Here is a 121,896-nt window from a genome sequence, read left to right on the forward strand (position 1 = left end):
TGGTACTTGGTGAACAGGTGAAGTTAACGATGATGGCAAGCTAGAAAATAAACATAACATTTGATTTGAGTGCTTATTTTGTTAAACGAAGCAAGGTAATTGAATCTCGACCCAAATAAATAAGTCAAAGTGAAAAAAAATTTCAAAGGATCATTGACATTAGGCATGATCAGAATATATATATATATATATATTTTGGTAGAACATGGCCGGAAATTAATAATAAGATAAAGATAATGTGAGAATGAAAGGATGATGATTTCAGCCAAAAAAAAAAAAAAAAGGATGATGATGGCAACGATGTACAGAAAGATAGAACAAAGGACGAAGGAAACATTAATTAAATCGCGAGCCGACCCATGTGGCTAACTTGTTCAAATGTCCTTTGATGAATGGCAGAAGTACCCCCACCCATTCAGTACTCAAGGAGTACCAGAGTTTTTTCACCTGACCATAAAATAAATAAATAAAAATAAAATTGTGCAATTGGCTGGCTCATGACTGTCACTTCAAAATTGGGCTTAGCTTAGTGCCCTTGACTCTTTGTCTTGCAAGTGGGCTTTGTACTTGTAAACTAATTTGATAAAAATTATGTTAACAGCCCATCTATAGGAGTATCTATTGTTTGTTATCCAAATAATAGTAAAAGACTTGGTCAATAGGAGGTCTACTATTTTGTCCTATATTTTAGGAGTTTGTTGTGGCATGTTTTAGAAGTCTGTTATGGCTAGGAGTGGTCAGTCCATATTTAAAGTTAGTAGTGGTTTGTTGCTTTTTTTTTGTTTGTGTATTGCCTATTTAAAGGTTTTTAGTTTAATCAGTTTAAGTAAGAGGTTTTATCTTTCATGTATCTCTTATTTCTTTCTATTATTTTTATTTAAAAGCTTGTATCATTAGAATCAGAGCCAGCATGGTCAGTTGGAGAGTTTCAATAGTGAAAGCTTTACTTGTCCATATCACACTTATTTTTTTGTTTATCGTAGCAGTGATAAATGGCCTCTGAAAATTTTTTACAATCATCAATTTCTCGTTTTGATGGTCATTATGATCATTGGAGTATGTTGATGGAAAATTTCTTTAGATCCAAAGAATACTGGCAGGTGGTTGATTCTGGTGTACCAGAACCAGTAGTTGGTATTGTTCTAACTGAGGCACAAAAGACAGAGTTGGAAGGCCTGAAGCTAAAGTATTTGAAGGCCAAAGACTACTTATTCCAGGCAATTGATCATGCTATCTTGGAAACAATTCTTAGCAAAGATACTTCCAAGCAAATATGGGATTCAATGAAGAAAAAATATCAAGGTTCATCAAGAGTGAAACGTGCACAACTTCAATCTTTGAGATAGGACTTTGAAACTCTACAAATGAAGGATGGTGAATCCGTAACTAGTTACTGCTCAAAGACTATGGGAATAGCAAACAAGATGAGATTCCATGGTGAAAAAATGGAAGATGTGGCTATTGTTGAAAAGATCCTGCGTTCATTAGCCCCAAGGTATGATTATATTGTTTGCTCAATTGAAGAATCTAAGGATATTGATACACTTTCACTTGATAAACTGTAAAGTTCTTTATTAGTTCATGAACAGAAGATAAACCGTAGCACAACCATAGATGAGCAAGCTTTAAAGGCTTCTATTTATGCTCAATCCTCTAACTTAAGAGGAAGGGGTAGAGGTAGAGGTAGAGGTAGAGGAAGGGGAGGTCAAAGCAACAGAGATGGAAGCAGGCAATATTCAGAATCTACTGATGATCAATCAGTTGTTTATGGAAGAGGCAGAGGATGTGAATTTGACAAATCCAAGATAGAGTGTTACAGGTGCCATAAGTTTGGTCATTATCATTCTGAGTGTTATACAAGATTGCCAGCTGATACAGAAAAGAAGGCGAAGTCAAATTTTGCAGAAAATGAAGAAATAGAAGAAACATTATTGATGGCCAATCATGTGAAGGAGAAGTTTGAACCAGATGTTTGGTACATAGATACAGGCTGTAGTAACCACATATAGGGAAGTAAGTCTTCTGTTTCTTCATTAAATGAAAATTTCCATACTACTATAAGTTTTGGTGATTGTTCGACTGTGAATGTTATGGGAAAAGGAGATATTAAGATAAAGACGAAAAATGGTTTTGAAGAAATTATTTCTCAAGTATTTTATGTTCCTGATTTGAAAACTAATTTGTTAAGTGATGGCCAGTTACAAGAAAAGGGTTATGTAATAACTCTAAATAAAGGTACTTATGAAATATATGATCCTTCCAGAGGGACTATTACTATTGTTCAGATGAGTCAAAATAGGTTTTTCCACTGCGAATAAAAAATCTACAAACTTGCTTAATGGCTAAAGAGAAAGATTCATCTTGGCTTTGGCATTTTCGCTATGGTCATTTGAGCTTTGGTGGATTAAAAACTCTCTAACAAAAGCATATGGTTATAGGTCTTCCTCAAATCACAGATCCTAACCAAATTTGTCAGGATTGTGTTGTTAGCAAACAACATAGAAACTCATTCCCTCAAGGAAAATCATGGAGAGCAAAGAATATATTGGAGATAGTTCACTCTGATATTTGCGTGCCCATAAATCCATCTTCAAATGGAGGTAAAAAATATTTAATCACTTTTATTGATGATTATAGTCGAAAAACTTGGGTATATTTTTTGCAGCAAAAATCAGAAGCTTTTAGTGCATTTAAAAGCTTTAAGGCATATGTTGAAAAGGAAGCAGGAAAAGCCATTAAAACTTTTCGTACTGATCATGGTGGTGAATACTCGTCAACAGAATTTGAAACGTTTTATGTTGAGCAAGGTATTCGAAAACAACTCACAGCCGCATATACACCTCAACAGAATGGTGTATCAGAACGGAAAAACAGAACCATCCTCAACATGGTAAGAAGCTTGTTGATTAAAAGGAACATTTCGAAGAATTTTTGGCCTGAAGCAGTGAATTGGAGTGTTCATGTATTAAACAGAAGTCCTACTTTTTCTGTTAAAAACATGACACCGGAGGAAGCTTGGAGTGGGCGAAAACCAGATGTGGATCACTTTCGAATGTTTGGCTGCATTGCATTTGCACATGTTCCAGATGAGAAAAGGAAGAAGTTTGATGCATAAACGTGAAAAGTGTGTCTTTATCGGGGTAAGTGAAGCATCCAAAGCTTATAAATTGTTCAATCCACTCACAAGGAAGATAATTATCAGCAGAGATGTGATTTTTGATGGGGAAAATACATGGAATTGGAATGAAACTAATTCAAGGCAGTAGCAGATTCCAATTACCTTTGATGAAGCTGAAGATATGAATGGACAGCAAGTGCAATCTGTTGAAACAGAAAATGGATTTGATCAGCATCTACAATCTTCTAGTGAACATGAGACAACAAATGCTATGATCTGTGATCAGCCACGCCAAAGAAAGAAACCAGCCTGGATGATATATTATGTAAGTGGAGATGACCTATCTAATGATTATTTAATTGCTCATTTTGCTTTATTTGCAGATTGTGATCCTGTCACTTTCAAAGAAGCTGTCAAAGATACAAAATGGCAGAAAGCCATGGATTTGGAAATTAGATCAATTGAGAAAAACAAGACATAGGAGTTGTGTAACCTTCAAAAAGGTGAAAAATCCATTGGTGTCAAATGGGTTTACAAAACTAAGCTCAACAAAGATGGTGAAATTGACAGGTTCAAAGCCAGGCTTGTTGCAAAAGGCTATAAGCAAGAATATGGTGTTGACTACAAGGAGGTGTTTGCCCCAGTTGCAAGGCTTGATACTATTAGGATGGTGCTATCTATCGCTACCTAGAATTCTTGGCCTATCTACCAACTAGACGTAAAGTCAGCATTTTTGCATGGAGCATTGGAAGATGAAGTATATATTAATCAACCTCCTGGATTTGAGAAGCAAAGACATGAAAATCAGGTATACTGATTAAAGAAAGCATTATACGGACTGAAACAAGCTCCTAGAGCTTGGTACAGTTGTATAAATGCTTACTTTGATAAAGATGGTTTTCTTAGATGTCCTTATGAACACACACTTTATACAAAATTTTGAGATGATGAAAAGATGCTGATTATGTGTTTATATGTTGATGATCTTATTTATATGGGTAATGATAGAGATATGTTTGATGATTTTAAGAAATCTATGATGAATGAATTCGAAATCATAGATTTGGGATTGATGTGTTACTTTCTTGGCATCGAAGTGGTGTAATCATCTGTTGGTGTCTTTATTTCACAGAAAAAATATACTCTGGAAATTTTAGACAGATTCAATATGAAGGATTGCAATTCAGTCTCGACTCCCATTGAACTTGGTTTAAAGCTTTCAAGGAAGGGAACAGGTAGAATGATTGATGCTACTCTTTACAAGAAAATTGTTGGAAGTCTTATGTATTTGACATCAACAAGACTAGATATTAGGTATGCTGTGAGCTTAATTAGCAGATACATGGAGAATCCAACTCAAGCTCATCTTTTGGCAGCAAAGAGGATTTTTCGCTATTTAAAAGGTACAATAGATTTTGGAATTTTATATAAATATGTCGGAAAGTCAAGATTGATAGGTTTTTCAGATAGTGATTATGCTGGAGACTTAGATGATAGAAAAAGTACATCTGGTTTTGTTTTTATGCTGAATTCTAGAGCTATTACATGGTCATCCAAGAAGCAACCAATAGTGACTTTGTCAACTACTGAAGCAGAATTTGTTGTAGTAGTATCAAGTTCATGTCAAGCTATTTGGTTACGAAGAATACTAGAAGCTTTACACAACCAGCAGCAAGGTCCAACTTTAATTTATTGTGATAATGTTTCTGCAATCAAGCTTTCTAAAAATCTCGTATTACATGGAAGGAGTAAACGTATTGATGTGAGGTATCATTTCTTGCGTGATTAATGTAAGGATGATGTTATTAATTTGGTGTTCTGTAAAAGTGAAGATCAGGTTGCAGATATTTTGACCAAGCCTCTCAAGTTTGCTATTTTTGGGAAGTTTCGAAACATGCTTGGAGTTTGTTCTTTGAAGGATGCTATTTAAAGAATGGTGTATTGCAGAATATTAAAAGTTGTATTCCTAAACTGATTTCTGGAGATATCAGTTTATGGGAGGGTGCTAAAAATTATGTTAATAGATCGGTCTATAGGATTATCTATTGTTTGTTATCCAAATAATTGTAAAAGACTTGGTCAATAGGAGGTCTACTACTTTGTTCCATGTTTTAGGAGTCTGTTATGGCTAGGAGTGGTCAGTCCACGTTTAAGCTAGTAGTGGTTTGTTACTTTTTCTTTGTTTGTGTATTGCCTATTTAAAGGCCTTTAGTTTAATCAATTTAAGTAAGAGATTTTATCTTTCATGTGTCTCTTATTTCTTTCTATTATTTTTATTTAAAAGCTTGTATCATAGGAGGTTTACTACTTTGTCCTATGTTTTAGGAGTCTGTTATGGCTAGGAGTGGTCAGTCCACGTTTAAAGCTAATAGTGGTTTGTTACTTCTTCTTTGTTTGTGTATTGCCTATTTAAAGGCCTTTAGTTTAATCAATTTAAGTAAGAGGTTTTATCTTTCATGTGTCTCTTATTTCTTTCTGTTATTTTTATTTAAAAGCTTGTATCATAATTTACTAACTGGTAGGGATGTTAACGGGACGGGGCGGGATGAGATTGGTTTTTAAAATATCGTTTCCATTCCCATGGAAAATTTTCTATCCCTTCCCCGTGGTTTTTTTCCCTTTTCTTAGAAGTGGGGCGGGGAAAGAGATTTCCCAATAGAGGATGGGACGAGACGGTTTTCTTCTTTTTCTTATAATTGATATAATTTTTTTTGAAAAATTTATATAAAAAAATTTCTTTTATGAATAAAAAATAAATAAAGTGACTAAAATGAAATAAAAATATAATAAAATATATCAAGGTGATATCGACGGTCAAAGTTGAGGGCTTAGTGTTAGGGCTTCTAAGAAAATAAGAAAATGATGTTTTACATAAAATGAAATTATAAAAAATATATATATATATATATATACTGAACAAGGTTTTGGGCTTGGGTTTTTATTCCCCGTGTCAGGACCCATCCAAGATTTTCGGAACTTTTGATAAGCCCTGATCCTAGGGATATACTACCGAAGCTTCCAATGAAAAATTCGACAGTATCTCCCCTAAAGGGTTGGACTTACCATAAAATTCCCTGCACGGAAAATACACTTACAACAATATTCCCTTATTCCTTCCACCTTACTACAATTTATTCCATAAGTTTACAGCACTTCCAAAATAAACGGGGAACAGTGCAATACAAGATTTAATAATGTCCAATACAGTATACAGAGCATTTAGAGTTATAACACTAATATAAAAGTTGTTACAACAGGGAATGGAAAGAAATAGTACAAGATAGAAAATAAAGGAAAGAAAGAACTCCTCGAATTATCAGCAACTGAGAAAGACATCGAGTTCGCTCTCGAACGATCAACATCCACTAACCTGGGCCTAGGAGAACTAATTTAAAAACTATGAGATGTTAATCATCCCAGTGACTAACCCAATTTACCATACAATGATAATAATAAATAACAAATATCTGAAAATCACATTTGCTCTCAAAATTCTCACAGTTCACTTAGTTGGAATGGTTTTCCTTTTTAAACCCCTTTCACAAAACCCCATAATTTGTACCCCACGATCAAAGAGATTATAATTAAATAAAATGCAACAAAATGCAATAAATCATAATAAATAATTAAGAAAACTTAATGCGAAGTAAAGTTAATCTCATAAGTCACATCATAAAATCTAAATAAAACCATAAATAATGAAAAAATCTACTAATTAATTTAAACATTTATTTAAAAGGGTAATAAAATACCATAGAAATTTTTATATAAATTTCAAATTTAACTAAGCCTTAAAAACATAATAAAATACATTTTAAGATTATTTTATATTTGAAAATCAGGTCTAGAAAACAACTTGACGCACCACATTATATACTAGTAACATCCTACGGTACCCAGCATCTCAAGCACCATCTGACTAGAAGGTTAAAGAGAGAAACCTACATCCGGACCCTTTGGCGTCCCAGCAGCGCCAATACTTATATCTACCATACCAGCCATGGAGGGAGGTGGCTATGGCCAATAGATCAAACTTGCCTATCCTCAGGTCCATAGCATCTCACGGGAGAGCTTACAACTTGCACTCTCATCATATCTGCCCGTGCGCTAGTCACATCCATAATTACAGAATACTGGTACTGTATAGTGCGTTTTAAAAACATATATATATATATATATATATGTACATACCATTTCCAATTTCCATGAAACAAGGGCTAATACCCATCAATTCCAATCCACCATCATAATTCAATCATGTTAAATCCATTCTCATAAATCCAATAATGTAAACCCAAAAATCTCCAATACCATAAAATATTTTTCATTCAATGCATAATAAATTTATTTATTTATTTATTTTTCTTCAAATCCGTGAAATCAATCCACCCCAAAAATAAATTCTAAAAATCATGTAAACACATGCATCATAATTTCAATATTTACTCAACAATAATTTAATTAAAATTAAATTCATAATTTCTCAAAAAATCAAAATATAATTCTTATGCACATATATTTTATTTCACCCCAAATTTGGCATCAAAATTTTCAAATAAAAATTTATAATTTTTTTCAAAACATAAAATATCAAATCCAAGTATTTAATTATCACAAAATATATATAATTTAACATCCGAAAATAAATTTGAAGGTGGATCACTCACCTCAAGCATGTGTATCAATCTATATCCTCAACGGGATCGGTCCCACGACTCACACGTACTCCTAAAATATCAACAATATGCAGAATCGATTAAATTAATATTTTAATAGGATAAATTATACACGATTATATGGGGAAGCTAACACAAACAGTATCCAATATACAAATGATATATTGAAACAAAGCTTACAACGCAAGGATTAAGAATTGAGTCTCACCTTCCAGAGATCGGACTTGTGGTGGTCGGAATCTCGTCGGAAAGCTCTCGGAATTAATGTCCTCGAATATCACAAGTCGTTATGAATTGAAGGAAACTGACCTCGGATTTGCATTCAGGGAGATTAAATTAGTGGGAAAGGGTAGGTGGGGTCATCAGGACCTCGCCGAAGTGAGGTTTCACGGTGAACCGTCGTACCCACTGGAGAAACTCGCCATTGATGGCGTGTCCAGTGGCCAGTGGCCGTGAAATTTGGAGGGGAGGTAGATTAAGGGATGGGCGACTCAACGGGACTGGCAATGTCAAAAAAGGAGGTCTGGATTGGGAGAAATTGGCCGGAGAAGGAAACGGGCCACTCACCGAAAAAAGGCCGATCTGGGCGCATTGCCGGCGAGTTGGCCCAAATGGAAGGGCGATGGTGGTGGTTAGGTGCGCGTCAACGGGGAATGGTCAGAGGTGGGTGAATCTATGGTGGCTGGTTCTCACTCTCACACCTCTTTCTCTCTTTTTTTCTCTCACCTGTCACACTCCCCACATACCCTCTTTTGCCTAACTAAAAAGCCATTTATGGATGCCAATATGTACTCACAGGATTGGTTGAGGAGATGATATGTGGCACACACTGTGCATACATTTTACTCATGTACAAAAATAACATAAAATAATAAAGTATTAGAAAAATTTTGCAAGTCCATAACTTTTCAACCAAAAGTCCAAATTAGGCGTGTCGCTAGTTTATGGACTATATTGACGAGTACTTTACAATCATACAAGAGTCAAAAGCTAAAATTTACAAAAAGAAAAAGTCAACCCAGCACCTTCGGACAGTTCGGACCGCAACTTGTTTTGCTCATAACTCCCAAATGATAGCTCCATTTTTTACGTGCTACTAGTCTACAAACTCAAAATGACGTTTACTTGGCAACAATGCCTCAATCAACACAAAATTCTATCTGGATCAAAAAGTCAAAATTTACCTCTTCTTGGTCAAAGATGGTCAAACCCGATCAATTTCGGTCAACATGAAGAAAATTCCTGTGTACTTTAGGACGAGGTGTTATACCCTGACCTTGGCTCATCTCTGATTTGGGTTTTAAACCTTTGCCCCAAGCCCGCCCCGCAATCTCAATTTTTCGGGGAGAAACAGGGCAGTGCACCATGGGTATCAGGTCGTTTGGGGTAAATTGCCATTCCTACTAACTGGTAACCATGCTTTGAAAAATAAAATGAAAATAGAAATGCATGTTAAACCACAAAAACATGTGGCTATTAATGTGACAAAACACTTGTTTTCTATTGTTTTTTAAATTGTTTTGTTTATCCAAGCAGAACAATAAGGCTACAATGGGTATTTTGGTTCATCAAAATTTCAAATGATTTTGTAAGAGATTCCAAAGGAACTCTTTTGAAGGTCCAATACCATCTAGTTTTTCTCAATTGATCTCATTGAATTCTTTGTGAGTTATGTCAGATATGCTGTAAATTCTCTCTCTCTCTCTCTCTTTCTCATCCCTATATGTAAGCGAATCAGTGATATATACAATGTGAACTCTTCTCTTAATTTCATCAAAAATTTGAAAAACTTGACTGATTTGTAAGTTGACATACTCCTCCACTTAGTTAAATGAGGCACTACTTTGTTTTTGGTTTTTTCCTCTTTTTCATCCAACAGAGTTTTTAAGAAATGCTAGCATTTCTTAATTAAAACAATTTTAATATATATTTTCATGTCAAGAAAAGCATGTAAATTTTTTCTTCAAGTTAAAATACGTGTAAGGCCCCATTTGAATAATAATAAAATTTGTGAGAATTTAATTATTTTAGAAAGTGATGATTTTTCTGTGTTGAATATTTATTCTGAGATGTAAAAGTTTGAGTCTAAAAAATTAGATTCCCACCTATATCCCACATATGGAGGTATAACTTTAAAAATCCTAGCAAAACTAATTTTAAGATTTTTTTGTAAACTATAAATTTGTCTTTAATTTATTTTACAATATTAAATTTAATTATTTATAAGTCTTAACATTTTCACGCTTTCTGAACTGGATCCAAAAGTAAACTTTTTTTTCAAAATTTCTCTTAATAAATAAACTCACCTATGAAGAGAGAACAATTAGACCTAGAAAAGAAACACAAATACTTTCTTTTATTCTTTCAAATTAGACAAGAAAAAAATTCAAAGTAAAATTGCATAATAGTCAACAGAATAAATATGGTCCAATCTTGACTTTGTAAACTATTACTTTTTTTTTTCAAATTAAATAATAGAAACATAATATGGTGACAAAGTTAAAGCAAGTTGTTACGTATTCTATCATAATTTAGAAAATAGTTTCTAAAAGATGAATCCATTATATTTACACACACACATATATACAATCAATTTGAAATAAGATGCACTTTATTTTATTTAATTAAGGTTAACATTTAATGATCATTAGATTATATTAAAAGTTAAAATTTAAAATTCAAAAAGTAGTTAAATATGAGTTTAATGATATATTAAAACTCTATTTAGAGAAAGTGAATTATATCAGAATTCGATGATTAATAAATATAATTTTAAATCTCAGCCTTTAATAAGATCTACGGGCCGAAAAAAAAGATCTCATATTAGTTCTTATATTAATGACCTTATTTAAGCCTGTCTCTCATCAAAATGTCCTGATAAATTTTCCATGAGGATCTTACTTATTAGCTCTTGAATCTCTCCGGTAACCGAGATTTCAACATGTATTTGGGGTTTTATACAAGTTTATAAAATACTAGAACTCTAACATGACAAAATCAATCCTATAAATACTTATATCAACTCTAAATATATTTTTAAATTTCAACCCTTGCAAAGATCTAAAAATTGATAAGTATAATTTTGATGAAAAACTCATCAGTATGTCCTAATAAGAGACTGACAATATATATATATATATATATATGTATGTATACGGTTTTGTTATAGAGAAGATCATATCCACTTCATATAGTGTAAATTTAACGCTGATTATTTTTCCAAAAAAGGCAATTTTGTACCAAAGTATATAAATCTACTATGTAAGTATATTTCATGAAGAAGTGTCTGCTCTAGAGCAAGTGTTTTCTCGCAGTTGCTCATGCTTCACCAAATTACCAAGTGTTTTCTCCTAAAGCCCAGCCTATTAGGATTTCTTTTACTTGTTCCCTAAGTTTATTTAATGGCTAAGTTTAATTGGTAGGTAAATTGTTTCGTGAAAAAGCCAACCTTAGAATCTTATAAATGGATGCATAGTTTTCAGTCCTATAAAACATCACACAGATTAGAGACAACACAGTTTTTTTAAGACTCCAGAAAGAGTTCTTTTAGAGAATTTTTTTGTGTATTAATTTTAAAAAAAAATACATCTTTTTCTTCTCAATATTTTTTGTGTTTTGTCTTTTTTTATATTTTGTGTCAGTTTTATGAGTTTTTTATGATCAAAAGATCACAACAAGTAGTATTAGAGCCTAGTTATTGAAGATAGGGTTTGTCGTTAACAAGCTCGAACAAAAAATTTGAGCATATCAGGAGGTAGATCTCGTTGAGACAAAGAAAATGAGCCCAACCGACCTCCATCCACAATTGCATGTGTCCACATGTGTTGGTCAAATCTTTCTATAGGTTTTCACGTGCCGATCAATGCCCCACGTGCCTCCCACGGGCCACAGAATACCCGAACCAAGTCATCAAGCCGACCAAAGTCGCAAGCCACGCCGAGCCACATCATCAGCTAGCTCATCTACCATGTGGTGACATGTCATCATATCTGCCACATCATCTACCACATCAACGGCAATCCTATATTTTTTTTAAAAAATTTCAAAAATACCCATATAATTTTGGTATTAGCATTTTGACCCAGAACTTTTGAAAATTACGCTTTGACCTCAAATTTTTGGAGATTCAAATTTTGACTAGAGAACAGTCAAATCTAATGTTTTTGATTGTTTTGGATGCATTGGTGGACTCTATTTTGCTAAATTCAGCTCAAATTTTTTTTTTTTTTTATAAATCTATTGCAGAGCAAAATGTCAGTGGATAAATCTTATTCCGGAGCTATGATCAAGCATACTGCTACTAACTATTCACTTTGGAGACCTCATATGGAAGATCTCCTCAATTGCAAGAATTTGTTTGACCCCTTGGATACCAAAAGAAGGAATATCGATCCCATCAAAGAAGCATAATAGAAGAAGTTGAATAGAAAAACAATCGGTCAAATCTAACAATTGATCAATCATAGTGTCTTTCATCATGTTGTATAGAAAACAGATGCATATACCCTTTGAAAGAAGTTGGAGGACATGTACCAAACCAAGACTGCTTAAAATAAAGCCTTATTGATGAGACGTTTGATGAGTTTGAAGTTAAAGAATGGAATTTCTATAGCTGAGCACACCAGTATGTTTCAGAACTTGATAAATCAATTATCTACGGTGGAGTTAAAATTAGGGGATGAGTAATAGACACTTTTATTTTGTAGCTCGCTTCCAAACAGCTGAGAAACATTGGTAGTTTCTCTCAGTAATTTGGCTCATAATAGCAAACTTACCATAGCTATAGTAATGGATGTCCTATTTAATGAGCAGGCTAGAAGAAAGGATGCTGGTGATTATCAATCACATGCCTTGTCATAGAAAAGCAAGGGAGACAGCAAGAAAGTAGTCATGACAGGGGGAAAGACAGGAGCCAAAGTAGAGGCAAATCCACATATAGGATATAAAGAAAAAGAAGTTTATTAGAAGCAGGGATGTGATATTCAATGAAAACTAGACTATAGAAGACATTGAAAAGCCCATGAAGTCTTCTAGTGCTAGTGTCTATGATTTTTTCTTTTTTTTACCCAGTACCAGCACAAACTGCCTCAGATGACGACAAAGTGGATATAGAATTACCAGAAGCAAAGTAGAAAGAGAAAAGAATGTTGAGCAAGGAGAGACTCAAAGATCAGAAGCTATAGGACTATCATAACAGTCAAATGATGATACACCCCTCCTAAGATTTGAATGAGGCCATATTCCATCAAAGAAATATCCAAAATCTCAATTTATTTTTCTTATTGAAGAGGGGGAGCTAGAGAATTTTCAAAAGCTAATTCCCATCAAAACAGAGAAAAATGGCTGCATGCAATGTAAGATGAGATGAAATCTTTGCAAAAGAATCATACTTATGAGTTGGTTGAGTTTCCAAAAGTAAGAATGTATTGAAGAATAAATGGGCATTCAAGCTCAAGAAAGATTGTAGTGGATGGGTGGTAATATACAAAGTCCGATTGATCGTCAAAGGTTTCCTTCAAAAGAAAGGGATTGACTTTGATGAGATTTTTTTCACCAGTGGTAAAGATGACTTCAATACGAGTTATTCTCGATTGATTAGCTTGTATAGACTTAGAGCTTGAGCATATGAATGTGAAAACAATATTCCTTCATGATGATTTACATGAGGAGATTTACATAGAGCAGCAAAAAGGTTTTGAGGTTTAAAGGAAAGAAAACCTTATTTGTATGCTAAAGAAGAGCTTGTATGACTTCAAGCAAGCACCTAGGCAGTGTTACAAGAAGTTTGACTCTTTTATGGTTAATCAAGGATACGAGAAGTCTGATACAGACTAGCATGTTTATATTTAAAGAGTTCTAGATGAAAAATTCATTGCACTTTTACTATATGTCGATGATATGTTGATCGTTGGATAAGATGCAATGAAAATTAGTCAGCTAAAGAAAGAATATTCCAAGTCATTTGATGTGAAGGATTTGGGACCAGCTCAACAAATTTTAGAAATGCAAATAGCCCTAGATAATCACAAGTTATAGCTATCTCACGAAAAGTATGTTAAACGAGCCGATAAAGAGATTCGGCATGAATAAGGTTAAACCGGTCAGCATTCCACTAGCAAACCATTTTAAGTTAAGTAAAAGATTGTGCCCTTCATCTAAAGTAAATATAGAGGAGATGTCTTTAGAGCCTTATTCTTTAGCGGTGGTAAGTTTGATGTATGCAATGATGTGTATCAGACCAGACATTGCTCATGCAATTAGTATTGTGAGCAGATTTCTTTCAAATCTTAGAAAAAAACACTGGAAAGCAATCAAGTGAATTTTCAAATATCTTAAAGGTACATAAAAAATAGGTTAATATTTGCATTTTTGAAAAGGAAAATTCATTTTAACCATGGTTCATTGACTAGTCTATCTCTCCAAAAAATATTATCCAAGTTACTTTTGAAGTTCTAAGTTTATAATTATGTATTAGATTGAAACGTAATCTGTGATCAATATGGACTTTAATCTTGAATTGATCCCCAAATATGGGCCTTACAATTTGTAATGGCATAATGGCCTATTGTTCCTATGTGTACTAGCATTGTTAGTTTTTTTTTCTCTCTTTTCCTTAAGTTCTTGGTTTTGTATTGTATAGCTAAACAAATTTTTTTTTTTCAGTCCAAGTATAACTTAGCAATTTGGTTATGGTGTTATTGATGTGTTATGAAGATGCGAAAATGAGATAGTTTGTTGAAAAAGGAAGGGAAAAAAAAAAAGGTTTGTCCAAAAAGCTCAAGCAATTTTCTTTTATTTCTTTTCTAAACATCCAAGTTAGAGAAGTCACTTCCAAATAATTAAAACAATTCAAAGTCACTAAGCTCATTCACATGTATCACTTCTCAAACATCCAGTATCATCCAATTTCATATCTTCAATTAGGCTATGTTTAATAGTAATTGAATTAATAGTAAATAGAAAGTATAATCTAAAAGTGTAATGAGAAACAATATAAAATGATATAAACAGGTTAATATTAAAAAAAAAATAAAAATTCATTTTAACCACCACTCATTCATTATTGGATCTCTCCTAAAAATATTAGCCAAGTTATTTTTGAAATTTTAAGTTCATAATTATATATCATTTAAAGCGTACTCCATGATACCCCCAAATCTGGGCTCTACAATTTGTAATGGCCTGATGGCCTATTGTCCCTATGTGTACTAGCATTATTTGTTTTCTTTTCTCTCTTTTCCTTCCTTGGGTTCTTGGTTTTGTATTGTATAACTAAGCAACTTTTGTTTTTTGGTCGAAGTATAACTTAACAATTTGGATATGGTGTTATTGATGTGTCATGAAGATGTGAAAATGAGATAGTTTGTTGAAACAGAACAAAAAAAAAAAAAAAAACATAGTTTCTTGAAAATAAAGACAATATTAATTAACCGAAGCCAAATTATGAAATTAATTCTCAATTTGTGGTTTTTCAAATCCATCTTTTTCATCACCTATACTTTTATAAAAAGAGTGCTTGGCAAACTACCAAAGGATTGAATTAATATTAATTTTGAATTTGCAACAACAACGATAAAATCATTTACTTACCAACAAAACAAAAAAAAAAAAAAAAAAAAAGAAACCATTCAAACATGAGCTTATGATCTTTGCAAGAACTGACTGCATCCTATGTTCAAATCCTCTAGAAGTTGAAGCAATGGTTGACAGTGCAATGGAACACAATATTTGAAGATAGTTATTTCTGAAAATGATGCTTTAGAAATAGTTAAGCTGCTTCAAAATATGGGGATTGAATATTACTTATTCTTTTTTTTTTTTTTCTGACTGATTACATGCCCCCAGGCAATCTTGGCCTTCCGGTAGACTCGAATCCAACGTAAGAAATGTAGGTGGGATTGTTCTTACCAACTGAACTATCACATTCGTCTTAATATTACTTATTCTATATTGCTAATTTTGAAAAATATTTCATACTTAAGTCTAATCCAATAAATTGCATCTGTTTCAAAAATGATTGGATTAAACATAAAGTAATTTAATCTAGTCTTGTTGGTAATTTTTCTAGTAAGCATTGCTAAAGGAGCAGATTTTTAAAGTTCCTTTGTTGCAATTCTAGTTAGTAGTGCTGTGTTTCTTTTTTGATGTATTGCACAAAAGGTCAGAATATATTTACCTCAGCCTCCTCTTGTTCTTTGAAAGAGTAAGATTTCATGACGTTTAAAAAATAATAACAACAACAACAAACTAATTTTTGCAAAAGAAAGAAGAAGAAGAAGAAAAAAAAAAAAAAGTGATGTCATACGGTTACAATCAACAAAACAAAACCGGAAAAAAATAAAAAATAAAAAGGGGATGATTTTGGGACTTTGGTTGATAATTTGATATTACGAATACGCTATGGTTTGGGAAAAAGGACGATCCAGTAAAATTTCCTATTTTCCAGCGTTAGTTTGAATCACCCAACCTTCATTTGAAAAAAACATTCAAAAATAAAAAATAAAAAATGGAGCGAAGTGGCTTCTTCCTGTCCGTACAGAAGAAAAAATGTGACTTAGCGTACTGTTTTGACTTTTTCCTTACAAGTAGGCACGTGCCCGTCAACTTGAACGTTGCATGCTTTAATTACAATTGGTCCTACTAAAACGAAAATAAAGTTAGTGCGCACCAGAAAATTAATGTAGTCATTATTGTGAAATTTTTTGGTACATAAATATATATATATATATATGAAAAATTTTATTTAGATTTTTTTTATTTTTTAAATTACTTTTAAACGTTATTTTTTTTAAAAAAAAATCATCACTGATATATTTTTTAATTCTTTTATATTTATCAACAATATTTTAAATATAAAATTATAATCTTTAATAGGTAAAATTAATTAATAAAAATCAGTTTTTATTATTGTAAATGATAGAAAAATAAAAAATTAATCAGAATATTCCAAATCAACTATAAAAAATCTTAATGTAGTTCCATTCATATCCATTGATAGCTAAGATATATAATACGACATATTAATAAATAAAATAAAAGTTTTTTGAAAGAGAAAATGAGAATGAGTTGAATCCTAATTAGCCGATTAATACAGTGGAAAAATATATTTAAAATAGGGTAGAAAAGTTGTATAATGTTAAAAAGTATTTCAAAAGAAAAATCAAGAAAAAAGAGATATACAGCATTAGAAAAATAAATGATTCAATATATTTATGTCATATGGTTTATCGGACAAATTAGAAATTATTCGCCAATAGAGAATTGAACAATAGTCTTTGGAAATAATGTGTAAAGTGATGGTTGACCAAGACCTAAAGGTTATAAAAGCTAGCTTTCTCATTACTTTTATAATGAAATCATAACTAATTCGGGAACTATATATCTAATTTACTGCTCTCTCTTTTCCTCATGTAAAAGGCAGAGAAAGATTTTTAGCACAAAAAAAAAAAAAAAAATGCAGAGAAAGATAAGCAGAAGCTGCTGTTATTCTTGTTTTTAGTGTCTCTTTTTCTTCTTCTTCTTATCACCTCATAATTCTATTGTTCAAAACTTCACAACAGACCCTTCTGAAGGTACGTATCTCCGTGTTCCTTGCCTTGTTCATCTATGAAAAGTATCCATATATTCATTCAAAAAAATATATTATATATATCAATATATATATATATATATTGCTCAAAAAGCTTGTATAGCCTTAACAAATTAAAGTATAAAAGGCAAAATTTTGATACGTAATTATATATATTTCCATCTATGATAAATATCAAAATTATTTATAATATATTAAGTTTCTATTTTCAAAAATCTGTTTTCCATTATAAAACTGTTCTTTTCCTAAGTTTTTGAAAATATCATGGATCAAATATGTATTTATTATATATATCAGTCTTGATCATTATTATACCTCAAAGTTTAGAATTTAAAATTTAAAAAATAGTTAATTATGGTTTAGTAAAATACTAAAATTCTGTTTAGAAAAAATAAATCCTATTAGGCTTAATTTTAAATATTAGTTACAGATGTGATTTAAAAACTGAAAAGGAGAATCCTAATATAATTCTAACATTAAGATTCGGATTTGAGTCTGATTGTAAATATAGATTTTTGTGTGTATATATATGTATGAAATAATTGCACTTTATTACAATATATAGTTTAGAAGGGTTTTTAGTACTTTGAATCTTCATTTTTTAAAACCGTTATAATCGAGTCCCTCAATTTATACTTTTTTATTTATTTATTTTTTTTATATGGTTGATTCAATTCTCAAAATATTCTAACCTGTAGCTAAGGCTTTCATGCAATCCATGCAACACTATGGATCATAATCGCTAAGGTGATATTTGATAACGTGATTAATTTTTAGTTATTGGTTTTTGGTTTTTTCTATTTCAAATGTTCGTTATTATTACCTAATGGTAATTAAGGTTTGTTAGATATTTTAATTAACCACAAATTTATATATCGTAATTAAGATTTTTATTTTTTAAAAAAAATTTCCTTCAAATTTATATATTTATTTGATTTGTTAAATAAATTTTAATTATCACTAATTAACAGTAACAAATATTTGATACAAGTAAATTATGCAATTAGCTAGAAAAAAATCAAAAACTAAAAAAACCATTTTAGTGAAAGGCATCACCTAATAGTATATGTTTAAGTCTTTCGAGTTATTGCCAAAAAAAATAATAAAAAAGCGCATGATTTGACTGGAAAAAGTGATGGAAAACTAAAAATGGTCGTAGGAGAAGCTCTGACGTTATGAAATTTGGAAACTGAGTTAATATGTAAATTGTAAATGGAAGGTTATTGTAATATATGTTTTAGAAATATGAGCTTAAAGTTGCACTTCCGAAACCATGCTGTATAAAATTGCAATTTTCTTTATAAATATACAGTATACCAAAATTATTTATTGCAATATTCTCATATGCCTATCACTAAAGAAGGATTATGTATATAATCCTCACATAATCTCTATTAGAAACCTATTTTCCACCTTACATTAGATAAGGAATCTACTGACATGTATAATAAGTTGCGACTTATCCCCAGCTAGGTTTTTAAATTTAATTCAATACTTAAAGTACATTTTCTACTCACTATGTTTTAAAATTTTTATATTTGTTTTAATTCAATACTTAAGTAAACTTACATGCTGTTTTAATAATAGGTAACCATGCTTTGAAAAATAAAATGAAAATAAAATGAGTGTTAAACCACAAAAACATTTGCTTTCCTTCATAAAATATGCTTATATAGTAGACCTATATACTTCAGTACAAAATTAGCCACTTCAAGAAATAATATTTAACGTTAAATTCTCATTTTATGAAGTGGATCTGATCTTCTCTATAATAAAACCGTATATATATATATATATATATAGAGTCAGTCTCTCACTAGGATGTCCTGGTAAATTTGTTATTAAACTTCATTTATCAATTCTTAGATCTTTTCAAGGTTGAAATTTAAAAATGCATTTAGAGTTGATATGAATATTGATAGGATTCACTCAGTCATGTTAGAGCTTTAGTATTTCACAAAATTTATATAAAACCGCAAATATATCTTTAAATTTCAATCATTGGAGAAATTTAAGATGATAAGTAAGATTCTATAGAAAATTCATCAAGGTGTCTTGATAAGATACTGACTATATAAAGTCAGGGTTAAACAAGATCATTAATATGAAAACTAACATGATATCTTCATTTTTCTGCTCTCGGATCTAATTAAAAATTGTGATTTAAAATTATATTTATTATCTATTGGCTCTAAATAAAGTTTTAATATGTAATTAAACTCATATTTAAGTATTTTTTTATGTAATCCAATATTATTAAATGTCAACCTTAATTAAATAAAGTAAAGTGGATTTTATGTGAAATTGATTGTGTATATATACATATATATATATATATATATATAATGGATTCATCATTTAGAAACTATTTTCTAAATTATAATAGATCATATGTAACAACTTGCTTTAACTTTGTCACCATATTATGTTTCTATTATGTAATTTGAAAAAAAGAAATTAATAGTTTACAAAATCAAGATTCGAGACCATACTTTCTATTTGAAACGTCTTTCAAAAGAAAAATAAAGTAAAAAAGAGATAAACAAAATTAGAAAAGTGACAATATATATTTTCTATTTGTAATACAGTGGAAATATGTTCAAAATATGGAAGAGAAGTAGTATAAAGTTGAAAAGTCTTTCAAAAGAAAAATAAAGTAAAAAGAGATAAACAAAATAGAAAAGTGACAATATATATTTTCTATTTGTAGTTATAGTATATGGACAAATTAGAAATCATTTTCCTATAGCTTGGAATATTTGAATAATCCCTGGCAATAATGTCGAAAATGATGGTTAACAGGATCTAAAAATCTTATAAGCTAGCGTTCCTATTACTCTTATAATGACACTAATCTAACTAATTGGAATTCTATATTTAATTTCATTTTCTCTCTTATCTTCGTGTAAACGGCAGAGAATGATGAGCAGGAGCGGGTATTCTTGGTTTTGGTGGCTCTGTTTCTTCATCTTCTTCTTAGCACCTCATGTCTCTATTGCTCAAAACGCCACAACAGACCCTTATGAAGGTGTGTGTCTTTTTCATCGATTGTAAGTATCAATATATATATATATATATATGTATTGCTCAAAGAGCTGGTACGTCCTTCTATTTAAAAAAAAAAAAAAAAAGGGCGGAAATTTTGGATACGTAATTCTATTTCATCTATAATAAGTATCAGACTTATTATATTGTTAATTATATATTTTTTTTAATAACAAAACCGTTCTTTTCCTACTTTTTTAAAAATATATCTTGATGTATTTATTACATATCAAACTTGATGGTCATTACTATGTATCAATTTTTAAATTTTCTTCTGGAAGATATGTCTCCTTATGCATGAGACAAGGTAAGGTAATAATTTGAGTTTCTGCTTCATCAAATGAGATTTTAGTTTTCTAATAATTATTTATTGAAGTAACATTTATAACACTTTTTAGGCCACCATATGACTTCTATTATTAAGTTGAGACAGATTTCTCGAGAAAATTATTCTTATATATGTACATACATATATTTGTATGGAAATTCTATGGTGAGGACGGTCCATATGAGAACCGCAGTATTAGTGACGGTTTTTCATAGTATTAACGACGATTTTTTAAAAAATCATCACCAATACTATGAAAAACTGTCATCAATACTGTGGTCCGCATAAGGACCGTCCTCACCATAGACGGACTGTATATTTGTATATATGTATAGATATATATGGGACAACTGCATTTTAGTATCTTGTATATATTTATTTAAGTCTCAAAATATTTAATTTATGAGTGCTTTAATACTTTTAGTCTTCATTTTCAAAAACGTTGCAATTGCAATTGAGTCCTTCAATTTACAGTTTGATTTAAGTCTCAAAATATTCTAATGTAAAGTTAAGGGGATGACGTTTTTATTTCAAAGTAGAAAACTAATTGCTAAAAGTATATTTTCTTGGTGAGAAAAATGATGGAAAACTAAAATGCTCGTATGACAAGCTCAAATTTGAAAATTGGACTGTAACAAATTGTAAACGGAAGGTTATTGCACTATAACTTTTAAATATGAGAGCTTAAAATGCGACTTCCAAATTATGCTGTACTATACTATAATTATACCTGCTGATATAACGAGAGCTAAAATTGACACTTGTTCAACTAGGCTTTTAAATTTAATTTATTAATTAAGATATACTTTTCCTACTTACTGCGTCAATACATATACAAAAGTTTCCACCTTATATAGATTGCGTATATTGAGAACACCTTCCCATGATAGAATATAACTTTATATAAACAAATACTGTCACATAAAGTGTCACACAGTTTTATCTTTTCGGACAATATATATATATATATATAATGAATGAAATTAATACTCGCAAAGAAATTCTAGAAAGGATATACTTTCAGCGAGGGATGTATATATCCCTAATATAATTTATATAATATTAAGTATTCCAACGTTAGCCTAATAGATGATCAATTATTTTATTTTATTTTTAGCCTATTATAGATTGATCTATATGTACAGAATAAATAGATTATAAAACATCACAACATATAAATTGAAGTAGTACTTCATAACTTATAACATTTATCATATTATTCCACGTTATAGTACTAAAAAATTAATTCCAAATCTAGCCTATTAGAAGATCTATTGTAAAACACTGTTTCTTCAAACACGACTACATAAGTTTCTTTTTTGAAAAATCTTCAAACGCCAGTTGGAATCCCCACAATATTAAAAAAAAAAAAAAAGAAGAAGAAAGAAATAAAAAATTGATCTATATAATATGTATAAATGAGTTTATATAGGCTTGAATTAAAAATAATGGATTCCCACACATTGTACTAAAGAAAGCTTTTGGCAATTAACGAAACGTGACAGTGAAGGCGTTGAACTCAATATTCAAACAATGGGATACACAAGCTGTGGAAAATCTGTGGAATATAAGTGGAGAGCCATGCAGTGGATCTGCAATAAATGAGACACGGTGGGATGACCCTGCTAATAACCCTTCCATCAAATGTGACTGTTCTTTTCAAAATGCCACCATTTGTCACATCACTCAATTGTATGTAACACTCTTTCCCTTTTTAACTTCTATAACCATTACTATATGTAAATATATATTTGATGCATATTTAAATTTTTTCTGTGAGCTGAAATCCAGAATGTATAATTATGCACACGGAAGGTAAGGGTAAGAGGCAGAGCAAAATTAGTTCTGATGAATTTGCAGATACAATAAACAAAAATCTCTTTCGTGTATCTCTTGCTAAGTCACTTTGGTCATTCATGGATAAGTCGATGAAGGGACGAATTTGTTAAGAAAATTATTTCAGATATGGGCTTTTTTTTTAGGACAAACTTATTTGTTTAAATGAAACGTAGTGAGAAAAGGGATATGTTAATTTTTTGGGTTTAATTTCAAAGAAATGATTGGTTAAAGTAACGTTGAGCACTTTTTCCTCGAAAGATGATTTATAACAATAATTTGAGGCGTTATTTGATTGTCAATTCAAGAACGGTTTTCCATTTTCACTCTTTGACTAGATGGCAGAGGCCAGAGGAGGTAGTTTGCTGAGTGCATTCTATCCGTTTGTTTATTTTGGCAGGAGAGTCCATGCTTTGAACAAAACAGGAGTGATTCCAGAGGATATTACAGCTTTCAAATACCTGACATTTTTGTATGTTGATTCTTTTTCATTTTTTGGTTTTGAGCAAGTTATGATATTTATCATCACATTTTGATATAAATAAATAAATGATTAATTACAATTTGCCTCCCAAGTTATCACTTTTTTTTTCCCTACTCTTTCCCCTAAATTAACAAGAAACTCACATATTGCCTTCTTATCTATGTTTATTTATCAGGACTAGCTTTGAGCATCTTTGTTAGAATAATTTGATGAAATTAGTTATCCACATTGCGTAAAAGTGAAACAGAAAAAAAATTGCTTTTAAGAAGCTTAAAGATTTCTTCCGTTGCTGATTTCATAAAATTCATATATATATATATATAATAGTTTACATAGGTATTGTGTAAGTAATCAACCCTAAATAAAATTAATTAATACAAATTATAACGGATGTTTTTGTCACTTAATTTTCTCCAAACCTTTTGTAAAGAGGAGAGAATGATGATTTTCGAATAATCTTAAATGTTTGTAGGACACTTGACATAAATTACTTCACCGGTCCCTTGCCTGCATTTATTGGCGATTTGTCTGGACTACAGGAGCTGTAAGTAATATTGGAACCAAAATAGTTTGTTTGAGTTAAAATTTTCAAATGTTTTGACATGCTGCTGCTTAGGGATAAGTGAGCTTTGCATTGTGTCTACAAGTTATGCATATAATTAACCATTTCTCTCTCGTTTAACTTTAAGGAAATAATGTTTATTATTGTTGCATTGTGTAATAGAAATGTTTATTGTTATCTCACCCTGCTAGATTAGAACCATATTCATTTTAACCTTTTGAGTCCTATCATAAACTGTAATGGGAGAATGAGAAAACAAAACAAAGAAAGCGAAAACAGAGGAAACGATTTTTTCTTTTTTGGTGAAAAAACAGAGGAAACAAGGAAAGGAGCATAGAATATGATGTTGCATATACGACACAAAGGCCACATTCAAAATGGTTTGCAAACTACTGTTTCTTTTCATGTGAAGGGAGGCCCTTCTAATGTATGACATTCAGAAATTTGTCCACTATAGTTCAGTTCAGCAGCTTGTTTCTGCATAATATACATTGAGAGCTTCCATGCTCACCTTATGTTGGATGTCTCAAGCCTCTCCACATATGAAGAGGCGTATGTATATATACATATATATAGAATAAAGCAAAAATAATAATAATAATAATAATAATAATACATAAACATAAAATAAAGCCAAAAAAAAAAAAAAAATTCACACGTTGCTTTACAAGGTAAGCATGCAAACCACTAGAGCAAAACTGATACATGTATCTACACAGTCCACTTCTGATATGGACATCCAAACCTGATAATTATTCTACATATACCAAGATATATTACTTTTCTGCTTATTATGTAAGCAAATACTAGCTTATATATTTATACGTATATATACATATATATAAATATATATTAGGAGAACATTTTTTTTTTTTTTTTCCTTTTCAATGCAGTAATATGTGTTTTTCAGTAAGCCTTGAATATCAATAATGAAGTTTATTTGCTTGCTTTGTTCAGATCCATTTCCCATAATGCATTCTCAGGGACAATCCCCAAGGAGATTGGAAATCTTAAGGATCTCAAATTTCTGTAAGACATGGAAACATCCTGTACATTTCATCAATTCTCGGAATGCATAGGTTTCCTGTTGTGTAGACTAGAATTTAAAACTCCATGTCCAACATTATTTGCCAAAAGATACATGCCTAGCTAATTGCATGAAAACAAGATGTAAGAATTATGGATATTAAGGCCAATTTATTTGCCATACTTTCTTTTTGAACTTCATGTTACATTACTTTTCAACATTACTTGCAGTTCCTTTGGAACAAATAATTTTTCCGGAACATTCCCTCCAGAACTTGGCAACTTAATCAAGCTTGAGCAACTGTTAAGTTCTTTCATTTATTTTGTTTAAACATGTATGAAAAATCTATGTATGCTATAGAACTGATGGTCGATGTATATCCCTTTGTGTTCTCACAGTTACTTAGACAGTTCTGGGGTGGGTGGTGAGATTCCTTCCACATTCGCTAACCTTCGAAACATGCAAATTATGTAAGGAAGATCCAGAAAATCATACCACTTTTTACTTTTATTAATTGGGTTCTCTTGAGCTTATATAAATTACGTATCTTGGCCTTTAACTTGTTATAAGTCAACTTGTCGGATATCAGGTGGGTATCAGACAATCCATTCACAGGCAAGATCCCTGACTTCATTGGAAACTGGACAAACCTTACTAGTTTGTATGTAATGATTTCTTCATTTTTCTTGGTTTGTTTCAAGTTATGGTTTTCTTATTTATAAGCTGATCAGCATGGCTAGAATGGGTATTTAGGTTCTCAAGAATTACAAATGGTTTTGTAGGAAATTGCAGGGGAACTCTTTTGATGGCCCAATACCATCCAGTTTTTCTCAGTTGATCTCGCTGAATTCTTTGTGAGTATATATATGTCAAATATATTGTAAATTCTGTTTCTCTCTTCTCCCCCCTCCTCACATGGTTGGAACAAGAGCAGTTTCTGATATGTTTATGCTTAACGATGCAGGAGAATAAGTGACATAAACAATGTGAGCTCTTCTCTTAATTTCATCAAAGATATGAAGAAATTGACTGATTTGTAAGTTAACCTGCTCCTCCATTCGCTTAAATGGCAATTCAACATCATTCTTTTTTTTTTCTTTTTTTTTTTTTTTTTTGGCATTTACTTTCAACTCCATCTTCAGGAGCACTAATTCTTTTTATGTTTTCTACTTATCCTTGCACTAATTCCTTTTATGTTTTCTAATTATCCTTTTTCTTTTCTTTTCTTTTTTTTTTTTTTTTTTTTTCCAACAGAGTTTTAAGAAATGCGTTAATAAATGGTGGCATTCCTTCTGATATTGGAGAATACCTAAGTTTACAAACACTGTATGTTCCAACACCAGAAAAACTCAAATGATCAAGCTTTAATAACGTTTCTTTCCTATTTCCTTTTCTATTAACTTCTCTAAGTACTTCTTATTGATCTTTGTAGGGATCTAAGTTTCAATAACCTAACAGGTCAACTTCCAGATGCTTTGTTCAATATGGCGTCCCTTAAAAACTTGTAAAATAGCAGCCTTTCCAAATTTTTAATTTATATTCTAGCAGGATTATAACTTTCGAAACCTTTACATAAGACCTTCCGAAAATTGAACATGCCCCTTTACCACCTGAAACCAAGGTTTACTGGCATGGACCATGTCATATGTTTTTTGCTCATACATATTCATTCATCTAACATTTTGTTTGTTTTTTACTTTATTTTATTTTTATTTTGGGTGGTTTCTCCATGTGTCACCTTTAAAATGCTAGATATCACAGAAACAATAGTTTCTCTGGAGTTCTTCCCAGCAATAAGAGTGATATACTTCAAAACATGTAAGTCTTTGCTCTATGACATTATGCGCTGTTGAATTTGTAACATTATACCCAAGATGCCAAACGATTACCACATGCTAAGTAGGATTTGCCATATCCAACAGCTGTACAATTTCCTGCCATGGCATTCTAATCCATTGTAACAAATTCAGCATTTCATCATTGTTTACCAAGAAAAAGGAGTGAATTTCTTTCCCTCTTTTTTTTTTATATGTTTTTTTGTATTTTTAATTTTTTTACTACAGTGTAAACTCACATTTTGTTTCAATCTTTTATGGTGCGATGGCAATTTTTTAGCTACCTATAACAATACCCCAAGCAATTAAAACTTGTTTTTCTCTCATGCTTATGCTCTCCCTCAATTTCCCTTCCCCTGTATTCTTCTCTTTCTTTATACATGTATTACTGTGTTCCATTATGCGCCACAGTATGTATACATAACGACATTTTAACAAACTCCCAAAGAAGTTAAAGCAATGATCTTAATTTTCTTGATTCAACTTTTTTGGATTTTGTTTGCACTATTATATTTCTTCGCATTTTTCTTTTAGCTATGTACTTCTATGTACATGCAGAGATTTGTCCTACAACTACCTATCAGGAAGTTTTCCATGGTGGATAACGTCACGAATGGAACTGTACGTCTATCCTTGTTTTGCATCTTTAGTTTTGCAGTTTGAATAATCTGGTTTTAATCAGAGAGAGCATCCCATAGTTTATCATGTGTTTGCGCACTTTGTTTTAAAAATGTAAAAGCTCAAATTTCTGTCCCCTTAAATTTGTTTTTTCCTTCCATCTTTAGTAGGTAGCGATATAAATTATTGTATGTGATCTATATATACATAAATTTATGCAGGAGCTTAGTGGCCAACAATTTCATATTGGATAGCTCGAACATGTCGTACGTTGAAGTTTCCCTACCTTTTCAATTGCATTTCTGCAGTAATAAAGAATAAGATAGCGTAAAAATGAGCACTCCTCATTGCTGTTGATAAGTGTGTATGTATACGCACATTACATGGGATCTCAAAGATTTATATTAGCATATCAAGTAACTAAAATTCAGTAAATAGAAATATACTGACAGATATTACGAAATCATATAGTTGTGGAAATAATAAAGATTTATTTCCTTTCAATGAACTCCCTTTGTTTTAATGGATATTTCTATATATGTTTAAGCATTGACTTTACCTTTGTTTGCAGATATTTTCCTGGACTGAATTGCCTCCAAAGAAACTTTCGATGCAATAGAGAAATCCCACGCTGTAAACTAGCTTCATTTTCTACTTTATTGTTTGCTAATTTATTACTACATTCATCAAGTAAAAGAAACAGGCACTGCTCCAAATAGTTATTGTTCTCTGGAGGAACTTCATCACACTTTCCCTAAGCATATTAATGCCACAGTTTCCTTTTAGAAGCTGGGAAATTTCATGATGAGAAATCTAAACTCGAGATAGAAGCTGGGAAGGCTTTAGATATTACTACAGATGTAGGAATATAAGAAGATAATGAGATGATCTAACCATTTATCATTTTCATTTCTTTTAATATCAACCTTTTTCGACTTATAAGATCATTGGTAAGAGAAAGCAAATTATTATTTGACAAGAGAACCTTGCTTAAGACTTAAGAATAAGATGAAATTTATGTCCTTCTTGGCAATATATGTATGTATATATATATATATATATATGCGGATCAGTCTGTGAGAGATTCGCAGATAGGCTTATTCAGATGGAGAAAATTTCATTTACTTTGCAATCTCCATTCTAGTAGATATGAATCGTTTCTGGTGCATAAACCTGCATACAAGGGCTTTGAAAAATAAAATGTAGAATTCTGTCAAATTAAGGATAGTTAAAAAACTTGAGAATAAGTCTGTTAATTGAAGTAATTGTAACTAACCATGATAAATATACCATCTTGGATCTCACAGCTACAAACTTCTCAATCAATTGTGGGGGACCAGAGATGAAAGGAGGCAATGGAATCATTTACGAAGCCGACAACACAATTCTTGGTCCAGCAATGTTTTATTTATCCAGTACAGAGAAGTGGGCAATTAGCAATGTTGGATTCTTTGCTGATAGAGAAGATCCACGATATGTTGTGAACACCTCAGCACAAGTCACCGGAACTGATGCGAACCCAGAGCTTTTCCGGACTGCGAGGATGTCTCCAGGATCTCTCAGATATTATGGTCTTGGTCTTAAGAATGGATCTTACACCATAACTCTACAATTTGCAGAAATTAGTTTTGAAGATCAAAGCTCGCGAACTTGGAAAGGTCTAGGAAGGCGCGTGTTTGATATCTATATCCAGGTAACTTCTACAAAAATAAAAAACAAAAAAAAAAAAAAAAAAAAAAAATTTAACATTCTACCTGGTATCAACCTTTATTTACAGCATAAATGGAAGTTCTCATGCAATGATTAAAAAGCACTTTTAAGCGGCTAAAAATCCCCTTAACTTGCTAATTTCTATTTTTCTTTTCAGGGAATTCTCAGGGAGAAGGATTTTGACATATCAAAAGCAGCAGGTGGAGTCTATAGGGCAACTGAGATGAAATTCAATGTTACAGTGTCAGAGAACTATCTTGAGATTCATCTCTTCTGGGCTGGTAAGGGGACCTGTTGCATACCTCAAAGCGGTTTTTATGGTCCATTGATTTCGACCGTCCATGCTGCTACAGGTAATATATCATGGGGAGAATATTTATATTTTAAGTCAAACCAATAACTAAGGTGCTCAATGTGTCTTTACTTTTCTAACAATAAATTATTGTACTCTTTTTGCAGATTCTGTACCGACCGGAGGGAAGAACTTGACATGGTTGATTGTTGGTATCGCAGTCCCTGCTGGGATTTTGGGCCTTATGTTGGTGTTTGCAGTGTTCTACATAAGGAGAAAATCAGGCAATGATCTTGAGGAAGGTAATTAAGAGCATATCATTGAACCAATACCTTCAGTGCATACTTAAGTAATTGGCAAAAAAACATGTTACACTTTCATCAATTTTGGTGCTTGAAAGTGATGGAAAATGGAACTTATATATTGTCTAACATCTGAATGTCTGAATTCTTAAATTTCCACTTGTAATTTATATATATGCCATAAAAATGCATATACTATGAAAAAGTTATTTTTACATTTTGAAGACTGTAGAATAGTTTTATATTGCCCGCCACTGGAACTTATGTTTGACATTTCTGCTTGAATCAATAGTGCTTTTTGAATTAGGCTCCCGACATAAGACTTTTAGTTATGCTGAATTAAAAGCTGCCACAGAAGACTTTAGTTCCTCAAATAAGCTTGGAGAGGGTGGATATGGACCTGTTTACAAGGTAAATTTATCATCAAAATAATGACTTGCAGATGTATGGTAAGGAGAGGAACTACGTTATTCATACTTTTATACATTGTATTGCATTTTTTTGTGTAATTCAATCAAGTTAATTTATAGGGTACACTTTTTGATGGGCGGGAAGGAGCTATAAAGCAACTTTCAGTAGCATCACATCAAGGAACGAGTCAATTTATAACTGAAATTGACACCATATCTGCACTACAACATCGCAATCTAGTGAGATTGTATGGATGCTGCATTGAAGGGAATAGACGCATCTTGGTTTATGAATATCTTGAAAACAAAAGCATTGATCAGGCACTTTTTGGTATGAAGCTATTAAATATAATTCATTTTAGTTACTCTTTGGAAAGAGAGAGAGAGAGAGAGAGAGAGAGAGAGAGAGAGAGGAAAAAAAACAAAACAAAACAAAAACAACAAAAACTATCAGCTGCACTTGGTAGAAATCTCAAGTTATGTCCAACTTCTTAGATTTGATTCTTTAATATGAATTTTCTAGCTGAAAGTATTTCTGAACGTTAATTCAAATTGCATTGATCTTGGATGATATGTGACAACTTAGTTATTTCAGTCAATAAATAAGTCATATATCACAAATTTGTATCCATAATAAGCATTCAATTTCTAACTTGACGCAAGCCTTGAAAATTGCAGAAAAAAATGAGTTGTTCCTTGACTGGCCTACTCGCTTCAATATATGTTTGGGAACAGCAAGAGGACTTGCTTATCTTCATGAGGAGTCAAGACCACGGATAGTACATAGAGATGTCAAAGCTAGCAATATATTGCTTGATGCAGAACTTTGTCCTAAAATATCTGATTTTGGACTAGCAAAGCTCTATGAAGACAAGAAAACCCACATCAGCACTCGAGTTGCAGGAACAATGTAAGTTTCCTTAGCCATTCACTAGAGACTTTTTTGGCTTATCTATTGTTATAATGAAAATTTTTAAAATAAATGTTGATTTCCAATTGTAATGTCAAATGGAAGACAATTGAACGAATGCTAAGAAATCTGTTGTGTACTTAAGTTTGTTTAGTTGGACTTGCTTTGAGAGGACACGTAACAATTAAACAAGTACAAATCTCTTCTAGAGAGAAGGCATTTAATGAGACATGAACTCTTGATCCACAAGTTATATATACTGCTGCAATTTTAATATATTAACATTTCCATGATTTTGAGAACTATGAAGTTCACACTTTATTTTCAGTACTATTATAGGGAAAAAAAAAAAAAAAACTGTACAAGGTCACGAGGCTGCTGAATTTTATGTTCTAACGTATAAGATTCAAAATGTTTCTCGTTAATTAGTACTTTATTCTCTTTATTGAATAAAATTTTTAAGAGAAAGAGGACTTGCCTTCGCATTCATATTCTTCATCATATATAATAGGCCAGTTCCAAGGCCGTGGTATAACTTTTGACATTATAGTTCTATTACGTAATAGCATCCAAATTTACTTCGTTTTTCTCTAAGCCATTATATATATGGTTTTTCTCTAAGCCATTATATATATGATCCTTGTAGAGGATATCTAGCACCAGAGTATGCTCTGCGAGGGCACCTGACAGAAAAGGCAGACATTTTCAGTTTTGGTGTTGTTGCTTTGGAGATTCTCAGCGGGAGACCAAACTTTGACAACAGCTTAGAGAGTGAAATGATCTTTCTCCTTGATTGGGTAGTACTTAATTATTTTTCACTCTATGGATTAGCACTAATACATTACCTAATTCGTATACAATCAAAGTGATTATTGCAATTATATGTTATGAGGCATGGACCTTATATGAAGAAAGACACAGTTTGGAGTTGGTGGATCCTAGATTAACAGAGTTTGATGAAAATGAAGCTACAAGAATGATCCATGTGGCTCTGCTGTGCACACAAGCATCACCAATAATGCGACCGGCAATGTCACGTGTGGTAGGAATGCTTACAGGAGATATTGAATTAGACACTCGTGATATATCAAAACCAAGTTATTTGACAGATTGGAATTTTAAAGATGTAACAAGGAGCTTGTCGGAGGAGGAGGATTCTAATCGCTTAGTTACACCCATGGAAAGTAAGAGCCATGACAACATTCAACATGGCAATACAACTAGTTCAAGCCCTGGTGTTGATATATCACCTTCTCCTATAAATGTTACCGAAACAATGTTCAGTGACATTATCAAAGATGGAAGGTAAGTAGTTCATTTTCTTGCTGTGGAACCATGTTTATACCCTTATACGTCTCTTTTGATCTTGGTGAGCTATTCTACTTTCCACTAAATAATGAGATATGCATGGTAGAGTTAGATTTTGTGAAACTAAGAATATCTATATATTAGAATATCTATATATTGTACACTCTATAAATGCTTACCATATTTATTGTGGATTTGATAATGTATTACGTTTTTTCTCGAGATGATGGTGTATACGTTTGCACTGTCATGATAGATTCTTGGGCTTAGTCATTTAGTCAACGTGGAAAATGTTAAGACCATGTCCAATAAAAATGTGGATTGTGAAAATAAATGTCATATAAGCAAGTATAAATAGTCTTTCAATAATGCTGCTTTCCAATGATAACGTATAAAAGGAATATCAAAGCATTGTTAAGATGAATATTTAGTTCTAAAAGCTTTTTCAGTTATTCTAAAGTTTTCTGCATAATATAAGTTTGATTAAAAATGTCATTTTTTTCAAAGCGAAAATAATAATAATAATACTATATTAATTAATAATCATAAATAGTTTTTATACATATTACCATTAGAATACAATTTTAGATTGGACTGTGTATTTATATCATCTATATTTAAATAATGTAAATTTATACTTTACATATATAAAGATAAATCCACATATATTATTATTATTAGAGATAATCTAAAAGCTGCAATTTGTTATCTATTATTAAATTATTAACTATGGTGTCAATTGTAATATCAACATATTCATACATTTTATTGAGAACATAAATCATATATATACATATATATATTCTCATCAAAATGTTTTAATGAATTTTGATACAAACTTAAACATATTCAATTAAAAATATAGATAAATTTTTATACGAACTTAAACTTATTCAATTAAAGATATATTTAAGTTCATACAAATATTTCATCAAAATATTTTAACAAGAGAAATATATATATATATATGTATGATTCATTCAGCAAACACAAAATAGGGCGTAAGTCTAGCGTTTTTTATGAAGCAAATAGCTCCAATTGTAGAACACTTCTATTTATATTTATAAAAATACAAATTCAAATTATAAAAAACAAAAAAATATTTTAAATAGTTTATAAATTAAATAAATTCTTAAAAAAAAAAAAAGAAAAAAAAAAAAAGAAGAAGAAGAAGCCTAGCGCTCATGACTTTTGACTTACGAGTGAGCTTGTGCTTGTCAACTTTAAACGTTGCTCTATAAAATGCAATTTTATTGCCGCGCTGGGAGAGTCATTTGCCACGCCGATAAAATACATATATATATATATATATATTTTTTTTTTTTTTCATTCCGTTGTTTTATCACATCGAGGGAAAAAAAACAACGGTACATGGGAGTACCTGCTCCCCCACTGAAAGCGGGCCCCAATAAAAAAACTATGTTACTTTTAGAGTTCTCGCCTCCAATGCATGATGCAAAAGAAGTGGTTTTACCCAAAAAAAAAAAAAAAACATATATATATATATATATAATAATAATAAATAAATAAATAAATAAGTGTATTAAAAAGGAGCAAGTACTTCAAAAAGTATTAGAAATATTCTCACATATTGAGATAACGTTTAAAACCCTCTGGACATATGTGCAAAAAAGTGAAAAGTAAATAAATAACAAAACACTTACATAAATAGTGGATAATCAAACTAAGGAGCTCGCTCATAGCTTTTTATTTTTCAAGAAATTATGTATTTTATATTACGGTTAAACAATGTCGTTCGTGTAAACTTAATTATTACATTCAAATTCAAGTAAACTGTGCAAGTTATAGTTTTGTGCAATCTTAAAGCAAAATATATAGGCTCTATTAATATATACAAAAGTGCTATGAAACGAACTTATCTGCACCACTGGAAAGGATATTGACGTCTGTTTCTTTTTTTCCATTTAATAAAACGATGTGTTGGCACCATTTAAAAAAAAAAAAAAAACCCATGTGCTTTTTTTTCTTTTAATGAAACAATGCTTTGACACCCCTTTAAAAAACTAAAAAAAAAAAAACAAAAAGGAATAACGCAGGTCTTCTTTCCTTCCTCTCTCTTCCTTAGATTTGTGAGAGAGAAAGAGAAGGAACGTGAAAGTACTAGAGTGCCTGCGGCGAGCTACTGGATGGTAGAGAAGGAACCTGAAAGTGGATGAGCTGCTGGAACTAGTTTAGGGATTTAGAAAAGATAGGAAAATAGAAACACTACTGGAGCTGTTGGGCAGCAGAAAAGGAAGAAAACATTGTGTTTTCTTTTTGTTGTTTTTTTGTTTTTTTGTTTTTGTTTTTTTTTTTTTTGAAAATGGGTGCCAATGCACCGTTTCATTAAAAAGGAAAAAGAAAGGAAGAAAGGAACACTCTCTCGCTCTGCTGTTTTTCTTCTTCTTTTTTCAAATGGGTGCCAACTGCATTAGAAAGGAAGAGAGATGAAGGAAGACCTGCATTTTTTTTTCTTTTTTTTTTTATTTCAAAGGGATGCCAATGCACCATTTCATTAAAAGAAAGAAATGCACATGTTATTATTATTATTTTTTTTCAAAAGTGGTGCCAATGCACCGTTTCATTAAATGGAGAAAAAGAAACGGACGTCAATGTCCTCTACATATGTTACGGATGGGTTCATTTCATACACTTCTGTTTTTATATATTTTATTTATATATATATATATATATCCAACATACAATGATAAATATTTACTCACACTTATATCATATCATTTATATAATTGTTTCATATAATATAAAATAAGATATATATATATATATATAACACTTATATCATATCATTTATATAATTGTTTCATATAATATAAAATAAGATATATATATATATAACTTGTTTCTCATCAGAATAACCTGATGAATTTTCTAACAAGATTTTATTTATTAATTTTTAAATTTTTTCAAAAATTAAAATTTAAAAGTATATCTTAAGTTTATATGAATTCTGATATGATTTACTTTGTCCTTTTAAAATTTTAATATTTCACTAAATCTATATAAAATTTTAAATACATATATAAATTTTAGTTTTTTAAAATATCTAAAGACTAATAAATAAGATTTTTGATGTATTTTTCAACAGAACATTCTGATAAAAAACTAACTAATAATATATACAATTAGATTTTAATAAAGATATCTTTAACTTTTTAGGTTAAGAATATTTAAATCCAATAATTTAAAACTCTTATATTTGATATGATATATTATCACTTCTCAAGTTCAAAAATTCTATCAAATTAAGGATGGAGCATTATTATGTATATATGTGTAGGGCTCTGATCAGGGAATCCTGGACCAAATTAAATCCGAAATTTTAATTTTACACCGTTGGATTTAAGGGACGGTTAATATTGGAAGTGTCCTAAAACCAATCTCACCCCTCCAGGCAAAAAATAAAAAAGGCATGCGTGCGATCATTTATCGAAGCTCTGAACTCATCTTTTTGTCCACTCCCTCCGCATCGTTGAAGACACCCCTAACCGTGACCTGAATCTTTCGCATCATTGTTGTTCTTCATCTTCCTCTTCTCATCTATCTTTTGTTTTCTTCCAGAACAAATCCATGCTATAATTGCAAACCCATCTTATTGTTGCTCCATCTAGTACGTATAATTTTTTTTGAAAATTTAATTTGGGATTTCTAGATCTCCCATCCAAAATTTATGGATTTTACGTTTTTCTTTTCATTTTTTTAAAAAGAAAATTGAATATAGTTTTTATTTTTTATTTTTTATTTTTTATTTTTGTTTTCTGTATATCCAGTATAAATTGAATTTTTGCCCTTTGTAATACATAGGATTGTTTAGATCGATTGAGGGTTTTTTTCTCCTTTTTTTGGCAGTATTTTTGCATTTATTCTTTAATAATGGTTTCTTTGTAATATTTTATTCCATAGTGGATTATTTAGAATTTCCTAGTTTTCCTTAATTTGTTCTAAATATCTATCATTGAATAAGTATGATACTACATTGAATTCACATTGCTTTATTTTCCAAGGGGAATTTGAGTTAGCGATGAACAGTTGAACACCAAATGGTGGTTGCCATGATACAAGCGAAGAATTAAATATGAAGAACCTGCCAACCTGGATGAGATAGTGTTGCAAACACCAAAATAAAATAGTGGTGTAATGGCAGAAGACGGGATTTTATATTTGCTTTAGCAAGCTGCTGTAAAAACACTCAATTTAAAAAAATAAAATCCATAAATTTTGAATGGAAGATCTAGAAATCCCAAATTAAATTTTCCAAAAAAATTTACTTACCAGATGGAGCAACAATAAGATGGGTCTCCTTCAGCTCCAGATAAGTCTGTAATTTTGGCATGAATTTGGTTAGAAAGAGAACAAAAGATAGATGAGAAGAGGAAGACGAAGAACAACAATGGTGTGAAAGATTCAGGTCACGCTTAGGGGTGTGTTCAACGATGGGGAGGGAGTGGATGAAAGGATGAGTTCAATGATTGCATGCGCCTTTTTTGATTTTTTGCGTAGAGGGGCGAGATTGGTTTTAGGGCACTTCCATCGTTCCTTAAATTCAATTCAACGGTGTAAAATTAAAATTCCAAATTCTAAATGTCCAGGATTCCCTGACCAGAGTCTTATTCTATATGTGTGTGTATATATATATATATATATATATATATGTATTTTTTTGGCTGTCCCCTATGCACCCAAACCCGTGATTCGAACCCGCTTAACTGTGGCGCAGTTAGTGACGCTTGATTACGCGAGTTAGGCCGCTTCGTATATAGGGATGTTACAGCACTCTGTTGCCAAAAACTTTAAAATTTTATCGGGAACCTTCGAAGCACTGCGACCGAGGACTATCTCCAAGCCTTCCACAACTACAACCACAACCACAGTATTTCTTTCACCATGGCTTGGTTCTAGATATATGTTCCTTTTTTATCGTTTTTAATCTATCTTTATATCAAAGTAAAAGAGACGTCCCCCTCTCTCTTTGCCGACAGCCACAAACGCCAATATACCATAAACGTATTTCACCGTGAAATTAACTACATGTACTTTTTTATTTATTTTTTTGCTGAAAGTATTTTTTTTATTTTTATATTTTAGTATTGCTATATATATTAAATTGTTTACCAATTTATTTAATGTGACAATCTTATTAAAAAAACTAATAATATGAAACTATGATATTTTATTATTTTATTTGTTAAAAATTAAGATAAACTAAATATGAATAAATAAAATAAAAACAAATAAATCTCAATACAAATCAATAAAATATAACATATATTATTTTGCCACATTAATTTTTTTTTTTGATAAATCATTTTGTAGCATTAATTACTTGATTAAAAAATTGGTACTTATATGGGTATATTTTTACCACATGGAAATTCAATTAGAAATGTAGAAAATAATAGGAAAGTGAAAACGTCATGTCATCAATTTCAGTATTTGTTTGACAGAGTTTTTTTTAGATCAAAAGTTCTATTTAAAGATTAAAAAAAATTTTGTTAAAAAATAAATGTGTTTGACAAGAGTTACCAAATACTTGTTAACTAAAAAATTCAATTTTTTTTAAGTTGCTTTTGAGAAATCCAAATTTCATACTTTTCTACAAAGCTTTTTTTTTTTTTAAGCATTTAATGCAGTTTTTTTTTATTTACAATCAAATATTTATTAGTTTTTTTTTTAATAATTTTTTTTTTCAAAAAGATTTATTATACAATATAGATTAAAATTTTATTTTTATCAGCTATACCAAATGGACAAAAAAAAATAACATTTTGATCAAAGTCAAACCAAGGTCATGATGAAAAGGCTTAAGAACGTTGATCAGGAACTTTAAAAGCTGACTAGACAAACCACCCTTACCAAGCCGGTACAAAATATTTTGAAGGAAGATTTGAGTAATCCAAATAGAAGATTTAGGTTGCTCGAATGGAAAGATGAGGTCCCACACGAGATAACCAAAAGAAGAGGCATACAAGAATGATCAAGCCCAATTGAAGTGACATATTGCCAATCGGATTTGTTCATCAAAATAGTCCGATTAGACTTTCTAAATTTCGATCAAACATATCAATTGATTGAGTCTGGTTGGCTATTTCCTACTTAATTATATAGTGCACTTGGAAAAGAACCAAGTGAAGTAAATTCTACATGGACCTATACATTTAAATAGTTTGAATTGACACAATAGTTTCCATTCAGACATACACACCTTAATATCATATATGCCACTTGGAAAAGAGCAAATGAGGAGAAGCCCATGAACTAGTTTTCATAGAACCTGACACGTGGCATTACCTTGTTCCTAATGTGAAGTGCCTATAAATAGAAAGAGAAGCCTTCATTATAAGGCGTGCATCTACCCCTCAAACAACCCTTTTCTCCACTCATTTTCCACAAATCAATAAAGTCTTACGTCTAGATATCTTGTGGTTGCCTCCATGTATGACAACGCAGCCTAAAGGAAACTTGTAATTTCACAATTACATATCTTTCATTTCTTGTCTTCAGCCAGAATCTTTATATAAAATAATTATATATAAGTTGAATATGTATAATTTAAGATTTCTGTTTACGCGTAACTAACAGTATATTCTTATGGATCCAAGAGATAAAAACAATATTTAGTAGCCTTCATACCATAGAGTGCATGATCAACGCTTTTGTTTTCAAGATATTCATAAACCAAGATTTGTCTACTTCCTTTGATGCAGCATCCATACAATTTCTCTATATTACGATGTCGTACTGCAGATATGGTGTCGATTTCAGTTATAAATGGACTCTTTCCTTGATACGATGCTACTGAAAGTTGCTTTACAGCTACTACCCTCACATCAGAAAGTGTACCCTATGAAGTAACTCAATATAAATTGCATGAAAAGCAATGAAATGCATTTGAAAAACGCAAATGACGACTTGTTCTCTGCTTAAGATACCTGTACGTCATTATTTTAAAGAACATAGTAAGAGATGTAAGACCAAACTTACCTTGAAATATTGAAATCTTCAGCAACAGCTCTTAATTCAGCATAAGTGGAAGTGTTTGTTCAGGGCCTAATTCAAAAAGCTGAACAGATTCAATCGGAACTGTTAGACATAAGTTTCAGTAGAGAACAACAAAAAAAACTAGAAGAAAATGAAGAAAGCAGTGAGTCGAAAATTTTGCTGATCATGACCAATTTAAATTATATGGAATTTTTACTAGCACGTCAATCTTCATGTTGAATGGTTAATGTTTTTTTCTTTTCTTCTATTGTTGCAGCATTACCTGGATATACATATCAAACACTCACCTTCCTAGACTTATCCAAGTTTGTGAGCCTCGATCATCAAAAGCAATTTCAGCAAATTGCAGGTTTATAGTATAACGTCCATTCTCAAGAGCAAGACCTAGACCATAGTATCTAAGAGATCCTGGAGACATCCTTGCCATCTGGAAAAGCTCTGGAGTCACATCAGAGCCAGTGATTTGTGCTAGTGGTCGCAGAATATAATGGACCTTATCTATATAAAAACAATTCCACATTGCTAATTGCCCATTTCTGCACATCAGATAAATAAAACTTTGCTGGGCATAAACCACATAAATTGAAACAAATGCTATTGCACCTCCAACACTAACCTCACCAATCGTAAATATGAAGTTAAGTGACATAAGAGTAAAGAGAAAGAAACAAATGTGTCTGATGAAACATTTCCTATCAAGCTGAATTTCACTGCTACACAAAGAGATATTTAGTACACACAACATGTACAATACAAGTAACGAGGATGGCTCCTTCCAACACACTATTAAGACCTACTTCACCCTTATCCTTTCCCACAAAAGCAGTAGTGCTTGCAAACACATCAGGAGCTCCATTACCAAGAGGAAGCAGAGCCGCTGCAGTTGCTGGCAACTTCAAGAGGCTCAAAAGCTTCTCCAAAGAACCAAAAAAGTAGTCTTCTGTAGCATTACCTAGTAGATAGAACAATGAAGCTAACCAAATTGCCAACACTACATACCCCAAAATGCCGAATTTCTCACAATCACGGTACACGAATGAAATGTAATTGTAAAACCCTCCTGAGTTGCACTCCGGATGAGCAGTCAAATACTCGCAGTGGCTGTATTGAAACACTCGGGCATATGAGATTTTCTAGTCTTGGAAAATACAGTATTTGTAAACGTGGGTATTCTCCAATATCAGATGGAATGCTACCATTTCTTAGAACTCTGTTGGATCAAAAAGAGGAAAAAACCAAAAACAAAGTAAGTAGTGCGTCAGTAAATGGGATTGAACGTAAATAAGAATAAGACAAAAAAGAAAACATAAATTATATACGTTTGTTTTGGAGGTGCTGTATACATCACTAAAACTGCTCTTGCTCCAATAATTTTAAGGAGAATTCAGTGAGATCAATTGAGAAAAACTGGATGGTATTAGACCTTCAAAAGAGTTGCCTTGGAATCTCCTAGAAAATCATTTGAAAATTTTGATGAACCAATATACACATTGCAGCCTTATTGTTCTGCTTGGATTAAAAAAAAAAGAAAAATAATACTTACAAAGAAGTTAGGTTTGTCCAGTTCCCGATGAAGTCAGGGATCTTGCCTGAGAATAGACAGTCTGATGACCACCTGATATTACAACAAGCTGACTCAAATTAAGTTGAAGACAGGAGATAGAAACCAACAGAAATTTTTGTATTATTATTATTTTTATTTTTTAGCAGCATCTTTCTTACATAATTTGCATGTTTCGAAGGTCAGCAAATGTAGATGGAATTTCACCATTAACTCCAGCACTGTTTATGTAACTATAAACACACAAAAAAGTATTCTATCAGCTCTCTAAAAGACATATTCTTCATGTAATGGTTATCACATTCAATACATGTTAAACTAAACTAAACTTAAATAACTTACAGTTTCACAAGCAGAACAAATTATCAAGTGCGGGAGGAGCGTTCCAGAGAAATTATTTTCTCCAAAGGAACTACAAGATATGTTAAAGGTACTGTGAATTAGATATAGATCAGAAGGAAACTATTGTAAACGACTTGGACTTATTATCAATAAACATTCTTACAGCTTTCATTCATAAAATTGATTAAAATGCAATAACTAAGCATGTTTCGAGACATGCCATGACCATATGAATGCATATATTCCTCCAAAAAAACCAAAAAACTTCATGAAAATGTACAGAGGTTTCATGTCTTACAGCATAGTTAGTTGCTTAAGGTTTCCAAGCTCCATGGGAATTGGCCAAGAGAATGCATAGTGGGCAATGGATCTTAACATAGTAAACATATAATTTCATCACCGATCTTCAAGGTGTACTAACAAATATATATTACTATTGCATGGAAAAAGACAAACATTTTTTTTTTTCCAAAAGTGTATAGAATTATGAAAAATAAATAAATAAATTCAAATGGTAAATAAAACATTTCCTCACAGTTACGATTTGCAGGAGAGAAAAAAGTGAAATACAAATATGAATTACACAAAATCCAACAATCATTTGTGCCGAAGCAGAGCACCATCTCAAACATTTTGAAAATTTGACAAAAATAATTTTAAACTGAAACTAACTATTTTTGGTTTTTTAATTTCCATAACTTACAGTAGCGTCAGCCAAGACAAATTTCCAATAAATGCAGCCAAGGGACTAGTGAAGAAATTTTGATTGAACTTCCTGGAAAAAACATTTACACAGTATTTGAAATTCAATCATCATTTTATCTCTCACAAAATATTTAAACAAAAAAATTAATGGCAAAAGCATCTATGATTCAGAATTTGTCAAATAATTCTGAATAATAGATTAATTACCTAGGCTCTCCAACCACAAAATCTCGCACATTGTCACACCTTAATTTTTTTTCTTTCTATTTTTATTTTTATTTTTTCTTTTATGTTCATCTATAGATTAGTCTAATTAATTAAGTTCTACCTTCTAAAATAACAATTAAATAATAATAATAATAATAATAATAAACAAATTCTAATAACTTTTTTCAAAAGAAAAAAAAAACGCAAATAGAACCAAACCCATCAATCATCACCGCCATCAGGATCGTACCAATCCTTCTTGCGCATAGAAGATTTCTCGCAGAAGTCTTCAATCCCTATTGAAATCCGAAAAATTTTTAAAAATAAAATAAAAATTTACTCTTATTCTGCCACATGCCGTTCTGTCCATGTGACAAGGATAGTCTTCTATTTGTGGCGGTAAGTAAAGCCACATTTGCTTATCAATTAAGGAAATTGACCGGTAAGCCATTTTGTTTGATAAAAAAGAAACAATTAATGCAAGGAATATAGGTGGCACGGCAGCAAGCTCTCTACAGCTAGCAAAGAAATTCAATTTGAATTTTGCAAGCTCTACTGTCTTTTTCTACCGTCATATTCATCTATATATATATATATATATATATATGTATTTTCCTTCCTTTCAAAGTATGATTCCATTTTAGTATGAGAAATACACATAGAAACAAAAAGGAAGAACGAGAGTATTAGAGAGAAAACTAAAAAAGAATCGTTCTAAATATTCGTATCTTTCCTTTGTAAGAGAGTGTATAGGTTTTCTTCTATTATAAGAAAGAGGGTATCGTTATTTGTGCTCTCCTTATTTTAGTAAGAAATTATTTTATTCTTTTGCTTACTTTAATAAAATCTTTCTACAATTGGTAATTATTTATGTATATTTTATTTGAATATTTTACGCACAAACTTCTCATTTTTTCATTTCCACTTCAACTGTAATTGTGAGTTTTATACCTTAATTTCCTAACACTATCCTACCCCGTCGGCGGCCCCTTCAACGAGCTATGAAGCTTTGCATGGGCTTGGCAATCAGGGATTGCAGACGCCTTTGCACTTCTTGGAAAAGCACGATGACGACGACAAAAGACTCGTCCACCATTTTGCAAGGATTTGTTAGTTTTGTCGTCGTCGCCAAAATGGGCGATAAAGACATTTTCTTTTTTAAAAAATTTCGAATAAATTATAGATCAGACTTTTATTTTCAAATGGTTTCTAGTTGAAATCCTCCATTCCAAAGATCAAAAAGTTCAACAAAAATACAAGATATGTATATTGACTTTTTTTTTCTTTTTCTTTTTCTTTTTTTTTCTTTTTTTTTTTTTAAAAAATAAATTCGCACTTTGGCTCTAAACTAGGAAATAGTTACATTGACTCTGAACTTTTACTTCTCTACAAAAGTATTGCTGGAGTATAGTAGTGTCAATACAGTTCTCGTTACTAGAGGAGAGAGAGCAATTTCACATTGGTTAAAATTCAAATATATTTTTAATAGTTTTACCATATATATAATATTGGTTTAATATAAGCTAAATATTGATATGTAATTTTATTTTAAAGTGAGCTAAAAAAAAAATTATTAAGATAACGTGATGAGACGATGTGTTTTGACTTTATAGGTTTAAAATTAAATATATAATTTCAGCTAACTGAACCTTTTTAAAAATACATTAAATATAAATATAAATTTAATAGTATAATAATATTTACATTATAATAAACTAAATGATACTTTTAGCATTATTATCTTTTTCATCATTAGCATTATTCTTATTGATATAATTATTTATTTTTTTGTTATAAATATCATTAATTTGAAATTTAACAAAAGCTTATCAATAATTAATGATAATTTGGAAAAACAAATTACCCTCATTTGGACCCAAAAAAAAAAAAAAGGGATAATTTAACGCTTATGTCAAATAAAGTGTTTCATTAAATAAGGGGTCAAAAGTGTCAATTGCCAATTTGGAGAAAAAACAAATTATTATTCATACATATCAAAACGAAGAATACTATTTTGGATTGACAGTCATATAAGCTTAAATTGACAGACATTTTAAATATTAATTTTCAAAAACAAAGAAGTAGATATCCTAAAACTGTAAAAGAGGAAGACTATTTAAATTTTTTTTTTTTTTTTTTTTTGGGTATACTGGAGGCCAACTGCCCAAAAAAAAAACAAAAACATCTACATACAAATCATTATGGGTCTAGCAATCCCTGATACATCTTCAAATGAAAAGTTTTTAATTCTCTCATGAGGAGAAGCCAAAAAGTGGACTCCTCAAACTGAACAATGGGTGATTTTCCTTTATTTCTTGACTGACCAAAGAGACCAATAAAGCAAAATCCACCTCAACCATAAGAAATTTATAACTTTAAAAAAACCAATAAAATAATTCCATAATCTCCTCTGGAATCACTCCTCTTTTGCTCAAAGCATAGATTCCTTCAGTCAAGATAAACGAATAAAGCCATCCCTTATAGGCTACAGTCAGCAAACTACATTACATGGCATGCATGCTGTCTATTAGGCAAAATATTGGCAATCAAAAAGTATAACTTAAATTATTCATGTAACTTTCACAATTTTTAACCTCAAGCATGATTGATAATTGATGATTTTTAAATCCTCCAGCATCTCAATGAATTTTCATGAGGTATAGATGAATTTTTTTAAAAATAGAATAAAAAATATAAAAGTTCAATAACAGAGCTATTGTTATTTTCTTCAAACGAAACTCAGCAAACAAACAGAACTCTTCATATAATTTTTTTTTTTTTTGGTTAAATTTTTTTTCATATAAATGAATGCTAAAATTCAAAAAAATTATAGAAAATGGGAGTGGGGTACGAGGGGACCCTACACGCATTTGAGTAATGTGACAAGTGTTATTTTCATAACCACGTTCACATTTGATGGAAGGGTTATTGATAGGGTCCTCCAACTCTGTGTTATTTACTGCAGATCCACTGCATGGCTCTTTATGTTCCACAGATTTTTTACCGCTTTTGCATCCCATTTTTTGACAATGGATTCAATGCCCCCCACCGTCTCTTGTTGGTTTGCAAAAGAGAAAAATCTTGTGGTCCTGGGATGACTTAGCTCTACAAAGACCTCTGTTAAAATTTTGATAAATGACTGACAAGATTTTCAAATTTTTTCCAACAGAGTAATTATGGGTTTTTTTATTATTATTTATTTTTACATTTCTTTTTCTTTTTTCTTTTTCATTTCTTTTTCTTTTTCTTTCGGGCACGTGGGGAAAACAACTCCCCTTCTTCTTCTTCAACCTTCTTCTTCCTCTCTCTCTCTCTCTCTCTCTCTCTTTCTCTCTCTCCCCTTCCTCCTCTCCTCCTCTCTCTAGGCCCCACCTCAAATGCACCATTTCCGGCCGCCGGACACGCGCCGGACAGCGTAGTAGCCCACGGCTGGGCGACCCCGACCGTCGAATCTCCTGCCGGTTGGACTGCAGACGCGCCGGGATCGACGCCCAACGCCGACGGCCGGCATCCTCCTTGTCGGCCGGTTTTTCGACGGCCACCGGTTGTGTGACTAGTCCTTTCCTCCTATTTTGGATCTCCTGATCTCAAAAATGGCCTCCATCTATTGAAATTTCAAACGGATTGAGAGATATGTTGAAGGGAAGTTCGGCCGAGATTTCTTTGTTATTTTCCGGTCATCGCCGGTCGAATTGGAGTCCAACGGAAATCGGTAAGTATTTCTTATCTCTTTAGCTTACGATGGAATCTCATTTGTGAATTATGGTGTGTAATTTTGGAAAATATTATTTTTGAATAAAATATTATTATTTTAATATGATAATTTGAAAAATTATATTTATATTAAAAATGTCAAATCATGTTGAATTGAATAAATATAATCTTGAATTAATATTTTCAAAATGTAGAAAATTATAAATTTTAAATTGCTGTTAAATTATTATTAATTTTATTATGAAGTTATGTTATATAATAGAATATGTCTTTACATACTTAATTATATATGTGAAATTGTATGTGGTTTAATGATATTTTGTATGAATTGATTTAAAGGTATGGGAAATTAATTATATTAAATTACTGTAAAAAAATATGTTTATATATTTAATTATTTATGAAATTAAATTATTGTGGGAGAGATTGATTTTATGAAATTAGGGTTTAATTTTTATTAAATTTATTGTTGAATTAAATATTGAAATTTTGATGCATTAATAACGTATTTACGGGGTTTTAATTATGTATGAATTTTTATGTATTTTTGTTTTATATATTGTTTTGGTATAAATTGATTTCATAGATTTGAAGAAAAATACTTATTTAGAATTTAGTATTTCCAAAAATATATTTATGCATTAATTAATTAATCAATTTATTATTCATAAATTTGATTTTTATCTAATTTTATCAAAATTTATTATTTTAATAATATTATAAAAATTTAGAGTTTTTAGATGCACCATACACATACCGATGTTCTATAGCTGTGGATGTAATTAGCGCGCGAGCTGATATGATGAGAGGGCAGGTTGTATACTCTCCTGTGGTTACCATTGAATCGAGGGTAGGCAAGTTTGATATTGGCCGTAGCAGCCCCCTCCATGGCTGGGATTGAGGTTTACAACATCGGTGCTGCTGGGACACCAGGGGTGCCTGAATTCAGGTTTCTCTGTCTCTCTCTGTCTCTCTCTCTCTCTCTCTCTTTGTGTTTTGAATTTTAAAATATTATTTTATTTATATTATCTTAACTATTCATAATATAATTTTTTTAACATTATACTTAATTGCTTTTATTGTCATCACAATCGTTAATATAATTTTTGTTATTAATGTTGTTATTATTATTTATCATAATTTCGTTTACAATCATTTTTATTATTATTATTATCCTACGGAATTTTCAGACAAATATCAGAGTCTACTGGTAAGAAAGATAATCATTGGACAAGTTTTATAATCTTTGAACAAGTGATAGCCTTTGGACATGTGATTACCTTCGGATAAATATGATAGCCCTTGGGCATGTATGGTAATATGGTAGTCTTCATGCAAATTATATTAATACTATTATTATCATTAAAATGGTTGCTATTATTTTTATTGATAATGTGGTGTTTGTTTTATCTTTCTTTCTAAATTATGCATTGGTATTTTTGTAAAACGATATTTGAAATGTATTTGAAATGCACAGTATTAAGTGGGTGGTATGGGTGGTGTGGGCGGACGCGAACATTTAAAGGTATATTTTTGTTCTTTACTTATTAGTTTATTTTTATTGTATATATGTTTTCATATAGTTTGATATCGAAGTGCTGCAAATTGTGAAAATTATTGTAGTAAGGTGGGAGGAAGAAGGTGATGTTTATAGGAGTGTGTTTTCTACGCAGAAAATTTTAAGCTTAGTCCAATCATGAGGGAAGATTCTATCGGATTTTCCATTGGAGGATTCGGTAGGGTAGGGTTTCCTGGATCACGCTTGTTTAGGGTTTCGATAACAGATCTTGGACGAGTCTTGATACTTGTAAATTTTTCTAATGCTTTTGGACAAAATAGTTACAACGGTATTTAAATAAATGTTACAAAATCATTAAAAAAATGCAAACAAAATTTACAAACAAATAAAAGAATTAAAAATGCACTGCCGACGCTACAAACATGTAGCAGCGTCGGCTTTGGTCTTTTCTTTCGATTTTCATTTTTGTTTTCGTGTTTGCCCTCATAACATCATTGCTTTGATGCTTATAAAAATAATTACAAAAATAATGATTTTAGACAAAATAATTACAACGACATTGCAACAAATGTTACAAAATCATAAAAAAAAACAAAGCAAACAAAATTTACAAACAAATAAAATAATTAAAAAAAACCCTAAATCAACGCTACAGACCTGTAACATTGTCAGCTTTGGCCCTTCTTTTTTTTTTTTTTTGTTTGTTCTTGTTTTCCGTCACCATTGTAGAATCCTTTGTATTTCTCGTTGATTTTTGTACTGATTTTGGTCAAAATATTTAGGTTCTTCTGACAAAAATTTATTACTTAGTTTTTTGATGTTTTTCAAACTTGCCATGTTTATACGCTTGTTTGGGACACGATATCTTGATTCCGAGCAAATCAATTGGTGAAATACGTTTGAACAATTGATGGGAAAGCTTACTGTGTCAATACTCCGCTTTAATGGTAAAATTTATATTGGAAGCAATCTTATGACTACCAAAGGTTACAAAATCAATTTAAACATTTATCAAAATTTACAAAAAATCCATAAAATAAAAAATTATACAGGTCGACGCTATTGACATGTAATAGTGTCGGCGTTGGCCCGTAAAAAATTTCAATTAATGCTTTAAAAACCTAAATGCGGTGGCTAGGTTTCCTATATTTATTTATTTTTTAAAATGTTTTTTCTTTTACGTTTGTTTAAATGCTTAACACAAAATTTTTTATAAGCATTCTTAATATCATTGAAGCAGCCGCTTTATCTATTCAAAACCGTTCGATTTCATTAATATTTGTTTTTTAAACACTAGTTAGGTGCGTTTTTCAATCAACGTTGGCTTAGGCCTTTTTTTTTTTTTTGATTTTGTTTTTTCTTGTTTCTCCTTACTATTGTAATTTCTTTTGATACTTGTAAATTTTTTAATTTTTATTTTGGACAATATAATTACAAAGGAATATAAACAAATTTTGTAAAATTATTTAAAAAATTAAACAATATTTAAAAAAATTCAAAATTTAAAAAATGGGCCAAAGCCGATGCTATGGTGACGTATAACGTCTGCTTAGGTCCATTTTTTTTTTAATTTTTGTTTTTCTTGTTTCTCGACATTGTAATTTCCTTCGATGTTTATAAACCTTTTACTAATTTTGGACAAAATAATTATAAAAGAATTTAAACAAATTTTACAAAATCATTTCAAAAATGAAACAATATTTTAAAAATATTCAAAAATTTAAAAAATGGACCAAAACTTGTGCTACGATTATGTTATAGTGTCGGCATAAATCTTTTTTTTTTTAATTTTGTTTTTCTTGTTTCTTCTTACTATTGCAATTTCTTTCATACTTGTAAAATTTTCTACTGATTTTGGCTAAAATAATTACAAAGGAATTTAAATAAATTTTGCAAAATCATTTAAAAAATGAAAGAATATTTAAAAAAAAAATTCAAAATGCTAAGAAATAAGTCGAAATCGATGCTACATTGATGTTGCAGTATCGGGTTAAGCCCCTTTTTTTTTCTTTTGATTTTTTTTCTTATGTTCTCTCACCATTGTTATTTTCTTCGATACTTGTAAATTTTGTAATGATTTTAGACAAAATAATTACAAAACAATTTAACCAAATTTTGCATAATCATTTAAAAAATGAAATAAAATTACAAAAAATAATATTTACAATGGAATTCAAACAAAGTGCCAAAAATATTTACAAAATTTAACTTTATTACAATTTAGGCAAGTATTGTTCATGTATATCAAATGCAACGCGGTAACTATGCAAACATTCATATTGATGAAATAGTCGTGCGCATAGTTATTGCATGTTCAGTTCTTAATTGGTTGACAACATATGGTGACCAAGTCATACCCTCATACTGCACATGATGTTAATTTCATCAACAATTGAATACAAATATAAGAAATTAATACAAACGTTTATAAAGATCTTAAATACAAGCAATTAGGTACATTACATGCGCTTGTGTTCTATTCGTTACCTAATAATGTCCCATATTATCATCATGCTATAGTAACCACATTCAACACTCCCGGGATGCTTAGAAGTGTAAATTTGCAAACATAATAGCATACATAACATTAGATAAGCAATTTGCAAAATGTGTTTAATCGGTATGTAAAGTAAGAACAACAATCAATTCTCACTGTAACAATACTATTTACCTTTGTATCTCTTTGCCATCTAATTTTTTTTTTCCCATTGTCTTCTCTTTCCTCCATGCAACGAATGTCTTATATCATCAACACATACATTGTATCGTTATTATAATATTATAAAATATTATTTAAATGTCATTACAAATGAATGATTATAATTAATTATTTTTTAACTTATTTGTCGATCAATGATTTAAAGTCAGTATGGATTTGATCCTTATGATTCTTCAAAGAATCAAAGAATCAAACGTATGTTAAGTATAGATTAACAACCCCTAACATCCAATGATTGCTACAAACCAATAATAAATTATTAGTTAATATGTGTAGAACTATTAAATTGATTAAGTTATGAATTACTGGAACTTAACAACACATACCTTGTATAGTATCGAAAGAACCATAATTGGCCGCGTGTTGCATATTTCCATATACTTACAATATGTTTCATCCGTTCTTTTAAGTTTGAATTCCCAAATGGTGTAATCAGTATGGGATGAACAAAGTAGTATGTTCCTTCATCCGATGTGGTTCTGATTCCATTATATAAGCGTTTACTAATATCCATGCATCAACGTACAAGTAATTATAAAATTTTATATTAAATAACATAGAAACTATACACACATTTTATAGTTTTGTTACCTTATTTAAAACAATATACACTCTAACGATAGTGCTTGCATGTTGCAGAAATCACTTATGTCACCCTTTGATATACTCAATTCTTGTATATCCTCCATGGTTCCTCTTTCCATTGGGAGCATCCATAAATAATTGCTATCAAAGTCTTCTATCCGTCTTAGTAACTTCTGGATCGGTGGGGTATGAATTACTGGATCATAACTGTCGCCACCATGGTCATCCTTCACATTAGTCTCCTCCACATGTGATATATGTGTCTCCTCCACATGTAGTAGGTTATAACCACTTAAAACTTTATCCACATGTGGTGGGTTGTAACCATCTAGAACTTTATCCACGTGTATGTCCTCCACATGTGGTGGGTTATAACCACATGGTATCTCTGCCACGTGTCGCCTCCTCGTGTGGTGGAACCTGAAACTTTCTCTACATGTGGTATATATGGTGACCATAGGTTGGACATTCCCTATAAATATCAAAAAAAAAAAAAATTAAGTATAACGACACTACAATTGTTAAACTTAATAATGTAATTATCACAAACCAAACGGTTGAAATGGTACCTCCTATCTGAAAAAATGACAAGATTGAACGGCCATGCAATGACTGCACATTTGGCTTCTCCTACATTCCTAAAGTTAAACGTTGACATAGGCAAACGGGCAACTGGCCTTAACACCTCCTTGATACTGACTTACAAATGTTTCCAACCTAGCTTAATACCATGGCACATATCCACTGGGAGAGAAGGGACTACAGTGCCACTTGCTACATTATTATTGGTACTGCCTTGGGCAAGTTGGCATTTAACATTCTTCATAACAGACAATGTTAAAACTAATTAGTATATATCTATTTGTACACTTCACATGGCAATGATAATAACATGCACATAAAATAATGAATAAACAGTCAATCTATACATAGAGCTTAAATGTATATATTAATGATAAATTTGAAGTTGAATTATTTGTGATTTATCAAAATATCTTTGAATATGTTGATTGTGATGGATGGACAGGAGGAGCATTAGGCTGAGGAGGTGATGACATCGATCGATTAGCAACATCCTCATCATGTATGACATCCTCGTCATGTGTCATTTCCTCAATGGATGAAGACTGGTCCCCATGTATATTAATCTTCGATTCAAGGATAATACCACATGCAGATGCTAGTTGATTGAGCTTCTCAGCGTTGGGATCCTATCGGACAACCTCCCACATACCACAGACCATCTGCTCTAGATTGGCAATTCTGTCAAACTTTTTTTTTTTTTTTTTTTGAAGGTCGATTCTGTCAGACCTGTCCTTTTTTTTTAAGGTCTACTAGAGTAGATAATCCGTGGTATGTGGGAGGTTGTCCGACTGAATTCCAGCACTGAGAAGCTCAATTAACTAGCATCTGCATGTGGTATTATCATCGAATTGGAGACTAATATACATGGGGACCAATATTCGCCCATTGAGGAAATGACACATGACAAGGATGTCATACATGAGGATGTTGTCAATCGACCTTCACCATCACCTCTTCAGCCTGATGCTCCTCTTGTCCATCCATCACAATCGACATATTCAGAGGTATTTTAACAAATCACAAATAATTTAATTTCAAATTTATCATTAATATATATATTTTTGAGGTCTATGTATATATTGACTGTTTATTAATTATGTTATGTGTATATTATTATCACTGCCATGTGAAGTGTACAAATAGATATATATTAATTAATTTTAACATTATCTGTTAGGAAAGGTGTTAAATGTCAGCTTGTCCAAGGCAGTACTGATAATATTGTAGAATGTGGTACTGTGGTCCCTTCTCTCCCAGTGGATGTATGCCACGGTGTTAAGCTAGGTTGGCAATATTTGAAAGTCATTATTGAGGAGGTGTTAAGGTCAGTTGCCCCTTTACCAGTGCCGACGTTTAACTTTAGGTATGTAGGAGAAGTTGAATGTGCAGTCATTGCATGGCCGTTCAATCTTGTCATTTTTCCATATTTAGAGTTACCATTTCAATAGTTAGGTTTGTGATAATTGTATTATGAAGTTTAACCAGTGTAGTATTGTTGTACTTAAATAATTTTCTTTTGATATTTATAGGGAATGTCACCCCATAACCATCATATGTACCACATGTGGAGGAAGTTTCAGGTGGTTATAGCCCACCACATGACAAGGCGACACATGTGGAGGAGATACTAGATGGTCATAACCCAACACATGTGGAGGATACACATGTGGATAAAGTTCCAGGTGGTTATAACCAACCATATGTGGAGGAGACATATATACCACATGTTGAAGAGACTAATGCGAAGATACATATACCACATATGGAGGAGACTAATGTGAAGGATGAGCATGGTGGCAACAGTTATGGTCCATTAATTCATACCCTATCGATCTGGAAGTTACTTAGACGGATAAAAGACTTTGATAACAATCATTTATGGATACTCACAATCGAAAGAGAAACCATGAGGGATGTACAAGAATTGAGCATATCGAAAGCTGACATAACTGATTTCTGCAATATGCAAGAACTATCGTCAGAGTGCATATTATTTTACATAAGGTAACAAAACTACAAAATGTGTGTATAGTCTCTATGTTATCCAATATAAAATTTTATATTTACTTGTAGATTGATGCTTGGATATTGGCAGGCACTTATATAAGGGAATCATAAACACATCGGATGAAGGGACGTACTGTTTTGTTTATCCCGCACTGCTTGCACCATATAGGAATCCAAACTCAAAAGATCGGATGAAACATATTGTGAGTACATGGAAATATGCAACACGTGGCCAATTATGGTTTTTTCCATACTGTACAATGTATGTGTTGTTAAGTTTCAGTAATTTATAACTTAATTAATTTAATAGTTCTACACATATTAACTAATAATTTATTATTGGTTTGTAACAATCATTGGATATTAGGGTTGTTGACCCATATTTAGCATATGCTTGGTTCATTGATCTTTGGAGAGTCATAAAGATCAAATCCATACTAACTTTCAATCTTTGATCGACAAGTAAGTTCAAAAACAATTAATTATAATCATTCATTTGTAATGAAATTTAAATAATATTTTATAATATTATAATAACGATACAATGTATGTGTTGATGATATAGGGCATTCGTTGCATGGAGGAAAGGGAAGACAATGGAAAAAAAAATTAAATAGGAAAGAGATACAAAGGTAAATAGTACTATTATAGTGAGAATTGGTTGTTGTTCTTACTTTATATGCCAATCAAACACATTTTGCAAATTTCTTACCTAATATTACGTATGCTATTATGTTTGCAAATTTAGACTCCCAAGCAATCCGAAAGTGTCGAATGTGGTTACTACATCATGATAATAATGCGGGATATCATTAGGCAACGAATAGAACGCAAGGACATAAAATCACATATAATTTACCTAATTGCCTGTACTTAAGATCTTTATAAACGTTTGTATTTATTTCTTATATTTGTATGCAATTGTTAAGCAATTAACAGCATGTGCAGTATGAGGGTGTGATTTAGCCACTATATGTTGTCAACCAATTGAGAGCTGAATGGGCAACAACTATGGGCACGGCTATTTCATCAATATGAATGTTTGCATGGTGGCCGCATTGCATTTGATATACATGAATAATACTTTCCCAAATTGTAATAAAGTTAAATTTTATAAATATTTTTGACACTTTGTTTGAATTCCTTTGTAAATGTTATTTTTTGTAAATTTTGTTTCATTTTTTAAATGATTATGCAATATTTGTTTAATTTCCTTTATAATTATTTTGTCCAAAAGCAGTAGAATAATTTACAAACATCAAAAGAAATTACAATGGTAAAGGGAAACAAGAAAAAAAAAGTCAAAAGAAAAAAAGAGGCTTAAGTCGAGGCTGTAACATCACTGTACCGTCGGCTTTGACTTATTTCTTAACATTTTCAATTTTTTTTTAAATATTGTTTCATTTTTTAAATGATTTTGCAAAATTTGTTTAAATTCCTTTATAATTATTTTGTCCAAAATCAGTAAAAAAATTTACAAGTATTGAAGGAAACTACAATGGTAAGGGGAAACAAGAAAAACAAAATAAATAAAAAAAATTTAAGTCGACGCTATAAGATCACCGTAGCGTGGGCTTTGGCCCAATTTTTAAAGTTTTTTTAAAATATTGTTTCATTTTTTAAATGATTTTGTAAAATTTGTTTAATTTTTTTTTGTAATTATTTTATCCAAAATCAGTAGAAAAATTTACGAGCATCGAAGGAAATTACAATGATGAAAGGAAACAAGAAAAAAAAAATGGACCTAAGCCGACATTGTAACGTCACCGTAGCATCGGCTTTGATCCATTTTAAAAATTTTTGGAGTTCTTTTTAAATATTGTTTAATTTTTTAAATGATTTTGTAAAATTTCTTTAAATTTTCTTGTAATTATTTTGTCCAAAATCAGTAGAAAAATTTATAAGCATCGAAATAAATTACAATGGTAAGGGGAAATAAGAAAAAACAAAATCAAAAAACAAAAAAAAAAGGACCTAAGCCGATGCTGTAACATCACCGTAGCATCGACTTTGGCCCATCTTTTAACTTTTTGAATTTTTTTAAATATTTTTTTATTTTTTAAATGATTTTGCAAAATTTTGTTTAAATTCCTTTGTAATTATTTTGTTCACAATTAGTAGAAAAATTTACAAGCATCGAAGGAAATTAAAATGGTAAGGGGAAACAAGAAAAAAAAAATCAAAAGAAAAAAAAGGGCCTAAGCCGATGCTGTGACATCACCGTAGCATCGGTTTTGACTTGTTTCTTAACATTTTGAATTTTTTTTAAGTATTGTTTCATTTTTTACATGATTTTGCAAAATTTGTTTAAATTTTTTTATAATTATTTTGTTCAAAATTAGTAGAAAAATTTACAAACATCGAAGGAAATTACAATAGTGAGAGTAAATAAGAAAAACAAAATCAAAAAGAAAAAAATGGACCTAAGTCGACGCTGTAAAATCACCGTGGCGTCGGTTTTGACTTATTTCTTAACATTTTGAAATTTTAAATATTGTTTCATTTTTTAAATAATTTTGCAAAATTTTTTTATATTCCATTTTAATTAGTTTTCCACAATCAGTGGAAACATTTACAAGTATCGAAAGAAATTACACTGCTGACGGAAAACAAGAAAAAAAATTAAAAGAAAAAAAGGTACCTAAGCCGATGCCGTAACATATTTAACTTTTTGAATCTTTTTTTTTTTTAATTTTGTTTTACTTTTTAAATGATTTTGCTAAATTTGTTCAAATTCTTTTGTAATTATTTTGTCCACAATCAGTAGAAAAATTTGTAAGCATCAAAAGAAATTATAGTGGTGAGGAGAAATAAGAAAAAAAAAATTCCAAAGAAAAAAAGGGGCCTAAGCCAACATTGTAACGCTGTAACATTTTGAATTTTTTTAAAAATTTTGTTTCATTTTTTAAATGATTTTGTAAAATTTATTTAAATTTTTTTGTAATTATTTTGTCCAAAATCAGTAGAAAATTTAATTTTTTGATTTTTTATATTTTATTTTTTTTAATGATTTTGTAACTTTTGTGTAATCATTTGTAATTATTTGTTAAAAAATATTAGAAAAATTTACAACCATAACAAAAATATTTAAAAGAAAGGGAGCCAAAGTCAACGTGTTTACATATCCATAGCGTCGGGTTTGGTCAAATTTTAAAATTGTTTTCATTTTATGGTAAAGGTTGTTAAGTTTTTTTATTTACTTTGTGGTAGCTTTTGTTTTAAATATGTTGTATTTATGTCTTCTAAGGTTTTTGTACATCTACAAGAATGAATGGAATTTAGAGAACAGAAAGAAAAATAGAAGAAAGCGTTAGCTTTGGTTTTATTTTTTTAAATTTCATGTAAATATTGTACTTTTTTTTAATGATTTTGTAACTTTTGTTTAAAATCCTTTGTAATAATTTTGTCTAAAATCCTTTGTAATAATTTTGTCTAAAATTATTCATTCGAAAAATTTACAAGCATTAATGGAAATTACAATAGTAAAGGATAACAAGAAAAAATAAATAAACAAAAGGAGGTTTACGCCGACGCTAGTACATGTCAAAAGCATTGGTTTTGATATTTTTTTAATTTTTAGAAGTATCTTTTAAATTTTGTTATTTTTATAACGATTTTCTAACTTTTGTTTAAATTCCTTTGTAATAATTTTGTTTAAAATAATTTATTCCAAAATTTTACAAGCATCAATTGTAACTACAATAGTAAAGAATAACAAGAAAAAAAAATAAAAAAAAAGGAGGCCTAAGCCGATGCTGGTACATGTCAATAACGTTGGCTTTGGCTTTTTTTAAATTTTTGGTTTTTTTTTTTTAATATTTGTTACTTTTTTAAATGATTTTGTAACTTTTATATAAATTCCTTTGTAATAATTTTGTTTAAAATAATTCATTCAAAAATTTTACAACCATTAATTGTAGTTACAATCGTGAACGATAATAAAAAAAAAAGAGGCCTAAGCCGACACTGGTACATGTCAATAACATTGGTTTTGGCTTTTTTTAATTAATGATTTTTTTTTTTTGGAAAATTTGTTATTTTTTAATGATTTTCTAACATTTGTTTAAATTCCTTTGTAAATGATATATTTGCATTAATTTGCATTCATTAAAACAATAAAAGCTACAAAAAAATTATTCGAAAGACTTAGCAGAAGCACTGAAATGAAAGGATTTTATTTATTCTCAACAAAATTTATAAATGTAGCTACAAAACCCAGAACATTGGGTATATACATATATAAAAAATACAAAATAAAAATATTTGGATCGACAGTTTTCATAAAAGTGTTCCGAATCTATGGTCTTCCTCTGTAGTGGAAGATCGTTTCTTCTGCGACTCATATTCCGTCAGACGAGAAAAGACTAACTCAAATATGCAGCTTTCATCATCTGAAGGATTTCCTCCTCTAAATAAAGACTCCACTTCTCTTTCTTCCCCATCTCCTCTAACGATAAAAAAATCCCTCCAGAACAACTGTGAGCATTGAGGGAATATTTTTTAGATATGTCTATCTCTCGAAATTCTGCCAATATAAAAAGTGTGGATAATTTCATTGATTTGGAAACGAAATTACCCACACTTCCCACTGAAATATCGGCCCACCCAATAAGATCGAAGACCTTGTTACGAGCCTTCGATCATAGAGATCAACATTGCCAGTAGTCATGACTATCAACAAGAGAATAAGACCATCAGTGCCAGCATCCTCCACACGTTTCCACTCTCTAGTGAAAACATAGAAGATACCGGCAATGATAATCTCATTGTCTAGCCGAGCCAAAGATAAACAAAGCGACGACTTTTCTAACATGCAGAAAATAGAAAGAGAAGAAAACAGACGAAGTAGATAGACATCAAGCATGAATAGCTATGCCCTATTTATAGAACGGCAGCATAACTACCTCACTCTACTTTTATGCATCCAAAAAGTCCACGGCTCAACACGCACCTTGGAAATAGGGAAGCAAATCAGGCCGTACATGTAAGTAATACCCTTTCATGTTCTGATTTACTCGCATCTTTTCATATCTAGATAATCATAATTACCCTCCAATTGTGATAAATGAAAGTAATCCTCCACAATTGTAACGCTACATTCAATGGAAAATTAAATTTTTTTTTAATGATTTTGTATCTTTTGTTGAAAATCCTTTGTAATTATTTTGTTCAAAATCATTAAAAAACTTTACAAGCATAAAAGGAAATTATAATAGTGAAGAATAAGGAGAAAAATGAAAATAAAAATAAGGGGCCAAAGCCAACGCTTTCTCATGTCCATAACGCCGGCTTAGGTCTTTTTATTTTTTTATTCTTTTTATTTTTTTTTTGTAAATTTTAATTTTTTTTAATGATTTTGTATCTTTTGTTTAAAATTCTTTGTAATTATTTTATCCAAAATCATTAGAAAATTTTATAAGCATCAAAGGAAATTACAATGGTGAAGAACAACAAGAAAAAAGAAAATAAAATAAAGGGCCAAAGCTAATGCTTTTTCATGTCCATTGCGTCGACTTAAGTTTTTTTTTTTTTTTTTTGGTACATTTTGTTTTTTTTTTTTTATGATTTTGTATCTTTTATTTAAAATCCTTTGTAATTATTTTATCCAAAACCATTGGAAAAATTTACAAGTATCAAAGAAAATAAAAAAAAGATCCAAAGCGAATGCTTTTGCATGTCCATAGCGTCAGCTTAGGTATTTTTAGTTTTTTATTCTTTTTTTTTTTTAAAATTTTGTTTTTTTTTTTTAAAGATTTTGTATCTTTTGTTTAAAATCCTTTGTAATTATTTTATCCAAAATTATTAGAAAAATTTACAAGTATCAAAGGAAATTACAATGGTGAAGAATAACGAGAAACAAGAAAAAAAAAAAAAAAGGGTCACCGCCAATGCTTTTACATGTCCATAGCGTCGGCTTAGTTTTTTTTTACATTTTTTTTAATGATTTTATATCTTTTGTTTATTTTGTCCAAAATCATTAGAAAAATTTATAGGCATCAAAGGAAATTACAATGGTGAAGAGTAAGGAGAAAAAAGAAAAAAAAAAAAAAAAGGGGGGGCCAAAGCCAACGATTTTACATGTCCATAGCATCGGCTTAGGCTTTTTTTTTTTGTACTTTTTTTTTAATGATTTTGTATCTTTTGTTTAAAATCATTTGTAATTATTTTATTCAAAATCATTAGAAAAATTTACAAGCATCAAAGGAAATTACAATAGTGAAGAATAACGAGAACATTTTTCAAATCCATAGCGTCGGTTTTCATGCATTTTTTAATTTCTTAATTTTCTTTTGTAAATTTTATTTTTTTTAATGATTTTGTATATTTTGTTTAAAATCTTTTGTCATTATTTTGTCCAAAATCATTAAAAAAATTTACAAGATCAATGGAAATTACAATAGTAAAGGATAACATTAAAAAAAAAAATTTAATAAAAAGAATGGGGTAAGTTTTTACATGTCAAAAGCATCGGCTTTACTTATTGATTTAATTTTTTAAGTTTTTGTAAGTTTTGAGGATTTTTTTTAATGACTTTCGTAATTTTTGTCTAAAATTCTTTATCATTATTTTGTCTGAAATCATTTAAAAAATTTACAAGCATCAATGAAAATTTCAATAATGAAGGATAACAAGAAAAATAAAATTAAAAAAAAAGAGTGGGCAAAAACCAACGCTTTTACATGTCAATAGCGTCGGCTTTGGTGTACTTTTTAATTTTTTGATTTTTTTATATTTTATTTTTTTATGATTTTGTAACTTTTATTTAAAATCTTTTGTAATTATTTTGTCCAAAATTATTAGAAAAATTTACAACCATCAAAGGAAATTATAATGGTAACTAAAAAAAGGAAAAAAAATATTTTTAAAAAAAAGGGGGCCAAATCCAACGTGTTTACTTGTCCATAGCGTCGGCTTTGGTGCAATTTTCAAGTTTTGGATTTATTATGTAGATATTGTTTTTGTTTTTTTAATGATTTTGTATATTTTATTTAAAATTATTTGTCCTTATTTTGTCTAAAATCATTTTGCAAAATTTACAAGATCAATGGAAATTACAATATTGAATGATAACAGGAAAGAAAAATAAAAAAAAGGTGGTAAAAGCCAACGCATTTACATGTCCACAGCGTTGGCTTTGGTGCATTTTTTAATTTCTTAAGTTTCTTTGTAAATTTTGTTTTTTTTTTTAATGATTTTTTATATTTTGTTTAAAATCCTTTGTCATTATTTTGTCCAAAATCATTAAAAAAATTTACAAAATCAATGAAAATTACAATAGTGAAGGATAACAAGGAAAAAAAATAAAAATAAAAAAGAGTGGGCCAAAGCCGACGCTTTTACATGTCAACCACGTCGGCTTTGGTGCATCTTTTTATTTTTTTATTTTTTTTTGTAACTTTTGTTTAAAATCATTTATCATTATTTTGTCTAAAACCATTAAAAAAATTTACAACCATCAATGGAATGAGTAACAAGATGTTAAACCATCTTGAATGAGTAACTTGCGCCCTCCATTGTGTCAGAGAATCCCTTTTGTTCCTTGTGGACCCCATAGGAGTTGAACACTTGCTTTGCAGTTGCACTGAACTTTACCAAGCGTATCCATTAGTACCCTTTTCTATGATTCATTTAGATTCGACAACAAATAAATCAATGCCACTTAATTAACGAAGTCATATTGCATATATAATTTTGACAGAATTTCAACAAAATAACTCATATTTTTGTGGGATACATATGGTTCTTAACAAGGACATATCAAAATTTAGTATATAATTAGTTTACCAACAGACACATATATAGTCACTTGGTCAATAGCCAAACATTGTAAACAAACGAAATAATAAAATTACAATAACTATAACAATCTTAAGGTCATATTGTTGGCTCCTTTTAGTATTCTTCTTAATTGCTTCAAGAATATTATTAGATTTTTCTACTTGCAAAGACAAACGACAAATTTCACCAATAAGTATATCTATTTTGTTAAACTTAAGTTCTCTTTCTTTTGCCCAAATGAATTTACCACATCCTTTTTCCTGGGTCAATTAAAAATATAAAATTTAATTATTTTATAAGCGAAAACAAATGAAAATTAAACACATTAACAATTCTGTATGACTTTTTCTCCATCTAAGCATTTCCAAAATTGACGATTTGGTTCTTATATGTCCTTGACGTTGTTAAATGCATATATTGTCTACATGAGCACATCCGGATTGGTTGAACTTCGCTAGTACTTGTTGACATGTTTACACAATTAATCTCCAGCTGTGACTTTTGAGGAAGACAATGCAAGATCTAATAAGCCATTGGTTCACATTAAAAAAAAAAAAAAAAAAAACAAAGGCTCACAAAAAAAAAATAAATAAATAAAAACTAATGGCTCACAAATATTAACCTTTAATCCAAGCCCTAAATGGATTTAGGATTGTCGAGGAGAAGGCCCGGATGGTGGAAGCAAAGAATATCTGGGGCTAGAACGGTGGTGAGAGCGAGAGATGGTGGATTTTATTTGAAAACTTCGAAACAGTGAGAGATGGTGAATTTGATTTGGGAATTTTGAAATAGTTAGAGATGGTGGATTTTATTGGAAATTTTGAAATTTTGAAACGGTGAGGTCTGTGAAACAGTGGTGCGAGCAGAAAAGGAAATGATATTTTAAAACAGGATGGTTGCAATTTTATCATGTGTGACAGGGAAGTATTTAAGCTGTTTATTGGATAAGTTGAAATCTAATGGCTGAGCATTTTCCCACGTTTTTGGATGCACCATTTTGGTCAGGTCGGTCCTGACCATAGAATCTCTCAAGAAAGGGTTATTGTCAAAGATAGAACGAAAAAATAGAAATATTGAACTGGGAAAAAATTATTTTTACATGGCATAAAGAGAAAATATTAAAAGATTAAAATTTGGACAAAAAAATTAAGAAAATAAGTTGTTGTATAGCAATTTTTTTTTTTTAAAGATGATTTGACAATATGAAAATCCTGAAAATTTAAATAAAATGTTTTTCTAGAGCCAAGCGGTCCCACAACCAACTTTTTTTTTTTTCCTTCTTTCCTTTTGGTGAATAGGACCTTGTATAAAGCACAAAAAAGACCTAGGAGGGAGGATTACAGACTAACATTCTTGCCCAACAATCTAAAGTACACGTATTCAAAATATAACGGGCAGGATTTCTAAATTAAAATTTAGATAAAAAACAGAAGAACCAGATAAAGCTTTCTTTGCTATTAAATCAACTAAATCATTGGTAGAAGCATTCCACTTAATAAACCAATTAAACTTTTGAAACCTTATAAGCAACCCTAATGAGTGACTATGTTTTGAAAAACAGAAACAAGTAAATTATTATTAAACCCATACAAAAGATATGACCATAATGGGTGATCAAGTATATATATATATAAAGTTCGTCTATGGTGCAGATATTTGTACATTTTTATCATGCAGATTTTAATATTGACGATTATTTTTTCAAAAATTATCATCAATATTAAAATCTGTATCACAACATGGTGCTGACTGTCTGCACCGTAGAATTTTCTTACATATATATATATATGTTAATACATATATTTTATATGATTAATCTCTTTGGAACGTGTAGATTTTAAAAGGATTTATTGAATTTTATGGGTTCTATTGAGTGAAATCTGTAGTATGAAGAATGAATTTGAAAAATTTTATTTTATTCATTTTTTTAAAATCTCACTAAAGTTATTAAAATCTATAAGTTTTTAAAATCTTTTAAACTCAATAATTATTTGAATACTCCTAAATTTTTATAGAATTTTACAAAATCCTAATTAAATATCTAAATATTTTAATAGGCTTTTAAAGATTTTATTAAAATAATACCTTCTAAATTTATATAGATTCTATTAAAATCTTAATTGAATACTTTAAGACTTCCTATTTGATAACATTTTTTAAAATAGTTTTAAAAATTGAACCTTCCGATAAGTCCTATTAATTTCTAATTACATTAGTCCAACCTCAATTTATCCTATTTAACCAATTTTTGCCCAAACACAATTCAAATTTATCCGATATTTAACTTATTTATTTAAAAATGAAAAATTATCAAACAATATTCAAAATTTATAAACTTTATATCAATGGAAAGTACAAGAGATAGGGAATATAATGATGTGCTCACCTCAGTCCAAAAATATCATTGGTGGCCAAAAAAATTGTCGCAAAACTCGACCAAAACTACCATTGATAGGTTTTTCAAATCATGAGGAATTTTGACAAATGGAGGATAGAAATGGATTCAAAGGTCCAAAAATGGGGGAAACGTTTACAAGTTGGCTTGAAATCTTGCTAACCCATTTTAAAGTGGATCGGCATCGCCACTAGCTTCAAACAGCCAATGCCAGTGTGCCGGGGGTAGATCATTGTGAAATTTCACGGTTGAGGTTGAGATTGAGTGGGCCTCCCCCCTATGTGGCTCATGTAGATTGAATATAGCTATAATTCGATAAAACAGTGGCAACCCGACTAGTGTGTAAACGAGTTTTAATCGACCCGATTCGAATATGTGGGTTTGAAGAGAAGTTTCTCAAGGACAAAATGGATATTTTGAGATTTTTTTATTATTGGGCATGCTTTGCAGGACTTATATAGAGCATTGGATCATAAGCAAACAAAAATTCGAAACTAATTTGGATCCTAATAACTTTTAAATCTTCCAAAAACCATAACTTTTTATTAGTAAAATAAAATTTTGCATGCTGTCAATCTATGAACTTGTATCAACATGTTCTATGCGACAGTATAGTGGTCAAACTAAATATTGACCACATAAAAAGTCAAGCTCGAGGTCCATCAGCAATCCAATTGGTCAAACCCTATCAAACTTTTAAAATTTCAAAAATTTTTCGGACAGGATGTTATATTAACTATGTGAGCATTTTTCTTTGTCATTGTATAAAACTAAAGAATGTGCTAGAAACCCTTCTTTTGTTATGCAATAAACATGCTAGACTAAAAAAGTCTAACAAAATATTTCTACAGTATTAATCAAAGGGAGATAAATAATATGTAATCCTACATTTAATCTATATAAATAAATAACTAAAAATATGTAATGGTCAAAAATCAAGCAAAAAAAGATATTAAAGATCAAAATAAAAGTAATACATATGTTTTTGATAATATATTTCCACAAATCAACAAAGCTCTAACCTCCAAGCAAATAATCTAACAAATAAATTAAGTAATATGTAATTAGTAAAGTGATACAATATGTTAATTCATTATTTAGAAAATTAGTAAGTGATACTTTCAAAAAACTATTGCAATTTTATTTATATTATTAGTGAATGTTAAACTATAAATCATAAACTAAAAATGCCCTTATTTTATTTACACTTTTATGTTGTAAACAATAAGTCATTAAACTTTATATAGTAATTATTGTATTTCAAAATGAACTAATGAAGATTAAAAAGGAAAAAAAGCAAAAAGCAAAAAATAAAATAAAATAAATTGCTCAACCTATATAGCAATTATATTGCTTTCACATTATTTTATTCATTTTTACTAAAATGATATTGTTTATACATATATATATATAAGGTTGAGAAAATAAAATATTTCATGGAAATTTTCATCGGAATTTCCATACTTTCAAAGGAAATTTTGTTGTAAATTAATTATCAAAATTTTTGTTATTTTTATAAAATTTTCATTAAAATTTTTATTAAATATCTATATAAATTCTTTTATAATTTTATTAAAAATTTATAATTTCTATAAAAAATTTAGAAATTCCAATTTGAGTGAAAATATTTAGTAAATTTAAATTTATTATTAACAATTAATAAATATCATTAATATTTAACTGTTTATCTATTTATTATTTTTTTTTATAATAATAAATTTAATTTTTTTATAAATATGGTAAAGTAGATATATAAATGTGGCAAAAGTAGATATAAATTATAATATGGACGAATAAAGATACAATTTTAATAATGATTTTTCATTGTCACCTATTGCGTGCCAAGGCCGTGAGCGCCGCCGCCATGGCAGGTCCGGGTATTGGCCTCGCCGCTGGCAGAGGAATCCCCACCGCTCACTCACTCAGGCCCAGCCCGGTCTCTCCGGCCCAGTCCGCAGCGTTGGTGGGCCTGCACCGGGCATGATGCAGCCGCAGATCTCCCGTCCGCCGGTGCCTCGGCTTTAGGCTCCGCCCATGACGTATCCCGCGGCTCCGGTGATCCGGCCACCTGCTAAGATGCCGGGGTTTCCAGTTCAGGCTCCGCCTCCTCTGGTTTGGGGACCTCCGCCGCAGGTTCAGCCACCGCAATTCGCTGCTCGGCCCGGTGGTGCGCAGCCGCAATTTCCGGTTCCGCCGCAATTCGCCCTGGAATGCCCGTACCACATCCGCCTCGTCCTGGAATGCCATCTCCACCTGGTGGTGCCGTTCCTATGTTTGGACCACCACGCCCTGGAATGCCTCCTCCGCCAAATCCTCAAAACCAACAGAAAAATCAGCAACGGTGAGATTGCTTTGTATTTAATCTCTTTTTGTTTTGTTTTTACATTTTTTTTTTATGTGTTTCCATAATATGCTAGTATAGACTGTGTTTGTGCTCAATTTGTTCGTAAGAGTTGGAAATAGGTAGTGAGATGCTTAGAATATTCAGAAGAAAACACTATATTTTTATTTATCATTTGCTCTTTTCGGAAGAAACTGAAAAGGAAGAAGAAGCGCTTCTGTGGCTAAAATTATGAAAACCCATTTCTTGGTTAGGTTCTTTTCTTTCAATATGACGTAGTCTTGTGTTGAAAAGGAATGCCAAGTTTAACTGCAAGCTATTCAAACCCTGGAATGTACTAGAAAATAGAAATATGTAGAAGGGAGATTATTCTTTGTAATGGGTTAAATTTTAGATGTTTAGTACTGGTTCAATGTTTCAAATTGCCCTTCTTGCTCCGCCCTTACTGTTAATCTATTTTTATTTTGTTACTCCAAGTTTTGGTTAATGTAGATCTTTTTGTTTTGTGAGATGCAATAAATAATTTGAAGTTTGTCATACTTTCTCAGTTAAAAAAAGAAGAAGATAGAATGGGAGCAATTGACAGGGCGGATGGTGTTACTTGATAGAGTAGAGATTACTGGATGAATAGGCGTCTCTTCATGATGATCATTTCCCATAAATAAACCTTAAAAAGCATTTGGATGTATGCTGATATCAATTTTTTGTTTTTGTTTTTAAATTTTCTAGTTGGCATGAAATCAGTGATGAAATAGAATCAAGTAAGGTATGAAATCAATTTTTTGGTTGGTTGAAACAAGAGAATGTTGAATGATTGATTGAATCCATTTCCATATTTGGTTTGCCGAATCAAATACATGTTGGAAAATTAGAGGAAACAAAAAAGATAGAGAGAGAGAGGGGGAGAGAGAGAGAGAGAGAGAGAGAGAGAGAAGGTAAGGTTATCAAAATCAATTTGTTACAATAGTATACAAGGATGATTAGAACTTTAATTTGAATGGGGATGGTGGTTTTGGAGAGTTCAGATTATGATGCAGTGACAATCCCATGCATTCCTTCACCTGTGGGTATAGCGTTGATCATTTTTGTAACTTCCCCCGAGTTTTGATTAAGAATTTTGCGTGGTGTTTATGATGCTATAATAATACTCTTTTCTTTCCTGTAATCTGGAAGTTCCATTGCGCTTAGGTATTTTGTGCTGCAGCATTGCTGAAAGTTAAGCAAAGTTTTCTCTAAACATCCTTAAAATGTGCCTTATGGCAAAGATACTTGCAAAATGCATGGTTATATAAATTTGTAGCACTAATTATGGAAAAGTTATGGGGGCTCAAACTTGAACTTTATTCTGTATATTATAGAAGCAAGGAACATAAGTACATGAATGCATTTATAATTAGTATTATTATGCCGAACTTAACTCTGAGTCTCTGGTTTTGGGGGAAGCTTTGAAGCATTAAACTTTTGACCAAATATAAACTTTCAGAAAGTATGCAGAGAAAATTCTTTACCCAAGAATTGTCATCAGCTTTTCATATTTTATTACATGCTTATAGCCTTTATTCTTAATAGATTACAACCTTAAAAACTTATGCTATTTGATGAAATTATCTTTTGGTTCAATTTAACATGAAAAAAATCCATATAGACCAGGATTGATGAAGATGTCCATTCTAGAGTGTTGGTGCACATTTTCACCATCGATCTTATATTTCATGGAAACTCAATGAAATCTCCATTGCAAATAAATGTCTCTGTCAGGAAATGAAAAGAAGGATGCTGGCCAAAGTGCCAACTGTAAATGCACATCTCATTGCATAGCTTGAAAAATCAAAATATCTCGGATAAAAACAATTAACTAATTATCTTTCACCTTGACCCCTTGGTCTTCAGTTCTTCATTTTCTTATTTCTGCTTTTCTAGCTTTATTTCTTCCATATTAGCAGTAATTTGAGATATTCTTTCGAAAGTGTGAACTTGTTTTTCCCCTTCTCGGTACAATATTGTATTTCCAACATAAGTTTAGATTTGGGAGCTATGAGATGGAAATGGCATTCCATTTCTTTTGATAACCTAGGTTGCTGATCTGTTAAAAATACAAGAGTATAACCTTGCATATTGCTATTGGATTCTATGCTCAGGATAATATGTGTCAAATTGATAGAATTTGAGCACTATCTTTGTCCTGTCTATGGTAATTATCAAAAAAATTTTGGCATATTATTATACATCAATGTTTTGTCCTGAAAAAAATATTATAATTATAAAATTGTGCCTATCATTTAATTGAAATAAATGAGGTTGGACATCTACAGCCTTCCCAAAACCTGTTTTAGAGGTATATTTATATTGCACTGGTGATGTAGTGATGTTTTCTGGTACCTCCGAAAGACACCAATTTTGAAAAATCAAATTCACTTGTGATCTCTCTATTTCTCTCTGCACTGAGTGATGTTATTTAATACATGCAACTGATATTCCAGTTTTGAAAAATCAATTTCACTCGTGATTTCTCTATGTTGTTTGGACACTTGGGGTAATTTAGATTTTTCAGATGAAAATTTGTTTCCTTGTTGGAGCTATTACCTATTAATAATTAGTAATTAGATTTTGAATCTTTTACAAAAATTTCAAAGTAGAGGAGAACTGCACCGAGAACACAAACGATAAACATGTCTTTGACATTTATGTCGTGTAATTAACATTCAAATATATTGGAAGAGTCATATGATTGGTAGCTGGGTGATTTTCACTTTTTTCTGGTATCACAGGTCCTTGGTCTATTCTGAGCAAAAAAATATGTTGTGGGAAAACAATTTAGTTGCTGAATGTGGGGTATTAAGAATATCTACTTTGTTCCTTTTTCTAGGGATATAGTCTCTGTTTTACCTATATGTACATCAAAGACCGAAAAAAAAATAAAGAAAGTGTAGTGTATCATTTGTAGACAATTCTTGAGTTACAATTACTCTGTTAGCTCTGTTTTCTGATGGATATTTGTACAATGCTTGTAAAGCTTTGTCTATATAGGATTTTAGAGTTGGGAGACACTTTTTTTTCCGTTTTACCATTTTCTTCACCAATAATTGTCCAAAGCATTATGTTAATTTACTCTTATAGGGTTGAGTGATTATGCATATCTTTGTTTTACCTTTATTTCTGCAGTGATACTAACATTATAGAACTCATTTCGAGTTGGGAATTTCGTAGTTGTTACATGCACATGTCAAAATATTATTTGTCCCTTTTTATAATGATTGTTCATTCTTTTCTTGCTCTGAAATTGATGTTAGTCTAATCTTATGTGGCAGGTATGTTAAAAGTGTTCTGCATGTTTTCACTGTCTGCTGTCATTTGCTGCCTCAGACTCAATCACCATTTTTAGTGGTTTGGACCAGTGCGAATCATTTTCTCTTCTTGTACTTGGGATATTGTTGATGTTATGCTACAAGATATTGTTATGATTTAGCACAGTATGACCTATATGTTAGTACAACCCGATGATTAGATCTTCAATTAGTGCAAGTTGCCCGGTATTTATATGCGACTCAGTCTTTATCTTATATAAAATTACATTTGAGTTATATTAGAACGACGTGATTGAAAGTATCAACTAGAATACTCTGCCTGTGAAAATTTTTACACCCTCCCTGAATTCAAGCCTGGTCTAGTATGCTTTATATGTGTTCTTATTATTTGAAGTGTTATTATTTTGTATAACTTTTTTAGATATGCACTGCACACACACACACACACTCGCGAACACAAACACAGACGAGTATGCACAACATATATTTCCATTATATGAGCCATTAGATGATCTATAAGGAGAGAATTTACTGTTGGTGCCGCTCATTAGATGATTTCATTGGGTGAAGAATGCATAAATTATCATCATTAGAAGAATGATGATTAAGCTCTAGCAGGTAAGTTCTTGGAACAGGAAATCCATCATAGATTGGCAGTTGGGTATTGACCTTTAAACAAGGTATGATTTGAACTACTGAATGAGCTTTTTATGGGGATGGACAAAGTATGATATTACACTTCAGGAGCTCTTATGTTGCATGTATAGGCGGCTGTATTACCAGTACAGTAGGCTTATGGTGTTTCAAGGTGAGGAATTTTCAAGTTTTAATGGATTATGGTTCTAGCATAGTAATACACTTCTACTTTTTCCACGCTTTGCTGTAAATAAACAACTCATGTATAGATCGCATCTTGTAGATTGTCCAAGATTAGAGATACCATGCGTTAATCTCAGCTGCCCCAAAATTACCCTTTTGTAGAAGCTTACAAGGTCGTTTGGTGTTTACTTTTTGAATACAAGAGATAATGTTGCAAAAAAATTAATATATAAAAGGGATAATGTGATGATTGCTGTAGATTCTGAAACAAAGTGCAATTCATCTTGTAATTTAAAGAAACAAATATTTGTCAATTCAATTTCTTAAAATAACAACATATGATGTGCCTAGTTCACCAATTTCTCAGTCTAACATCCCATGTAGAATCTTATATTATCATTGAGTACAAAAAGTTCTGAAGATGATAATAAATACAAAAATCTGTTGGAGAGCAAAATCTAATTGAATTTTAGTAATAACGTCCCATCTAAATCGAAGGGAATTTTTTTTTTTTTTAAATACTCCTATAAATTATCTAGCGTACTTTTACAAAGACATTAAAACAGGACATGGTTATGTGCATGTCATTGATTGAAACATAAACACTTGGAAAAACATATTCATAACTAAAAAACAAATAAACAAATATAAAAAAGTTTTATACATGATATGCATGCTTAGTGTGACGTTATTCTTAATTAATTTAATACATATGAACCAAGTAATAATGTAGAGCTAGTTATATGCGATTGAAACATGATCCATTGAACAAATAACAGAGACAGAAGTCCAAAGGAAAAAACGATAAAATCAACCAAAGCTTTTTACACTTAAAGTTGATCTTAACCAAAAGAGTATGTATAAGAAAAATAACAAAACACACACACACAAAACGCACACAAATTGGTTTTAAACTTTAAAACATAAACAGATTAACATCCCAATAATTTCCATATTATTAATTGTTATTTAATTATTAAAGTGGGTGGAGTCGAACTGGAAGACCTTGTGCTGGGGATGGCGTCATCACGCTACCTGAAGTTTTCTCAGTGGGGACTAGAACTTACCACTTGTTGACGAAGTTGTGAATGAAAGCGAGGATTACAAGGCGAGCGTAGTCTCTACCAGTGCACATTCTTGGTCCTCCACCGAAGGGAATGAAAGAGTAGGGTGGATGTGATCCCCCATTTTCTCCTTCAAACCTTGAAGGATCAAATCTTTCTGGATCAGGAAAATAGTCTGGATTCTTGTTTGTCATATTAAATGCCCAATAAATCTGCACCACCATCAGTACGCCTAATATGAAAACAATAGTGCTACAGGCAACAAGTTATTTAGAAAAATATAAACAACAAAGGCGGGGTCATTGTTGAAAAAAATATATATTGAACAAAAATGGATAAGTGATTATAGGAGGAGTAAAACTCGATTAAAACCAATAAAAAAAAATTGCGCATTATTTTGCCTCATGACATGTTATTGGTATAAAAATATACTAGTTTTACTCCCACTTGATTCCATATAATTCATGAGATGAAATATTCCATGGATTACATGCATGTAATGAAGCATTTGTCAGATAACATAAAATGTCCGAAATTAGCAAGTAAAATATTATTCCTAGTTCTATTACATATATAGAATATATAGTACTCAACAATATATTTAAAATTTGTTACCATCAAAATCCTTGAAATAATGTGAGTGTACCTTGCAACCCTTGGGAATTGTGAAACCAGCGAAGGAGAAATCTGCGATGGCCTCCCTAAAAGTACCCTGTAAAGGTGCTACATGTCTCATAGTTTCACATGTGACAGCCCACGTATACTTCATTTTATATATATGCTCCCAACCAAGTGAAGAATCACCATCTTCCCTTGTTGACATGATCTCATATTGTTCTGCATCAAAATTAAAACATATACAAAATGGGTAATAATAATATTTTGAAAAGTTAGATAGCACAAAAAGGAATAATATTCTAAATTCTAATTAACCAGAAAGTATCTTTTGGTAGATGTCCGGTCTTCCACCAATATATTTAACCATGAAAGTGATAACACTGGCAGCAGCACAATAACTAGTAGTCAGCAAGCCCATCATCGTGTCCACAATCTTCTCCGGCGGCCTATATTTTGGGCCACTCTGGTTTCCACTGGCAATCAACAACTGTGAAAGAAAGTCTTCCATCATAACCCCATAGACATTTTCACCCTCTTCTCCTCGATTATCATTTCGAGTGCCTTCCGCAGTTTAGCTGCTGCTTTGCTTGCTCGGCAGAATATAGTCCCCGAAAAGTTCAAATCCATGGAATGAATACCCATAGCCAAGTCGTCCAACTTTGCCACCAGCTTGTCTGCACGCTCAGGGTCCTCCAGACCAATGAAGTAATTGCAGGCCAAAGTCACTATGAACTTTTTGGCAACAAGTCAAACTCAGCCTCTTTTTTTCCATCCAAATAGCTTCTCAAATAGTTCTTAGTGAATGTATCAAACTTCCCAATGTACCTTGCTTCTGGCCTAAGAAAACCGAAAGCGCTGGTCAATGGTTTTGGTTTAGTTGGAGTTGGAGCTTATGTTCTATTGAGCTGTGTCGATATGTGCCTACTGGTGGTCCACGTAAGAGGCTATTTAGTTTTTTGTTAGAGAAGGTTGTTTAACATACTTACCACATGTTGTTCAGCTACTGGTTTAGTTAGTTAGTTAAACCTCTTTTTCTATAAGTCTAATTAATATATGTACTGGGATTGCTCTTTTTTTTTAATCACAAAATAATAATACACGAAGCTTCTTTTCTCTCTCTCTTTCTCTTCTATCTTCTTTAGCCTATGTAAACCCTAGTTAGCTATTTCTTCTCTTGTTATCAGAGCCACTTTCCATGGCAGAAACTCAAAGCACGGTCTTAATCGTCTCTCCCTTTGCAAATAACATCATCAAGCTAGATGATTCCAATTTCTTTGCTTGGAAATCACAGATCCTGCCAGTCATCAAGGACCATAGATTCACAAAATTCTTGCAGTATTCTACATATAATGAGTACATCAAAGGTCAGAAGTAAAGTCTTGCTTCTTCACCATCTGATTGCCTCTCTTGTGGCTCAACAATCAGCTTCTCCACTCAAGAACAAGAAGATTGGGAAATTCAAGATCAGTTTCTTGTTGGTTGATTCACAAGCACCATTGATAGGACGATAATTAGGCATTTTCTTGGTGCTGATACTACTCACAAGTTGTGGACAGCAATAGCTAGTTGTTAAGTAGCCAAGTCTCCTAGTCGAGTTCTGTACAATCAGAAATTGCTTTAAAACACCAAAAAGAATGATCTCTCGGTTAACAGCTACATTCTCCAGATGAAAGATTTGGCTAGAAATTTGGTTGCCACCGGCGATGAAGTCACAAAGCTTGATCTGGTTTTATATATTTTTGGAGGATTAGGCTCCAATTACTAGCCCATTTCTATCATTCTTGAGGTACGGCCTAACCAATATACTTTTGATGAAGTTCAACACTACCTGTTGTCTTATGAATCTAAGCTTGAAGAGGCTGATTCCATGGTTAATTTTGGGTTGAATCATAAAGCAGCTCATTTGGTCACTAAATCTAAAGGTCATTCCGATCCCTCATTTTCTGTTTCTGGAGTAATTGGCCATTCTAATTTATTTAGTTTTCTATTAGAGGAGGTTTTTTAGCATACTTACCACATGTTGTTCAGCTACTGGTTTGGTTAGTTAGTTAAGCCTCTTTTTATATAAGTCTAATTACTATATCTATTGGGATTGCTCTTGTTTTTATCACAAAATAATAATACACGAAGCTTCTTTTCTCTCTCTCTCTCTCTCTCTTTCTCTTTATCTTCTTTAACCTCTATAAACCTAGTTTGCTATTTCTTCTCTTGTTATCATAACCACTTTCCATGCCAGAAACTCAAAGCACGGTCTTAATCGTCTCTCCCTTTGCTAATAACATCATCAAGCTAGATGATTCCAATTTCTTTACTTGGAAATCACAGATCCTGCTAGTCATTAAGGGCCATAGATTCACCAAATTCTTGCAGTATTATACATATGACGAGTACATCAAAGGTCAGAATTAAAGTCTTGCTTCTTCACCATATGATTCCCTCTCTTGTGGCTCAACAATAAGCTTATCTACTCAAGAACAAGAAGATTGGGAAATTCAAGATCAGTTTCTTATTGGTTGCCTCAAAAACACCATTGATATGATTGTAATTAGGCATTTTCTTGGTGCTGATATTGCTCATAAGTTGTGGACAGCAATATATGAGATCCCACATTGGTTGGAAAGGAGAACAAAGCATGCCTTATGAGAGAGTGTGGATACCTTTCCCTTGAGAGGCCTTTTAAAACCTCGTGGGCTGGACCCAAAGCAGATAATATCTCATGTGGGTGGACTGGACTGTTACAGTTGGTATCAGAGCTGGTTACCCGGGCCAATGGGACTGGGAGGTGAAGGGATGGAACCTCTAACCCATGAGAGGTCTTTTAAAACCTTGAAGGATAGGATTGAACTCACCACCTAGCTTCCAAAGCGGACAATATCTTAGTTGGGCCTGGGAGGGTCGGGCTAGTAGGACTAGCAGGTGAAGGGGTGGGACCCCTAACCACTGAGAGGCCTTTGAAAACTGTGCGGACTGGAGCCAAAGCGGACAATATCTCATGCGGGTGGACTGAGCTGTTACATAATCAACTCCTGATGGCTATTGGAAGCCCTTGGCAACCAAACGTGCCTTGTAGCATTGCACCGGCCCATCTAAGTTTCTTTTAATTCGAAAAATCCATTTGCAGGCAACCACATTTTGTGATCAAGGAGGCACTAGCTCCGAGGTTTAATTACGCATAAGAGCTTGACATTCAAATTCCAAGGCCTCACGCCAGTGAGGAGTTTTGAGAGCTTGAGTTGCGGTTCTTGGTTCCATGTCTGAAGCAGGGTAAAGCTTCGAAGCAGAAAAGAAGTCAGACAGGATTTTTGGTTTGAAAATTTGGTTAAGGGAGCGAGTACGCATGGCGTGGGTGCGTTTATTTGGTTCTGACGGAAGGACAAAGGAATGGGAGCAGGAAGAGAGTGATGTGAAGAGGTGGAAGGTGGAGGCATGGTGCTGCAGGTTCTATGGTGACATTCACATGATGGCTAAGACCCATGTGTAGATGAAGTAGAAGCTAGAGAGAGAGTGTTTTGAGAGAGATGTGAGAGAGGGACATGGGTAGGTGGGGACGAAGGAGAAAGTGAATGAGATGAATGTGAGGAAATAGGAAGTAGTCGTGGAGATAAAGATGAGAGAGAAGGAGAGAAAGTGGAAGTCACGGGTTGGGATGTAGAAGTCACGGGTTGAGTTGAAAGTGGCATAGGAGACAAATACTGATGAGGTGAGCTAGCTAGAATTTCGGATGAGGTAGTAGGTTTATTGGAAGAAGGATTTTGTATAAAGAAGGAAGTCTTAAATGGAAAGATGTGTTCCTCAAAGATCACGTGCCGGGAATGAAAATTTTTTGTAGTAATGGGATCAAAGCACACATGGCCACTTTGGGATCTTAGGGGACCTAAGTATATACACGGTTTTGAACGAAGGTCCATTTTATTGGTGGTGTAGGGTCGTAGCCATGGGTAACAGAGGCACCCAAAAATTTTTAAATGTAGATAATTAGGAGGTTTTTGAAAAAGAATTTCAAAAGGAGACTTGTTGCCTCAGGTTGGAGTAATTAACTGATTGATTAGATAGGAGGCAATATTGAATGCATAAGACCAAAATTTTTTTAGGTAGTCCAGCTTGATACAAGAGTGTCAAACCAATGTCACGAATATGCGATGCCATCGTTCAGCATATCCATTCTGTTGAGGTGTGTAAGGAGTTGAAAGAAGGTGATTTATGCCATGTTCATGAAAGAAAGATTTTAATTTGAGGAATTCTCCTCCATTATCGGAATAAAACGATATAATGGGTAATTGAAAATATTTTTCAACCATACGTTTAAAGGTAATGAAAGTATGTTCAACATCAGATTTTGATTTGAGAGGAAATAACCACACATACTTTGAATAATGATCCACAAAAATAATATAATAGTTAAACCCATCAGCAAAAGTTATGGACATAGGTCCCCATACATCGGAATAAATAAGTTGAAGAGGTTGAGAACTTGACAAGGAAGAGTGACCAAATGGTAGTTAGTGAGACTTATTACACCTACAGGAATCACAGATAAATTTATTTGTGGAAGAGACAGGTAGAGAATATTTGGAGACAAGTTGACGAAGAATATTGTGAGACGAATATCCAAGGCGTTGATGCCAGTCTTGAAAAGTCATCTGGCAGCAGAAAAAGTAACAAAAGGAGGAAAAGGCTAGGATACATGGGTCAGCCACTCGTAGATGTCACCATTAAGAGGTCCTGTGAGGAGCACCTTGCCCGTCCGTAGATCCTTTACAAGAAAACCATGTGAGAAAAATTCTATGGAAACATTACTAGATTTACAAAATTTGGAGACAGATAATAGATTCCTTTTCATGGAACACAAAGAACATTGTGCAATAAAAAAAAAATTAGTGGAAAAAGAGAGAGTAGTGGTACCGATGTGAGTAATAGGTAGTTTATGGCCATTACTTACAGCAATCTCATCAGTTCCATCATACTCAGAGTGTAGTGATAAATTCTGAAGATCGGTTGAAATGTGGTGAGAAGCTCCGGAATCTAGTAGCCAGGGTGTAGTTGAGGGAGGCGGTCCAAGGATAGAACCAGTGGCATAAGCTTGAGGCGGTGGTGGTGAGCAAGGAAAAGAAGATTGTTGCTGGGGAGTGTACGTCCACTGTTATGCAGCAAGGAACAAAAACGTGCCGAAGAGTGGGGTGGATGAGTAACAGCCACTGGGTTGAAGCCAGGTTTCCGAGAAAATGATGGAGCAGTACTGGATCAAGAACGAAAACTTCTAAAAGTATGATTTTTGGTAGCAGAAGCTCGACTGGCAATGTTGACAGTCATGGAAAAATCATCCGATTTCGGTGCAAGCTATTTCCTGTAGTTGTCATGCTCCACTAGTTTTTCATAGAGTTCTTCAAAGGAAATAGGAGTATCTCAAGTTTGAAAGGTAGTAGAGATGTTTTCGAAATCAGTAGATAGCCCGTTGATGATATAAAGAGTGAGATCATCATTGCTAACGGGATTATCAATTAGAGAAAGCTCATCAGCAGCAGCTTTGACATCTGGTAAGCATTCCATGATTGGATGTGTGCCTTGTGAACGAATAAGACGTTCTCATAGTCTCATTAACCGTGGTCGGGATGGTTTGGCAAAGGTGAGTGCAAGTTTCTGCCATGCTTCCTTAGATGTTTCAGCAGCTGAGACAAATCGATGAACATCTGGAGAAAGTGATGCTAAAATGGCACTAAGAAGGAGACAATCTTGACGAACCCAGAAGGTATAGTCAGGATTGGGAGAACTAGTGGATCAGATAAGACCGGTGATGGACAGGGTAAGGAGCCATCAATAAACCCATAAAGATCGTATCCGATCAATAAGGCATCAAACTGCTTTTTCCATGGAAAATAAGTAGTTTCTGTCAATTTTAATGGAGCTTGCGTGGCAACATTAATTACCACAAGATTGCGGTTAGTAAAGAGTGGTTTAGTACTAACCGTGAGAGGATTGGCAGAATTGTGTTTTGAGATGGATGTGGAGTCAGTTGACATGATGAGAATGTGATAAGGGAGAAAAAAGCTCGTTTGAGTAGGAGAGGCTCTGATACCATATGAGACAATGACAAATGAGAAGAAAAGTTATTTGTTCATTGACTACGTGAACAGTATTTACACCAGAATATACAAGAGATAAACCAGATAAGCTATAAAAGCTACCTGCCTATATACAAGTGATAATGATAATTACATTACAGTTATAACATCTGATAAATACAAAAGAGACCTCAACAGTCACGTATCCTTGTTATAGGGCATATAAGATTTTCCAGTCTTGGAAAATACAGTATTTGTAAACGTGGGTATTCTCCAATATTAGATGGAATGCTACCATTTCTTAGAACTCTGTTGGATCAAAAAGAGGAAAAAAACCAAAAACAAAGTAAGTAGTGCCGCAGTAAATGGGATTGAACGTAAATAAGAATAAGACGAAAAAGAAAACACAAATTATATATGTTTGTTAGGTGTATGTCGACTTACAAATCAGTCAAGTTTTTCAAATTTTTTATTAAATTAAGAGAAGAGCTCACATTGTATATACCACTGATTCGCCTACATGTAATTCAGAAACATAACTAAAACTGCTCTTGCTCCAATAATTTAAAAGTGAGATCAATTGAGAAAAACTGGATGGTATTGGACTTTCAAAAGAGTTCCCTTGGAATCTCCTACAAAATCATTTGAAATTTTGATAAACCAAAATAACCATTGCAGCCTTGTTTTTCTGCTTGGATAAACAAAAGAAAAACAATACTTACAAAGAAGTTAGGTTTATCCAGTTCCCGATGAAGTCAGGGATCTTGCCTGAGAATAGACAGTCTGATGACCGCCTAATATTACAACAAGCTGACTCAAATTAAGTTGAAGACAGGAGATAGAAACCAACAGAAATTTTTGTATTATTATTATTTTTAATTTTTTAGCAGCATCTTTCTTACATAATTTGCATGCTTAGAAGGTTAGAAAATGTAGATGGAATTTCACCATTAACTCCAGCACTGTTTATGTAACTATAAACACACAAAGAAGTATTCTATCAGCTCTCTAAAAGACATATTCTTCATATAATGGTGATCACATTCAATACATGTTAAAGCTAAACTAAAATAACTTACAGTCGCTCAAGTAGAACAAATTACCAAGTGCGGGAGGGAGTGTTCCAGAGAAATTATTTTCTCCAAAGGAATTACAAGATATGTTAAAAGGTACTGTGGATTAGATAAAGATCAGAAGGAAACTATTGTAAACGAATTGGACTTATTATCAATAAACATTCTTACAGCTTTCATGCTTTCATAAAATTGATTAAAATGCAATAACTAAGAATGTTTCGAGACATGCCATGACCATATGAATGCATATATTCATCCAAAAAAACAAAAAAAAAAAAAAAAAAGAATTCATGAAAATGTACAGAGGTTCCATGTCTTACAGCATAGTTAGTTGCTTAAGGTTTCCAAGCTCCATGGGAATTGGCCCAAAGAATGCATAGTGGGCAATGGATCTTAACATAGTAAATATATAAATTGCATCACATCTTCAAGGTGTACTAGCAAATATATATTACTATTGCATGAAAAAAGACAACCATTTTTTTTCCAAAAGTGTATAGAATTATGAAAAACAAATAAATAAATTCAAATGGTAAATAAAACATTTCCTCACAGTTACGACTTGCACGAGAGAAAAAAAAGTGAAATAAAAATATGATTTACACAAAATCCAACAATCATTTGTGCCGAAGCAGAGCACGATCTTAAACATTTTGAAAATTTGACAAAAATAATTTTAAACTGAAGCTAACTATTTTTGGTTTTTTAATTTCCATAACTTACAGTAGCGTCAGCCGAGACAAATTTCCAAAAAATGCAGCCAAGGGACCGGTGAAGAAATTTTGATTGAACTTCCTGCAAGAAACATTTGCACAATATTTGAAATTCAATCATCAATTTATCTCTTACAAAATATTTAAACAAAAAAATTAATGGCAAAAGCATCTATGATTCAGAATTTGTCAAATAATTCTCAATAATAGATTAATTACCCTATGCTCTCCAACCACAAAATCTCTCACATTTTCACACTTTAATTTTTTTCTTTTTTTCTTTTTATGTTCATCTATAGATCAGTCTAATAAATTACGTTCAACCTTCTAAAAAACAATTAAAAAATAATAACAACAACAATAATAATAATGATGATGATGAAGAACAAATTCCAATAATTTTTTCTCACAAAAATCAAATTCCAATAATTTTTTCTCACAAAAATCAAATTCCAATAATTTTTTCTCACAAAAAAAAAAAAAAAAAAAAAGCAAATAGAACCAAACCCATCGATCATCACGGCCATCAGGATCGTACCGATCCTCATTGCCCTTAGGAGATTTCTCGCATAAGTCTTCAATTCCTGTTGAAACCTTGAAAATAAAAAAAAAAATAAAAAAATTCTACTCTCAGCCTGCCACATGTCGTTCGGTCCACAAGACACGGACGGTCTTCTCTCCTGTTCTGCCAGCGGCCCCTTCAACAAGCTACGAAGCCATGCATGCGCTCGGCAATCGGCGATTGCCAACGCCTTGGAACTTCTCGGCGACGACATTGGACTCGTCTTCCATTTTGCAAGGATTTTTCAATTTTGTCGTCATGGCCAAAATGGGCGGTAAAGACATTTTCTTTTTTAAAAATTTTGAATAAATTATAGATCACACTTTTATTTTCAAATGGTTTCTAGTTGAAATCCTCCATTCCAAAGATCAAAAAGTTCAACAAAAGTACAAGATATTTACATTGACTTTTTTTTTTTTTTTTTAAATTGCACTTTGGGCTCTAAATTAAGGAAATAGTTACGTTGACTCTGAACTTTTACTTATCTACAAAAGTAATGCTAGAGTATAGCAGTGTCAATAAAGTTCTCATTAGTAGCGAAGAGGGAGCAATTTCACCTTGATTAAAATTGGAATGTATTTTAAATAGTTTAACCAAATTGGAATGATACCATCCTGTTTACCCAAGTTTCTAAGGCAAATTGTGAACAAAGTTTAGATATTCTACACCGGTATCAACGAGCATCAAGCCAGAAGGTTAACATACAGAAAACAGTTGTCACTTTTAGTCCTATTACATCCCAAGAGTTACGAAGTTTTGTGTATCAGTCTTTCTGCATCCAAGATGTTACTAGCCAGGACAAATATTTGGGCTTACCATCATTTATTGGCAGGAAAAAACTAAAACTCTTCCAGTCTATTAAAGCACGTGTTTGGAGGAAAGTAGAAGGTTGGAATGGTAAGTTATCATCTCATGGGGGAAAGGAAGTCCTTATTAAAGCTATTACCCAAGCTATTCCGTGTTACACCATGAGTTGTTTTAAGCTACCAAGAAGGTTGGTTTAGGATTTAACAAGCTTAATCACTTGATTTTGGTGGGGTTCTTATGATGGTAAAAGAGGCATTCCCTGGATTAGTTGGTTGAGACTCATGCAACCTAAAGCTATGGGCAGTTTGGGTTTTCGATCCTAGAAGAATTTAATCGTGCTCTATTGGCCAAACAATGATGGAGGGTTATTCGATTCCTGGATTTATTACTAGCAAAGGTGTTGAAAGCCAAATATTTTCCAACTTGTTCTTTTTGGGATGCCAGGCTTGGTTGTCACCCTTCTCACTCTTGGAGAAGTCTTGTTTGGGGTCGAAGTGTGCTGGAGAGTGGTGGCATTTGGCGTGTGGGAGATGGACATTCAATCCAAATATATAAAGATCTGTGGTTGCCAACTCTAGGCTCTTCTAGGATATTATCTCCTCGAATTCTTGATGACAATGCTACAGTTAATTGTCTTCTAACACAGTCTAGTGCATGGAATATGGATATTGTTCGGACGGTATTCTCTGTTGATGAAGCGGCTATCATTGAGACTATACCTGTTGATAGGTTTGGCAAACAAGACCATTTTGCTTGGAGGTATAATTTAAAGGGTGTTTATTCTATTAAGTCTGGTTATTGGGAAGCTTGTAAACTGGCATAGGAGGTCAAATTTGTGGTCCAAGTGACCCTAATACTATGTCATGGTGGAGAAATCTTTGGAAATTATCCATTCCAAATAAAGTGAAGCTTCTGCTGTGGCGAGCTTGTCACAATGCAATCCCTAATTTTGCTTCGTTAGCATCACGACATATCACGGTACTCAAGCTGTGTCCTTTGTGTTCGAATGAGGATGAAAATGTGCTGCATGTTTTCTGGAGGTATGTGGCTATGAAGCGCATATGGAAGCAATTTGATTTTTATCGAAGTTTTAAGCGTGGGTTTTTCGATTCATTCTCTCATTTATGCTCTTTTGTTTTCACTCACCTGACAACGTTTCAGCTAGATGTTTTGCATGGACTTGTTGGTGTTTTTGGAATAACAGGAATGCTTCTATTCATGGAAACTTTGTTAAGATAGATGGTCAATTGCTGGATTCCATTGTACGCTTGCATGTAAAGTATATGGATGCTGTGAGGAAAACTCATCTCCAACAAGCCGCACATCGACCTTCTCGTTGTCTTCCTCCGCAAGGTAACAGTTTTAAAATAAATGTAAATGCTTCCATAAAGGTTGACAACCCCATGATTGGCATTGGTGTTGTTGTTCGAAATGCCTCTAGTGAACTTATGGGGGCATTGGCAAAGCCGGTTGAAGCCCAATGTTCTGTGCTATATGTAGAACTCTTAGCCATTTGTGAAGCTGTTACTTTCTGCATGGAAGTAGGTTTTAATGAAGGAGAAATTGTGAGTGACTGCTCGGGGCTGTGCACACAGTAAACTTAGATCAAACAACCACCCGCTTGGACTTGAATTGTTTCCTGGTGGAATGCGTAAAAGATATGTTATCCACTTTTCCAGGCCTCTTATGTAAATTTGAGTTCAGAGAAATAAATCATGTGGCCCATTGCCTTGCTTCTTATGCTACTACTTTGTTGGATTTTGAGACATGGCTCGAAGTTGGTCCACATTGGATTTCTAGTTTGATTCGGGCAGATATGTGTACCACTACTTCATAATTCCATAACAATGACTCTTTTGTTTGTTTCAAAAAAAGAAAAAAGATACATTATTGGTTTAGTATAAGCCAAATATTGATAAGTAATTTTTTTTTTAAAGTGAACTAAAAAAACAAATTTTATTGAGATATTATGACAAGCTGATGTGTTTTAACTTTATAGGTTGAAAATTAAATATAATCTCAGGTATCTGAACTTTTTTAAATATACATTAAATTTAAATATAAATCAGTAGTATAATAACATTTACATTATAGTAAACTAATTAATACTTCTAGCTTTATTATCTTGTTTTATCATTAGCATTATTCTTATTGATATAATTATTTATTTTTGTTTTCAAAAAAATAATTATTTATTTTTTGTTATAATTATCATTAATCTGAAATTTTAATAAAAGCTTATCAAAATTAATGATAATTTGGAAAAAAAAAAAAAAGAAATTACCCTCATTTGGAAAAAAAAAAAAGAATAAAAAATATAAAAGTTCAATAACAGAGTTATTGTTATTTTCTTCATATAAAACTCAGCAAACAAAACAAAAATCGTCATATAATTTTTTTTTTCTTTGTAAAAATTTATTCATATAAATGAATGGTAAAATTTAAAAAAATTGTAAAAAGTGGGAGTGGGGTAAGAGGGAACCATACATACATTTGAGTGATGTAACAAGTGTTATATCATAACCACGTTCACATTTGATGGAAGGGTTATTGATTGGTCCTCCAACCCTGCATCAATTATTGCGGATCCACTCTCCACTTATGTTCCACAGATTTTCCACAGCCTTTTTTTTTTTTTTTTTTTTAAATTTTTTGCTGTCCCCTATGTTCACCCCACTCCATGACTCGAGCCACCCAGCACGTCCTGACTTGGATAGCAGCGCTCATTGTGCATTCCTCTTTTTGAACAATGAATTCAATTCCCTCAAAGTCCCTCGTTGGTTTGCAAAAGAGAAAAATCTTGTGGTCCTGGGATGACTCAGCAAAGATCTCTATTAAAATCTTGATAAGTGATTAATAAGATTTTCAAATTCTTTCTAACATAGTAACTATGAGTTTTTTCCCCCCCTTTTTTTATAAAAGATAATTAAGAGTTATTGTCAAAAAAAAAAATTGAAAAATTGAAATACTGAACTGGGGAAAAAATTTATTTTTACATGGCATAAATAGAAAATATTAAAAGATTAAGTTTGAAAAAAAAAATTTAAGAAAATAAATTTTTGTATAGCAAAAATGGATTCAAAGCATTACTGGAAATTTCTTTTAAGATGCTTTGACAATATTAAACTCGTATCAAGACGAAATTTTAATAAAATGTTTTTTAAAGAGCTAAGTGGTCCCACAGCCACGTGAATTTTCTCGTACAAGTGGGTTTGTGCGTGTACACCTAAACACTGCTTTAATTAAAAGTGACTCTTCTTAAGGCTTAGTAAGAAAATTTTATATTCTTCATGAAACTTCATGAGTATTTCAGATGAGTTTCATGAGAATTTCAGAAAGCTTATGGGCAAGATTGACCTAGAAAGTGTGGTGCTGACTGCCGCACGGGCCGTTTAAAAAAATAGGCCGGTGACCCTACTTTGAAAAAACAAAAACAAGTGAATTATTATTAAACCCATAAATATAACCATGGATGATATATACTATTGATCTATTTGGAATAGTAGATTTTAAAAGGATTTACTGAATTTTATGGACTCTATTGAAATTCTAAACAAATATAATAAAATCTGTAGTACGGACAATAAATTTAAAAGACTCTATTTTATATTTTTTTTTATATTTCATAAAATTTATAAATTTTTTAAAATTAATAACTATTTGAATGCTACTAGATTTTTATGAAATTTTATAAAATTCTAATTAAATATTCATAAATTTTTTAAAACGAGTAACTATTAGATAAATTTTTTTTTTAATTTGAATTAAGGGTTATATATCACGGTTGGTTTTTCAAATAAATTGGTATATGGGTCATTCAACTTTATTTTATTTTGATGTTTTTCACTGAATTTATAAAGAGTTATTTTGTTGGAGTATATTTTCAATATAAAATAGATATATTATAGCTTGTTAATTGTTGAATATATTACTTCAATTAACAAGTTAAAATTAAAATATTACTTTAATAAATAGTAATTTTTTTTCATTTGTTAAGTTATTAAACGTTAAATATAAAATAGGAATTAGATTTATAATATAGTAAGGCTTTAAATTTATGATCATATTATTTGCTATATTAGTTTGTGGTAAATAATCCTTTGTTATATCATCAATTGGTGATAAATTTGCAATTTGTAAAATTACTCTTCAAATAACAATGAATAAAGTATTTGCTTTTTAATTATTTTGTTGTTTCCTCTGAGAGTGCTTTTCAATCTAATTCTATTATAATTAAATTAATTTACACAATACGGCGAAAAAGGTAGGAAAATTGGAAAAGTATATGAAAAATTGAATTCAGTTATTAAAAATAAATAAAAATGGAATAGAAATAACTATATTAGTTTTTGCTCTACGTAAATATATAGTTTTCACCACACACACATATATATATATATATATATGGACAAATTAATTAGAAATTTACTAATGGACAACATAGAACTGGTCTTGTCAATGATAACAATATAATTTAATTATATATGACGTGAAATGAGGGTTTACCAATTACCAAGTCTAAAAATCCTAAAAAATCCATATTTTATATATATTTATAGACCTGGCACTCTTATAATGACCATATAACTTGGAATCATTTATATATACATATATATATATATATATATATTTTGGTCCTATAAAGCCAGAGAGAAGATGAGCAGGAGCTGGAAGAAGCTATCATCTCCTCCTCCCTCATATTTGTTGTGCTGGTGGCTCTGCTTCTTCTTATCACCTTGGAATTCAATAGCTCAAAATAATAGCACCCTAGATCCTTCTGAAGGTATGTATACCCTCTCAATCACTCTTTTTTCTTTTCTTTTCTTTTTTAAAATAATAATTAAGTTTCTTCCAAATCTTTTTTATCTGGTACTCTTATAATGGCCCTATAACTTGGTATCAGTTTTATGTATTTTTTTTGTCCTATAAAGCCAGAGAAGATGAGCAGGAGCTGGAAGAAGCTATCATCTCCTCCGCCCTCATATTTGTTGTGCTGGTGGCTCTGCTTCTTCTTATCACCTTGGAATTCAATAGCTCAAAATAGTGGCACCCTAGACCCTTCTGAAGGTATGTATACCCTCTCAATCACTCTTTTTTTTTTTTTTTTTTTTTTTTTTTGGGAATAATAGTTAAGTTTCTTCCAATTCTTTTTTATCTGGTAAATATTTTTTTCAAAGAAAAAATTACAAATTAATTCTGCGCAATGCATTGAACAAGATTTTCACCAAGTAAGCTATCTTTGAATTTTAGCTGAAGTTTTTTTCTGGTCTATACATATAAAAAAAATAAAAATAAAAAAAATGAAGCAGAAAGTGAGGGGGACGCACGTACTGGGTTTCTTGGTTGGGATGGGAATTGGAAAACCTTATACTTTGTTTGGTCAAACTATTGATTTTTTTTTTTTTACCCAAAAAAAAAAATACTTATTTTTTAAAGAAACAGAAAAAAAAATTTATTTATTCAAAAACCATTTTTCAAAAAATAAAAAAATAAAAACATCGTGAGCAAATAAAAGTTTATATATGTAGTTTACATCCTTCCAAATTTCAAAAAAAAAATATATATATATATATATATATTTACTCAATTAAAATGGGTAAAGTTGGGGAAGAAGAATGAAGACTAGGGTATGAAAAAGAAGAAGAGCCAAAAAAAAAATATATATATATATATATGTATATATGTGGAGAGAAAATAAACTAAATTTTATTACTGTGATAATGAAAAAGGATTAATACATGATCAAGCTACAGAATTAGCTTATACACACAGCATTACACCGACTTAACCAACTTGCCAGAACTAACAAAAAAGGCTGATAACAAACTTATGCTGCCTTCTATATTTCTAAAAGAGAATCTAAACTGAATTATAACGGCAACCTCTAATCGGAAAGAATTAAAAGTATGTTTTGTTGGTGATGGTGCGTCAAAATTATTAATTTTTTTTTTTAAATATATTAGAGATACCAATTAGTCTACCAAAATATTTACTAAGATTATGCAGTAAGATTATTTGAAAATTTAATATATTCTAAATATAGATAAGTATAATTAAAAATAAGCTAACAATATAAACACTACTTATTATTTAGTAAATAACTTAATTGATTTATTTATATTTTTAACATTATTTTTTTAATAATAATATATTAATACATGTCATTTGATAAATAATATTATAAAACTATTATAATTTTTAGTGATAGAATAATGGGAATCAATAAAAACCTTACTTAGGTAAGTCAACAATAGATATGCAAATTTTGCGTACGAAATTTTATTAATAGATCATTTTATCTTAAATAATCAATATTAATTTTTTTAATAAGAGTCTAACTAAAAAAATTTGAAAAAAATTAATTTGAGAAATAAATTTAATTTGTCTTTTTTGGTCCAAATTTTTGTTTAGTGACTAAAGTGTAAGGGGAAGAAAGTTCAAAGGCAGGGATACAAATAATATATATATATATATATATATTTTAATTTACGCCTAAAGTCCCTACTCCAAGCTCTGATGTACAAAAAAATATATTTCATTTAATTTCAAAAAATAAACAATGTTAAAGGATTTGGACCATAGGAAATTATGATACTAATATATAAAGATCCCTACAATGCAAAAACGCCAAAGTTCAAGGGCTTTAGTGCAAAAACACTTTATTTATTTAATTGTTTATTTACTTTTATAGAAGCATTTTAATCCAATGGACAATAACAGTGCCACATCATTACATAATTAAAATTTATTTAATAATAATATTTTATTTAACATTAGATATTTTCTTTATAAAAAATTTTACATTCTGACATTAATTTTCAATCACAAAAAGGATTTGCACTATGGCAAAAATATAATAAATAAACAAATAAAATCGATAGATAGATTCACTAACACCCATGCATACATACATACATACATACATACATATATATTTATATATATATATATATATATATGTGGATTAGTTCTTAGTTTTGTTTAATTTTGCAAGTAATTTGAGACAATTTATTTGATATAAAGCCAAAAAGGAACTGTTAAGTAAACGGCCATTACTTTTCAAAAAAAGGTGAACGTCCATTAGAGAAAAAAACAAGGGGTTAAATGACGGTGGAGAGTTTACAAGGACAGTGTTTTTTCCCCTTCTATCACAACTAAAATAATTATATTAAAAAAAGGCTGAAGTTAATTTAATTTATTTGTTCTTCTATATTTTTCTTTTCAATATAAATCAAGTCACTTGGGAAGTGAAAACATTCAACGTAAAATTTTAAAAGAAAAAAAAAATTAGAGATCCATATGTTCTGTTTTTTTTTTTTGGGTCAAATAATGTGTATTTATAATATAGTTTCTAAAGAGTTTTGTTTTGTTATGCAAACAAACGTCACAGTGAGGGCATTGAATTCATTGTTCGAAAAATGGAATGCACAAGCGGTGGAAAATCTATGGAACATAAGTGGAGAGCCATGCAGTGGATCTGCAATAAATGATACAGAGTTGTGGGACCCTATCAATAACCCTTCCATTAAATGTGAATGTGGCTATGAAAATAACACTTGTCACATCACTCAAATGTATGTGTTATGCCCCCTCTTACCCACTCCCACTTTTTACAAATGTAATGAATTTTTGCATTATCTATATGAATAAATTTTTACCCAAAAAAAAAATATATATATATATCTTACTGTACAAATCATGAAAATTAACAGTCATTTTTTTAAAATTACCATTAATATTCACCGTTTACATATAAATCATCTGCACCATAAATACAATCTATACATATTTTGTTTATTTTCTGAGTTTTGTAAATTTCATCTATACCTCATGAAAATTCATTTTAATACTCAATATTTGAAAAATCATCTATTATCGATTATACTCAAGGTAAAAAATTATAAAATCTACAAGAATAAATAATCAATAAGTTATATATTTTTTGATTGCCAATATTTTGCCTATTGGCAGCATGCGTGTCATGAAAAGGTAGTTAAGCTGATTGTGGCCTATCGGAATATTTATTTTGGCAGAAGAATCGAAGCTTTGGGCAAAACAGGAGAGATTCCAGAAGAGATTACAACTTTCAAATATCTCAACATTCTGTATGGAATTATTTTTGTTTGTTTTTTAAGTTATAATATTCCTGGCCATGCATGCTTTATATAAATATAAGTAAAATGGTAAGATAAATTAAAGTAGTTTCCCTATTTTACACTTTTTGCATATCTACTTCTTTGTTCTTGGAAATTACAATTTATCCCTCTTATATTTAAAATTTTTGTCAAGTTAGGCCTATAGATAGGTCTATATATTTTAAATCGATAGTTCTGACTCTTATTTAATTAAACAATTTTTCTGACATAAGCATTAAACTATCTAAAGTTTTTTTTTTTTTTTTTTCCAAATGAGGGTAATTTTTTTCCCGAATTGTCCTTAATAAATGATAAGCTTTTATTAAAATTTTCAGATTAATTATTATTATATTCTTTTAAACTCTTTGGTTAATAATACTGTTGCTTTTTTTTACCTAACAGAAAAATAATAGTTTAGTTAATGTAAATGTTTCTTAGTTTTGGAAGTAAAGTGTGAAAAAAAAAAAGAAGGTAAATGTAAATATTTTGTAGGTTAGGGAATAAAATGCAACAAACAATATATTCAAGGTAAAATGTTGAACTTTTTGATATTTAGAATGAAGGTTTGTCGAGACCAGTTAAAAATAAAAACCTTAAAGCATGTATAAATCATAATTGTTCAAATTACACTTAGATCTTGATTGGCATAGATTTTAGAAAGCCAAAGCAGCCTCTAATGTTCAAAAATTGTTTCCAAAAATGTTTGGATAAATTTTAAAAGATGTTTTTGTAAGCCAAAAGCATTTATAACTCTCTTAAAAAATATATTTAGCGAAACAAAAACAGAAACATAAGTTATGCCAAATAAAGAAGATTCTATTTACATAACTTTTGAAAAGACAAAAATAACTTTAAGATTTAAAAGTTGTTTCTGAAACTACTTGGATAATTTTTATAAAATACTTTAAGCTTTAAAAAGCACTTTTAATTAAAGACAATATATGGTAACTTGAAAAAAAACTTCTCAAGAAATAAAAAAATAAACAGAAACATAAGTATAAGCTATGCCCAACAAAACATTAAAATGCTCATTTGGACTCGATTATTTTTCACAATTACAATCAAATCCAGGATTTTCGAAAAAATATCGTTTACCCTTTAAATTTTTATATCTACATCCATCTACCAGTTTTTATTCATTAATTTTAATGGTTAAATGCGAAAGAAAGATTAAAAATTAACATTATATAATTAAAATAACATTGTAAAATTATATTAATAACATAGTAAAAATATAGCTAATACTTATGGCCTTATATTTTTCAAATTAACAGATAAAAATTGGACAAATATGATGTTTAGATTTAATTAAGGAAAATGATAGGGTTTAAACAATTTTTTTTTATCTATTTTTATTTATTTACTTATTTATTTATTTTGGTGTGGAATAAAAATTTTATAACTTATGTTTTAAATGGAAAATGTGTTACCGCCATTTTGGCTATGACAAAGCTGAAAAATCCTTGCGAAAATGGCGACATGTCTTCGCTTAGTCGCCTTTTCTCTTTTTCGAGAAGTGTAAAGCCTTGGTAATTGTTGATTGCCGATTGCCATGGCTTCATGGCTCATTGAAGCGGCCACCGGTGGGGGCAGGAGAGAAGAGGACCCTCCCTGTTTCATGGATCGGACGGCATGCATGGTTTGCTGAGAGAGTAGACGTTTTTTTTTTTTAGGGTTTCCATAGGAATTGAAGACTTCTGTGAGGGAATCGGTAGTATCATGGTGACGGTGATGATGGGTTTGGTTTTTTGCATTTTTGTTTACTAAAAATTATTAGAATTCTATTTTTTTAATTTTATTTTTTAAATTTAAGAAGTTAAAGCTTTACTCATTCAAGTCTATTCAGATCTCAACTAAAGAAATTTTTTTATGGAATAAATTGTGCATATATGGAGCAAGAATGAAATTACAATTAAAAAAAAATGATGATTATTTTGTACACATTGAATTATTTGAATAATTCTGAATCTCGTGATGATAGATGCTTTTTTTGAAATTATATTTTGTTCAAATATTTTGTAAGAGAGGAATTGATGATTGAATTTTTATTTTATTTTATTTTATTTTATTTTTTTGGCAGGCATATAGATAAGAATTTCTTCACTGGTCCCTTGCCTGCATTTATTGGAAATTTGTCTCAGTTGATGCGACTGTAAGTGATGCAAAAATTTTAAAACCACCAAATATAGTTTGTTTCAGTTTAAAATTATTTCTGTCAAATTTTTAAAATGCATAGGCACAAGTGATTGCTGTATTTTATGTAATTTATACTTGTATATAACTTTTTTTCCCCCTGTAATTTGGAACTGCGAGGAAATGTTTATTTACCATTTGAAATATTTACTTAAATATTTACTTTCATTATTATTATTATTATTTACTTTTAATGAACATGTCAGAACAGAATAGTCTCATTTCATCATGCTAGATTTGAACTTTTATATCTTAATTGCATGTAAATTAACGCAAGAAAGACTTATGATTATTATTTTTTCTTGTAATTTATATCTTTTAAGCCGTATCTTTCTGCTTCCCAATGGGAGATGGGACATATAAAAAATAAAAAAATAAAGAAGTTTTAAAAAATAGTAAAAAAAAAAAATACACACACATAGAGGACTTAATTGACTTCAAATGAAATTAGCAAAAAATATATTATGTTTATGCATATGCATTTATATATATATATATATATATATAATGATGTTGTGCGCACTTGCTTTACACTTATTTATGTCACTCCCATTATATTTTCTTCTTCTAATGTAAGTATGATACTTTTATACATTTTTGGAAAGAAATCATTTTGTTTGATCATGCAAAAGTAATATATATTGCTTAGTAAAGCTTGAAGATTACTGATGAAGTTTACTTGTTTTCTATGTTAAGATCCATTGCTTACAATGTATTCTCTGGGTCAATTCCCAAGGAGCTTGGAAACCTTAAGCATCTAATTTCACTGTAAGACATGAAAACTCCATACATTTTCATCAACATTAATCTTTTTTGGAATATATGCATTCATATGCGCATGGCATGTCACAAATCATGCTTAGTAATTGCAGTTTAATCAATTTATGAAAACATGCGCGCTGTAAGATTATGGATAATAAGTCCAATTTATTCAATAGCGCTCTTTTGATATTTATTCACTTCACAATAGCTCAACACCTCTTAACCTATCTTGCAGTTCCTTAGCAATAAATAATTTCTCTGGAACACTCCCTCCTGAACTTGGTAATTTGGTCAAGCTTGAGATACTGTAAGTTGTATAATTTAATTTAGTTTTAACATGTATGGAATATGACCACTATTATTTGAAGAATCAGTAAAATCATGTGTTTTTTAGAACTGATAGTACACCTCTTTGTGTGTTTACAGTTACTTAAACAGTGCTGGAGTTGGTGGTGAAATTCCCTCCACATTTGGCAATCTTCGAAACATGCAATTTATGTAAGGAATATCCTGCTAATTATATAGTTTTGCTTTGATTTATTTAGTTAAAAAAAAAAAAGAAAAAAACTTTCTGTTGGTTTCTGTATCATGTCCTCAACTCAAGTTTGCATGTTGGAATGTCAGGTGGGCATCAGACTGTCCATTCTCAGGCAAGATTCCCGACTTCATTGGGAACTGGACAAAGCTAACTAATCTGTAAGTATTGTTTCTCTTCTGTTTTTAAATTATTCTGTTTATCCAAGCAGAACAGCATGGCTGTAATGAGTACTTAGGTTCATAAAAATTTCAAATGATTTTGTAGGAGATTTCAAGGGAACTCTTTTGAAGGTCCAATACCATCCAGTTTTTCTCAATTGACCTCATTGACTTCTCTGTAAGTTATGTTAATTAAAGATGTTGTAAATTCTCTCCCCCCCATCCCTCCCTTCCTTTTAAATGGTCGGTGCAAGAGTAGTTTTAGTTATGTTTCTGAATTTTTATGTAGGCAAATCAGTGATATATACAATGTGAGCTCTTCTCTTAATTTCATCAAAAATTTGAAGCACTTGACTGTGTTGTAAGTTGACATACTTCTCTATTGAGTTAAGTGGAAAACAAAAACATATCAAACATATGTTTTCTTTTTCTTGTTATTTTTATTTAATTCAACCCCATTTACTTACTTTTATTTTTGGTTTTTTTCCTTTTTTCATCCAACAGATTTTTAAGAAATGCATTAATAAACGATACCATTCCATCTGACATTGGAGAATTCCAAAATTTGCAACTACTGTATGTTCCAAGACTGGAAAAAGTCACCCTAGTGCTCGATAAGATCTTTTTATTATTCTATTAACCTGTTCTAAGCACTTTTATTGATTTTAACTTGCAGGGATTTGAGTTTCAATAACTTAAAAGGCCTACTCCCTAGAGCTTTGTTCAATATGAGTTCTCTTACATCCTTGTAAGTAAGATGTGCCTTTGCTTTCTATTTTACTTTCTATTTTCCATGGATGTAGCAAGCCAGAGTGGAACGCTTCAAAACTGTTGGATCTTGCCCAATCCAATATGCCCTGTATACCACCTGAAACAATGGTGTATTGAGATGGTCAGCGAAGATGCTAACAATGCCATATGTTTCATGCTCAGACTTATTCATTTGTCTAACATTCTGTTTGGTTTTGTTATTTTGGGTGCTGCTCTTCTTGTACCGCTGGAACGGCTAGATTTCTTGGAAACAATAATTTGCATGGACCACTCCCATCAGAAAAGAGTGATAAACTTCAGTATATGTAAGTGCTTGTTCTATAAACATATTGTTATTCTCAATCTTGTGGCAAATTCAGGGCTAGTTTTGGAGTGATTTTAAAATGGCTAAAATTGGCATTTAAACAATAGTTTGTCTGGAAACCTTCCTGGACAAAAAGAGGGATGAACTTCAAAGTATTTCAATGCTTGTTCTATAAACATTATGTTATGTGGAATCTTGTAGAGAAAATTGCTTTTAACTGGGTAAAAGCGCTTTCTCTACTATTTGGCAAGAAACTTGAAAACACTTTTTGGTTAGAAAATCACATATTTAGTACTTTGGAGAAGCATCATCAAATATCTGATTTGTTAGAAACCACCAGATAGAAGAAAAGTATTTTCTATGAAATCATTCCCAAACTAGCCCTTAATGACCTATATAAATCTTCAAGCAAGTGAAACTTTTATTTTTTTTTTAATTTTTTTTTTTCTCATACGTGTACTTTCCCTCTCATTTCCTTCCACTTTATTTATTTATTTGTCTATAGACAATACATGTCTGTTAGAGATGATGCATAAAATGCTTTTTTTTTTTTTAAATCTGTCCCTCCCTCCCCCTCTCTCTCTCTCTCTCTTGTGCACTTGTGTGTGTTTTGCAAATATATTACTAACAAAGTCTTAGTTATATATATTTTTCTTTTTCATTAACATGTTCCAGTATGAGTAACCTGCAATTCCTCTAATCTTTTTTATTTTTACCGCCTTTGCAATATAACAATAGTAATAATCTAAAATAATATTGCATCTTTTTTTTTTTTTTTTTTAAGGGATTAAGAAAACATATTCCAACTGCCCCAGAATTACCAAAGGAAAAGATGCAGGGCTACATTTTATAACTTAATCAATAATAATTGTTGGTGGTCCAAAATTTATTGTAACATTTTGTTGCTTTGCATATGAAGTTTCTACTATAAATTTCCTTAACCAATTAGTAGATATTGTAAGTACAAGAATTGAGGTTGATGATAGAAAGAACAATCTGACTTAAACATTGGAATTGATTTAGAAAGCTTGAAAACCATGAGCATCAAAAGAAGGATTCCTCTAGAAAAGGATATTAAGCAAGCTGGAACATCTATCATGTTGCATTGACCAATAGAAGTAGTTATAATCTTGTTACCGTTCAGGTCTACTTGCAATTAGTATTGAACTTGCCCTTTGACCCCTCAGCACATTAACTTTTCTCCCCCTTCATAAGCCTCTACTATGTTGACATTTTGTTGAAAGCAATATCCCATTGATCTAACCGTTTCATACTGCAAAGAAGTGAAACTGAATGATTGTTTAAGGTTGAGTTATTGAATAAGTTATTCACTCTTGAAATAATGTTTCTATATTGAATCATCAGCAGGCTCGAACATCATCTTGTGTGATTTTGGGATTATACATGGAATTGATTTTTGGAGAAATCAACTCTAGAATTTAATTTTTAAAAGCCATTATAAGTTATAACTTCGTTCTTAGATTTGAATATTTGTGAGATTATAATTGCGTGATTATATTCAAATATTTGTTAGGTTGTAAAGGTTCTTGGGTTGAGCATTTCAGCCGTAAATTTATTGGAGTACTGAACTACAAAATTGTTTCTATAGGTTATTTATAAAGCTGGAAACTTGTTGAATCCAAACCACTCTTGTGTATTCTTGAATTTGATATGCTTTAAAGTTTTAATGGAATGCTTATAAAATTTGGTAAATATAGTTAATAGCTATCAATTGAATCCAAACTCATATGTTGTGACATATTTGATTTTGAAATAAACACAATATTAATTATCTATACTTGTTCAAGGCATATTCCTTTTAGAATATACTTGGTAATATCACTGGGGAAAGCAAAGCATAATACCAAGGAATCAACTATATCTTGATGTGTTAGAATTGACCTAAAAAATTAAATAGTTTCCATTGTTAATATCCCCTTCTTGCTGGAAAAGTTTAAATTGGTTTATCACATATTTTAATCTAACTACATCTAAGATTTATGCCATGAAAACAGAGTATGTGTTCATCTGTCTCTAGGAAATTTCATATATTTCATCAACAGGATGTAATGAAGTATCAATAAGGCCTTTTTGACAAACTATTATATATCAATTCTCTTTTTCCGATTTAACTGTTATATGCATTGTGTACTTTCTATACGCAGAGATTTGTCGTACAATTACCTATCAGGAAGTTTTCCATCGTGGGTAGCCTCAATATCAGAACTGTACGTCTCCTTATTGTCCTTCTTTATTATTTTTTAATTTTACATTTTGAAGAATCAGGTTTTCTTCACCGAGTTTCTCCCCATGTTTATTTATTTGTGGTCGTTCACCTATTTAATAACGTCAAAACCTCCATTGCTGCTCCCTTATATTCTATTTAAGTACAAATTGTTCTGAGTGATCAATACATAAATTTGTGCAGAAACCTAGTGGCCAACAACTTCACAATTGGCAGCACAAATACTATGTATGTTCATATATTCTCCAATCATTTTAAACAAAGTAATTTTTCATAAGTAACAGTAGATTGTAACTGCATTTCTTTAGTTTAATGAGCTTGTTTAGTTTTATCTTATGTTTCTATATGTATATGTACTGACATCTATTTTGTTTTCAGAGCTCCTCGTGGATTGCATTGCCTTCAAAGAAACTTTCCATGCAATAGAAATAACCCACGCTGTAAGCAAGCTTGCTTGTTTATTAGTTACTGGTATATTAAATGTCAAATGTATGAAACAGTCCACATGATTACATAATCCTCTCGAGGAAATTGATTGCTAGAAATAAATCAAATTTTCTAAATCAATGTGAGGCTTCATTTCGGATTGCTATTCTCATTTTCATTTCTCGTAATTCAACCATTTTGAACTAGCAAGATAATTGACTAAAGAAAGATAGGTTCATAAATAAGATTATTCAGGAGAAAATTCCTTAACTTGAAATCTTTTTGTTAATAAATGGTGCAAGATAAATGGTTCCTAGTTGTTAACTTTTGTTTATACAAATTAATTGATTGAAAAGGTTAGAAAAAATGTGAGTTCAGAAACATGAGATAAGTCTTCTATTTGAAGTTTTTATCATTAACCATGATAATTATATTTATATTGGATCACACAGTTGCAACCTTCTCAATCAACAGTGGGGGACGAGATATAAGGGGAACTGTTGATGGCATCCTTTATGAGGCCGATGACACACCTCTTAGCCAAGTAAAGTTTTATGTATCTGATACACAGAAATGGGCAATTAGCAATGCGGGATTGTTTTTAGATAGAGAAGATCCACTATATACTGTGAACACCGAAGCACAAATCACTGGCTTCAATGTGACTCCAGAGCTTTTCCAGACGGCAAGGATGTCTCCAGGATCTCTCAGATACTATGGTCTTGGTCTTGAGAATGGACGTTATACTATAATCATGCAATTTGCTGAAATTGGTTTTGATGATCGAAGCTCACAAAAGTGGACAAGTCTAGGAAGGCGAGTGTTTGATATCTATATCCAGGTAATCCTGCAACAACAGAAGAAATAAATAAAGGAAACAAAAAAAAAAAAAAAAAATACGTCAACCATTCAACATGAAGATTGACGTGCTAGTAAAAATTCCATATAATTTTAGTTAGTAACGATCTGCAAAATTTATTAGTCACTGCTTCCGTCATTTTCTTTTTAGGGAAACCTTAAATTGAAGGACTTCGACATATCAAAGGAAGCAGGAGGAGTTTTCAGAGCAGTTGTTAGGAATTTCAATGTTACAGTGACAGAGAACTATCTTGTTGTTCATCTTTTCTGGGCTGGTAAAGGGACCTGTTGCGTACCTAGTTATGGTTATTATGGTCCACTGATATCAACTATCCGTGCTGTTTCAGGTAAAATAATTTCATGAGAACATAAACTGTCAAATGCTGAATTGATATGCCTCATTTCTTCAATTTGTACTCTTTTGCGCAGATTTTCCCCCTACTGTTGCAAGAGGGAAAAGTAGAACATGGTTGATTGTTGGTATTGCAGTCCCCGTTGGGATTTTGTTCCTTGTTTTGGCATTCGCAGTATTCTATATGAGTAGAAAAACAGTCAAAGATGATGAAGGTAAATGTGTATGTGTAGTTGCACCAATTTGTTCAATGTCAAGTGTTGTTAATGAACATGAATAGATGCATCACTGTTATCAATTTTGGTGCTTCCGCTAGATTCCATTTATCAAAACGTGATTATATTGATACTATTTAAAAATTATGGTTTTTTTCAGTTCCTTGCCAAGGATGGGAAATGGACTATATATATTGAAACATTGGACATCCTAATACATAACATTGTGCGTATATATGTACCAGCATATGCATATTGTAAATATATATATTCCAGCATAATGCATCTATTATCAATTAATATTTTGCCCTAACGCAGATTTTAGAATAGTTTTTTGTTGTCCTCTACTGAAACTTGTGTCTAACAATTTCTCTTGAATCTGTAGAGCTTTTTGAATTAGGCCCCCGAACAAACACTGTCACTTATGCTGAATTAAGAGCCGCCACTGAAGATTTCAATTCTTCAAACAAGCTTGGGGAGGGTGGATATGGCCCGGTTTACAAGGTAAGTTTGATCTTACATCTTTTATTACGTTCTTCAATATAATGACGTGCACATATATCTTAAGCAGAGACCAAAGTCATTATTGTGTTTTTCAAGTGCATTTTATTGCTTTCATTGTAATTTATATTTACTTCATAGGGTACACTCTCTGATGGGAGGGCAGTAGCTGTAAAGCAACTTTCAGTTGCATCACCGCAAGGAAAGAGTCAATTTATAACTGAAATTGACACCATAACTGCAGTACAACATCGCAATCTAGTGAAATTGTATGGATGCTGCATTGAAGGAAGTAGACGAATCTTGGTTTATGAATATCTTGAAAACAAAAGTGTCGATCAAGCACTCTTTGGTATGAAGATACTAAATATCGTTTTTTAATTATCTCTTGGATCCGTAAGAACATACTGTACTAGTTACACTTAAGCAGAAATATCTAATTATATTATACATATTGATCAACTTATATAGTTCTTTTATATAAAAATTCTGGCTGAAGACAAGAAAAGAAAGAAAGAATTTTATTATATGAAATTGTGAAATTGCAAGTTTCTTATGGCCTGCCTTGTTATACATGCGGGCAAAAACAAGATAACTGGATGTAATACTTTATTGCATTGTCGTTTACTTTTGCATAATAATGTATCTATGTATGTTTTTAATTTACCGAGACATTTTAAACTAAGAATAGACATGTTAAGGTTGCTGAAAACTGATATGAAGATATAGCGTTCAATTCTTTCTTCACCATTTAGGTAAATGCATTAAATTTTAAAATTATTACGATCTTAATTTGTTGACAACTTTTCTATGTGAATTTTCCAGTCCATTGAAATAAGTCCTATATAACAAATTTGTATCCATTTTAAGGTCTTAGTTTCTAATTTGTTGAAGCCATGAAAACTGCAGAAAAAAATGAATTGCATCTTGAATGGCTTACTCGCTTCAATATATGCTTGGGAACAGCTAGAGGACTTGCTTATCTTCATGAGGAATCAAGGCCACGGATTGTGCATAGAGATATCAAAGCTAGTAATATATTGCTTGATGCTGAACTTTGTCCTAAAATATCAGATTTTGGACTGGCCAAGCTCTATGATGACAAGAAAACTCACATTAGCACTCGAATTGCAGGGACAATGTAAGCTTGTTTAGCGACTCACTAAAACCTGCTTAAATTGTGTATGTCTTGATGAAAATTTTCATCATTCATGTCCATTTAAATACAACTATTTGACTACCACAAACAAGTTAGGTTCATTATAAGACAACTGATTGGCTGCTGCATACAAATTTTAAGATCCAAAGTAGTTATTTGGTTTAATTATTTCAACAAAAACAAGATTTTCTACAATTTTAATTTGAACATGGATCCTAACAAATTGGTGTGTTTTCAGTTAACTCAGGAAAAATAAAAATACGCTTAATAAGATTTGAACTCTTGTCCCCTGACTATTGAATTGGTTGTGGGTATTTAAATCATGTTCCATATTGTAGAACATTTGACTGACAATAGACATAGTGCATATAGTGCTTGTTTTAGTAAATCGACATTTTTATGCATTTGTGAGTTGCCAAGTTCAATATGTGAAAAATGCACGTTTTTATGTCTGCTTTTACGTGGAAAAGAATGTTTGCTACTGACCTCTTGGGACCATTAATTGACTTTTATGTTCTACGAAATAAGATTCAAAAGCATTTTACATTAATTAGTATTTTACATTCTGCATTTGATATCATGTCATCCAAGTGAGATAAATTTCAAGAGGAAGAATTAATGCTTGATTCAGTAATTCACATTCATATTTTAGAGCTTGAACGACTTGCCATTTCCATAGCAATGGCGTTACTTCTAACATTCTAGTTCTATTACCCCACATGCATTGCGGAATTTTTATTCAATTAGCTTTTCTCAAAAATAAAGAAAAACTCAATTTGTTTTAACGAAACCATTTTATATAATCCTTGTAGAGGATATCTGGCACCAGAGTATGCAATGCGTGGGCACCTGACAGAAAAGGCAGATGTTTTCAGTTTTGGTGTTGTTGCTTTGGAGATTCTCAGCGGGAGACCAAACTCCGACAACAGCTTAGACTGTGAAAAGATTTATCTCCTTGAATGGGTACGCATCCGTCTTTTATTCTCTATGGATTAGCATTAATACATTTCTTTGGTAAATAATCAGTGCGATTATTGCAATTATATGTTATCAGGCATGGACATTACGTGAAAAGAAGCAGAGTTTGGGGCTGGTGGATCCTAGATTAACAGAGTTTGATGAAGACGAAGCCACCAGAGTGATCGGAGTGGCTCTGCTTTGCACTCAAGCATCACCGATGATGCGACCGGCAATGTCACGTGTGGTGGGCATGCTTACTGGAGATATTGAATTAGACACTAGTGGTATATCAAAGCCAAGTTATTTGACAGATTGGAATTTTAAAGATACAACAATGAGCTTCCTTGAGGAGGAGGATTCTACTCCATTAACTAAATCCATGGAAAGCAATTCCAACGACAAGATTCAACATGGCACTACAACTAGTTCAAGCCCTGGTGTTGATATTTCACCTTCTCCTGTAAATGTTACTGAAGCAATGTTTAGCGACATTATCAAAGATGGAAGGTAAGCAATATCCTGTTCTTGCTGGTGTGCTACTCTAATTTCCAGTAAACAGTGAGATATGCATAGTAGATTGTAGTGTTAGATTTTATGAACTAAGAATTAATGTTGTACTATCTATCAATACTTGTCATATTATTGTGGATTGATGATGTTTCATTTTTTTTTTTTTCCCCCCCTCAATATGGATATGTGTTTGGACTCTAGTAATAAATATTTGGGTTATAAGACATTAAATATCAAATTCAACCATTACTGGTCACTTCAATATATATTTGGGTTGCTGCAAAAATGATGAAGGCTAAGTGGGAAAGGAAAAAAAAATTGTGTAAGCAAGGAAAAAAATTAATAAATTAAAAAAGTAATGAATATTGTGGGAACGACATTATATGCTTATTTGAACTATTAATATTTTATTTTTATTTTTTCCTTTTTTCCCGAACATATAATAAATTGGGAGAGGGGGAGGTTATTTTTTCTCCAGACCCGATCAAACATGGGATCTGGGTTGGCACTTAAAAGACCGTTTTTATCTAAACCTTTTACTGATGATGATGACCACAGCAACGATGATGACGATGTGGCTATGTATCATCATTGTTGAACATTATGTGTAGATTGGTGCTGATGTGTTAATTTCTTAAATTGGCTTCATTTAAGTTAATTTTAATTTTTTAAAACTAAAATAAAAGTGAATCATTTAATGCAATGCAATCATTTAATAAGAAAAATATTATTTATTATCATTGATAATATATTATTTATAAAAAAAATTAATTTTTTTAAATAAATTTTTAATTTTTAACAATTAATTTATAGTTAAATTCATTCCATTAATATTTATCATTTTAACATGTATTATAAAATAAAAATAGTAAAACGCATTTACTAAACGTCATATTAGCATCAATATATATATATATATATAAATTCCATTGATAATATTTTTCGTTGTAAATAATAAGAAAATAGTGTATCTATCAAATTCCAAATCATTATAGAATGGGCAGCTAATAATTTCTCCATTTTGAAAATTTTGTCCATATCACGGTTCACCAACTGGGCATTATCCACATCGTTATCCCTTTGGTCATCACCACTTTTAGTTGTGCGGAAGTGGATGGTCCCAGTTCATACAGAAAAGTGGAATCCTCACACAACAAAATTGGTGTAGCAGTAGTTTAGTGCCTTGACTTTTGTCTTACAAGTGGGTTTGTGCTTGTCGACCTAAACATTGCTTTAATTATTTACAAAGTGACCCTACTTTGAAAAACAAAAACAGGTAATTTATTATTGAAACCCATAAAAAGATACAACCATTATGAGTGATCAAATATGTATAAATATATATATATATATATATATATATATATGTATGTATGATTGATCTCTGAGAAATTATTTTTCAAATTAAAATGGAAGATTTATAATGTAATAAGTACTACAAATGATGAATTTTCAAAATAATAATAAAAAAAATGCATTTCTATCATATTTTCTATAATAATTTAGAAAGTCGTTTTAAAAAAAATAAAATAGTAACCCAGGCCTATATCAACGCTCGTTGAGCAATCTCGTCTATCTCAAAATAACTATATATATTATATAGTCCGATTTTTCGGGAGAAATATCTTCATTATATATATTTATATATATCTTGTTGACTATTGATCTGCAATTTTAGTTTGAACTTTTGTTTTGTCTAGTTTAAATGACTGAAAAAAGAGTTTCTTTTTATTTATTATTTTTTAATATTTTTTATTTTTATTTTTATACTTTGTTGAAAAAAGTAATAATTATAATATTAAAATTCAGTTAATTTTAAGATGACTTTTCATCTTTAAAACTATAATATATTTTTACAAATGATTTATATCTATGTATGATGTTAATTAGTGTTAGAACATGTTCTATATATTTAAAGATTTGCTTAAAAATTATATGTCATATCTACTTAAAATAAACACTAAACTGAGTAGCTTTTTATGTTAACTAAACGTGTCTTATTACGAATCTTTATTCATCTTTCCGTATATATATGCTTCATTACTACTAATTCAAACCAAATTGAGCGACTTTTTTTTTTTGTTCTTCTCATTTTTTTCTTTTAAAAAAAAAAATTTGCTAAAACTGCAGGAATATTAAATGTGTGAACTATGTGATTCTTTTTTGTTGATATACCGTGTTATATTTTACCATTATTAAGAGCCAATAGGATATATAATAATTACATTATAATTCAAATGAAATAGAAGTTTAGGAAAAAGAAAATAATAAGAGCTATAGATTGTTTTCTAAATGCATATACAAACCGTTAAAATAGTGGAAATATATTTACAATATGGCAGAAAAGTAGTATGAAGTTGAAAAGTCTTCCAAAAGAAAATTCAAGTAAAAGGAGATAAACTACTGGATTAGAAAATGTAATTAACAGGTAATTTTTGCTATAACATATATGGTCAAATTAGAAATTATTTGCCAATATAGCACTGGGTTATAAAAAGTAATTAACAGTTAATTTTTGCTATAACATATATGGTCAAACTAGAAATTATTTGTCAACATAGCCGATAATATTGAATAATTTCAGACAATTAATAATGTGAAAATAATAACAATATGCTATGAGCATCAAGTGTTTAACAACTTGTTTACTAAATGATGTAGTAAAATGACGAATTATTATTTTATTATTTTATATATTGAATTTCATATGCAAATTTAATAGTTAAAGAAAGTTCAATTATTTATGTTTATATTAATTTTTCACGAATCCAATAAAATGATACAATACGTCACTTTGATATATCACTAAATAAGTTAGAAAGCAACTCGGGGCTGAAGCACTAGTGCGAAAATGGTGGTCTACAAAGGTCAAATTTAAATTCTAATAGCATCTCCCACCCTCTTATAATGCCCCCATTAACTAACTTCAAATCATTTTCAAGTTTTATGTAAACCTAAAGAAGATGAGTCTGAGCTGGTTGAAGACGCCGTCCTTCCGTCCTCGCTTGCATTCTTGCTTTTGGTGGCCTTTTATCTTCTTCTTCTTCTTCTTCTTCATATCACCTAACAATTCAATAGCTCAAAACGCCACCACAGACCCTTCTGAAGGTTCCTAACATCTAGCTCTTTTGTTTTTGTTTTCTTTTTCACTATTTTGCATGATATAAATGTTTATATTATTTATTTTTTTAATAAAAATTTAGGTCAGAATTAAAAGCATATTTTGTTGAGGACTTCTTGAAATAGTTTTTAAACATTATTCAGTTCTGTGTTACAACAAATCAACAAAATAATGTACTTTTACTTTATTTAATCTCTTATTTTTTATTAAATTCGTGTTTTATAATTATGTTTGAAAATCATTTTTAAATTTTATAACACATCTCAAAATTAGGAAAAATACATATAACTATGTATCATTTATAATAAGTATAAGATAAGTTATTTTTAATAAATGAAATGTTCATTTTTATTGATATATTTTCTAGTATAAAACTCGTTTTTTTTTTATCAATTTTTTAAAATATCTTAGATCAAATGTGTGTATATATATTGCTTAAATTAGATCAAATATATATTTATCATAAACCAAACATACACATTTTTCTTTCTCTACATCCATAATCAATCTCAATTTTTTGGGAAAAAAAACAGTTTTTTTCTTTCTTTTGATTGACTTTTTACATTTTTAGTTAATTATATTATCTATATTTTATATCCAACTTAGAATTTTAAAATATTTATATTATATCTATTTCATTATGTTCTACATTTTATGTGTTAATGATTGTTACTTTGTCCTAAAAGCTATTTTTAATATAAAATTAATAATTGTTATCATATATATAATAAATATTTTGATTTCATTACAATATTTATTATTAATTCATATCTATATATTGGGGTGAGGATTCAAGCCTACACGTTTGCTTAGAATAGGTAATGATTTTCCAACTAAGCTATCCTTACAACAACCACTATAATAATATTTTAAATCTGAAAAATCATCCTTTTAAAAAATTATTTGGAAGTTCAAGAGTGGAAAGTCGGACTTTAAATATTTGCTACAGTAAACAGTTGATTTTGCCATTAAAATGTTCAAAAATCATGTGCCAACTGTAATGCCAAGTTCAGTCCATAAGTTTTTTTATGGGATAGTAGTACGTACTTTAGTTTCTTTAATTTTCCCAGTTAATGGTTTAAGGCATTCAATTTTTAAAAGTTATAATTTATTTAGTTCAATACATTTTAATACACTTTGATTTTAAAATTTTACATTTTAATATCATTTAGTTTGAAATTTAATGCACTTTAATACCAATAATATGATTTGAGACAATCATTAAACCAAATTAGTCAAATGTCAAACAGAGTCCAAATTATTAATTTTGAAAATTAATTAAGAATTTAACTATAAGAAAGAAAAATATCAAAATACAATAAATCCTTCATTTATTTATTTTTTATCCCAAGAATGATTGCAAAATATTGAAAAACCCTTACAATAACACAAACTATTCCAAGAAAGCTTGCTCATTGACGCAAAGAAAAAAAAAAAAAGAATTACTGTCCTTGCTCAAATGCAATTATTTGACCCTTTTTTTTTTTTTTGGCATTAATTATTTGACATCTTGAGCAAACTAATCAAACCCATACTAATTAATTGAACAAATAAAAGAAGAAAACAAATGCAAAATTAATCAAAATCCTATATCCTCATTTATATATATATATATATATATATTTTTTTTTTTTTTTTGGGTAATAGGACAAGATTGATAAGTTTAATATATACATTGCCCTTTCGGAAATTAATGAATGGAACAAATAAGACTCTTGACTCTAGATTACGAGCCAGTAATTTATTAATCAATTAAGATATTTTAGCAAAAAAATAATGACGATAATAATAATAATAATAATAATTAAGATATATTGTACTTGTAATGAAATAATGAGACAGTGAAGGCGTTGAACTCAATTTTCAAAAAATGGGATACAAAAGCGGTGGAAAACCTGTGGAATATAAGTGGAGAGCCATGCAGCGGATCTGCAATAAATGGGACAGACTGGGAGGACCCTGCTAATAACCCTTCCATCAAATGTGACTGTTCTTTTCAAAATGCCACCATTTGTCACATCACTCAATTGTATGTGCCACTCTCTTTCCCTATATATATATATATATATATATATATAATGTATATCTGTTTCATATTTTTATTTATTGTGAGCTGAAATCCAAAACTTTAATTATACGAATGGAAAATAGGAGTAAGAAGCAGAGCAAAATTAGGAGCTCTGTATGAACTTTATGTATCTCTAGCTATCAACTCAAATTTGTTCATTCATATCAGTCTGTGAAGGGACCAATTTGTTGAGAAAATTATTTCAGATATGGGTTTTCCTTCTTTTTCTTTTTCTTTTTTTTTTTTCTGACAAAATAATTAATTACAAATAATTTTAGGCTTTATTTGATTGCCAATTCAGCAACAGTTTTTTCCATTTTAACTCTCTGAGTTCATGACAGAGGAGGTAATTTTGACTGTACTCCACCTGTTTGTTTATTTCTGTAGGAGAGTCTATGCTTTGGACAAAACAGGAGTGATTCCAGAAGAGATTACAGCTTTCAAATACCTGGCCTTTTTGTATGTAGATGATTATTATTATTATTATTTTTTTCCTTTTTTGTTAAGGAAAGACTGATGATTGATTTTCAAATCTTCTGAAATTGTTTGTAGGAAGCTGGACCAAAATTACTTCACTGGTCCCTTGCCTGCATTTATTGGAAACTTATCTGCACTACAGCTGCTGTAAGTAATGGAGTGAAAACCCAAAAAAGTTTGCTTTAGTTAAAATTTTCAAATGTTTGACATAAGTTTTATATATTACGAATTCTCTCTTGTGTAATTTTGAGGGAAAGTTTATTATTGTTGCATTGTGTATCAGAAATGTTTATTTTCATGCTAGATTTGAACTTTATATCTTGCATGTAGTTTAATACCTGGATATGTAATTATTTTTATATCTGGCTTGAAACCAGACCTTCCTACTTAATTCTAGATGAAGGCTAATGATTTTTTTAAACCTTTTGATCTGTATTTATGCAACAGAGAAAATTAATAAAAATAAATAAAGAAAAAAATAAAAACAGAACAGAACAGAGAAAACAATTGACACCAAATGAAAGGAGCATAAAATATATTATAGTTTCTAAATATCCACCAGTGATGTTATTAAGAGCTTACACAAACTTTCAGTAGTTTATTTCTGCATTATATACCTTGAGCTAGGCAAACAGTAATGATATTGGCACACGTATATATGTGTGTGTGTGTGTGTGTGTGTGTGTGTGTGTGTGTGTGTGTGTGTGTCAATTATGTTTTTGCTTATTATGTAAGCAGATACTAGCTTATGTACATTTGGAAATATTCATGTACTTTTTCAATGCATAGTATGTGTTTTTCAGTAAACCTTGAATACCAATGATGTAGTTTATTTGTTTGCTTTGTTCAGATCCATTTCAATCAATGCATTCTCAGGGACAATTCCAAAGGAGCTTGGAAACCTCAAGGATCTTAATATGCTGTAAGACATGGAAACACCCTGTTGCGTTTTCATCAATACTAATCTTTTTCAGAATGCATGCATAGCTTTACTATTAGTAGACTAAAAACTTAAACATCTATGTGTCAAACATATACACCTAGCTAATTGCATAAAAACAAGATGTAAGAGTGATTTTGGATATTTAAGTCCAATTTATTTGCCATACATTCCTTTTGAACTTCATGTTACAATACTTTTTAACATCACTTGCAGTGCCTTTGGATCAAATAATTTTTCGGGAACGCTCCCTTCAGAACTTGGTAACTTGCTCAAGCTTGAGCAAATGTAAGTTATTTCATTTAGTTTTGTTTAAACATGTAAGAAAAATCTTCTTGTTCTATAGAACTGATAGATATCCCTTTGTGTTTGCACAGCTACATGGACAGTGCTGGGGTTGGTGGTGAAATTCCTTCCACATTCTCTAACCTTCGTAACATGCAAATTATGTAAGGAAACTTGTATAATTAGCTATCCTGGCCTTAACTTATTATAAGTCTACTTGTTGGATTTCAGGTGGGCATCAGACAATCCATTCACAGGCAAGATCCCTGACTTCATTGGAAACTGGACAAAGCTAACTACTTTGTAAGTAATGATTTCTTCATTCTTCTTGATTTTTTTTAAAATTAAGCTTCTATTTTTTTATTTTTTATTTTTTTTTAAATAAGCAGACCAGCATGGTTTGAATGGGTAATTAGGTTCTCAAGAATTATAAATGATTTGTAGGAGATTTCAAGGGAACTCTTTTGGTGGACCAATACCATACAGTTTTTCTCAATTGGCGTCACTGAATTCTCTGTGAGTATACATGTCAAATATATTGTAAATTCTCAGTGAGCAGTTTCGGTTATGTTGGCCCATAACAATGCAGGAGGATCAGTGATATATACGATGTGAGCTCTTCTCTTAATTTCATAAACAATTTGAAGAACTTGACTGACTTGTAAGTTAACATACTTCTCTATTCAGCTAAATGGCAATCTTCAATTTTGATTTTGATTTTTTATATTTACCGTCAACTCCATTTCCTGGAGAACTAATTACATTTTTTTTTTTTTTTTCCAACAGAGTTTTAAGAAATGCATTGATAAATGGTAGCATTCCATCTGATATTGGAGAATACCAAAGTTTACAAATACTGTATGTTCCAACACCAGAAAAACTCAAAATAGTCAAGTTTTAATATTTTTTTCTTTTTTCTTTTTTGTTTTTTTCCTTCTCTATTAACTTTTTGTAGGTACTTGTTGATCTTTGCAGGGATCTAAGTTTCAATAACTTGAAAGGCGAACTCCCAAATGCTTTGTTCAATATGAGTTCTCTTGCAAACTTGTAAATAAGCTGTATCTTTACTTCCTAATTTTTAATTCATATTGTAGCAGGATCATAACTTTTGAAACCTTACAGACCCTGCCCCAATTTAACATGCCCTTGTACCACCTGAAACCATGGTGTTCTGGCATGAACAGTGTCATATGGTTTAAGCGCCTATTCATTGCATTCATCTAACATTTTTTTCGTTTGTTTGTTTGTTTGTTTTTTCTTTACCATTTTAATTTATTTTGGGTGCTTTCTCTTGTGTTACGACTAAAATGGGTAGATATCTTGGAAACAATAGCTTGTCAGGAAACCTTCCTAGGCAAAAGAGTGATACACTTCAGACCATGTAAGTCTTTTTTCTGTAACATTATGTCATTGTTGAATATATAATATCACACTGAAGAAGCCAAACGATTACCACTTGTGCTGAGTAGGATTTGTCATATCCAACAGCTCTAAATTTTTTTGCTTTAGCATTCTGATTCATTGTAACAAATTCAGCAATTCATTATATTTTTACATTCTTTCTAATGATTTTGATTTAGAACAATATAAAATACCAGTGAGCAAAAGAGGAAAATTGTTGTCCAATATAAATACTGTGAGAATTGTTGTCTTCACTCTTGTTGATACACAGTATAAAATCACATTTTCTTTAAATTTAAGTACCTATAATTATATCCCAAGCAATTAAGACCTGTTTTTCTCTCATGCTTATACTCTCCCTCGCTTTACCTTCCTCTGTATTCCTCTCTATGTGCATGTTACATATGATGCAAAGGTCTTTATGTATGTCAATTTTTGTTTTCTGTTTCTTCAACATGTTACATTATGTGCCAAAATGTAAATACTGACATTTTGACAATCTCCCAAATAAGTTAAAGCAATAATCTCATTTTCTCGATTCAACTTCTTTTTAGCTTATATACTTCTATGCACATGCAGAGATTTGTCCTACAATTACTTATCAGGAAGTGTTCCATCATGGGTATCCTCAATATCCGAACTGTATGTCTATTCTTTTATTATGCGTATGCTCTTATACCTATTATTTGTTTTAATAATGTCAAAGTCCAAATTTCTTTCCCCCCTTAATTATTTTTTTTTTTCCTTTCCATCTTTAATAGGTATCAGTATAAGTTGTTATATGTGATCTATACATAAACTTATGCAGGAACTTAGTGGCCAACAACTTCACATTTGATAGGTCAAACGTATCGTATGTTGTTGAAGTTTCCCAAACTTTTTAATTGCATTTCTGCAGTATACGATTTCACTTTGTTTTAATGAATTTTTCCGTACATATAAGTATTGACCTTTACCCTTGTTTGCAGAGTTTTTCCTGGACTGAATTGCCTTCAAAGAAACTTTCCATGCAATAGAAATACCCCACGCTGTAAACTTTCATTTTCTAGTTGTTTTCTTCTTTATTATACGATGTTCATAAAGTTTAGGAAATAGATACTATTCCAAATAGTTATTCTTCTGTGATAGAAATTTATCACACTATTCTAAAGTGTGAGAATGCCACAGTTTCATTTTAGTTTGTGTAGATGTCATGATAAGAAATTTCAACTCAAGATAGAAGTTGGGAAGGCTTGAGATATTAATAGAGATGTAGGAACATAAGAAGTTAATAAGATGGTGTCTACAGTCTTTGGTAGGTCTAGCCATTGTCATTTTCATTTCTTATAAAATATCAGACTTTTTCAACTTATAAGATCATTGACAAAAGAAGCATATGATTATTTGACAATATTTCAAAAAGTAGTTAGATAATGCATTTAGCCAAAAATTAGTCCTAGCAGCTGTAGGAATGGAATGAAAATTTGTGTCCTTGTGTATATTTATGTGCATTATTCTGTAGGACATTCTGAGATACACATATTCAGATAAAGTAATTCATTTACTTGCATTCTCCATGCTAGTAGACGTGAGCTGTTTCTGAACCTGCATAATATATAAGGGCTTAGAACAATAAAATATAAAAGTAAAGGGTAAAAGATTTGTAGTTCAAAAACTTGAAAGAACGTCTGTTAATTGAAGTATTTGTACTTAACCATGAACATATACTGTATTGGATCTCACAGATGCAAACTTCTCAATCAAATGTGGAGGACCAGAGATGAAAGCAAGCAATGGCATCACTTATGAGGCCGATAATTCATCTCTTGGTCCAGCAATGTTTTATTTATCCAGTACAGAGAAATGGGGAATTAGTAATGTTGGATTCTTTGCTGATAGACAAGCTCCACAATATTTTGAGAACACCCTAACACAAGTCACCGGAACGGATCTGACCCCAGAGCTTTTCCAGACTGCAAGGATGTCTCCAGGATCTCTTAGATATTATGGTCTTGGTCTTGAGAATGGATCTTACACCATAACTCTACAATTTGCAGAAATTGGTTTTGAAGATCGAAGCTCACAAACTTGGAAAAGTCTAGGAAGGCGTGTTTTCGATATCTATATCCAGGTAACTGCTACTAAAAGTAAAACAAAACATGGTTAACCATTCAACTTGAATATCAACCTCCTTATAGAAATTCTACATAAGTTTGTTTAAAGTCTGTTTGGAAGTGCTTATACAATGATGAAAAGCACTTTTAAGCGGGGTTGAAAATGCTTCTTTTAGGGAAGGCGCAGGTTGAAGGACTTCGACATATCAAAGGAAGCAGGTGGAGTTAATAGGGTAACTGAGAGGAAATTCAATGTTACAGTGACAGAGAACTATCTTGACATTCATCTTTTCTGGGCTGGCAAAGGGACCTGTTGCATACCCAGTCAAGGTTATTATGGTCCATTAATATCAACTGTCCGTGCTGCTCCAGGTAATGTATATGAGGAGAACATATTAAGTCAAACCAATGTGCCTAATGTGTCTTTAATTTTCTACCAATAAATTATTGTACTCTTTTATGTAGATTTTACTCCTACTGTTTCCGGACTTCCACCAACTATTGTTAAGGGAAGGAAGAACAGGACAGGGTTGGTTGTTGGCATTGCAGTCCCTGTTGGGATTTTGGGCTTCATGTTGGTATCTGCTGTATTCTATATGAGGAGAAAAAAAGACAATGATCTTGAGGAAGGTAAGAGCATATATTGACTCTTGTTGATTGACACAAAATATGTTACAGTTTCAACAATTTTGGTGCTTGAAAGTCATGGAAAAGGGAACATATTTCTAACATCTTGATGTCTGAATACTTAGTTTCCTCATATATACGTATATACCAGCAAAATGCATTTTCTATGAATAAAATATTTTACATTTGAAGAGTGCAAAAGAGTTTTTGTGTTGTACCCTACTGGAACTTATGTTTGATATTTCTGCTTCATTCTATATACAGAGCTCTTCGAATCAGGCAACCGACCAAACATTTTTGGTTATGCTGAATTAAAAGCTGCCACAGAAGACTTCAATCCTTCAAATAAGCTTGGAGAGGGTGGATACGGCCCTGTGTACAAGGTAAATTTGATCTTTTTTTCATTATGTTCTTCAAAATAATGACTTACACCATATATTTCAAGGAGAGAATTGAATCATTCTTGCTTTTTTTCAAATACATTTTACTGCTCTTATTGTCAATCCAATTGAGTTACTTCATAGGGTACACTTTCTGATGGGAGGGTAGTAGCCGTAAAGCAACTTTCAGTAGCATCACATCAAGGGAAGAATCAATTTATAACTGAAATTGACACCATATCTGCTGTACAACATCGCAATCTAGTGAAATTGTTTGGATGCTGCATTGAAGGGAATAGACGCATCTTGGTCTATGAGTATCTTGAAAACAAAAGCGTTGATCAGGCACTTTTTGGTATGATACTATTAAATATCATTCATCTTAGTTACTCCTTACATACAAATTCTTCCAGCTGCACTTAGTAGAAATCTCAAATCATATTCAACATGTCAGATTTAATTCTTTCAATGAATTTTCTAGCTAAAGAGAAGAAAAAGAGACGAAATTAGTTGAATAGTTTGGCTTTTGTAAAGTTTTTTTTTTTTACCCCTATCTGCATTGATCTTTGATACAGAATTCTGTGAAAACCTAGACATTTCGGTCAGTAAAATAAGTCGTATATCACAAATTTGTATCCATGATGAGCACTCAATTTCTAATTTGGTGCAAGCCATGACAATTGCAGAAAAAAATGAGTTGCATCTTGACTGGCTCACTCGCTTCAATATATGCTTGGGAACAGCAAGAGGACTTGCTTATCTTCATGAGGAATCAAGGCCACGGATTGTACATCGAGATGTCAAAGCTAGTAATATATTGCTTGATGCAGAACTTTGTCCTAAAATATCTGATTTTGGACTGGCAAAGCTCTATGATGACAAGAAAACCCACATCAGCACGCGAATTGCAGGAACAATGTAAGTTGCTTTAACCAATTAATTCTTGCTTAAATTGCTTGTGTTGTAATGAAAGTTTTTAACACTGTTAATATACAATCTTCAGGTCAATTAAAAAAAAAAACTGGAAGCACAACTAAGTATACTCTTTATGATGCAAAGTAGTTGTCATTTGTAATATAGATCCTAAGAAATTGATAGTGTATCTTAGTTTGGTCAATTGGACTTAATTTGAGATTCACATGACAGTTAAAAAAGTAGGAATCTCCTAAAAAAGGGCATTTGGTGAGAGACATGAATTCTTGATCCACAAGTTAATAGAACATTTGATTGGCTATGATGGTGCTCTGCTGCATTTAAGTATATTATCATTTGCTTGCATTTAGAGAGCTGCAAAATTCTATATGTAATACCATCATGAAAATGCACACCTAAACGAAGTGTTCAGTTCCCAAGATTGTTAAATTTTATGCTCTAAGAAATAAGATTCTAGATTTCCTTTTTTTTTTTTTTTTTTCTTTTTCGATATTTAGTATTTCATTCTTTGTATTGAATAAATTTCTTGAGGAAGCATACTTGTCTCAGTGAATAATGTTGATGGTAATGACTTCACATTCATATTCTAGATCATAAATGATTGACCAGTTCCAAAACCATGGCATAGCATTTAACATCATAGTTGTATTACATACGGGAAACTAAACTCACTTAGTTTTTTACTTTCTTTTTTACTAAGCCATCACGTATGATCCTTGTAGAGGATATTTAGCACCAGAGTATGCAATGCGTGGGCACCTGACAGAAAAGGCAGACGTTTTCAGTTTTGGTGTTGTTGCTTTGGAGATTCTCAGCGGGAGACCAAACTCCGACAACAGCTTAGACAGCGAAAAGATTTTCCTCCTTGAATGGGTATTAATCATTCTTTCAATCGCTATGGATTAGCATCAAAACATTAATTTCGTTAATAGTCATTGTGGTTATTGCCATTACATTATTAGGCATGGACTTTACATGAAAGGAAACAGACTGTGGGGCTGGTGGATCCTAGATTAACTGAGTTTGATGAAGATGAAGCTACCAGAATGATTGGAGTGGCTCTGCTTTGCACTCAAGCATCACCAATGATGCGACCGGCAATGTCGCGTGTGGTGGGAATGCTTGCAGGAGATATTGGAATAGACACTAGTGATGTATCAAAGCCAAGTTATCTAACAGATTGGAATTTTAAAGATGTAACAAGAAGCTTCTTGGAGGAGGAGGATCCTACTCCATCAGCTACATCTAAGGATAGTAAGAGCCATGACAATATTCAACATGGCAACCCAACTAGTTCTAGCCCTGCTGTTGATATATCACCTTCTCCTGTAAATGTTACTGAAACAATGTTCAGTGACATTATTAAAGATGGTAGGTAAGAATGCCTCCTCTCTTTAGATTTTTGAGGGCTACTCTAGTTTCCACTAATGGTGAAAATTCATGCATATGTAGTAGAGTGAGATTGTATCAATCAGATTATTATGCTCTGGAAAAATATTTATCACATTTATTTTGGATTGATGTATCAATAAGTTGGATTTAGTTAAGTGAAGTAAATAATAAGCTTTAAAAAAATTATGCAAATATTATTTTGGGTAATTTTTTACATACTAGCTGCACTACAATCTATACACATCCATTTTAAAATTTGTTTTTGCTAGCTAAACTGATAATTTATACTATTTTATCTTTAATAACTTAAAATTAAACCTGCATACAACTGCAACCTATAATTTCCCTTATTATACACTTTTGTGAATGTCGAAAAGACAGAAGGAAAAAAAAAAGATAGAGAAAAAATGAGTGAAAAAAAAAAGGAGAGAGAAAGAGTGTCAGAGGAGTGAGATAGAAGGAAGAGAGTTATGGAGGACAGAGAGAGAAGAGAGAGAGAGAGAGAGAGAGAGAGAGAGAGGAGAGAGAGTCACAGAGGAGATAAGAAGAGAGAAGAGAGAAAGAAGGGAGAGAAAAGAGAGAGGAAAGAGATCATAAGAAAGAGATATAGAGAGATGGGGGAGAGAAGAGAGTGAGAAAAGAGAGTAGAGGAGGGAAACACGGCAGAGAGGAAAAAGGAGAGAGAGAGATACAGAGGAGAGAACGTTAGAAATAGAAATCCATAGGCAGGGAGATAGAGAAAGAAGTGAGTTGACATGTAGTATTCCTAAATTATTTAAGACATTTTATTTGTATATATTATAAAAATATTAAAAAACTATTAAAATTGTAATGCAGTTAATTTGTTTTGTAATATGAATATAATTGCTTTAATATTTTTATACCACTTTTAAATAAAAGAATTAAATGCCCTTTACTACTCGTTGGTTAATTTGGACAAACTTCACTTTGGGATCTTTGAATTTCTTGTTTGCCTTCTAAGTTAAAAAATCTTAAGTATTAGTTACAAAACCATTAATTGCTAACGCAGCCTAATGGTTCATCCAATTTTTGCCCTAAATACTTCATTTTTTTTTAAAGATTTTGTTTCAATTTTTTATTACAAAATAATTGAAAATTTCACCATTTATTGGGAAAATAAATGGAAAAAAAATATAATTTAGGGGTAAAAATGAATTAAACATTAGGGCTCTACTAGCATGGCTTTTTCACCTAATAATAGTAATAGTGATAATAATGATAGAGACTGCAAAATAAAGTTTGTCCAAACTATAGTATGCATTTAACCTTAAATATAATTTTTACAAATCAACCTCTTATCCTAAAAACGTAAAATGTTCATCCATTTCCGCCTAAAGCAACAAATGCTAGATATCCAAAATTCAAAATTTTGGGTTAAAGTCAGAATATATATATACATATAAATAATATGTCATACAAAAATAGTTTAAAAATTAATCAGGCAAGTATATTATAGGAAATTATATATAACAACTTTTGCAAAATAACTTCTAAAATTAATTTGTTTACAATTAACAGTTGGAATTTGTTTTTTTTTTTTTTCCCCTTTATTATTTGCTCTGTCCGAATGGATGATGGATGATGGTTGATGGTTGTCAAATTCGTAGCCATGTCTCACTTTTAAAAGAGAATTAGATTTTCTTTCTTTTAAAGAAAAAATATAATTTTATGGTGTGAATGGTCCGTACGTGGATCATATTAAAACCGATACTTTTTGATGTGGCTCTCATGCAGACCGGTCCACACCGTAAAACTACTATATATATATATATATATATATACATTTTAAGTTTCGAGAATCTTAAACTTTTATTTTTGTGATTTTTAAAAATTTTAATTGAACCTTTTCTATAAACATTTTTTTTTTATTTTGAATATTTGTTTTACCATAATAGACTGTTGAAAAAAATCATAAACTTTCCTTCAAAACTTCCTTATATTTTTTTGTGATTTTGGAGAATCTTCTTTTTCTGTTTTTTTTTTTTTAAGATTTTTGAGTTAATTGCGTATTAGTATCTTAAAATTTCAAAGTTATATAAATCAAATTTAAATTTGAGAATTGTTTGAATTGAATTATGAAGTTCCAAATATATTGCAAATAAGTTTACTTGATTAACGGTGTTAATTTTATTATTAGACAACGTCAACATCCTGATATCATGCTGACATCATTATACTTTTTAGCAAAACATAAAAAATTGAAAAAAAAAATGAATTTCTTATTTTTTTATTTTATATTTTTTATTTTTTATTTAAAAAATTTATCCATTCCTATTTTATTTAAAATAAAATTTCAAATAAATTAATTTTTTTGGGATCTAAAATTATATCAAAAATAAAAATAAAATTGAAATTTTTAGTCTAATAAAATAAAATAATTTCATTAGATCAAAAATTAATAATATTTTTTTTACTTCTAAACCATAAAAAAAATAGACCAGAATTACAAAAATTAAAATTAGATAGAAATAAAAATAAAACTAAAATTGAAATTTTTTCTTTAGTAAAAATATTTTTATTAGACACTTATCATATGATTTGGAAACATATTTCCTTCTATGCACATTCAATACACACCACCTATGGAAAATCCTAAAACAATGAATTAATTCTTTTTGCACATAATAATAGAATTGGTCTACCTTTTTCTTAGCACACTAAAAAAATGGAGATGGAGAAGTTCAAATACAAATGTAAAAACCAAAAAGCACGTGAACAGCAAGGAAAAAAACAAAAAAGTGCACGTTAAAATCGTGGGGGGAAATAAAAGAAGAAAATTTAAATTGGGAAAAACACGAAAAGACATTCCACATTGTCGGCGCCAATGGTTCTTATAGGATTTGACCAAACCAGCGACAGTGTTATGGTCCTGCAAATAATATTTGATATTTTTGCTCTCTCCAATCTATTAGTTTAATTTCGTTAGATTACAGCACTAAAAATGAATCCAAACATTCAAAAAACATCATTAAGACATCATATAATAATCTTAACTAATTTCTTACATAAACGAATGGATGAAGTAATTAAATTTAATAAAGCCAGTCTTTTTTTTATATCATTACATGTATAACCTAGCCATTAAAACTGAGCATCATTATTCATCACCATGATTGCCAATTATTGGTAATATGGAACAACTCATGTAAAGGGTATTAACCGAATTTTGTGTTGTCGCTTTAGGGACAGTTTTCTTATATAATGATCTCATATTTGAATCTCTGTACCATGCTTTAATACCACTTTTGTTTATAGGAGTATAATTAATCAACAAGTTAACAGATTTTTATGAAATTAAAAAAAGTCATGTGGTATTCAATCAAACTTTTTAAAATTTGTAAAAGTTAAAGGTCTCCAATCTATATTTTAAAACATTTTTAAAAAATCAATAAAAATTATGAGATATTCAACCATATTTTTTTTTGAAGAATTCAAGAAACTATATAAAAGTTGTGATGTATTCAATTAAATTTTTTTAAAGTTTATAAAAATCTGTAGGTATTCAATGTGTTAATGATTTTTACAAAATTTTTAAAATCGTAGATTTTAATTTAATTTTCAGTCAAAAATATAAATTTTTTTACAAAAATTTTCCGATCTAATCCACCTAAAACCTTTTGAAGACCGTTTGAAGATTTCAAAACAGTAAGCCATTTTTTCTTCCCCTCCCCCTCCATTCTCTCTCCCTAAGTGTAATAAAAGTAAAATCTAGGTATGCCATAACAAAAATATGTGGAAAACGTGCTTTTAGGTCTAATGTCCAACATTGAATTAAAAAAAAAAAAAAAGTGTTTTTTTCAATTTTTTAAATATTGTTTTGTAGTATCCTTAGTGTATACCTTTTTGAAATATTAATGAAATATATGGAAAAAAAAATGTTTCTCCATTAATTTAATAAGAATTACAAGATTTTTTTCAATTCACCATTCATTTTGACATACGGATTTATCTTAAAGACACTTTTTAATTAAAAAATATAAAAACAACTACTTTTTTTTTAATATATACATATTTCAAAGTGCAATATACTAGCTATTTTGGTTGAGAAAGTCTCAATAGCTATTTTTCTTATTCTTCTTTCTATGTTATTTATTTTTCCACAAAAAATTGTCTCAAAATTTTTGAATACTAAAAAAATTATAAAACAATTATGAATTTCCAAATTATAAAAAATTGTCCTTTATTTTTAGCCTTTCTTAGTTAAGGATCTGTAAAAAAAAAAAAAAATTACAGATAATACCTTCTACTATCCAAACTGTTAAAAAAAAATGGTTTATATTAAAAATTGATCATGTGACAAATAAAATAATTATTTTTTTATAATTTCGTGTTTAAACACCAACCGTTCAATAAAATTAGCCTATAACCAATTATTTGAAGCCATGTGGATTATTTTTCTACATCACATAGCAGGGCATTATCTTCAATTGCAATCTATTTCTCTTCCAAACACAATTTCCACATATTTCACACTCTTCCCACACCACCACCCACCCCACCCCCCACACCCCCCCCCCCCCCCCCTCTTTTCCTCCTCCTTTTGCAACCAAACCCTCTCTCTTCTACAACCAAATGTATATCCTTTTAAATTGAAAATCCGTAGAAATCCTATACTCAATTTTCTTTATCTTTCCTATTTCTTTTATGCCCAAAATAAAAAATGCACAACCAAGATGATCTCAATGTGCTCTTTTTATTTTCCCATAGGGGAAAAAAAAAAAAAAAAAAAAAAAGGTGTGTAAGATACCAAATCTCCTTTAATAATAGTAGGATAGAAGTCTCATAGATCAAACAAATCTTTTTTGTTTCTTTTTCATTGAAGGTCAACCCAAAATGTAAAAATAATGGAAGTGAAAAAATCTCAAAAACTAATCAGTAATATATATTTGTTTAAATAATTAAAAAATTGAATTTCCTTTTAAGAAAATACAGTAAACTTCCTTAGAGGACACGTATGGAAAACAGGTGTTGATGAATGGATCGGTAGCCCCTTTCGTAAATTATGAAAGGTGGTGGTTCCTGATCTGTTTGTGGAAGAGAGAGAGCAAGTCTTAGCCCCTTTTGCAAATTAATTATAAAAGGTGGTGGTTTCAGATCTGGTTTTGGGCACACTTTTTATGGTTTTTCGGTGTAAAAGAAAAAGGATTTGTGTGACGATTCTGACTTTTCATTACAAAAGAGAGAGAGTGAGGGTTGTGATGGAGCAGTGTTTGGAAAAGAAAGATGCTGATATTGAAGAAGATAACCTATTATACGATATGGAAAAATAATCCACATGACAACAAATGATTTGAAGGAGTATACAAATGTACAGTATTTCAAGAGTACTAGAAAACTTTCCCTGTTTAATCCTGCTTCACTTGACCCACTTTTTTTAAAAAACACTAAATTATAAAAATAATTATTTTATTTGTCACATGATTATCACGTGATCAATTTTTAACAAAAATCGTTTTACTTTAACATTTTTGGTAGTATAATATATTATCTGTAAAAAAAAAAAAAAAAAAGATTTACAGAGCTCTAATTAAAAAAGGTTAAAAATAGAAGATACTAAAATACATTTTGCCCTTACATTTATAAGTCAACAAAATTTATCAAAAGTTTTTAAAATCAAAATCTATAAAAGTCTCGAAAATCTTTCATAAAACTATAAAATCTAAAATGTCTATCAATGTCAAAGTCTATAAAAGTCTACAAGTGTCATATATGATCCTGCAAAATCTTTCATAAAAATATGCAAAAGTAAGTCATTTCAAAGGTTAGTAAAAATCTTATAAAATCCAAATTAAATATTATTATTATTATTATTATTATTTTGAATTTGTGAAGACAAAGTTTATATGGGAAAAGAGTAACTCATAATAGCTGCCAAATGTATCGTTACACCAAATGTATCATTAGTAATTGTAACGATACATTTTCTATTAAGTAATATACAGTAAAACTTCTCTATAATTAGTATAGTTGGGATCAAACTAATTTTATAACTGTGAGGAGATTATAAATTAGTAAATGTATAATTAAAAATTCTATTATCTTATACAGAATCCTCACAATTACCAAATATATATATATATATATAATCCTCAATCAATCAATTGTTACCTCTCCTTTATTAGAAAAGGATCTGCAAATAGTTTAATTTAGTATTCAAATATTTTGGCTTCAATGCGAAGGTTATCATAGATATTGTAATAACTTTAAAAGATAATTATCAAACAACTCTATATAAATATTTTATATCATCTTAAACCGTTAATATAATGTATCATATATTATTTACAATATAGATATAATTATTATTTTGCGGAGGCAAAGTTTTTTAAAATGAGATTTAAAAAAAATATATAATTTATTATAATGTAGAATTTATTTTTATTTATAACTAGTCTAAATTTAGATAAAAGAAAATTATAATTAGATAGAGATTATTCCAATGCAGAATATCACTAAAAAAAAGTATATGATTTTTATTGCCCAATATTATCAAACAACATATGACCCATACAAGCAGTAATAAGGGCCTATTAATTTTTTTTTATTTTTTTTTTAGGAGAAGTAATAAGTGCCTATTATGCATGCAGTAAAAAAGGCCTATTAGTTTTTTTTTTTTCTTTTTTTTTTTTTTTCCTTTTTTGAGAAATAATAAATGCCTATTGGTGTTTGTATGCGGGTTAGGTGCCCAAGATAAGTAGGCAACATCGTCCAATAAAATTTTATTATATATGTATATATGTGGATTATATTTGAAATGAGAGATTGAAACTTTCAACTTTTTTGCCAAAAGAAAATAATGGTTTTTCCACTAACCCATCGTTTGTTTGAACTTAAAATCTGGTACTGTGGATGGGATAGTTTTAACCGTGAGCTGGGAAGTATATATGTAGTGTTGGGTATGATTTGGCGGCTTTGGTTTGGCCAAAGAATCAAGAAAATCCTTAAAGGCTAGTACTTATTCACTTTAATCTACAACCTAGCTGTCTAGCTTTGGAAAAAACTATGACAGAAAGAGAGTCAATGGATTAATACGAATTCTTTATTTGTTGTTCCTCCCAAATATATTCCACACTTTGCGCTGGATTTAATGATGCCAAATTTTCAGAAAATTAAACTAAATACTAATTTTATAATTGTTTCACCAAAATTGTCTAAAGAAAAAAAAAATTCAAAAAACTTGGAATATGCCATGCAGTGGTGATTGGTGCGGCGGCGAATGTTGGTGGCCACCGACTAGTGCATCTTCTTTAATTTTCTTTTTCTTTTTATATTTTAACTATATATAAAGCCTTTTGGAATAATGGATATGACTAATGCAGGAAACTTTTCTTTTAATTTTTAATTCACTAATAAAGTTGTAATGATAATATTATAATTAAAAAGCAATAAATCCCTCATATGGGGTTTCTATACAAGGCAGTAAAAAAGACATTTTCTTGTACATTCAGTACACTATCTATATATACAGAGTCTTCTTTCGTGATCATCATTTTACTCTTTCATAATTTCGTGTTTATTCATG

At 30.9% G+C, this 121,896-nt stretch overlaps 5 protein-coding genes and 3 long non-coding RNA genes across 19 annotated transcripts; 6 read left to right on the forward strand and 2 right to left on the reverse strand.

Annotated features, from left to right (window-relative positions):
* The first annotated feature begins 24,595 nt into the window (after positions 1 to 24,595).
* Positions 24,596 to 25,138, forward strand: LOC132803838 (uncharacterized). The gene is made up of 3 exons (XR_009639101.1): positions 24,596 to 24,667; positions 24,896 to 24,967; positions 25,064 to 25,138. It is a non-coding gene; the product is annotated as an uncharacterized LOC132803838 (long non-coding RNA).
* Positions 25,139 to 28,259: 3,121 nt separating this feature from the next.
* On the forward strand, positions 28,260 to 32,218 carry LOC107418448 (probable LRR receptor-like serine/threonine-protein kinase At1g56140). Its single transcript, XM_048466382.2, has 8 exons — positions 28,260 to 28,811; positions 28,986 to 29,181; positions 29,288 to 29,422; positions 29,715 to 29,833; positions 29,953 to 30,163; positions 30,511 to 30,742; positions 31,389 to 31,539; positions 31,635 to 32,218. Exons 1-8 carry the CDS (start codon positions 28,461 to 28,463, stop codon positions 32,049 to 32,051), a joined length of 1,812 nt encoding a protein of 603 aa, XP_048322339.2. The 5' UTR covers positions 28,260 to 28,460; the 3' UTR covers positions 32,052 to 32,218.
* Positions 32,219 to 38,194: 5,976 nt separating this feature from the next.
* On the reverse strand, positions 38,195 to 42,276 carry LOC112489139 (uncharacterized). Of its 12 annotated transcripts, none has more exons than XR_009638989.1 (11): positions 42,102 to 42,276; positions 41,674 to 41,745; positions 41,269 to 41,340; positions 40,971 to 41,040; positions 40,790 to 40,861; positions 40,611 to 40,682; positions 40,387 to 40,516; positions 40,067 to 40,277; positions 39,355 to 39,603; positions 39,050 to 39,128; positions 38,195 to 38,909 (listed from the first exon to the last, which is right to left on the reverse strand). It is a non-coding gene; the product is annotated as an uncharacterized LOC112489139 (long non-coding RNA). The 12 variants fall into 12 exon arrangements; XR_009638908.1 differs by having other exon boundaries at positions 39,684 to 40,277; positions 42,102 to 42,273; XR_009638789.1 differs by having other exon boundaries at positions 39,050 to 39,148; positions 39,355 to 40,277; positions 42,102 to 42,274.
* Positions 42,277 to 45,069: 2,793 nt separating this feature from the next.
* On the forward strand, positions 45,070 to 47,571 carry LOC132803810 (uncharacterized). Its single transcript, XR_009639039.1, has 3 exons — positions 45,070 to 45,594; positions 46,328 to 46,545; positions 47,074 to 47,571. It is a non-coding gene; the product is annotated as an uncharacterized LOC132803810 (long non-coding RNA).
* A 17,407-nt stretch (positions 47,572 to 64,978) lies between these two features.
* On the forward strand, positions 64,979 to 69,118 carry LOC132803299 (uncharacterized). The gene is made up of 2 exons (XM_060816027.1): positions 64,979 to 65,526; positions 68,835 to 69,118. The coding sequence occupies exons 1-2, from the start codon at positions 65,220 to 65,222 to the stop codon at positions 68,906 to 68,908; spliced, it is 381 nt and encodes a 126-aa protein (XP_060672010.1). The 5' UTR covers positions 64,979 to 65,219; the 3' UTR covers positions 68,909 to 69,118.
* Positions 69,119 to 70,507: 1,389 nt separating this feature from the next.
* On the reverse strand, positions 70,508 to 72,065 carry LOC132803375 (cytochrome P450 716A1-like). Its single transcript, XM_060816248.1, has 2 exons — positions 71,361 to 72,065; positions 70,508 to 70,926 (listed from the first exon to the last, which is right to left on the reverse strand). Exons 1-2 carry the CDS (start codon positions 71,535 to 71,537, stop codon positions 70,714 to 70,716), a joined length of 390 nt encoding a protein of 129 aa, XP_060672231.1. The 5' UTR covers positions 71,538 to 72,065; the 3' UTR covers positions 70,508 to 70,713.
* A 13,120-nt stretch (positions 72,066 to 85,185) lies between these two features.
* LOC132803238 (probable LRR receptor-like serine/threonine-protein kinase At1g56130) lies at positions 85,186 to 88,796 on the forward strand. The gene is made up of 4 exons (XM_060815781.1): positions 85,186 to 85,332; positions 85,481 to 85,616; positions 87,940 to 88,123; positions 88,583 to 88,796. The coding sequence occupies exons 2-4, from the start codon at positions 85,490 to 85,492 to the stop codon at positions 88,716 to 88,718; spliced, it is 447 nt and encodes a 148-aa protein (XP_060671764.1). The 5' UTR covers positions 85,186 to 85,332; positions 85,481 to 85,489; the 3' UTR covers positions 88,719 to 88,796.
* Positions 88,797 to 90,702: 1,906 nt separating this feature from the next.
* LOC112489135 (probable LRR receptor-like serine/threonine-protein kinase At1g56130) lies at positions 90,703 to 114,547 on the forward strand. Its single transcript, XM_060820111.1, has 45 exons — positions 90,703 to 90,836; positions 91,574 to 91,645; positions 91,875 to 91,946; positions 92,066 to 92,137; positions 92,264 to 92,335; positions 92,442 to 92,513; positions 92,625 to 92,696; positions 92,840 to 92,911; positions 93,012 to 93,083; positions 93,346 to 93,411; positions 95,576 to 95,638; positions 95,839 to 95,883; positions 96,034 to 96,095; positions 96,534 to 96,922; positions 97,091 to 97,286; positions 97,369 to 97,506; positions 97,892 to 98,010; positions 98,149 to 98,359; positions 98,917 to 99,148; positions 99,979 to 100,129; positions 100,221 to 100,633; positions 103,566 to 103,744; positions 105,600 to 105,786; positions 106,213 to 106,284; positions 106,378 to 106,449; positions 107,153 to 107,224; positions 107,459 to 107,530; positions 107,620 to 107,691; positions 107,759 to 107,830; positions 107,972 to 108,043; positions 108,117 to 108,188; positions 108,314 to 108,385; positions 108,503 to 108,574; positions 108,843 to 108,908; positions 109,508 to 109,570; positions 109,737 to 109,781; positions 109,897 to 109,958; positions 110,653 to 111,038; positions 111,198 to 111,393; positions 111,487 to 111,651; positions 111,913 to 112,031; positions 112,173 to 112,383; positions 112,715 to 112,946; positions 113,684 to 113,834; positions 113,924 to 114,547. The coding sequence occupies exons 1-45, from the start codon at positions 90,718 to 90,720 to the stop codon at positions 114,338 to 114,340; spliced, it is 5,979 nt and encodes a 1,992-aa protein (XP_060676094.1). The 5' UTR covers positions 90,703 to 90,717; the 3' UTR covers positions 114,341 to 114,547.
* The last annotated feature ends 7,349 nt before the right edge of the window (positions 114,548 to 121,896 follow it).

The sequence above is a fragment of the Ziziphus jujuba genome, chromosome 1 (assembly GCF_031755915.1).
Source record: "Ziziphus jujuba cultivar Dongzao chromosome 1, ASM3175591v1".
Taxonomy (NCBI): domain Eukaryota; kingdom Viridiplantae; phylum Streptophyta; class Magnoliopsida; order Rosales; family Rhamnaceae; genus Ziziphus; species Ziziphus jujuba.

Excerpts from the sequence above, each read along its gene's own strand:
- LOC107418448 (XM_048466382.2), top strand. The coding sequence starts at position 28,461 with ATGAAAGGAGGCAATGGAATCATTTACGAAGCCGACAACACAATTCTT. Across the intron at positions 28,812-28,985 it reads TGTTTGATATCTATATCCAG|GGAATTCTCAGGGAGAAGGA; the intron begins GTAACTTCTACA and ends TTTTCTTTTCAG. Across the intron at positions 31,540-31,634 it reads TGATCTTTCTCCTTGATTGG|GCATGGACCTTATATGAAGA; the intron begins GTAGTACTTAAT and ends ATATGTTATGAG.
- LOC132803299 (XM_060816027.1), top strand. The coding sequence starts at position 65,220 with ATGACGTATCCCGCGGCTCCGGTGATCCGGCCACCTGCTAAGATGCCG. Across the intron at positions 65,527-68,834 it reads CAACAGAAAAATCAGCAACG|GTATGTTAAAAGTGTTCTGC; the intron begins GTGAGATTGCTT and ends CTTATGTGGCAG.
- LOC132803375 (XM_060816248.1), bottom strand. The coding sequence starts at position 71,537 with ATGTCAACAAGGGAAGATGGTGATTCTTCACTTGGTTGGGAGCATATA. Across the intron at positions 70,927-71,360 it reads CAATTCCCAAGGGTTGCAAG|ATTTATTGGGCATTTAATAT; the intron begins GTACACTCACAT and ends ATGGTGGTGCAG.
- LOC132803238 (XM_060815781.1), top strand. The coding sequence starts at position 85,490 with ATGAGCAGGAGCTGGAAGAAGCTATCATCTCCTCCGCCCTCATATTTG. Across the intron at positions 85,617-87,939 it reads CACCCTAGACCCTTCTGAAG|TGAGGGCATTGAATTCATTG; the intron begins GTATGTATACCC and ends CAAACGTCACAG. Across the intron at positions 88,124-88,582 it reads ACTTGTCACATCACTCAAAT|AAGAATCGAAGCTTTGGGCA; the intron begins GTATGTGTTATG and ends TTATTTTGGCAG.
- LOC112489135 (XM_060820111.1), top strand. The coding sequence starts at position 90,718 with ATGATTGAATTTTTATTTTATTTTATTTTATTTTATTTTTTTGGCAGG. Across the intron at positions 96,923-97,090 it reads TGTTTGATATCTATATCCAG|GGAAACCTTAAATTGAAGGA; the intron begins GTAATCCTGCAA and ends TTTTCTTTTTAG. Across the intron at positions 109,959-110,652 it reads CAATAGAAATACCCCACGCT|ATGCAAACTTCTCAATCAAA; the intron begins GTAAACTTTCAT and ends TGGATCTCACAG.